The sequence below is a fragment of the Pan troglodytes genome, chromosome 7 (genome assembly GCF_028858775.2).
Source record: "Pan troglodytes isolate AG18354 chromosome 7, NHGRI_mPanTro3-v2.0_pri, whole genome shotgun sequence".
Lineage (NCBI taxonomy): Eukaryota > Metazoa > Chordata > Mammalia > Primates > Hominidae > Pan > Pan troglodytes.
This window is the reverse complement of record NC_072405.2, coordinates 14297218-14441396: the sequence shown is the minus strand read 5'-3', so window position 1 is coordinate 14441396 and position 144179 is coordinate 14297218. Positions and strand designations below refer to the sequence as shown.

The window sequence follows — 144179 nt, the reverse complement described above, 5'->3', positions numbered from 1 at the left end:
CTGCTCCCAGCTTGGTGCAAGCTTGCAGCATTGCCCCATCCCCTCCTGGGAGGGCACACCCCACAGCAGCTGCTCTGGGACTGACAAGCAAGGGCGGGGCTGCCACCTGGAGCGGACCTGATTTCCGTCCACCTCTCCCTCAGCTTTCAAAGTGACCAGTTCGCAATGCTCTGCCATCTCAGAGAACTGAAAGCCAAGTTTTGCCCGAGAATGGACACTTTACAACCGGCTTATAAACTATAATCAAGGGGCTCTCCAAGACGTTGACACAACCTCCAGCTAGCCTGACCAAGTGGTGCCACAGGAGCTGACCCTGGTTCCTTCTGGAGAGTGCTCTCCCTGGAAACAAATGTGCTGAACATGCTGTGTCATCACCAGGCAGGGCAGAGTCCCGGGAAAGGAGGCACAGCTGCATGAGTCACAGAGAGACTTCTAGAAAGGCAGAGCAAGAAAGGGCTGCAGTGATCTAGACAAAGCCCCTCTTTCTGTAGATAAGGATCTGAGGACAGGCACCCAGGGTGGGGTCAGGCCAGCAACCTGCCGAGGGCCGCCATCCATCAGCTGCATCTAGGAGTGGACACCACACCATTTAACAGCCGGCGTCCAGCGTTCTTGCCCCCAATGCCATCCCACCAGTAGCCAGAGAGGCAGAAGGGTACGGTGGGAAAACATGCACTTATAAGCCAGACCCAGCTATGCATCCCATCTCCCTTCATGGCTCCAAAGCTTTGGGCAAGTCACTGTCTCTGAGCCTCAGTCTCCTCATCTATAAAACGGGCATAATAATTCTCATCTTTCAAGGTTAACATAGGATTAAATTAAGTGATGCGTGTAAAGTGTTGGTGCAGTTTCTGGCAGAACAAGTGTCCCGCAAGTGGTAGCTATGACTTATGACTATTAATATTACCTTGGCCACTACAGTTCTCTGTGCATGATGGTCCTTATCTGGGGCAGGATTCCCAATGCCCTGTGGGTCTTGCTTATTGGATTAGGCCAGATTCAGAGCGCAGAGTGAGGCCGCAGATCAGAATGGGGCAGAGGACAGAGAGAAGGCTTCCCTCGATAGTTGGAGTGCCAGTAGGTAGGAGGGACTCCAGGCAGCTGGCTCATGTATGCCCAGGACACCATGTTCTTTGGGATTATCTGACACCACAGGGGAAATTAGATGGCTTCTAGAAAAATAAATAAATAAATAAATAAATAAAAAACAAGAACAGCAAAGACTGAAGCCCCTATATTTTGAGGCTGGAAAAGAAGAGGCTGTCCCACTTCAGCAGGCTTCAGTGACTTGAGCAAATAAAATGCACAACTTGCCCTTCAAGCACACGCAAAAGAGCATCCAGGGAGCTCTGTCGCTGATTTGAGAGGGCCACAAGGAATGCTGGATGGTTTCCTTGCCTCAGCACATGGTAACATGGTACACCTCGGCTAGGGGTCCTCAAAGCGTGGTTCTCAGTCCAGCAGCATCAGCATCACCAGCGAGCTTGTTAGAAATAAAGAAACTCCTGCCCCACCTTTACCTACGGAATCAGAAACTCTGAGGATAGGCTCCAGGAAACTGTTTACCAAGCCCTCCAGGCAATTCTTAGCTCTGCTCCATGGCTGTCAATCTTGGCTGTACCTGAGAAGTCAAGGCTACACCCCAGGCCAATTTAATCGGAGTCTCTGGGATTGGACCAGGCACCAGGTTTTTAAAAAACTCCACCAGTGATTTCAATATGCAGCCAAGCTTGAGTCCCACTGGTTCAGAACAAGAATTTGAATGGATCTGTAAGTAATTCATAATGTTGGTTAGAATCCCGCAACGTAAAACAGTAGCCATCAACTCCAAATGCTGCGGACCTACCTCTTTTCCTTGCTTTTAGTGTTTCTGTTTTATTCCTGCCACTACCTCTCCAACGGTTCTGTGCAAATTCCGTATCCTAGAGAAGTTTCGAATACACTTGTTACCCCTACGTATTCACCCACCAGTACCACTGTTGATTCAATGAAGTTGAATTCTTTGGCTCATGCTAAGGAAGACTGAAGAGGAGCCTCCATTCATTCCAGACCCTTAGGAGGCCACGCAAATTTGCACATTAGAGATAACTATGTTTCTGACATATATGTCTCTTTTCTGTTGGATTTTGTCTAGTGTTCTTGTTATGTTTATGCATTTATTCAGCTTTTAATTCAGATCAGCGCCAAAGCAGGCTAATAAGGCTGCCTTTGTTGTTGTTGTTGTTGTTGCTTTCTTTCTTTTTTTTTTTTTTGAGACAGAGTCTCACTCTGTCGCCCAGGCTGGAGTGCAGTGGCGCGATCTCCGCTCACTGCAAGTACCGCCTCCCGGGTTGACGCCATTCTCCTGCCTCAGCCTTCCGAGTAGCTGGGACTACAGCTGGCTAATTTTTTGTATTTTTATTAGAGACGGGGTTTCACCGTGTTAGCCAGGATGATCTCGATCTCCTGACCTCGTGATCCACCCGCCTCGGCCTCCGAAAGTGCTGGGATTACAGGCGTGAGCCACTGCCCCTGGCAAGGCCGCCTTTGTTTTGTTTTCTTCAGCCTTTGAAACGCATAAAGGTTTCACCTGGTACTTAACATCAGTGAGAGGGGGTGATTCTCACCAGTGCTTCCTCAGCTGGGGGATCAAGGGGCAAAGATAGGAAAACAGAATCAGTTATTCTTGAAGTTTTCTGTGGATTATAGTGCAAGAAAGCTGGTCAGTAGACTTAGGATCAACTCTTTCAGGTCCTAATGAAAGTACTATATTATATATACATATTTTTAAAAATAGGGCAGTAGAATAGTACAAGATGTTGTCATAAAGGCTAAACTTATGCCCTTAGCTTCAGATCAATTACTTGCAAGGTTTAGAAGTCCTCCAAGAGCCCAATTTAGAAATATGTACAGTTTGTGGAGTTAACAATTTTCAGTCTGCCAATATAAAACAAATGTTCATTCACAGAGTGTTTCCCAGGGTGCCATTTTCCACGAAGTCTCCAGGAGTTCTGAAATGACTCTATTTATGCAGCAATGAATATTGAGTATTATTGGCCATGCTTCTTCTCACACGTTAAGGTGAAAAATCATTCTGAATCAGAAACTCTGCTGGGCTCCTGGAAGCTGTTTACCAAGACCTCCAGGCCATTCTTAGGCACGTTGTAGTTTGAGAATCACTGACCTAGGCTGTGTCTCCTGAGCTCTGCTCAAGGGTTGTCAATCTTGGCTGCACGTAAGAAGTCAAGGCTGCACCTCAGGCCAATTAAATCAGAATCTCTGGGAACTTTTCCATTTTAGCACGGAAAGTCCCACATCCTGGGAAACCCTTCTGTCCCAGGCAAACTGAGACAGTTGGCCACCCTATATTCTCCCCAGATTTCCTCGCCCACCATCTCATTCTTTTTTTTTTTTTTGGTTCATAAATCCTTTCTGTGTATGATTCATGATGCACTACCTCATCTCAGAACATCAGCACTTGTGCTTAGAAGAAAACACACACACACACACTCACACACACAGTCACTAAACGTTCCCAGTTCCTCAAATGCTACTGCAAATATATTCATGTATTTCTTTCTAATTTCTACTTTGCATTTTCCCATTGCCATCACCACCTTATCTCTCCACAGGGATGATTCCGAAAACATCTTGTTTTTTTTTCTTAAATCAGATAGACAGAACAAATATAGGAAAGAAAGAAAAGTGACTCCTATGTGTCAGAGCTGAATGTGGATGAAAGAGTCCATCATAAAAATTAAAGAATGCCTTTTTTTAATCCAGTGAAATAAATCTTTATTGCCTGACCCTTCTGTGCCAGATACTGTGCTACTCAGCATCTGCAGAGCACCAGACAAGTCACCTATGTCAGGCTGAGAAATGAGACAAGTGTGCTCCCTTAACTCAGTAACACTCACCAGTACCCTAGATTGCTTTGTTCCTTGACTTCCCATCAGACTGGAAAAACACGACTGTGCTTTTTGCCATTTCTTATCTTGGGCTGTTAAAAAATCAGCTGGATGTACTACCAATTCATGCTTTCTAACTTCAGGGCTTCTCCAAAGTTATAATAAACTTAATTTCTCACAACAGTTCCAAATATTTTCCACTCAGCACCTTAGCCCTCTGTCAGGCAGCCCATGACTTTGTCACCTACCTTCCTGAGATCAAAATCCTTTCTTAAAAATAATTTCAACTTGTATTTTAGATTTAGGGGGTACATGTGCAGGTTTGTTATGTGGATATATTGCATAATACTGAGGTTTGGGGTACAATTGATCCTGTCACCTGGGTAGTAAGCATGGAACCCAATGGTTAGTTTTTCATTTCTGACCCCTCTCCTCCTCTTCCTCCTCTAGGAGTCCCCAGTGCCTATTGTTGCCATCTTTTAAATTTTCTTTTGAGACAGGGTCTCTCTTTTGTCGCCCAGGCGGGAGTGCAGTGGCACAGTCTCAGCTCACTTCCGCCTCTGCCTCCCAGGCGCAAGCGATCCTCTCACCTCAGCCTCCCAAGTAGCTGAGACTACAGGCATACCTCACCACACCCAGCTATTTTTTTGTATATTTTGTAGAGACAGGGTTTTGACATTTTGCCCAGGCTGTTCTCAGACTCCTGGGTTCAAGTGATCTGCCCAACTTGGCCTCCCAAAGTGCTGGGATTAGGGATTACAGGCACGAGCCACTGTGCCTGGCCTGTTGCCATCTTGATGTCCATGAGTACCCACTGTTTAGCTCCCACTTATAAGTGAGAACATATGGTATTCGGTTTTCTGTTCCTGCATTTACCTAGAATTATGGCCTCCAGTTGCATCCACGCTGCTGCAAAGGACACAATTTCATTCTTTTTTATGGCTACATGGTAATCCATGGTGTATATGTACCACATTTTCTTTATGCAGTCCACCACTGACACTACCGTGAAGTCCTGCAATGAACATACAGGTGTACATGTCTTTTTGGTAGAACAGTTTATTTTCTTTTGGGCATATACCTAGTAATGAGATTCCTGGGCCGAATGGTAGTTCTGTTTTAAGTTCTTTGAGAAAATGAGATGGAGATCATTGGATGGAGTTTCAGCTAACATTGACTCTTCTAAATTAAATTTTCTCTAGTTCATCATGGTCATTTTCTCTTGCCCTTTTGTCTTTTTTTTCATCTTTTAACACCTCTCAGATATGTGTAGCCCCTCTTGTCTTAAATAAGGAAATATATTTTCCCCTCCTTGAAGCTAGTTCCTTTCTCCTTTATCACTTCCTCTTTTAACTTGTTTTGTCAATAATTACTCATCTGATGTATTTTTTTTGTCTTTTGACTTCTCTTCAACATGCAGATGTGCTTACGTCACAATTATTCTTAAGAAAAACAAGAGGCGATCTGATTTCACCAAACTCTGGAATTCCCATACCTTTCCATCTTTTTTGTGCCTCCCCTCCCCCTTCTCATCTCCCATCCTTCTCAGCCTTGTGCAGTCTGGGATTTGCTCCTGCTAAACTGAAATCTTCTCTCAGGGGGTGCCAGTAAACTACTTGTAAAATGCAATGCCTCTTCAAAACTCTCATCCATTCCAGTGTCTGCATCCAGAGTGCCACAACACTTTTTTTTTTCTTTTGTGATGGAGTCTCGCTCTGTCACTCAGGCTGGAGTGCTGTGGCACTATCTCGGCTCACTGCAACCTCTGCCTCCCAGGTTCAAGCGATTCTCCTGTCTCAGCCTCCCAAGTAGCTGCGATTACAGGCACCTGCATCATGCCCAACTAAGTTTTTTGTATTTTTAGTAGAGACAGGGTTTCATCATTTGGCCAGGCTGGTTTTAAACCCCTGACCTCAAGTGATCCATCCGCCCCCCTTGGCCTCTCAAAGTGCTGAGATTACAGGTGTGAGCCATTGTGCTGGGCTTTTTTTTTTTTTTTTTTTCCCGAAGAGTCTCACTCTGTTACCCAGGGTGGAGTACAGTGGCATAATCTTGGCCTCACTGCATCCTGTGCCTCCCAGATTCAAGAGATTCTCCTGACTCACCCTCCTGAGTACCTGGGATTACAGATGTGAGCCACCATGCCTCACTAATTATTATTTTTTTTTTTTTGTATTTTTAGTAGAGATGGTTTTTTACCATGTTGGTCAGGGTGGTCTCGAACTCCTGACCTCAAATGATCCACCCACCTCAGCCTCCCAAAATGCTGGGATTACAGGTGTGAGCCACCACACCTGGCCAAGAGCACAACAACACTCTATGTGTCATTAGAACTAGCCCTTGTGACTTCTCTCACCTTACACATGCCGATTCTCCTTGTCGTGCTCCCTCAAGGCCATGTTGCCTGCTTCTGTTCCTTGCCCAGTCCTTGGTCTCCTTCTAGTCCCACTCTGTTCCTCTTGCAGTGTCATGGCCTTCAGCTGCAGCTCTGTTCATTTGGCTCCCAGATCTACAGCTTCATCCCTGAACTCTCTCCTGAGTTTTCTATCCATGTTTCCAAACAACAAATGGAACAGCTCCACATGGGAAAATTCAAAGATCCTCAAACTCATTTTGCCCAAAACTAAGTTCATCATTATTATCATCATCATCTCCAAAACCTGTCTCCCTGTGTTTTCTGTGAGTCACTGAGTCCACCTTGCTCGATATTCCTGCTTGATTCTTGACTCTTTTCTCTTGCTCACATCTCAGCATCTGCCAAATAACATCATGAACTTTATTATTATTAGAACTTTTTTATTACAAATGGCAGAATTCCAAATCAAGTTACATTAAACAAGGAAAAGGGATGTATTAGCCTATGAAAACAAAACGTAGAAAGGAAGTTTTCCCAGGAATGGGGGCAGATTTCTCCCTCCACCTCTCATCTCAGCCTCTGTTTTTGCATGGCCTCATTCTTTCCAGCTTCTTTGTGTGGAGGGGGCCCAGGGCCACTGGCAGCTCTGAATGCATCCCCTGATAACAAGAATGAGAAGTGACACTTAGCATATACCAAGTACCATTCTAGGCATGAATTCTAGGCAGAGCTCATAAGGCAAGAAGAAAAAAAATTCTCTACTTTACATTTATTTCTCAAAAGAAGACATACAAGTGCCCAAAAACCATGAGTACATGCTCAATATCACTAATCATCAGAGAAGTGCAAATTAAAACCCCAATGAGACACCATCTCACAGCAGTCAGAATTGCTATTATCGAAAAGTCTAAGTACAACAGTTGGCGTGGATATAGACAAAAGGGGACATTTCTACACTCTTGGTGAGAGTGTAAACTAGTACAACCTCTGTGGAAAACAGTATGGAGATTCCTGAGGGATCTAAAAATAGAACTACCATTCGACCCAGCAATCCCAATGCTGGATATCTACCCAAAGGAAAAGAAATCATTCTATCAAAAAGATACCTGATCTGGCATGGTGTCTCACACCTGTAATCCCAGCACTTTAGGAGGCCAAGGTGGGCAGATCAAGACTGAGGTCAGGAGATCAAGACTGAGGTCAGGAGTTCAAGACTGGCCTGGCCAACACGGTGAAACCCCATCTCTACTAAAAACACAAGAATCAGCCAGGCATGATGGCAGGCACCTGTAATCTCAGCTACTCAGGAGACTGAGGCAGGAGATTTGCTTGAACCCAGCAGACGGAGGTTGCAGTGAGCTGAGATCGTGACACTCCACTCTAGCCTAGGCGACAGAGTGAGACTCTGTCTCAAAACAAAACAAACAAACAACCAAAAAGCAAAAAGACACCTGCACTCATATGTCTACCAAAGCACTATTCCCAAGAGCAAAGACAGAATCAATCTAAATGTCCATCAATGGATGATTGGATAAAGCAATGTGGTATATATACAACATGGCATACTATGCAGTCATAAAAAAGGATGAAATCATGTTTTCTTGCAGCAACATGGGTGGAACTGGAGGCCATTATTTTTTTCCCCCAAGGACAGGGTGGTGTTCTTATTTTTTAAAATTTTTATCTCAATAGCTTCTGGGATACAACTGGTTTTTTGTTACGTGGATAAATTCTATAATGAATTCTGAGATTTTGGTGCACCTGTCACCCAAGTAGTGTACATTATCCCTAATATGTAGCTTTTTATCCCTAGCCTCCCTCCCTACCCTCTGCCTTCTGAGTCTTTAAAGTGTTTTATAGAACTCTGTATACAAACTCTGAGTACTCATAGCTTAGCTCCCACTTAGAAGTGAGAACATGCAGTTTTTAGTTTTCCACGCCTGAGTTACTTCACTTACAATAATGGGGAGGTCATTATCCTAAGTGAATTAACTCAGAAACAGAAAATCAAACACTGCATGTTCCCACTTCTAAGTGAGAGATAAACAATGGGTACACATGGACATACAGAGAGAAGTAATAGACACTGGGGATTTTAAAAGCGGAGGAGAAGGGGAGGGAGGCAAGAGTTGAAAAATTACCTGTTCGGTACAATGTCCACCATTCAGGTGATGGGTACACTAGAAGCTCAAACCTCACCATTATGCGATATATCCATGCAACACACCTGCACATGTACCCCCGGAATCTATAATTTTTTATAAAGGCCTGGCCGGGCGCAGTCACTCACACCTGTAATCCCAGCACTTTGAGAGGCCGAGGTGGGGGGATCACCTAAGGTCAGGAGTTTCAGACCAGCCTGGACAACATGGAGAAACCCTGTCTCTACTAAAAATACAAAAATTAACTGGGTATGGTGGAATGTGCCTGTAATCCCAGCTACTTGAGAGGCTGAGGCAGGAGAATTGCTTGAACTGGGGAGGCAGAGGTTGCAGTGAGCCAAGACCGTGCTGTTGCACTCCAGCCTGGGTGACAAGAGCAGGACTCCATCTAAAAAGACAAAAAAAAAAAAAAAAAAAAAAAAAGGCAGGGTGCGGTGGCTCACACCTGTAATCCCAGCACTTTGGGAGGCCGAGGCGGGTGGATCATGAGGTTAGGAGATCGAGACCATCCTGTGGTGAAACCCCGTCTCTACTAAAAAAAAAAAAAAATACAAAAAATTAGCCGGGCATGGTGTCGGGCACCGGTAGTCCCAGCTACGTGGGAGGCTGAGGCAGGAGAATGGCATGAACCCGGGAGGCGGAGCTTGCAGTGAGCCGAGATTGTGCCACTGCACTCCAGCCTGGGTGACAGAGCGAGACTCTGTCTTAAAAAAAAAAAAAAAAGAAAAAAGAAAAAAAATTACCAAGGCCAAATGAATAAATATTGGTATTGAACTTAGAAAACTGAAATTTAGAAAATTCACTAATGAAATATAATCTGGACCAGCATGGGTCATGTCCACACCAAATGGAACAATCACTGGGTCTGGAACCAGGAAGTAGAGTCACTTATCAGGCTTGGTGCATTTTCCCACCTTAAAGATTGGGTGTTTCAAGTAAGACAGCCCCCATGAGGCATAGTAGGAGAAAGTGTGCATGGTGGACTCTGGGGCAAGAAACTGAAATCGGAAGCTTGATGGTGCTAATTAAAGTACACATGTCTTTGCATTATTTTATGAAAATTAAGGGGCCCAACAAAAAATGATTTCTGAATAGATGCCTCACCCACCAAAAACAAGCAAACAAACCCATACAGAAGAGAAACAAGACTTTCCTCACAACAGTTTTGGGAATACACCAAAACACAAATAAATGAATCATCAAGGCCTAAAGTTCTATGCCAATAATTCCTAGCCCCTTCAAGTACAGAGTCCTCCTTAAAAATATTTTTTAATGTTTCAAATTTCTAAACGCTAGTGGCTGTCATGAGAAAATGTGTGATGCTGAGAAAAGAGTGCACCGTCGTGTAATATCACCGGTTCAGCTTGCAGGTGACGGCTGATGCATTCCTTGTAGGCCTCTTGCACTGACTCCAAAGTCCCATGGAAGTCTTATAGTCACGGGTGAAATTTCGCTTTTCTTTCATAGAGCGTTGGGAGGATTTGTACGTGGAAAACATTCAAAGTGCGTTCTGAAATTGCCCACTGCAGCCATGCAGATCTCAATAATGTACCCATAGGATGTCTGTTCTACACAATTTTTCTTTCTTTCTTTTTTTTTTTTGAGATGGAGTTTCGCCTTGTTGCCCAGGCTGGAGTGCAATGGCTTGATGTCAGCTCACTGCAACCTCTGCATCCTGGGATCAAGTTTTTCTCCTGCCTCAGCCTCCTGAGTAGCTGGGATTACAGGCATGCGCCACCATGCCCGGCTAACTTTGTATTTTTATTAGAGACAGGGTTTCACTATGTTCACCAGGCTAGTCTCAAACTCCTGACCTTGGGTGATCCTCCCACCTCGGCCTCCCAAAGTGCTGAGATTACAGACGTGAGCCACTGTGCGCAGCCTTTTTTTTTTTGTTTTAGACAGGGTCTCACTCTGTCACCCAGGCTGGAGTGCTGTCGCCCAGGCTGGCGTGCAATGGAGATCCTCCCACCTTGGCCTCCTAAGTAGCTGGGACTTTAGCCATGCGCCACTGTGCCCAGTTAATTTTCGTATTTTTCTACAGACGAGGTCTTGCTATGTTGCTGAGGCTGGTTTCAAACTCCTGGGCTCAAGCGAGCCTCCTGTCTTGGCCTCCCAAATCGTTGGGATCACAGGCTTGAACTACCACGCCTGGCCTCCACTGTCCTTTTCTAAGATAAATAATTACAAATTGTACCCTTAGGTAACTGCACTGCACAAATGGAATTGATGTCATGGTTTTAGACCCCAGAATACTGTGCATGAAGATGGCATTTACGGTCGTGGATGGTATACTCTGTTTTTCTTCTGATTCTACATTCACAGTTCCTCTGGGTGTTTAGTGACTTCTCATTCATCAGAAGAGAATTTGTAAACATAATGAAGCCTAAATGGCGAGCACATGAATATGAATTCCACAGCATGTATAAATTAAGCCTCCCACTGCAGCATCTGGGGGAGATAGTTCTCCCGGGACTGAATGCTGCCAACTGCCAGGTGTGTTATGAGACGCTATTTTCATCTTCCATGGTTTATGGTTTAGGATGTGAGTGGAAGCATTCCGTGTGCTCAGGGAGGAGCTAGCCCAGTGATCCTTGTGGGAACTGTTATTCTACATCATGCCCCACAGGGCTTGGGAGTGAATAAAAACCAATGTTCAAGAATGCCATTTCCACATTCAGCTAGTTCATCTGTTTTCTTGTCCTCTTGCACCTAAATGTGGCCAAAAGATCTTCTAACATAGAATGCAGTCAGCCATGTATGAAATCAAATTAATTGCTTATTTTTATTTTACTAGAGAATATTTGTCCTGAGTATTATTAGCCTGCAAAGCTATTCTATTAATATTTATGGATAATAAAGAAAAGAAATAGGGAAAGCCATTTGAGTTAAACATTAAAAAGAGAAAGCTATACAGTGTGTTCTACATTTGCAATTCTGCGAGCTGTCAGGAAACTGAATTCTTCCGGTAAGGAGAGAAGGGCATCTATTTGTTGGATTTCTCCACCTCAGTGTTCACTTTTACCATGGCCAGTCAGATGTGTATGAAGTTCAAAACGTTCTAAGAAACGCCCTGCCCTAGCCAGGATCAAAGAGAAAGCTTTCAGAATGGAGTATCAGCTGTGCAGCTCCCTTTGTTCATGTTTTCCGCTCCATGTTATTTTTTTTACTATTAGCAGTCACTACGTTTCAGAAACAAAGTCGCCTGCTATCTAACACAAGTGAAGGAATAGGCTTTTTGTGTGCGCATGCAGGCATGTGTGTGTTTCTGTGTTGGAGAATATCGATCTATGTGTTTCCATGTAAGAGGTGTTATTTACATGTCTAACCTTCAATAGTGTTACTTTCTTTAGGCTATTACAAAATATTCAGCAGGCTGTAATTAACCTCTCTGGAGACTGCTAAACCCCAAACAGACGTGTCAGAGAGTGACGGCTCAGTCACCTCTTCATAGGAAGGGTCAGAAGTTGTGTCGTGAAGGCACTCATGCTGAGAGGCTTCTAGCTTAGCAGACAGAGCATTGGCCTGGGGTCAGGAGACCTTGTTGGGGGCTGCAGTTCTTTTTTTTTTTTTTTTTTTTAATCTGGAAGATGAAAAGTTTGGATTAAGTCAGGAGGTCTGCAGTCTGGCTGCACATTAGACTCACTTTTTTTTTTTAAAAAATAGTAATGCAAAAGCCTTACTCCAGACCAATTAAATTAAACTTCTGGGGCTGAAACACAGATCTGGGTATGTTTTTTAAAGCTCCCGGTTGAGACTCCGTGCCCTCTGAGGTCTCCATAGTGTGAACCCTACTTAGATTTGCTCCTGTCAAGTCAGGTGCCCGTGGGACCGGCTCTATCTCCTCAGCTGTCTGCCTTGCCCACCCGTTCCGTCTTTAATGGAAGGTTCCATGTGCGTAAGACATTAGGACCGCAGCCCCAGCAGAATCTGCTGGAACAATCAACGTAATTAGCTGGACTACCCAACCTGAAGGGTGAAGAGATTGAGAGAGTGGAGTGAAGGAGCTATCGTTAAAGGAAATCTTCATGGTTCCTAAGAAAACTGCGGGACGGCAGCAGCGAAGCCAGCTCTTTTCTCCCTTGGAACTCTGCACAGCAAGCTCATTTGCCAGTTTGCAGTGGGCTACGATTCCTCTTTTGCAGCGCAGCGCTGTGCTGCAGAGATAAACTAATTTAATCAACAGCAAGAGCTGCATTTTGATCTCGTAATCATGTCACATAATTTCCTTTTCCAGGGCAGTGTCACACTTCTCTCTTTCAGTCCTCTCATCTCTCAAAGCTTTTTTTCTCTGACTTCTTTTCAGCCCATGCATCCCCAAGTCATATCATCCGCAGACCTGCCCTACTGCTGCGTGTCCCCAACACCTTCTGCGGGGCCCTTTTTGTAATCTTTGATTCTCGCCCCCTCTTTTGTGTGCTGCCCCACTTCTTCCTACCCCTCCGTTTCCCAGCCAATATTGCTGGGCCGCCAATGGCTGTGAGGATGTGAAAATCTGAAACGCAGGCATGAATAATGAATTGGGAGAGCCAGAATGAAGCCAGTGGAACTGAGAACAGTGTTTCAGAAATGCAGCCAAATCATTTAGAGAGAGGCAATATTGAGTTCCTGCAATCCCTGGAAGACCCAGACACACTGTTAATTATGAAAACGCAGTTCTGACTAAGTAAGAATCCGCCTTCTTCCAGAGGCCAACTAAAGCTTCCTCCCATGCTTTGGGGCTGAAACTTGGAGCTTGCCTGACCCCATTGCCCTGACCGGCTAGAGAGCCTGCTACCTCATTCCAGAGTTATCACTGCCACACCTGGGGGTCGGGGGTGGAGGTTGGATAGGGCTGGTTAGAGGGCCTGGAACTAGAAATTCCACATAGCAGCCAGATGAGGAAACAGGGAAGACGAGCAATCTAGAGCTTGAGGTTGCCAGAGGGGAAATAGGCCAGAGCTCTGGAAGCCAAGGAGGGCACTGTTGCTCTTCCCAGTCATTAGAAGTCAACCTAAGCACCGGCCCTGGGCTCAGAGCATTTCTCTTTTATTTTTATTTTTTTTGGAGACAGTTGCCCTCACCATGTTGCCCAGGCTGGTCTCGAAATCCTGGACTCAAGCGATCCTCCTGCCTTGGCCATGCAGAGTGCTAGGATTACAGGCGTGAGCCACTGCACCCAGCCTCAGATTATTTCTGATTCCAGACTGTTCCCATCTAGTCTGAGCCCTCCTTTGGACCTCCTTCAACAAGCAATACTTGGTGATTGGTCTGTGAAGCCCTTGGTTTAATCTGAGGACTTAACTGGAACCGGGATAGCACAAGAGGACTTCAGGACAATCATCTTGGCTTAGTATTCTTACTGCACCTCTGCATCCAGACACATCTTTGTAAAATATAAACTTGGCTATCCCGCTCTCTTGCTGAAAACCTGTCAGCAGGTCCCCATCAACTACAGAATAGAGGCTAAATTCCTAATCATGGCATTCAAGACCCACCATGACTTGGCCCAAACTTCCATCTCCAACCTCATGTATCCCCGCTCCCTAACCTCACCTGACAATCCTGCAACGCTAAATGCCTTGTCCTTTCTGCATGCTCTGCCTCCCTCCCTTGCATGCCTTTGCTCAGGCTACGTCCTTGGCAGCAATTTCTTCCCCAGTCATCTTGTCTGGTGTAATGAGCTCCTGCTTAGCCTCCAAGACTCAGGTTAGGAGTCCTCTTTTCTGGAAAGGTCTCCTGGTCCCTCAAACTAACCAAACTCTCCTCCCCTAATGTTCCCACCATGCTTACTCCCCACTGCACATTGAAAGCATCTGTTTAGAACCCTGGAATGGATACTCTGAAGCCAGACACCATGTCTTTTTCACCCTTTAAGGTGCCTGGCATCCAATACAATGCCTGGAATATAGTAGACACGGGTTTCTATTTGTCTAGGGAATCCTGGCTGGAGTAGGAGTATAGGATAATTCCAGTCTCATAGGCATGGATATGACCATAGTCCCAGCAATCTGAGCAATGGTCCCCTTCCCTGCCCCTTCACAATAGAGAGCTCCCCAGCACCCACCCCACAATTCTAATGTGCCACAGCTGTGATCTCATGGTATCAGTTGCTCCCAATTCCAGCCTCTTTTCATCTTTATTCTGCCTTGGCAGGCAGCGGAGACACGCCCTGATGACTCCTGCATTGCCAATGGTGAGTTGAAGTTTCCAAGCCAAACCTGACTTCATTTTTGCTAAATAAGGGCAATGCTTGAGTCATGGAGGAACAGGTAGAGCAGGTATGAATCTTTATCTGCGAATTCAAATGTGCAAAAATATGTATCTTGATTTTTTTTCATAGCTCAATTTAACTTCTATTTAACGTCCCATTTCTTTTCCTGGAGTGGCAGAGTCAGTTTTCATCCTCTCCCTTTTCCCTAGGGTGGCATCAGAGCCCCAGGGGGTTTGTGTGGTGCTGGGTGGGATGTATCTTGTCCTCATCCTCAGCATCGTTTTTTCACTCTGGTTCTAGGTGGGAGGCCCAATCTTGTCAGATATCACTGTCCATCCAGGTGGCTCCTGAAGGGTGGCCTCATTCCCACCCACTGTCTGCCATTCTACAGGGCCAAGAAGCCATGTGAGGGCCATGATAGGTCCTAGAGAATACTGTAGGCTGATTAAGGCCGTGTTCCTCTATTCTCAGATCCCATAAACTTCTATGTGAAGGTTTTTGTTTTTGTTTTTGATGGAGTTTCGCTCCTGTTGCCCAGGCTGGAGTGCAATGGCAAGATCTCCGCTCACTGCAACCTCCACTTCCCAGGTTCAAACGATTCTCCTGCCTCAGCCTCCCAAGTAGCTGGGATTACAGGCATGCACCACCATGCCAGGCTAATTTTGTATTTTTAGTAGAGACAGGGTTTCTCCATGTTGGTCAGGCTGGTCTCCAACTCTTGACCTCAGGTGATCCCCCCACCTTGGCCTCCCAAAGTGCTGGGATTACAGGCGTAAGCCACCGCGCCCAGCCCTATGTGAAGGTTGGCTTGCTGTTTGCTTGGTTTGGTTGGTTTTGGCTCCAGCATCCCTAAAACTTGACATGGGACCCAGGGTTCATGGGCCTCTTTCTCAGGGACCTACCAGTATCTACACTCGCAACTCCCGGATCCAATTCATTCTCCTCCCAGTCTTAGGCAGCCTTTTCTAGCCTATATGTATGCAGGCGTGAAAGGCAGAACCTCTTCCTATTATTCATTTGATAGTCTATGTAGCTCTTGTCTCTGTCCTGTCTCCGTTTCCTCAGAGCTTACCTTTGAAACTTAAAAGCCAGAAGAAGACTTTTTTCTCTCTCTGATCTTTGCCGTCACGTCCCTTCCCTGTGTCAATGATCACAGACTACAGTCTAGTCATTGGCTGGAGAGAAGGAGCAAAGTGTCAAAGGAAATTCACAAGGGAAAATACATTTAAGAAGATAAGCAGGCATTTCTCTAGTTTTACAAGGAATCAGGCACTGCTCTAAGGACTTTGCAGGCATTAAGTCATTAAGTCACAGCAACTCAATGGGGCATATATTGTTATTCCCATTTCACAGATGAGAAAACTGAGTAGGAACCAAGTGGGGGAGTTAGAACTTGAACTCAGGCATCTAGCTCCAGAATTTGCACACTTAACCACTAAAATGACAGCTTCTTATACATCAATGCCCCAACACACATGTTATTCCATTGTAGATTCTTCTTCCTTGAAGATGTATAGGAAAAGGAAAGTTTAAAAATATTATAATAGAGGCTTCTTATTCAATTCAAAGTGCTTTTGCTGGGATTTAACAAATTTTGGTTTTTATGAGAAATGTATCAGTCATTTGTGTGCCTGTTAAAGAAAGAAAAGTGTAGACATCTTTAAATACAATCTCCTACCACGAGCAACACCATTGCCTTCATCTGCTTGGAAGTATTTATTAGACCTTTCAGCAGTGGGGTAAGAATTAGAGGACTTTGCTTTGTTTTGTTTTGAGACAGAGTCTTGCTCTATCACCTGGGCTGGAGTGCAGAGGCACCATCTCGGCTCACGCACTGCAACCTCTGCCTCTTGGATTCAAGTGATTCTCCTGTCTCTGCCTCCCGACTAGGTGGGATCACAGGCATGCACCACCACGCCTGGCTAATTTTTGTATTTTTAGTAGAGACGTGGTTTCACCATATTGGCCAGGCTGGTCTTGAATTCCTGAACTCAAGTGATCCATCTGCCTCGGCCTCCAAAAGTGCTGGGATTACAGGCCTGAGTCACCAACCCTTTGAGGGTTCTATCTAAGAACTATGATCCTTTTTGAATGAAAAGATGTCCAAGAAACACTTGTGTGCTTCTAATTCCTCTAAAGCAATCATTGTTAACATTCTGTAGGTCAAAGCATTTTCGCAATCTCTAAGTACCTTCCCAGAAAAAAAAAGATGCATAGTTCCAAATGCATATACAATTTGTCATAAAATTTTAGGCAAATTACTGAGCTCTCTGCTCTGTTTGAATTCTTCTCAGAGAGAAAGTTACTTTACTGGTTCCTGTACCTTCAACAACTAGAAGAGAATAAACTCATTGAGATAGACCCATTCTCCTCCGACTCCAGCCCATGGATAATGTCTTTCTATAGTAGCATAAGAGACAGCAAATCTTCCCCCACTTCTTTGTCTACCTCAGATTCTCTGCACATGCCTGGTGCTAACAGAAGACTGTTCTTTGTGTGTTGCTTGTCTGGGTACTTGTCTCGGAGAGCCAAGCACTGACTTTTTGCAGGAACTGATTAGAAGTGGCCACTCTGGTTCTAGACAATTTAGGGATTGCCCACATAACTCTACATGCCTCGTAGGAGCCAGGTAGGAAAGCACAGACACTCTTGTCCTCTAAGCCCCTTTATGTCTGCAAGGTAGACAATCCCATGACTGGGATTTCCCCTTTCAGGAGGAAATTATTTAGCAGCTCAAGTTTTAAAATATCTTCTCAAAGAAAACAATTAATGGGTTTCCCTGCAACTGAAGAGTATCATGGAAGTGAAATTAACTCAGCTTCTCAGTTCTCTAATCAGGCAGCAGAGAGATGATTGGCCAAGGCCAAAGATTATTCTTTTTTGAAGGAAGCACAGAGATGGTCCAGAATAAACCCCATAAGCAATTCAGAGAGCTTTGCAAGAAATCATTGTACCAGCAAGGGCAAACACTTGCATGATTATCATTTGCGATTAGTTGGATTTATGCCACCAGTCTGATTATTAAGAATGCAGCAGGCCAAACAAAGCAGATAGAGGCAATATCTTCTTCTTTCGTTTCTTTTTTTCCTTTCCTCTAGTGTTGGGTGGCATGGATTATCTGTTTTGCTCCTTCCTGTCAGCATTCTCTTCATCAGTTTCTTCGATGATTTTTTTTCTTGTGATCTATTCTTGCTATCAAGTTTTAGTATCTTAACTGTGTTCATGAATTCCTGTATTATACCCATAGAAAAGGCCACCTGGTTTCTTATGTTGATCTCTGGGCCTTTGTGGTTACACGTCCATCAGTAACTATTCTGGACATGTTCCCTGTTATGAGCATGTTTATAACTATATAAAGTACATGCATATAAAATCATACAAGCACATTCCATATGTTATAAAATTCCACTGAAATAAATTGTAAAATGATGAGATGAAATCATTATAAATAGAGCTCAAATGTTTTATTCCCTCCCTTAATAGACTGTCCACTCCACCTTGGGGTTTAGGAATCCTGCTTTGGAACACAGGGCTAGTGTTATCAAGAAAATAAACATCAGAGCAAAATCCTCCAAAATATATAAAACTGACTGTCACTGCCTTCGTCATGACATGTCCCTTAACACCTGACATGTATATAGGTGAATTTGTAAAATACTTAAAAAAAACTTACCTTATTATATCTTTAGTGTCAACTTTATAAACACGGATTATTCCTTTACTCAAAACTCTGTAAACTCTACCACGTTTGTTTTCTGGTACCAATTTTATGACCAGCTTTGATCCAAAAGTATGAAATGTGTACGAGTGTGTGTGTGTGTGTGTGTGTGTGTGTGTCAAGTAAAGAAATACTTCAGGTTTATAGCATTTAAAGTAAAAATAATCTGATGAGTTTATGGAGTTTCAGAAATGTACCAGCTTCCTCACTCTGCCATGGTGTAACTGCTCCCATGTCATAATTGATTTCAGCATATGCCTCAGAGAGGCAAAAATTGAAGTGGCTGTGAGAAGTAATTAGAAACTGAAGTTCAGCTCTTAAGAATTTTCTGTGCTGCTGTTTCTTGACATAGTGCTGAAGAGATAGCCTCATCTTCTGTTCCACTGAAAACAACAAAAATAGATACCAGTTTCATTTACTTATTTTTAAATAAATACACCTCTTTCTAAAGCATTTATGAACATACAAAAGAAGAAAAATCATTGGAGAGTATGAGTTAGTTGGGTGTTGGTTTGTTTGTTTTGAGACAGAGTCTCACTCTGTCACCCAGGCTGGAGTGCAGTCCTGAGTTGAAGTGATTCTCCTGCCTCAGCCTCCCGAGTAGCTGGGACTCCAAGTGTGCGCCACCATGCCTGGCTAATTTTTGTATTTTTAGTAGAGACAGAGTTTCACCATGTTGGCCAAGCTGGTCTTGAACTCCTGACCTCAAGTAATCTGCCCACATCTGCCTCCCAAAGGGCTGGAATTACAGGCATGAACCACTGTGCCTGGCCAGAGTATGAGTTAGTTAAAAGAAGAAATACTTATAGGCAACTAAGCACTGAATCCACCTTTTGTACTGGGAAAATCTTTTAAAATGTCATTTATTTGAGTTCTGGTTTGACAACTGTGCAAAGTGTGAGAGACGTAAGACAAATCCTTGAGTCCAACCAAAGAGGAGAGTCTGTAAGGAAAAACCCACGAGCAATCTATGAACATGTGACAAAGCTAAGAACCCACAGAAGGAACTGTTAAGAAGTACATCTTTTTTCATTCTTGGAGCTAGTTTCCCTTACTGAGAACTCACAACCATAATCCAATTTCTGTAAGAATTTTTTTAGCAGAAATACTTCAAACCTAGAATTGATTTTAAAGTTTCCCTTTGAAGGGAGTGCCCTTCTGGTGCCAGGTAGAAGTAAATGCACATTCTCTCTGAAGGAACTTACCTTCAAACATGATTTCAAAAATTACTAAAGGTAAAGCACCAAGGAACATGTATCTACAGTCAAAATTATAACAAATATATAAACGCAAGGCATCATGAGTGAAAGATTATAAAATCAATATAAAAGATCTCAAAAGAATGTTTGAAAACAAAAGTACAGTAAATTCAATTTAAAACTCAATATTCAAATTACATAACAAATACAGCTTAAGACTAGGTTAGTGAAAGGCAAAATAGCTCTTCAGGAATTAACCAGAATGCAGCACAAAGAGAAAATTAAATTAAAAATTTTAAGAAGATATTAAGAATTTTATAGTATGGAGTGAGTTTAAGAATCACAGAATCACAATCAGAATTACAGAACATAATAGAAAGAATGGGGAAGTAGCAATATTCAATTTGAAAATGGCTAAGGATTTTCAGCTGGGCATGGTGGCTCATATCTTTAATCCCAGCACTTTGGGAGGCTGAAGTGCGTGGATTAGTTTGAGCTCAGGTGTTTGAGACCTGCCAGGGCAATATGGCAAAATCCCGTCTCTACAAAAAATACAAATACAAAAATTAGCCAGGTGAGGTAGTACATGCCTGTAGTCCCAGCTACTCAGGAGGCTGAGGAGGGAGAATCACTTGACCCTGGGAAGTGGAGGTTGCAGTGAGTTGAGAACCTGTCTCAAAAAAAAAAAAAAAGACCAAGAATTTTCTGTTACTATTGAAAGATTCCAATTATTATATTTAAAACACATTCAAAGAAGATTAAATCTTTAAGAATCTACAGCTATACACATCATAATCAAATTGCAGAAGGAAAATAATGAGAAGATTTATCTAAAAGCGAGAAAGAAGTATCAGCTACAAAAGGGTAACAATTAGACTGGCAACTGACTTCTTTACAACAACAATGGAAGTCAGAAGACAGTGGAACAATACTTTCACTAAGCTGAGGGGAAAAAAATGCTCAAAACCTAGAATTTTACACCAACAAATCTATTATTTGAAGGTAGAATAAAGACATTTTAAGATACATAAAAACTAATAGTGTTTATAATGTTTTCATCAAACAGACCTTTGCTATAAGAATTTCTAAATAAACATTTTATACAGAAAGAAACAAATCTCAGATATAAGATCTGGGATGAAAGAAAAAATGGTGAGTAAAGAAATTCATAAAATTGTGGGTATACATAAGCACGTTTTAATGTGGAAGACAGTATCTTCTTTCAGAGATCAACAAAAAATATAAACTACACAATGGCATGGAAGTAAGAAAGAGGTGATTGAAGTTAAATGTTTATAGATTGAGTTGTTTGCGAGAATGCTAAATATAATGGTTAGTTTTAGAAATCATTTGCATTCGTATTAAAAACTGCCAGGGTAACCACTAATGGAATACAATGCACATATTCAACAATTCTACTTTAAGAACTTGCAAGAATAGCAACAAACCTGAAACATTATAAATGACTATTAATAGAAAAGTAGTTAACATATTTATGTTATAACAGTAGAATGGTATGCAGGCATTAAAGATGCAGTAGAGGCTGGGCGCTGTGGCTCATGCCTGTAATCCCAGCACTTTGGGAGGCCAAGGCAGGTGGATCACCTGAGGTCAGGAGTTTGAGACCAGCCTGCCCAACATGGCAAAACCCTGTCTCTACTAAAAATACAAAAAAAATTAGCTGGTCATTGTGGCAGGCACCTGTAATCCCAGCTAGTTTGGAGGCTGAGGCAGAAGAATCACTTGTACCTGGGGGGCAGATGTTGCAGGGAGCCGAGATTGCACCACTGCACTCCAGCCTGGGCATCAAGAGTGAGACTCTGTCTCAAAAAAATGAAAAAAAAAAAAAATGCAGTAGGTACATATGTATTTCTTTGAAAGAGTCTCCAAAATAAAAGCAAAGTTCAGAATGGTGCATATCATGTGTGACTAATTTTAGTGGAAAAAAATTAGTAGAAGGGATAAAAAAAATTATGTACATACATAGATGCTTGTATTTTCATAGAATATCTCTTAAAGATACATAAGAAACTGACAACAGTAATTGTCTGTGGGTTGACTTTTGAATTTCCTAATGCATATATACTCAAAAGAAAGATTTCTTTTAGAAACTAATCAAATAAACAACAACAGCAAAAAGCAGGAGATAAACACACAGAAATCAACACCCAGAGAAAGATACACATGCACACATACACTAATATAAATTCATAAAGGAACCCATGACAAAACGTTCCATCTTTAAACAGTGTTCCTTTGTGGAAGAAAAGCAGTTAAAAGAAGCACTCTCACTTTTCCTCCTCTCATATATGATTACCAAGCTCTAATTCTTACATTTGTTGGAATGTCTAGTATAAACATTACTCCTTCTCTCCTCTGCACCCTCTGTACATTTCTTGAGGGCCTGACTCAATTACATTATTTCGTTTCTCATTCTCATAAAACATATAGTATAAAGCTTTGAATATTGGAAGGATTTCTAGGATCAATACAAAAAAAAAAGCTTTGTATAATATATAGTAGGTGCTAAATAAATTAAGATATATAAATTACTATGCGCCATATTTTATGGGTTTGAAATTGTTTAAGCTACTAATTTTATCTGAATCATATTGAGATTTTTATAACATGATATGCAATGGAATGCAATATGAGTTTTGTTTGGCTTTAAATTTGAAAGTTTACAGGTTTCTTGCATCTTCTAGATTGCTTGCTAAATTTGGCACAACAGGGAAGCCTTACTTTAGGCATTTAGAAAAGCAAAAAAATGATATAAAATGGTCTTATAAGCCACCATATTAACATGTTCTTAATGTCTTCATTCTGTGTGACCTGAAAGTGTGCATATGGAATGCATTGCATGATCATGTTTGTATATGTGACCTTCTTAAATTTTATCTGAAATCGGGATCTGTTGGGCTAAAGGCCAGATTTGAGTATTAGCTGGGGGTAGGTTCTTGGGTGTGGTACTGGGGGTAAAGCATTGATTCTAGATACCCAAACCAACACTTACTGGGGTTTTCAGGGATCCCTGAGTTGTACAGATCAGTTGCAGCTGGAGATGCTAAACTGCATCTTACTGGTAGATGAAGTAAGTAGCTTTCTACGTACTGAAGTTATCTGGACAAAATCACTTTCTTATGCCTTCATTTGTATTCTAAACTGAAAGAAATAGCCATTGAAGATAAGCATGAGACGGTCCCCTTCTAAATATGTATGTTGGAATAATTGTATCTTACTTTTGTTTTTCTTGCCACAAAAGCATTTCTGCAAATGAAAGCATAGGGAGGAATCTGAAATATAAAATAGATAAATGTGGAATGGGGTGGGGCATCTGAGAACCCCAATTTCCAATTTCTAGCTCTATGGCCTCTTAATCAGCAGTGGTTCCCAAAGTTTAGCATGTGCAAGTATCACTTGGGATTCCATAAAAGATGCAAGTTATTGGGTCTAACCCCTGGAGAATCTGATTAGAAGGTCTGAGTGGAACCTGAGAGTCTAAATTTTAACATGCACCCCGGGGGTTGTGGAGACTGTGAGGCTGGCCGGGCATCCGTGCCTGTAATCCCAGCACTTTGGGAGACCAAGACGGGTGGATCATCTGAGGTCAGGAGTTCAAGACCAGCCTGACCAATATGGTGAAACCCCATCTCTACTGAAAATACAAAAATTAGCTGGGTGTGGTGGTGTGCACCTGTAGTCCCAGCTTCTTAAGAGGCTGAGACAGGAGAAATGCTTGAACCTGGGAGATGGAGGTTGCAGTGAGCCAAGATCGCACCACTGTACCCCAACCTGGGTGACAGAGCAAGACTCTATCTCAGAAAAAATAAAAAAGGCTGTGAGTCCCAAGGCCTGTATTGTCATCTCTGTGGTGGTCTCAGTAGAGCCCAAAGTGAAAACTGCCATGCAAGGGCATCCAAAGTTAGGCTGATTCTTTGAGTTAGCAATAAAGTGAAGGAGGCCCAACAGTCTCAACCCACTTTACTTGATTTTCCAGTAATTTCCTATGCTCTCAAATCAGAGGACACAACTAGATTTTATCAGGCTGGGATAAAGAATTCTAAGAACTTGTTTATTTTAAAGCAGCATTAGTGATATGTACAGAGACTAAAATTCCATCTGACACTGATTTCCAAAATTATATCAACCGAAGGAAGTGGGGCACCTTCTAGGTCGTGTGGCGCTGGTCAGGGCACCAGCTGAAACCCTAAAAATAGCTGAATCATGTCTGAGGCCCAATCAGAGAATTCCTTCCAGACATTTGTCTTCAGTGGATTTCCATGAATGCGCAGCTGCCCGGGGCCATGCAAAACTGCCCCACAGTGATGAAACAAAGAGTCTTACATTTCAGAGATGCTGGTCACTAGTGCCCCAACATTTGACTTGCTATTTTCTTGTCCAAGAAATTGAACATTGGCAAAACCTCTAGGTCCCGAATAGGGAAGTTGTGCAGGGTAGGAAATGCATTTGTTGGCGTCTTGGGTGTAGGAACGCATCACACTTCAGTGGCCACCCTATCTCTAAGATTAGACGCTGGAGATACCACAGAGCAGGAACCAATGTATATGGTTTTGTTTGTGCAGATTCTATCACATTTTGTTTTGTTTTGTTTTGTTTTTATGGTGGTTGGTAATGCCAGGTGATTCCTTTAGGGCAGGAAAAACCTGGGGTTTTCAGAAGACATCATGAGGATACTTAGATATGTTGACAGAGGTCACAGCATGGTGGTTTTGTGAACATAACATCTAGAACTATGCATTGGCTTAAACAGCAACAACTAAACTTAGTGTTGGTATTGGTATTTCTCTAGAATCTGAAATTTCAGAGAACTTGAGAACCCACTAAAAAGACATTATGTAATGTATTAGTCAGGGTTCTCTAGAGGGACAGAACTAATGGAACATATACACACACACACACACACACACATATATATATATATGTGGGAGCTTATTAAGTATTAACTCATACAATCACAAGGTCCCACAATAGGCCATCTGCAAGCTGAGGAGCAAGGAGAGCCAGTCCAAGTTCCAAAACTGAAGAACTTGGAGTCCAATGTTCCAGGGCAGGAAGCATCGAGTATGGGAGAAGATGTAGGCTGGGAGGCAAGGCCCGTCTCTCTTTTCACATTTTTCTGCCTGCTTATATTCTAGCCAAGTTGGCAACTGATTAGATTGTGCCCACCAAGATTAAGGGTGGGTCTGCCTTTGCCAACCCACTGATTTAAATGTTCGTCTTCTTTGGTGACACCCTCACAGACACACCCAGGATCGATACTTTGTATCCTTCAACCCAATCAAGTTGACAATCAGTATTAACCGTCATATATAACTTGCTATTTTTTCATAAGGATTGTGGAAAATTTCAGTCTAAAATTTGCAAAGCCCTCCAACTTTGTGGGAAATAGCTGGATGGGAAAGATATGATTATCAAGTATTAACCTAATTTTTAAGTGAATAGAGTAGAATAATAAGATTAAAGTGGGCATTAATTTTCAAAATAGTCACCCTAGAAGGTTATGCCTATAGCTCAATGCAACTGCTATTTCTGAAAATATTTCTAGAGAATTGTTTTTGAATTGCATTTAAAATTGAGTTAGGAGCCACCCCAGAAAAGCAGTCTTATTACAATATACTTTAACCTTTTTAAAGCTCATATATCTTTTTGAAATATTGAAAAAAAACAAGATCCTCAGCTACTCGCTATCCCAAACCTCATATCACTTATATCATCTAAGAAGGCTTAGAAATTTTTTTTTTTTTTTTTGAGACAGAATCTCACTCTGTCTCCCAGGCTGGAGTGCAATGGTGCAATCTCGGCTCACTGCAACTTCCCCCTCCCTGGTTCAAGCGATTCTCCTCCCTGAGCCTCCAGAGTAGCTGGGACTACAGGTGCCTGCCACCACGCCCGGCTATTTTTTTGTGTGCGTAATTTTAGTAGAGACGTGGTTTCACCGTGTTAGCCAGGATGGTCTGGCGCCCAGCCTTCAGACAGATTCTTAAGGACTTTTTTTATATTGCTATTCTGAAATGGACAATAGCTGTTCGTGTGCTCAAAATCCAATAGATTAATTTTAAAAAATTAAATTTAAAAAATTAATTAAAAATTAACTTAAAAAATTAATCTTAATACTCATATCTATGAGTTACAGTTTTTAAACATAAAGATTGTTCGGGCCCGGCACAGTGGCTCACTCCTGTAATCCCAGCACTTTGGGAGGCTGAGGCGGGTGGATCACGAGGTCAGGAGATTGAGACCATCCTGGCTAACACGGTGAAATCCCATCTCTACTAAAAATACAAAAAATTAGCCGGGCGTGGTGACAGGTGCCTGTAGTGTGAGCTACTTAGGAGGCTGAGGCAGGAGAATGGCATGAACCCGGGAGGCAGAGCTTGCAGTGAGCTGAGATCGCACCACTGCACTCCAGCCTGGGCGACAGAGCAAGACTCTGTCTCAAATAAATAAATAAATAAATATTGTTCTTGTGTTACATGTCATTGTAGATTAGAATCACATGTACTTGGCCAGGCATGGTGGCTTGTGTCTGTAATCCCAGCACTTTGGGAGGCTGAAGTGGGCAGATCACCTGAGGTCAGGAGTTCGAGAGCAACCTGGCCAACATGGTGAAACCCCGTCTCTACTAACAATACAAAAATTAGATGGGCGTGGTGACAGGTGCCTGTAGTCCCAGCTGCTCTGGAGGCTGAGGCAAGAGAATCACTTGAACCCGGGAGGCGGAGGTTGCAGTGAGCCCAGATCTTGCCACTGCACTCCAGCCTGGGTGACAAGAGTGAGACTCTGTCTCAAAAAAATGAAAAAGAATCACCTGTACTTAGAGAGCAACATCTGATCCCAAGTTTAGTAGTGACACAGTGTATAAATCTGGGGACTTGAGAGACAGGCCATGGGAGGACATTTGTACTTACAGAACATCAGTATATAAGCAAGTTGTTATACAAGTAAGTGTGTGTGTATGCGAGCGTGTGTGTGTGTGTGTGTTTTGGGTTGGTGGGTGAGTCAGGCAAAGCATATATTCAAACTTACTTCAAAGACACTTTTGAAGGCTGACCACTATTATATAAACAATGAAAAGAATTTGACTGATCAAAGAGAGAAGTTTGTAAATGACCTCTGCCATGCATGCAGCTTGAATATTTGTTTTCACTTACACAAAGTCTGTATCCTGTCAAAGTCATGGTTAAAATATTTGAAGTTTGAACAGGCATGGGTAATTGTGGGGGATAACTTGTGGGGGATAATTTATGATAGGAAAATCATAAATTCACATGAGGAAGAGAAAACCACCTCATCTGTCCTATCCTAGGAAAGTCTGATGATGATGATGGTAATGATGACAGTGACGATAAAAATGATGATGTTGGTGATATTGATGATAGTGGTAATGGTGATGATGGCTGTGGTAGTATTGATGGTGATGGTGTTAATGATGTTTCTGCTGGCTATGGTTGTGGTTGTGAAATTGTTCCTTACAGGGGCTGATTCTTCAGATTTTAATAGCAACTTTGTCCCAGTTGGCTCCACTGAAGCAAACAGGACTTCCTGAAGTTTCATATTATCTCAGAAGCAAAAACACAGAAAAAGAGTCATCTTTGTTTTAAAAGAGTGGAAGAAAATGTACCAAAGTGAGAGACCATCTATCTTATCAGAAATAGTATTTTTATTCAAACCTGGAATCTGAGCCTTAATTCCCAGGCAGCTCTCCAGCCATACAAATTCACTATGACCATCAGTGGTGTTCTGAAGCTTTGTTTTATTCTGGTAAAGGTTACACAAATATCCATTTTGAAGTGCCAATGTGAGTTTCTCTAGAAATACAATTTTTAGCAGCATCAGGATTAATATGAACATTTCAGAAGTTAAATTGATTGTTTAAAAAAAAAATGAGTAGGCCAAGCATGATGGCTCATGCCTGTAATTGCAGCACTTTGGAAGGCACAGGTGGGTGAATTGCTTGAGTCCAGGAGTTTGAGACCAGCCTGTCCAACATGGGGAAACTCCATCTCTACAAAAAATACAAATATTAGCCAGGCATGATGGTGTGTGCCTGTAGTCGCAGCTACTCAGGATGTGAGGTGGGAGGATCTCTTGAGCCCAGGAGGTGGAGGTTGCAGCGAGCCACGATCGTGCTGCTGCATTCCAGCTTGAGTGATGGAGCGAGACCCTGCCTCAACAACAACAACAAAAAAAAAAAAAAAAAAAAGAGAGAGAAAAGAAAGAGTAAACAGCAAGATATTATACAATTCTGAGGAACTTGGGTTCAAATCTCATCTTCCCACTCTTGGGCTTTATGAAATTAAACAAGTTAACCTCTCTGAGCCTCAGTTTCTTCATCTGTGAAATGAGAATAATCTATTTGCCACATGAGTTAAAGGGATTCAATCTGTCGCTTCTTGACAGCCACCTGGGTCAGAGCAAGTGTTCCCTCGGTGGCAATGACCTAATCTCTCCTCCTCCCACAAAGGCACAGTCATTATTCCTTTGTGCCAGTCTCTGAGCTGAACACTCCTAGAGATGCAGAAAAAAGTCGCAGACAGGTTATAGTCTTCCAAACACCTGCATAGATTTGTGTGGGCCCCTTAAAGAGATAATTCTTTGCAGCAATAGAATTTTAGTCAGCTGGGCATTTATTGTTTAAGTGTGTCAAGTAGCAGAGTGTTTTGAATGTCAATGATTAGCTTACTTCCACCCAGAGTTTAGACACTTACTTCACGTGTTTGTTTGGAGATCAAGGCCTGCGATACCAAAAAAGGAAATGGAACATAGTTCTCCCACGTGCTCAATCTAGAGAATTAGTTGGAGCTAGGGTCCGTCTAGTCTTTTTAAATGAGCTGTTGTATATACCTTTGCTTTTTAAAAAAGAAAAAGAAAAAAGAGAAAAATCTACATAGCTACAACAGCAAGTGTTATTCAAATGAAATTAAGCATTTTTAAGCACTTTATGAATGGTATGGAACTCTACAAATGTCTGGCAAGCTTCCACCCACACATTTGATTACCTTTGTTATTTCAGTGTGGGTTATAATCAAAGGTTTTAGGATTGTAAGAACGTAAGTCCCCCACCTGCACTGCGGATGCTTGAGAGACAACAGGGTATGTGTGCCTGGGAGTGCACAGACTCCAGGGCCTATGGGAAGAGGTCAAAAGGGAGATGTGACACTTATGGGCTGCCATTAGCTTAAAATGTTTGAAATAGTTTTGTTTTGTTTTGTTTTTGTTTGTTTGTTTGTTTGCCTGAGATGGAGATTCATTCTGTTGCCCAGGCTGAAATGCAGTGGTGTGATTTTGGCTCACTGCAACCTCCACCTCCCGGCTTCAAGTGATTCTCATGCCTCAGCCTCCCGAGTAGCTGGGACTATAGGTGCCCACCACCAAGCCTGGCTCATTTTTGTATTTTTAGTAGAGATGGGATTTCACCATGTTGGCGAGCCTGGTCTCGAATTCCTAACCTCGAGTGATCCACTCGCCTTAGCCTCTCAATGTGCTGGGATTACAGGCATAAGCCATCACGCTCAGTCTAGTATTCTATTTTTAAATGCTATTTTTTTCAAAGTAGGTACTGAATTTGTTTCTGATGTGCAATATCGTGCCTTTTATTGTAGAAAATTTATAAAAATGCGTTATGGAGAAGGGAAAACCTAAATGTAACCTCTGTGTCCCTGGCATTTCCGAACTGTGGCCTACAACTGAAATCATACTGTCTTTGCACTCCAAAGACATTAATGCATGAGCCTTCCCTGCTTCCCTGGTGTAGTTACTAGAATGTGGTCCACAGTGCATCCCCATCCATTGCCTTACAGCTGTTCTCAGGTTTCTCAAGGTGCTACAATATATGTTATCAGGGACAAGTTTGGGGGTTTGCTTAGTTTTCACTTCTTGGCCTGCAGCCTTTGCTGCCCCTTATAACAGTGCTGCTCTTTGAGGCCATGTATCTCTGTCATCACAAGCATCCCTTCCCAGCCTCCAGGAGGGATACAGTCTCTTCAACTTCCCTTAGTACATCGGTATGTAATCTATAGTACATCTTTGCTCAGGCTCGTAGTAGGATTTTACAGAAGACTTGGTCATAAACTAACTTAATTCTCAACTGCTTTTAGAATTGGATGCTCTTAGAGTTTCAGGCTCAGACCCAACCTCTGCACCCTGGCCTAGTTTCCATAGATGTCCCCCAGTGCAAGGGCCCCAAGTGATCCCCAACACTTCAGAGCCCAAGCCCTGTTGAGTCTCCAAAAAAGGAAACAGAGCCTGCTTTTCCTGCTCCAAAACCCCTGGACCAACTCCTCTCTTCCTTGGATTAATTGATCATTGTTCCTTCTCTTTTGATGCCCTTCTCCCAACCAGGTACAATCTGACCCTCAGAGCTCAAGCATGACAATCACAACAGTCATGAGAATGTCCCAATGTCTAGTATATTTCACCTTTGATAACCACTCATATGGGCAATGGCAGCAGTGCAAGCTGCGTGAGCTTGGTCCAGCCATTTGCTCTCACATTCCTTCCTCCAGCCTGGAGGGAACAGATGTTCAGGGAAGCTTGTCCTTCCCAGCTAAGCTGCTGATTGCTCCCAATTTTTCAAAAACTACTGTTTGTACAACAAAGTACACATACTTCTCACGAACAAAAATAATAATCTGCAAAGATTTGGGGAAAACCTTTTTCTATCTCTGCAGACTCAGGGTGAAGCATCTGCCCTTGGTTTCCTTTCCTGTGTTCCAAGTTTCCCTAGAACAAGGGGCAGTTGTTTGCCTTATGATTTATCTTCCAAAAGGTCCTGCCAAACAGTCCCTCCTACCACAGGGGGACGCGCAACCCCCAAAATACTGTTTACATCCCCTAGTGTGGCAGTGTTTTACACATCAAAAGATACATTCCAGTGTCAATTGAGCGCCCTGTTATATTACATAAATGTTAAGATTTTAAGTAAATCTTTGTTCAACTTTTCAACTCAAACATACTATTCCAGAGTACAGCTCCTACCTTGTCTCAATCATATACACCTGCTGTGGCAGTTGTAGTAATGGATATTCCTCCATTTAAGACTACTTTACAGGCGGGCGCAGTGGCTCATGCCTGTAATCCCAGCTCTTTGGGAGGCTGAGGCAGGTGGATCACCTAAGCTCAGGAGTTCAAGACCAGCCTGGACAACATGGTGAAACCCCATCTCTACTAAACATACAAAATTAGCTGGGCATGGTGGTGCATGCCTGTAATCGCAGCTACTCAGAAGGCTGAGGCAGGAAAATTGCTTGAACCCAGGAGTTGGAGGTTGCTGCGAGCCGAGACTGCACCATTGCACTCCAGCTTGGACAACAAGAGTGAAACTCCGTCTCAAGAAAAAAAAAAAGAAAGATTATCTTACAGCGCTATAGGGTGGGCGGCCATCCTGGGAGTTGGGCAAGGGGAACGTGGAAAGATTTACAAAGCATTAATATTCTTAAGGAAGATAATCTATTGGTTGATTTGCTAATGCCAGCAAGCCCATTCCTCCTTCCTCACCTCCCCGTGACTAAGAGCAACAAACAACAACCATCTTTCCTTCCTTTATTGGCATAATTCTACATGAGCAATTGTATTAGCTGTTTAGCTAATGTGGTTGGCGTAACAAATAAAGCCTATTAAAAAAAAAACAATATCATAGATCACTTGCAAGTGTAGATTGGCTTAATTGTTGTTTTCAGCAATCCCAGATTGACAAAGGGGGTTATAATTTAAGTTGTGCTGATGGCTTTTGTATTAGACAAAAGCTAGTGTTGATTTTAGTAGTTATTATTCTCCCCTGCAGTTTAAAGTGCTTTTTTTACTAGAAGCAAAAGAGCAGTAGGAGAAAAACAATTCTAACCTTACATAAATGCAGTTCTACAAATAGATTATTTTCGCAGATTCTGGAACCACTGAGGGAGGCATAGTCACAGATCTAAGGAATTCTAGAATTCTGGAGATGTGGCCATAAATATAACAATCTAGTTTCCTTATTTGGTGCTTTTTAAACTGTCATACCCATGCCCTGATTATGCAAAGATGTACCGGGGACAGGAAACTATAAGATAAGGTCCCCCAGAGTGATACTGGTACAGAACCTAACACAAGGTAAGGCCCTTGGGAAATATTTGTTGAATTAATGAACCCCCTAGCTAATCAGTTTTACTGGATGTTAAGTAATTAAAATTTTTTTTTATATTAAAACAAACCTGCACAAAGAGTGAGCCTTAGTGTATCCAGATTTTTAAAAATCAGGAGGTGGAGGAACTCCAAGATGGAATGCAGAAAGTAACAAAACAAATTTCACTGTATTGCAATCTCACTGTATTGTGATTTAACCGTATTATGATCTAACCGTACTGTATGAAACAACCTCAGTGAAGGATGTTGGCGGAAAGGTTCCGGCCTTAGTAACTTTGGAAATGAGTGGAGTCTGTGAGACTAAAGGCAAAAGAAGCTGCACCTAAGCATTGCACTCTGGTTGATAAAGTAGTTACCTGTGGGGTATGAGTTAATAATTCAGATACTGCTGTACATGTATTCTGGAAATGAACAATTTAAGTAAATGAATGACAGATGGTGGGAGTTAGATTTATCATTGCTGAATGAGAGTTTAGCAAAGAGAGAAGGCTAGAAGAATCCATGTGTTAATGCAGGGGTTCCCAACTCCTGGATCACAAAGTCTCTTGGCCTGTTAGGAACCAGGCTGCACATCAGAAGGCCAGCAGCAGATGAGCAGGCAAGGCTTGATCTGTACAGCCACACCCCATCTCTCGCATTACTGCCTGAGCTCCACCTCCTGTCAGATCAGCCGTAGCATTAGATTCTCATAGGAGCATGAAGCCTGTTGTGAACTGCACATGCAAGGGGTCTAGGATGCGCACTCCTTTTCAGACTCTAATGCCTGGGCCACGTGCGGCGGCTCACACCTGTAATCCCAGCACTATGGGAGGCTGGGGCGGGTGGATCACCTGAGGTCAGGAGTTTGAGACCAGCCTGGCCAACATGGTGAAAACCTGTCTTTAATAAAAATACAAAAATTAGCCAGGCATGGTGGCGGGTGCCTGTAATCTCAGCTACTCGGGAGGCTAAGGCAGAAGAATCACTTGAACCCGGGAGGCTGAGATTGCAGTGAGCCAAGGACACACCACTGCACTCCAGCCTGGGCAACAGAGTGAGACTCTCTCTCAAAAAAAAAAGAAAAAAAAAAAGGCTGATGATCTGTCACTGTTTCCCGTCACCCCTAGATGGGACCATCTAGTTGCAAGAAAACAAGCTCAGGGTTCCCACTGATTCTACATTACAGTGAGTTGTATGATTACGTCATAATGTAATAATAATAGAAATAAAGTGCTCAATAGATGTAATGTGCTTGAATCATCCTGAAAGCATCCCCGCATCTTCCCACCCCGTTCGTGGAAAAATTGTCTTCCATGAAACCGATCCCTGGTGCCAAAAAAGTTGGGGACAGCTGTTTTAATGGATTTCATTTGGAAACATTGTATGAAGATTAATTTAATATAGATACAAATGTATATGTACGGATGGAAATATTTTTAGATATGTTTCCTTGCTCCATCAGCTAAGAAGGACTAGAAGAAACAATTATCACACATACCTAGCAAGTGGATATTGGTTTCTAATGCCATTCACCAGTAAAAAAACACACAGGACTACTTGGAGAAATTGACTGATTCTAGGACTGAGGCTAGAAATACTCAAGATCAGCCTGGAGTTTCTTATAGTGCCAGAAAGTAAGAAAGTGCTTGAAAAAAAAGAACCACAGAGTCCCACAATAATAGGAGTATGTCAAAGACATGAAGGAGCCAACTGAAGGAGCTCTTCATGGCCAAAACTTGAAAAATTGGAGCAATGAAATAAAGTAAAGCAGAATTGGATTATAACCTAAAGTATAAAATAAGTATTCATAAGTCTATGCCAATAGAAATGATTGAATAAATAAATGAGGAAAAGGGACAAATTTCCTGTGCAGAAAAATTCCAGCTGATTTATGTACTCCTCTCTCAAGTTGGAGTATAACACCTAACTTCTTAAGTGTTGGTTGTACTTAGTGACTTCCTTCAAAACTATACAGTATGAAAGGGGAAGGAAAAGGTAACTTTACCTGGAAAAAGCTGACACATGCTACCTCAGCCAGGAGATCAAGTTCAACATCAACAGTGATAAGTCATATTGATGGTACGTACATTTATTTATGTATTTATTTGTTTGTTTGTTTGTTTTTGGTAAGAGACAGGGTCTCACTCTATTGTCCAGGCTGGAGTTCAGCGGCATAATCATAGCTCACTGCAGTCTCAACCTCCCGGGCTCAAGTGATCCTCCCACCCCAGCCTCCCCAGTAGCTGGGACTACAGGTGTGCCACCACTCCCAGCTAATTTATCTAAAAATTGTTTGTAGAGATAAGGTTTCACTATATTTCTCAGGCTGGCATACTCTTGATATGATGTGCTGAGAGATGTACTTCGTCTGACCTCTTCCTCCTAAAAACCCACAACCCCAGTCTAACCATGAAAAAAATAGCAGTCAAATCCCAACTGAGAGACATCGTACAAAGTACCTCACCATTCTTCAAAGTTATCCGAAATAAGGAAAGTCTGAGTATCTGTTACAGCCATAAGGAGGAGTCTTTGAAAACTTGGCTGTTAAATATAATGTGATATCGTGGCCAGGTGCGGTGGCTCATGCCTGTAATCCCAGTACTTTGGGAGGCTGAGGCAGGAGGGTCACTTGAGCCCAGGAGTTCAAGACCAGCCTGGCCAACATAATGAGACTCTTGTCTTTCTCTCTCTCTCTCTCCATATACATATATATACACACACATCTATACAATATATTATAAAATATAACAATATACTATATGTATATAATATTCATATATGTATATATGATATAAAAATTGTATATGGTATATGTGTATTATATATGTTATATTTAGTATTACTATACATATATGTATACACTATATATATGTATAATGTGGTATCCTGAACCAGAAGAAGTATATTAGGTAAAAATAAAGGAAATCTGAATAAACTATAAACTTTAGTTAATAATATTATATCAATATTGATACATTAATTATAACAAACATATTATACTAATGTAAGATGCTAATAATAGGGCGACCTGAGTACAGGGTATATGGCAACTTTCTACACTATCCTTGTGATTTTTCTATAAATCTAAAACTATTATAAAATAAAAAGTGTTTAAAGCTGGGCACAGTGCCTCACACCTGTAATCCCAACACTATGGGAGGCCGAGGCAGGAGGATCACTTGAGCCCAGGAATTTGAGACCAGCCTGGGCAATGTGGCAAAACCCCATCTCTATTCTTAAAAAAAAAAAAGTGTTTGACTCTCTAGATAGGGCATGGGTAAATGCTAAATATATATGAATCTTTAAAGATAATAGGATGAAGGCAAGCTGGGTGAGAACTGCCCCAGAATGTTAGGATATGCTTTGACTCTTCAATGGTGGCAACGTTTATGGTTCATAGAACACCATCTTAAACTTTGGACTTTGCCTGAGCTAACTCCAAGGAAACTTCAAGGATTTATGATCCTTTTGTTGTTTAAGGCGTGGAATAAAGAGAAAGACTTAGAGTTCTCTAATGATTAACCAAGATGTTTACATTATCCAGGTTTAGAAAGAACTTCATGTATAAAGAATTAAATCAATCACTTAACAGTAAGACTTACTAAAATATTTTGTTTTTATAATTCATGAAAGTGATAAGTAAAGCTACTTTATTCTAGCAGTATTTTCTTGCTCACTTTTAAAGTCCTTTGGAAGTTTATAATGACTGCATATATTTATTCAAATAATTCACTCAACCTCATTTCCCTCTTTTTACTTTTCTTTGCAAATCTAATATCCCAGGTAATTCTTGGGGATGAAAAATCTTATCCATTTAGTTTATATTTAATATAGATACTTAAAAGCCTTTTAAAATGTATTATACTTACTTTTCTTTATATAAGGCCCATCGTAGCTATTGTATTGTAACTTGTGTTTTAATCCTAAGTAAATCATACTTAGTTTTGAAAAAAAAATCTCATCAGACTAAATACATGTTCTATTTTGTTTAATACCATTATAGACATTATAAGTGAACTTTTTTCTCTCCTTCCTTCCTCCCTCCCTCCCTTCTCCCATCCTGCCTCTCTTCCTTCCTATTAAAATGCTTATTGAGCATCTGCTTTGGTTGGGATTTAGGAAAATCAATATAAATAACATATGGTTGGTATCAAGGAGCTCACAGTCTAGCACAAGAAGCAGATGAATGGGCAGATAATTACACCTCATATTATGATGAGGTTTAGGCTAGAGAAGTGCCAAGATGGGCATGATGAAACACAGGACAGAAAGCCGTTACTCAGACAAGGAGTCCTTTCTGTCCAGTCCCCTCCCCTCACAGAAAATGTGGCTGTCACTTTCAAGAGGTTGCCTCTTCTGCCCTGAGGTGCATCTGAAATGGGATCACTTCAATCAATTTCCAAATGCATCATATGTAATGGAATCAACTTTCTTTCTTACTATGTTCCAACTTCTCTTTGCAACATCTTCTACGAGTAAAAACTAAGATGTTTTGACAAATCCTTGTGAGGGTAATGAAATTCTTTCTGTTCTCCAGGTCCTTTCCACATTAAATACATAAAGCAAAGTGGTTTAGAAAACTGATCAGGTTTGATGGCGTCATGTACTATTTAGCTAAATATTTGAATAGAAAGCCCGATTCTTTTAAAGGTTTAGAAAGCTAATGAAATAATTTTGAATATTTCTATAAAACTGTCTTCTCTGATAATATTTTGGCTTTTTAAAGTTGTTGGTGATTAGGGACGCCTGGTTTTCACAACAATCCAAAGTGATAAATAGCTATCAAGCCATAATCTGTTAGTGCTGGTCTCAATGACTGTCTCAGAAAAAGAATGTCCCCTTTGTAATGTTGCAAGGGGCAAAGTGGACGCATTTCAGAGGGTCTTAGTGTCTCATTTACTTCAAAATGTGCTGAATATCATGGTCTCGTGTTATATTACTGTGTAAGGCAGTGCCTGCATCAATACACAAAACCTTATTATGTAGAATAGATAAGCACTACCAACAAATACTAACGCTGACATATGAGCTGTTAAACTGTCTCTCAGCTCAGTCTTCCAGCCATCAAACTCTGCAGTAGACTTTCTAAGGATTTCATGTAGAAAATGTTTTATTAAAATTCTTATTTATTACTTAATTCAGGACAGAGATAGTTTTAATTTGTGAACATTGGAAGAAAAAAATATGTTATTTATGTGTAAATTAGAAATACCCCACCATGCTTTATTGAGTGTTTAAATCGTATCCTGCAGAGAGTCTGCTAATGCTGAATCTTAGTGGAAGATATTTATGCAAGTGCCAGGCCGACATCTGAACTCTCCTTTTGTGAGAGCCAACCATTTCTGAAAAGAAAGAGACTACTGCTTACACAAAGCACTTAGTATATTACCTGGCTTGAATAAACTGTGGGTGAAAGTCTGGGTGCAGTTTTGGTTTGTCAACAATAGTTTCACTAAATAAGGAAAGTCCTGAAGGCAGTTCTTTGATTCAACAGCACACTGGCAGATCATGCCTCAAATCAAATGTAGATAAGGAGAGCTCTGCGGAGGAGCTGTAACTGGCACCACCCAGGGTGAGCGCACCCTCCCCGGCATGTGGAGGAAAAACCTGATGCTGTTTCATACTGAGTAAGGTGCTGTTACCAGAAGAAGAAACAGACAGGATTTGGGGCTTCACCGAGGTCCGTGATTCAATAGAAGACACTTCGTCAGTTACAGGGCTGGGCTTCATTCATCTCCCAGAACACTGTTCTGCAGAAGTGTGGTGGGTAGTAGGCTGAGGCAGGAATTACCTCCCGGGAAAGGCTATCCAGAACGCATGGCCAAGTGGCTGCCCAGGTCTCCAGAGCATTTGCTATTCTTCTTCCTTAACCTACCTCCTTTTCTCTTTTCTCCCCTTCAGTTTGTTGGGAGTAACCATTACTCATCCTTTATGATTCTAATCAGACACCACCTGTGCCAGGAAATATTTCTTGTGACCAGCCTGGCCAACATGGCGAAACCCTGTCTCTACTAAAAAATACAAAAATTGCCAGGCGCAGTGGCTCAGGCCTGTAATCCCAGAACTTTGGGAGGCTGAGGCGGGTGGATCACTTGAAGTCAGGAGTTCGAGACTATCCTGGCCAACATGGCGAAACTCCGTCTCTATTAAAAATACAAAAATTAGCTGGGCGTGGTGCCAGGCGCCTGTAATCCCAGCTACTTGGGAGACTGAGGCAGAAGAATTGCTTGAACCTGGGAGGCGGAGGTTGCAGTGAGCTGAGATTGTGCCATTGCACTCCAGCCTGGTCAACAGAGCAAGACTCGGTCAGAAGAAAAAAAAAAAACCTCAGGCGTGATGACGCATGCCTGTAATCCCAGCTATTTGGGAGGCTGGGGCAGGAAACCTGCTTGAGCTTGAACCCTGGAGGTTGAGGCTGCAGTGAGTTGAGATTGTGCCACCGTACTCCAGCCTGGGTGACAGATGTGCCAGGATAACTTAGTTGCCCCCATGGTCCCACCACACGCTGTAGCAGTTACCACCTGCAGGGTGGGTGGGCGCCCCTTGAATTCTCTCTATGATGTTATTACTCCAGCAGTGCATGGCAATCGCAGTCACTACTTGAACATTTGTCCAGACAAAAACTTTAAAGAGAAGCGAGAATGTGATAATGAAGGGTGACGGGGAATTGGTCGGGAGGAGAATGATTTGCAAGACAGAATGCAGCCTACTCTGAAATCACCAGTGTGGATTTCAGCACAAGAGGAAAAAGATCAAGGCAAATGTAGTCACTCCCAGACTGGAAGAGAAGAGGAACAGAGTGAGGACAGGACCAACTCTTCCTCTTGGAAGCAAAAGAGGAGTTATGACAAAATAAATCTCAACAGGGAGAAGACTGGAGTGCCTGAAATATGTGTGCGTGTATACATATGTGTGGATACATGTGTATATAGACAGCATATACATTACACTGAAAGTGTAAACAATTGTGCCAGCCATTCTTGGCATGTTTCCCTTTGCTTTCGAGAGGAATTTTCTGGGTATGCCATGACTGGCGTTAATTCAAATGAGATAATCCCAGCAGAAACACTTACCACGTCACTCCAAAACCCAGATAACATTCCAAGTTTTAAGGTAATTATTTCTGTCCTTCTCTCAGAGGTGATTAGGCCACACTACTACTTCCCAACCTTATCAAAAAAGAGATCCACGAGAAGTCTGTTACTCATGATACTGGCACTGTTAATAGATTCAGAAGGACCCTACTCAAGAAGATATAAGGATGACTAATTTTTGTTCAAATATGATAAACTGGGTCACAGAGTTCTAGCAAGACTGCCTGGTATCTCTAATCGGGGCCGACCTTGGTGGATCATGCCTGTAATCCCAGCTCTTTGGGAGTCTGAGGTGGGAGGATTGCTTGAGCCCAGGAGTTCCAGACCAGCCTGTGCAACATAGTGAGACACTGCGTCTATTAAAAAAATAAAAAGAATAAAAAATAAAATCTTCTAAATCTAATATTAGGGAAACCAACATAAAGATAGCTATGTAAGAATGTGGCTCCTGATTAAAAAGAACATGACCTAGTCAAATTACCTGTGAGTTATTACTGTCACAATTTTCCCTATCATAGGTCAGAAGTCAGGAAACTTACTCTAGAAAGGGCCAGACAGTAAATATTTTCAGCTTTGCACACCGCACTGTCTCTGTCACCATGACTTAACTGTGCCATTGTCGTGTGAAAGCAGCCACAGGTAATACACAAACAAATTTGTATGGCTGTGTTTCAATAAAATTGTGGGAGTATAAGAAAGGGTTTCTAGCTCTTTGGGGTTTTTTAATATCCTGTCTGCATTTTAGGCTGTAATAACATATACAGGGTAAAGGATTTTGATCTAGGTAGGATCAGGATTTGAATGCTTGCTCTGCCCCTAATTAGCTTTGTGACACTGGGTGATGTCATTTAACTTTCTATGCCTTGATTTCCTTATCAGTAATATAGGTTAACACTGGTAGTTATGTCATTGGGTTGTTGTGGGAATTAAATACAATAGGTGTCAAGCACAGAGCATGGTAGCTGCTTAATAATGTCATCAGTGGGCAGGCACGTTCGCTGACACTCATAATCCCAGCATTGTGGGAGGCTAAGGAGGGAGAATTGCTAGAGGCCAGGAGTTCCAGATCAGCCTAGGCAGGATAGCAAGACCCCCATATCTACAAAAAGTAAAAAAATTAGCCAGGCTTGGTTGCATGCGACTGTGGCCCCAGCTACTCAGGAGGCTCAGGTGGGAGGACTGCTTGAGCCCAGGAGTTTGAGGCTGTGGTGAGCTATGATTGCAGCACTGCACTGTAGCCTGAGTAACAGAACAAACCCTATAAAAATAATTAAATAGCCGGGTACAGTGGCTCATGTCTGTAATCCCAGCATTTTGGGAGGCCGAGGCGAGCGAATCACTTGAAGCCAGGAGTTCGAGACCAACCTGGGCAACATGGTGAAACCGTGTCTCTACTAAAAATACAAAAATTAGCTGGGTGTCGTGGTACGTACTTGTAATTCCAGCTGCTCGAGAGGCTGAGGCATGAGAATTGCTTGAACCCAGGAGGAAGAGGTTGCACGGAGCCTAGATCGCGCCACTGTACTCCAGCCTGGGTGACAGAGCAAGATTCCGTCTCAAAAAAATAAAATAAAATAAAATAAATAAATGTTATCTGTGACATGCATTTACAATGTCCTCAAAAATGCCACATTCATCACCAAGAAAGCCAAGCACTGCCTCACCTGCCTGTGAACTCAGCAATTTTAAATTCTATAGAGTGATTCCCAACCATTATAAATGTTGGCTGCCTATAAGTTCTATACACTGACTAGCTCCTTCAGGGGCTCACCTAATGATTACTTTTAAGGTTAAAAATTAAGGTAACCAGGCCGGGCAAGGTGGCTCACGCTTATAATCCCAGTACTTTGGGAGGCCAAGGCGGGTGGATCATTTGAGGTCAGGAGTGTGAGACCAGCCTGGCCAACATGCTGAAACCCCATCTCTACTAAAAATACAAAAATTAGCCGGCTGTGGTGGCAGGCACCTGTAATCCCAGCTACTTGGGAGGCTGAGGCAGGAGAATTGCTTGAACCCGGGAGGTAGAGGTTGCAGTGAGCCAAGATCGTGCCACTGTATTCCAGCCTGGGCAATAGAGTGAGACTCCAACTCAAAAAAAAAAAAAAAATTATCATAAATGCCTTTAAGCAGTCCTGCATAGCAAAAAGACATGAGACCTTTTTACATTTTTAAAATTAATGTAATGTTGTCATTTAATTGCACTTGCTCACAATTTCGTGTTCTCTTCCAGGGAACAAGGCTCTTTTGTCTTTGATTTTCCAATCAAACCAGAACATTTGCATTCTGGTTTGCCTCTTCTCCAAAGAATCACAACTCCTCGCCAGCAAGGGAGAAAAACTGGACAGAGAATGAATTTAATGAGTTGACAGAAGTAGGCTTCAGAAAGTGGGTAATAACAAACTACTTCGAGCTAAAGGAGCATGTTCTAACCCAGTGCAAGGAAGCTAAGAACCTTGACAAAAGGTTAAAGAAATTGCTAACTAGAATAACCAGTTTAGAGAAGAACATAAATGACCTGATGGAGCTGAAAAACACAGCACGAGAGAGAGCTGGTGAGGCATACCCATGTATCAATAGCCAAATCGATCAAGCAGAAGAAAGGATATCAAAGATTGAAGATCAACGTAATGGAATAAAGCATGAATACAAGATTAGAGAAAAAAGAATGAAAAGGAATGAACAAAGCCTCCAAGAAATATGGGACTCTGTGAAAAGACCAAACCTACGTTTGATTGGTGTACCTGAAAGTGACGGGGAGAATGGAACCAAGTTGGAAAACACTCTTCAGGATATTATCCAGGAGAACTTCCCCAACCTAGCAAGACAGGCCAGCATTCAAATTCAGGAAATACAGAGAACACCACACAGATACTCCTCGAGAAGAGCAACCCCAGTACAGCAAGCACTTAGTAAACATCTTCTGAAGGAATACTCGTAACAGGATAGAATAGAGACGAGGAACCAATTTAAAATAAAAGTACCTGCCTGTGATTCCCAGCGTGTTTCCCAAGACCATGGTTTCCCATTCTATATCCAGACCCTTCCAGGGACAGGACTATTCTCAAAGCAAAGAGTCATTTTCTCTAGCTTCTTTGCAGTGATGGATAAAAGCCACTGTGGAACTCATTCTATTCTCTCAGTAGTGAAGAAATGTCACTAGAAATGTAAGACATGTAACTGGCTAGATTTTTCTATAAACTCAACTAAAATTTTCTCTCATGCCCCTATTCAGTGGAAGAGATTTAAACCCAGCCAATTCCAGTTTCCTTCTTTCTTTCTTGCTCTGTCATTGTGTCTATAGCATTGTGGGAGCTGGGGTTCATCTAGTCCTTGGCTATCACATCTCCAAGCCACATCCCTGAGAGACGCATCATCTGGCCTGGCCCTGGTCACCAGGTGCACAGTCCATGTGTGCTGTGCTCCATTGCCATCTGGGCAATTCCCTCTGATGCAGTGCTCTTTCTGCTCTGTCCCTCCTCGCCCCAGGCACCCAGCATCGACTCTGTCCTCTATGTTCCACCATCTTCCCTTCCATGGAGCATTAGGCATGGCTGTCTTAGGTGATTTAGAACATCCTAAATATGCAAACGAAACTCGTTAATATTCCAGAATTACTCTGCTGCATAGATTATTCAAATTTAGATCAACTGGCCTGGTGCTGTGACTCACGCCTGTAATCCCAGCACTTTGGGAGGCTGAGGTGTGTGGATCACTTGAGGTCAGGAGTTCAAGACCAGCCTGGGCAACATGACAAAACCCCTTCTCTACCAAAAATACAAAAATCAGCTGGGTATGGTGGTGTGTGCCTGGAATCTCAGATACTCAGGAGGCTGAGGCAGGAGAATAGCTTGAATCCAGGAGGCGGAAGTTGCAGTAAACTGAGATCACGTCACCACATTCCAGCCTGGGTGACGGAGCAAAACTCCATCTCAAAAAATACACATAATTAGTTAATTAAGATTAACTGGACAAGGGGAATGTACACCTGTGTACAAACAGCCTATGCGACTCCCAGACACAATTTTGGGCCAAAGGGTAAAAGACATTGGGAAATAGATTGGGCTTGCCATATAAAACAAACAAACAAATAACCAAAACAAAAGAACTTGAAGCAATTAAAGCTATCCAAAAATAAAAGTCGCTGCCTCTTTAGCTAGTGGTTTACTGGGCAGAAAATATTCAGCTCCAGTTCAATGCTTGCTTAGGCAGATGCTAGAGAAGAAATTTATGGGCAAGGGTTGGAATAAATTGTCTTTAATACTTTCTCAAATATAGAAGTTCTGCGATTTCTTAGGAAGGGTGTGTGTGTATACAGAGAGAAAGAGAAAGATGAAGTGGCTCGTGCAAACATGGAGGCTTAGTAAACTCAAAATCTTCAGAGGAGGCTAGCAGGCTGGAGACGCAGGGAACACTTGCTGCTGAAGTTCAAAGGCAGAACTCCCATCTTGACTTGGGAGAGGTCAGTCTCTTATTCCATTCTGGCCTTTAACTGACTGGATGAGCCCTACCCACATTGCAGAGGGTAATCTGCTATATTCAAAGTCCACCAATTTAAATGTTGATCTAGGCCAGGCGCGGCGGCTTACGCCTATAATCCCGGCACTTTGCGAGGCCAAGGTGGGTGGATCCCTTGAGGTCAGGAGTTTGAGACCAGCCTGGCCAATGTGATGAAACCCCACCTCTACTAAAAATACAAAAAATTAGCCGAGCATGGTGGCGGGCGCCTGTAGTCCCAGCTACTCGGGAGGCTGAGGCAGGAGAATGGCGTGAACCCAGGAGGCGAAGCTTGCATTGAGCCGAGATCTTGCCACTGCACTCCAGCCTGGGCGACAGAGCAAGACTGCATCTCAAAAAAAAAAAAAAAATCAGCCAGGTGTGCTGGCGAGCACCTATAATCCCAGCTACTTGGGAGGCTGAGGCAGGAGAATTGCTTGAACCTGGGAGGCGGAGGTTGCAGTGAGCAGAGATCACACCACTTTACTTCAGCCTGGGCAACAGAAGGAGACTCTGTCTCAAAAGAAAAAAAAAATGTTGATCTTATCCAAAAAAACACTTCACAGAAGAAACATCCAGGATGACGTTTGACCAGATATCCAGGTGCCCCACAGTCCAGCCAAACTGACGCATAAAATTAACCATCACCCTGTGGTTCGCCACCATAACTCATTCCCGCTCCTACTTAGTTTTCCATGTCCTATCCACCCAGTAATGTTCAATAAGTCTGATCAAGAAAACAGCTTTTGAGATTCTGAGATAAAAGGTGCTGTATCATTACCCAGGCTTTCTGCTTCCTTCTTCTCCACTCTCCTCGCTCCCATTTTCTTTCCCTCTTTTTTTCCCTCCACCTCCCTTTTTGCTGGGCAGAGAAAGAGGTTAGAGAAAGAAAGATAAGTTTCAACAGCAATAGGTTTGCAGCAGTGATATGGTAGCATGTTGCAACACTACTATGCCTGAGGCAAGTGTATCTAAAAGACAAGCTTTCTTAGATGCATGTTAATTGTATAATAAATCAGCACTTCTGGATCTTAGAACTTTGATGTCTTTATAGAGATTTCTCTTCTCCCTTCTCAGGTAGGTAATTTTAAAAGTGAAGCCAAGTCTGATGTATTAAAGTTTGGCTCCCAATTTCCTACAGGTAAAGTTTAAAAACCTTTTCATATGATTACTTACATCATTGCTTTATTGCAAAAGGGACTACTGGATCTCAGGCAATCATCCTGTTCTCTTCTGAGCCCTTCAGCTAAGAGTAGCTTTGCCAGTTAAGATGTGGACAAGAACCAGGGTTCTCATCTCCACATGGAAAGTCACAGGCCTGGAATGACAAGTGCAGAAAGAGGGATACCTTTTGGAACACCTAGGACAAAGCTGCCCTCATAATGATTATATTTTAGAATGAATGCATTAGCTGAAAGGGCAGAAGAAAATTCTTTAATTTCAAATCAAACTAAAAGTGCAATTGCTAACTGTTAAATGAGTAAGTTTTGATGTGTTGCTTGATAAAACAAGGTTGATTTAATTTAACAAAAAAAAACCTTTCAAAATAAATTTTTGTTTTAAATCGCCAAACCCCATAAACAACTCATCTGTCCACCAATTGGCAAATGGATAAACAACTTTGGTTCATCCGCATAAAGAAAATACCATGTAACAATGAAAAGGAGCTGGGCGCGGTGGCTCACGCCTGTAATCCCAGTACTTTGAGAGGCCGAGGCAGGTGGATCACCCGAGGTCAGGAGTTCAAGACCATCCTGGCCAACTTGGTGAACGCTGTCTCTACTAAAAATGCAAAAATTAGCAGGACATGGTGGCGGGCACCTGTAATCCCAACTAATGAGGAGGCTGAGGCAGGAGAATCACTTGAACCCGGGAGGCGGAGGTTGCAGTGAGCCGAGATCGTACCATTGCACTCCAGCCTGGGTGACAAGAGCAAAACTCTTTCTCAAAAAAATTAAAATTAAAACAATAAAAAGAAACAAATCACGACTACTTGTAACAACTGGATAAATTTCAAAAGCATTATGCTAGGTGAAAGAAGCCAGACTTAAAACACTACCTACTATACAACTCTACTTATATAACTTTTTGGAAAAAGTAAAACTATAGGAACAGAAATCAGACCAGCAATTGCTAGGGAACTGTGATGGCAGGATGGGGTAGCCTATAAGGTGTATGAGAGATTTTGTAGGGGTTATGAGAATATTCTGTATGTTGATTGTGGTGGTGGTTACATGACTGCTTAAGTTTGTCAAAATTTATAAAATAGTAACATCTAAAAGGGTATATTTACTGAGTATGAATTATGCCTCAATAAAGGTGAGCTCTGAAAACATGATGTAGGATGATGCAAATGTCCGCAAAGAGAGACAATGATTTCTAGCAAATGGTTTCAGCAGGGAAAAGATGGCAATTATGAATTACCAACCCCCTCATGCTCTCCTGGAGCTCAATTCAACAAGGAAGGGCACTGAGCAACTGGTTTGAGAAGTAGGAGGAAGGGAAGTGACAGAGCACAACCCTGTTCTCTATGCAATTCTAGACACTTCTGCTGAGATTTGCTTGTGCTTCAGTTTCTTCATCAAACAGTTACCCTATCTTGTTTTTTTTTTTTTTTTTTTGGAGACGGAGTCTCACTCTGTCACCCAGGCTGGAGTATAATGCTGTGATCTCCGCTCACTGGAACCTCTGCCTCCCGGGTTCGAGCGATTCTCCTGCCTCAGCCTCCCTAGTAGCTGGGACTACAGGCATGCGCCAGCACACCTGGCTAATTTTTGTATTTTTAGTAGAGACATGGTTTTGCCATGTTGGCCAGCCTGGTCTCGAACCCCTGAGCTCAAGTGATCCACCCGCCTCAGCCTCCAAAAGTGCTGGGATTACAGGCGTGAGCCACCATGCCTGGCCTCACTTGCCCTATTTGAAGATTGAAAACATATACAACAATTTAAAGCTTCTTGGTGCATGAAGGTGTTGGAGAGGTGATTCCCCCAGAAAAGAAGCCGTGTTCTGTCTGGAACTTTCTTCATGGGTGTATTAAGTGGAGTTAGTTGTGTTTCCTTCTTTCTGTTTCTGTGCAGTGCCTTTTGGTGGTACATAAGAAAAAAGAAAAAATATATAAATATATATATATTTTGAAGGAGTCTTCTATTTGCCTTGAAGAGCTAACCAAAAAGGGGGGAGGGTGCCAGAATAAGTCAGCAAAGGAGTTTCAGGGCAGTGACGTGCCACTAAAAGTGCCAGCTGGTGTTTCATTTGGACTCAAAGCCAGCGACAGGTAGCAGTAACAGCATGATTGAATCCTAATTGTCAGCAGAAGGGGAGGAGTAGTGAAATAGAAGCCCTGACGGTGAGAAAAGAAAGTTAAAAGAAAAAGAGGGCCAGGAACTGTGGCTCACGCCTGTAATCCCAGCACTTTGGAAGGCCGAGGCAGGCAGATCATTTGAGGTCAGGAGTTCGAGAACAGCCTGGCCAACATGGTGAAACCCCATCTCTACTAAAAATCCAAAAATTAGCCAGGCATGGTGGTGCACGCCTGTAATCCCAGCTACTCGGGAGGATGAGGCAGGAGAATTGCTTGAGCCAGGCAGGCGGAGGTTGCAGTGAGCAGAGATCATGGCACCACACTCCAGCCTGGGCGACAGAGCAGACTCTATCAGAAAAAAAAAAAAAAAAAAAAGAGAGAGAGAGAGAGAAGAGAATGTAGGTCTTAATAGATTGAAATAGGGATCTCAAATTGCATCTACCAGTGACTTGAACTACTGAGCTACCTCCAAAGTATACTGTGTCATTTAAACATCTCGTTTCCTAGTGCCATATGCCCTAATTTGCTAGGGCCTTAAATCCATTTTCTTCCCTGCAAAATACAGTCATTAATGCATACTCTGCATTCTCCCCACAGGGGAATGGGGGAAAGCCATTTGTGCAGCCCTGACATATTGCTGACTTGCACTGGAATTGCAAGTCAGATGTTACCTCAAGATCCTCTGAAAAATACACCGCATCATTACTGCCAGCTTGCTTATCAGCTCAGTCTTGCATTGTGAATAAGCTGCAGATCTCTGCCTTTTGCAAGCTGTGTGCTCTTTCTCTTCCCTCACCTGAGACCACTCATTGTGCACACCTGTGTTAATCAGACAACGAGCATTTGAGCCCTGTGCTAGATGCTGCAAGAGATAGGGAAAGATTATCAGAGCTACCTATAGAGAATAACCCCAGGCAAAGAAATCAGTTGGAGCCAAGGAGAGTTCCACTGTTATCAGTAAGTCTAGCTTCCCAGGAATAGTTTGCTTGTCCTGCCTGTCCTCTCCTGGGATGCTTCCCCATAACTTGACTCTTCAGGAGTATCTTTTGAGCCCACCAGTAACCTTTGGTGTAGGGAGATAAAAAAGAATATATACTCTTCATAATAGCTAAAACTTACTTCCTATGTTCATATGGTGCTACGTGCTTTCCATGTACTATTTTATTTACTATTAAAAACAGTCCTGGCCTGGTGCAGTGGTTCACACCTGTAATCCTAGCACTTTGGGAGGATGAGGTGGGCGGATCACCTGAGGTCAGGAGTTTGAGACCAGCCTGGCCAACATGGCAAAACTCCGTCTCTACTAATCATATAAAAATTAGCTGGGCATGGTGGCACGCGCCTGTAGTCCCCGCTACTTGGTAGGCTGAGGCAGGAGAATCACTTGAACCTGGGACGCAGTGGTTGCAGTGAGCCGAAGTTGCATCACTGCACTCCAGCCTGGACAATGGAGCGAGACTCTGTCTCAAAATATAAAAAAATAAAAAATAAAAACAGTCCTATAAGGAAGGTGCTATTAGCACTTCCATTTTCCCAGTAAGAACACAGAGATCTAGAGAAGTGAACGTATTTGTTGAAGGGCATTCAGCTACTTAGAGGGCAGAGCTGATATTTAGCCTGTGCATTGCCAAGACTAGAGTTCTTATCCATTCAGCAAAGACTACTCCATCCTTGTAAAGTAAAGCCGTTTTTTTTTTTTTCTGAAGTCATGGACATCTCTAAACATGGCCTTTTATCTTTCAAAATATGAAGGATTTATGATTAGGGACTATAAGATCCTGTGCAAAAGGAATATAGCATCAGTTTGGCCTAGATTCAAATCCTGGCTCAACAACTTAATGGTTGTGTAAACACAAGTGAGTTGCTTGTTCTTCCAGCTCTATCAACTGTAAAATTAGAATAACAATGCTTGTCTCATAGAATCATTTAAGAGTTCGATTGTGGTAGTATGTGTGAAATTAACTCAACAAATGGTACTTTTTCTGCCAAGAATAATTCCATTCCCTAAAAGGCAAATTATTTTCTACTCCCAGCCATTGTACATAGACATGCCTGGACATGTGTAAAGCAACGTGTGTTTTTCAAACTTTTAAAGGTTGCAGAGTGCCTAAAACCCTGGTGTGTGTATTGAGTTGTGCATTGGATGTGAAGGAAGGAACAAAATTAGTATTGTATTGTCTTCTGCATGACTGCCATCTTTTCAGAAAGACTTCCTAGAATGAAGACATCAAGACTGATTTGGGGCAAGACTCTCCCTTTCCTATACACAGACCCACAAATCCTGCCTTTGTATAAAATCTTGATTCATTTGAAGCTGGAATTCTATTTGTTTACAGCTGTATATCTCATGAAAGACATCAATGAATTGGAAATCATCACAGGTTTAAAGAAACTTGGAGTCAGATTAATTTGCGTATGTCATTAGGGAGCATTTAAGTTTTAGTTACATGCAATGTAGGAATCTCTTCCATTATATCTCAATTAATTATCTGAACTCAAATATTTATATATTAGTAGAGTTGGGAGCTCACTCGGTGTGTTCCTTCAATAGTAAGGAACAGTTCCTTCAATTTTTAAACACAGTGAGCCTTTCTGTAACCTACCCTTAGTAGTTCTAGCTTTTGTGTAAACTAACTCTCACTTCCACATGTGTAGATGAAAATGCAAGGTCCATCTCTATCTCCACCCATCTTTTCTGGGTGAAACAGCTTCCAGTTCCTTACTGCTTCCTATCAACAGTGTCCAGTCTCCTGGCTATATCCATTACCTCATCCCTCAGCTCGACACCCAACATTATAAGGAGGCTAAGATTGTATTCACTTATTTTAGGAACCCATCACCTTGTTGTTGGCTTACCACTGAGCCTGTAATGATAGAAACTGCATCAGGAAAAAAATGAGGTCCACTGACTCAGAAAAGTGGTGATGAGAGCCTGGTGTGTGTGGTGAGTTTGATTAGGACAGAGGACCCAGACTGTATTGACACCCTGAAGGTCAGGAATGCTGTCGGTGGGAGGATGAACCTGTGAGACTCATACAGTCTACAAAATCCAGAAAGCTAGTGGATCAATTCGCAATGACTAATAACCGGCTGCTTCAGCCAGAAATGGCTCCAATTGATCACAAATATTTATTTTCCCTTCTATCACACAAAGTTAAAATGAAATTCTTGGTCTATGCCTCCGTGAAATCTGTCGATGTTCTATATACTGCATCATTTTCACCCACCAACATGATCATCCATTGAACCCCTTTCCTGCAACTTCATATGGAAATAACCAACTTCCATAGTTATCTCAGATGTCCTCGTGTGCACAGACAGCAATACAAGTGATCCGAGTGGGAAATGAACTTGGCAAAGGGACCAAGTTGAACTCAATGTCTGGACAAAGATTGACAGGGAAACATCAAAGACTGACACATGGCATATAGTGCGGCTCACCTCTACAGGTTAAGAGGCACACAATATGAGGTGTAAATCAGGACTTCTGACCTCTGGGCTCTTATTGTTGAGACAAGAGCAAGAGAGAAACCTGTAAAATGGTTGTGAACAATAAAAGAAGGTAGAGAAGTAAACATTAAAGAATCAACGTAGGCTGGGCGCGGTGGCTCACGCCTGTAATCCCAGCACTTTGGGAGGCCGAGGCGGGTGGATCACCTGAGGTCAGGAGTTCAAGACCAGCCTGACCAACACGGAGAAACCCCATCTCTACTAAAAATAGAAAATTAGCCAGATGTGGTGGCACATGCCTATAATCCCTGCTACTCTGGAGGCTGAGGTAGGAGAATGGTTTGAACCCGGGAGGGGGAGGTTGCGGTGAACCTATATTGCACCACTGCACTCCAGCCTGGGCAACAAGAGTGAAACTCCGTCTCAAAAAAAAAAAAAAAAGAATTAATGTAAATGGTAAAAACATTCAGAATGCATTGGACCAAGGAGGAAAGGACACGGGGACAAAGGAGGGGAAGAAATGACCTAAGATGAACTTTGAAGGATGAATAAAATTAAGTGAGATGCTGTGTGTGTGTGTGTGTTTGTGTGTGTGTGTGTGTGTAAATAACTCTAAAGGTAGAACTGACTAAAATAGAAAATGTGGAACAAATACCCATCGGTGAGGGTAAATACATTCCATCAATGGTGATGGGTTTAAGGGGGTGTTGTCTAGAATGTACTGAAGCTTAGAGAAGAACAAGAGAGATTTGAGGAAATCCTGCAGAAGCGATTAGAGAATATGAATTGCTTCCCTGGACCCCAAAGGGGAAGCAGGATTACCCCCTGAAGGTTGAAAAACACAGCATTTGGATTAAGTAAAATACACTGATACTTTGCAAAGTAGGTGGAACCCTTATAGAACTTCTTAAGCTATTTATTTTCTTTTTATTACTATGATTCTTTTTCTTTTCTTTTCTTTTTTTTTTTTTTTTTTTTGGTTTTTGTTTTTGTTTTTTTTTGTTGTTTTTTTTTTGTCTCCATCTCCCAGGCTGGAGTGCAGTGGTGCAATCTCGGCTCACTGCAACCCCCACCTCCCGGGTTCAAGCAATTCTTCTGTCTCAGCCTCCCAAGTAGCTGTGACTACAGGCACGCACCACCACGCCCAGCTAATTTTTGTATTTTTAGTAGGGACGGGGTTTCTCCACGTTGGTAAGGCTGGTCTCAAACTCCTGACCTTAGTTGATTCACCCGCCTCAGCCTCCCAAAGTGCTGGGATTACAGGTGTGAGCCACCGTGCGTGGCCTTTTTTTCTTTTTTATTAGGCTGTAAGTTCTAAAAGCTTCTTAACCTTAAAACACGTGAACTACATATTTATTTTTCCAAAAAGCATAAATATAAACTCATGGTTCATACACACCTGGTAGGTCTCTCAATAAAGAGAAACCAGGAATGTGTCCACACCCTGACTCGTGTCAGCATCACAAAGATTAGCAATACCTTTTTTTTTTTTTTTTTTTTTTTGAGACGAAGTCTCACTCTGTCGCCCAGACTGGAGTGCAGTGGCGTGATCTCCGCTCACTGCAAACTCTGCCTCCCGGGTTCACACCATTCTCCTGCCTCAGCCTCCCGAGTAGCTGGGACTACAGGCGCCCACCACGATGCCCAGCTAATTTTTTGTATTTTTAGTAGAGACATGGTTTCACTGTGTTAGCCAGGATGGTCTCGATCTCCTGACTTCGTGATCCGCCTGCCTTGGCCTCCCAAAGTGCTGGGATTACAGGCGTGAGCCACCGTGCCTGGCTTAGCAATACCTTTTCTTAAATTACCCCTGGAGGTTACTAACCCCATTGACAAGACCTCATTGAGTCATTCTTGAGTTACGTCTTAAGCTGGAGATTCCATAGAACATAGATTGCATTTCTGAAAAGAAAATTTTTCTAATGGCCTAGTACCCAAAAAGGGTCACTTGATCCTTCAAAAGTGTCCAGTTTTCTTCGAAGTAATGTGTGTATCAATACAAACTGACCGTATTGTCTCTATTTTTATATATATATATTTTTTGAGATGGAGTCTCACTCTGTCACCCACTGCAAGCTCCATCTCCTGGGTTCATGCCATTCTCCTGCGTCAGCCTCCGAAGTAGCTGGGACTACAGGCGCCCGCCACCACGCCCGGCTAATTTTTTGTATTTTTAGTAGAGACGGGGTTTCACCGTGTTAGCCAGGATGGTCTCGATCTCCTGACCTGGTGATTCGTCCACCTCGGCCTCCCAAAGTGCTGGGATTACAGGCGTGAGCCACTACGCCTGGCCCCCTTATTGTCTCTCTTGATTGCCTTGTAAATCCATTGTACTTTCTAATCTGTACATTTCTACACTAGTGAGACAGAGTCACGCTCTGTCGCCCAGGCTGGAGTGCAGTGGCACGATCTCAGCTCACTGCAACCTCCGCCTCCCGGGTTCAAGCAATTCTCCTGCCTCAGCCTCCCAAGTAGCTGGGATTACAGGTGTGAATCACCATAGCCGGCTGATTTTGTATTTTTAGTAGAGACGGGGTTTTACCATGTTAGCCAGGCTGGTCTCGAACTCCTGACCTCAGGTAATCCAGAAGCTTCCGCCTCCCGAAGTGCTGGGATTACAGGTGTGAGCCACTGTGCCCGGCCTAGAAAAGTCTTAAACAATAGAATTTGGGATAAGTGTTGAAAAGATTGTTTTACTGTAGATTTGGCTAAAAATGAGTGCACTATTAATATGCTGTCCTTTTAGATGGTTTATTCTTGTATGTAGTAGCACATCAGAGTATCTTAATTTTGGTTACTTGCTTTCCATTTCTACACCACTAACTTTCCCTTTCAACAGCAAGAGCCCAAGGGCTGTTGCAATTTATTACTAATAAAGAGTTTCAATGTGACTCCTGAGTCTATTCCACCAAAAAAGTGGATTCCACTTTTTGAAACTTTTGTTTTATAAAATGAGGGGTTTTATGTTGATGTTGATGTTTGGGCTTTTTGATGTTGATGATACCAACATTTTATGCAGAAAATATTTCAATTCCAATAGAACTGCAAAGCACAATTTTTACCATGATTCCTTTCTTCTGATAGAAAACCGGAGATTAAAAACCCCAGAGCCCTTAATACCTCATTTAACTGGCAACACATTTAAATTCTTTACAAAAGCGTTAACAGAAAACTTGTGTGCGGGTGGTAGAGGCTGGCAGGGAAGCACACGCTGGCATGAAGGACGGTGTCTTTGGTCGCTATGGCTTAGGGATTAAGGAAATGCCAAAAAGGCCTTCAGGAAAAGTATATTTGTTTTGTATGTGGAGCAGCCAGAAGAAGATTTGGCACAAGTCATAAAAGGCAAGACATTTTCTGGTATCCTGGAGAGCCTAATTTCAGCCAGGTGACTGAACTTGCTGTATGGCCTTGGTGCAAAGTGAACGGTTTCTTTGCTTTGTGCTTTTTCCAAGCTCTTACCTATAGGCTCAAAACAATAACATGGAAATGCATAAGGGAATGGTGCTCAGCAGAGCACCTCTAGCACGGTTGCTTTTGGAGCTGCGAGGATATTAGAGCTAATGACTCAGAACGGTTTTGAACTCTCGGAGGGGTTCATGTTTCCATGGCTTGGCCTGCACTGGGCACAGATAATGAAACATTGGCTGAAATAAGCATTATGATGATAGGGTGGAGAAGTCTCACGTCTCTCCTAGCAATTGCCCTTACAGTGGGATGGTGACAGAATGCTCTACTGGTGGTGGCTCTGACATGGATTTTAATGGTCTAGAAATGATTAAATTGGATATATTCCAAAGGGAAAAGACCATGGAGAAAATTAAGGATTTTTTCTCTTGTTTTATCCTTTCTGTTTCTTTCTTTCCTTCCTCTCTTACCTTACCTTTCTTTCTCTCTTTCTCTTCTTTTTTCTTTTCTTCTCTTGAGGAGGTACTATTCCATACTATTATACTTTATTTAGACCTGGAAGGGACCTTAGCAGTAGTTTCCTTTTTTTTTTTTTCTTTTTTCTTTTCTTTTCTTTTTTTTTTTTTTGAGACAGAGTTTCACTCTTGTTACCCAGGCTGGAGTGCAGTGGCCCGATCTCGGCTCACCTCAACCTCCGCCTCCCGGGTTCAAGCGATTCTCCTGCCTCAGCCTCCTGAATAGCTGGGATTACAGGCATGAGCCATCACGCCCAACTAATTTTGTGTTTTTAGTAGAGGTGGGGTTTCTCCACGTTGGTCAGGCTGGTCTCGAACTCCCAACCTCAGGTGATCCACCAGCCTTGGCCTCCCAAAGTGCTGGGGTTACAGGCATGAGCCACCGCGCCTGGCCAGCAGTTGTTTTCTTAAAGCTTTCTGTTTTACAGACAGCCGTGTGGTATTGTCAAGAGACCTAGAATAAAAAGGCCTAGATTTTAGTCTAAGTTTCACCACCTACTAGGTGCATATATCTTGGGTAAATACACAGTCTTTGTGAGCCCGTTTTTGTTTTTTGTTTTTTTTTTTTTCATCTGTAAAATAAGAATGCTGGCCAGGGAAAGAATTCAGCCCTCCTGACTCTCAGCCCAGTGCTCCTTGGCCACTTTGCTCCAGTATTCCACTGGCATCTTCCTACTTACCTCCACAATCCTCCAGCCATGTGTCCTCCCTGCAGACCCCTAACCTTCTCCCCGGCACTGTCTGTGTCCCCTCCAAACCCATCCCTGTGATGCCAGACGATAGCTACTCACATACTAGAAAAAGCACTGGAATTCAGTTCTTCCAAGTTCACAGCCAGCAATATTTTGATCCTCTAGGAGTGTGAAATTAAATGACAGACCAGATACCCTTGCCCATTTTCTGCCTCTTTCCCATGTCTCATACTCCAAGGGGTCAACCCTGATCTTTGGAATCTCAGCTCCAATGTCCATTGATAGGGAAAACTGCCTTGACTCCCTAGAATATAAAGCCCCCTGCTCTATGACCTTATAGTGCACTGGCCTTTCAGAGCACCTGTTACAATGTGTCATCAGAAATGCATGGGTGGCCGGGTGCAGCAACTCACGCCTGTAATCCTAGCACTTTGGGAGGCTGAGGCCAGAGGATCACCTGAGGTCAGGAGATCGAGACCAGCCTGGCCAACATGGTGAAACCCCGTCTCTACTAAAAATACAAAAATTAGCTGGGCGTGGAGGCACACGCCTGTGATTCCAGCTACTTGGGAGGCTGAGGCAGGAGAATGGCTTGAACCTGGGAGGCGGAGGTTGAGGTGAGCCATGATGGCGCCATTACACTCCAGCCTGGGAGACAGAGTGAGACTCCATCTCAAAACAAAACAAAACAAAACAAAACAAAACAAAACAAAACAAAAACAAAAAAGAAATGCATGGGGGCATCTGGTTGTGTCCCTACCTCTCGCTATGCTGTCCTATTCAGAAAGTCAGGAAGCATATCTGTTGGGCATGTTGCCGCATCTTCGGGGCTTTGCTCAGAGCCTGGCACAAGGTGTTTCCTGGATCAAAGGCTGCTGGTGAGCGAAGGAATGGATTTAACTTTCTAATGAATGCCCTAGCACCATCATCTATTGAGAGCATATGATAGGCCAGGTTCTGAATTGGGCACTTTACATAACTTAGCTTATGTAACTTCCAAAACAACCCTCTAAGGAAGGTGTCACTAACTGCATTTTATATAAAAGGAAACTGAAGCTAATGACAGCACCAAGAAAAATCATCCAGCCAGGCGTTGTGGCTCATGCCTGTAATCCCCGCACTTTGGGAGGCCGAGGCTAGGAGATCACTTAAGCCCAGGAGTTCAAGGCCAGCTTCTGCAACATAATGAAATCTCACCTCTTCCAAAAAAAATTTAAAAATTATCCAAGTGTTGTGTTTCATGCCTGTAGTCCTAGCTCCTTGGGAGGCTGAGGTGGGAGATTCACGGAGCCCAGGAGGTTGGGGTTGCAGTGAACCATGATTGTACCACTGCACTCCAACCTGGGCAACAGAGAAAGATGAGAGAGAGAGAGAGAGGAGGGGAGAAGGGGAGAAGGGGGAAGGGGAGAAGGGGGAAAGAGAGAAGGAGAGAAGGGGAGGGAGAGAAAGGAAAGGAAAGGAAAGAAAGGAGAGAGAGAAAGAAAGAGAGGAAGAGAGAGAAAGGGAGAATGGAAGGAGGAGAGAAGGAGAGGAGAGAAGGGGAGAAGGGGGAGAAGGAGAGAAGGAGAGAGAAGGAAAGAAAGAAAGAAAGAGAAAGAGGGAGGGAGGGAAGGAAGGAGGGAAGGAAGGAAGGAAGGAAGGAGAGCAAGAAAGAAAGAAAGAAGGAAAGAAAGAAAAGAAAGGAAAAGCATCCAACTCAGCTTCCAGAGTTGACAGGAGGTGACAGTGATGACACCCTTGCCTAATTCCTTCCAAGTCCTGCTGAAATCAAATTCAAGTGTTCTCCTTATCTGGTAACTTAGCTATCTCAGTGGGAATTTAATATATATAAATTGATCACACAATTGCTATTTACCAAGGCTCTATTAGCTGTGGGAAATATCAATGAATATAAGACACAGCCATCTGGAATGGATCCGGCCTAAGCTGATTGACCATGGGAGGTACGGGGATTTTTTTTCTTTGCTCCCCCACTTCCACCCCACCCAAACCTAGCTCCTTGGAAACCAAGAACTGAGCCCTTCTGGCTCTCTTAAGATACTGATGCCCATCTGTCAAGCACAGATTTCGCCGTGTTAGAGCCCCAAAGATGTGCATCTCGTAGCACAATAGCATTGTAATGCCTGTTCTTTAACTGAATTGCAAACAAAGCAACACTATGCCTTGATATGAAAAGTCACATTTATTTTTATTTTGGACACTAGCTCTGTGGGATCTTGCAAGTGAATGTTGCTGTCATCCCCACTAGGACTTAGTCAGCTGAGCTGGAAGAGATTTTGTGTTTGTTTTATTTACTTATTTAAAAGAAAGGAGATTAGTGAATACATGTCTATTTGAGAGCAAATTCCATTTTGATCAAAACACCAGCTCCATGCCCTGGCGATGAGTCCTCTTTCATGCGTCTTGTGATGCTGACCTACGGTTGAGAATATTAGATAATGAAAGTCATTTAAAGGAGAATCCCAAGATAAAACTCTACCATTCCCTCATCTCACAAATGCACATTTTTCTTTCCCTTTTATGCTCTTGTGCTACATCTTTTCGGAAGCTGTTTTCTCATTCAAACAACCCCTACTGGGCAAGCCTGTCTGCAAGAGCTGCAGGTGTCCCCGCAGCCCAGCTTACAAAGCCTGCTTGTTAATCAGCCCCATCACATGTCTTTTGACCGCCTTCCTACCCAGCTTTCTCCATATCTCTCTCCCAGCCAACCACTACTACTACTTCTAAAAGAGAAAAAAAAAAAAAAACAGCCAGTCAAAAGAGCTATTATCCTAAAGATTCCTTAACAAGGCCTGTGGCTCTCCAGGAAATTAGTCCAAGTTTTGCTCCCCTCCTCCTTCCTCTACATGGCGCCCCCTCCTCCCATTCATTGGTGGCTGTAAAACTTGTTGACCCTGCTACATTCTGTGACCACTGGACATGCTACCAAGTGTCTCTCCGGGAGCCTCTCAGCCACCATTATTATATGGTGTGGCCATACGATAATGTATGGCCATTACTGTATGGCTTCCCCATCAGAACCAGTTAGGAATGTAAATACACAAGGAGATCATCCTCTGACTAAACAAAGTCCAACAGTGGTGACACTGTGCAGTGCCTTTAGAGAGTTTCAACAGGGGATCTGGAAGACAAATAGGTCACTTTCTTCCAATCTTCTATGTTTGACAACTGACTGGTTTGACTCTATTAGTCCTCCCCGCCTCAATTTCCTGAGATGCAAAATGAGAATGTTAATTCTATGCACCGTAACTGGGGGAGAAGTAATTTGCTAATAAGAGCCAGTGTTTGTAGAAGGCTCTGGGGTTGGCATAGGTAGGTCATAACTAATCTATGTCAATCACGTACCGTGGATCTGAAATTGAAGGAAGGCTGCACATATCCACAGGCCCTAGAGGGGAGGTTTATTTGCTCCGCACTATCACCTCGTCCCACTCCACCCCACGCGGAAATCAGACATCTGTCTCATGACCGAATTAGTGCTCTCAGAAACTGAAAAAGAGGAAGCAAATTATGTCTTTTGGGGGGTTTTACCGTCTGGTGCACTATGCAGAGAAATAAGTTTTCCCAGAGTTACTTGTGTTGTATCAAAATGGGATTTCCTCAATGCTTTTTATTAGCAAAATGCTCTAAGAGTCCAAAAGATTGTCTTAAAATACTTTCATGGCCTGTAATCCCAGCACTTTGGGAGGTGAAGTGGGTGGATCGCCTGAGCTCATGAGTTCGAGACTACCCTGGTCAACATGGTGAAACCCTGTCTCTACTAAAATACACAAAATTAGCTGGGTGTGTGGCATGTGTCTGTAGTTCCAGCTACTCAGGAGGCTGAGGCACAAGAATCGATTGAGCTCCAGAGGCGGAGGTTGCAGTGAGCCGAGATCGCAGCACTGCACTTCAGCTTGGGCTATAGAGTGAGACCGTGTCTCAAAAAAAAAAAAATTCCTTTTATGGCTATATTTATTATAAGAACCATAAGAAAAAAAAAGGGAAAGAGAGAAGGCCACTCTATTTCAAGGATGAATAGGTCAAAGAAACACCATTTTTCAACAGGTTTATAAAACTATTAAAAATGGCAAATGACACATTCTTTTTAGATAAATAGAAACTTTCCTTTTCCTGCCACTGAACAGGCAGGCCTCAGGAAAACTTGATTTAGAGCATCGGTTTACTTTTGCAAGTAAAACGCCCTAAGAGATGGTCCATGTCATGACATTTTCACAGCTGGATTTTGGCACATTTAGGTCTCAGAGGTAACATCACACAGAAGCCTTCTTGTAGAAGTCAACAAAAACCACCCAGAAATCAGGACGGACTGAAGTCTACTGACCTAGTAAAACCGAAAATACACAGCTACCTCCGGAAGGACAGAGGGAAAAGCAACATTCAGGGATGGGACTGTTGAGCCACAAGAAATCATGTGACAATTTTTCATCCATGGTTTATCAAGCAGCAATAGGCCTGAACTTTAAACAGTTTACTGACAGAAACATATGTGGCCTCTCTCTATATAATTATAGTTTAATTATAGTAACTACAATTGTAACTAATTGTAATTATGTGTGTGTGCGCATGTGTATATAACATGATAAAATTCATTTTAACCATTTAAGTGCACAGTACATTGGTGCATTCATTAGTACATGCACATTTTCGTGCAACCATCACCTGAATACTTATCATCTTCCCAAACTGCAGTTCTGTACCCACTAAACATGAATTCCCCACTCACCTCTCCTCCAGCCTCTGGCTACCAACATTCTGTCTCTATACATTTGTCTACTCTAGGTCCTTCCTATACGTGGAATTATACAGTATGTGTCCTTTTGTGACTGACTTATTTCACTTGGCATAATATTCTTAAGATTCATCCATGTTGCAGCATATTAAGCATGAATAATATACCTTTCCCTCCCTTCCTTCCTTCCTCCCTCCCTCCCTCCCTCCCTTCCCTTCTCCTTCCTTCCTTCCTTCTTTCCTTCCTTCCTTCCTCCCTCCCTCCCTTCCCTTCTCCTTCCTTCCTTCCTTCCCTTCCTCCCCTCCCCTCCCCTCTCCTCTTCTCCCCTCTTCTCCCCTCCTCCTCCCCCTCCTCTCCCCTCCTCCTCCCCCTCCTCTCCCCTCCTCCTCCCCCTCCTCTCCCCTTCTCTCCCCTCCTCCTCTCCCCTCCTCTCCCCTCCTCCTCTCCCCTCCTCTCCCCTCCTCCTCTCCCCACCTCTCCCCTCCTCCTCTCCCCTCCTCTCCCCTCCTCCTCTCCCCTCCTCCTCTCCCCTCCTCCTCTCCCCTCCTCTCCCCTCCTCCTCTCCCCTCCTCCTCTCCCCTCCTCTCCCCTCCTCCTCTCCCCTCCTCTCCCCTCCTCTCCCCTCCTCTCCCCTCCTCTCCCCTCCTCTTCTCCCCTCCTCCTCTCCCCTCCTCCCCTCTTCTCTTCTCTTCTTTTCTTTTCTTTCCACGGTCACCCCTGTTGCCCAGGCTGGAACACAGTGTTGTGATCAGGGCTCACTGCAGCTGGGCTCAAGCGATCCTCCCACCTCAGCCTCCCAAGTAGCTGGGACTATAGGTGAGCACCACCACTCCAGGCTAATTTTTGTATTTTTTTGTAGATACGGGGTTTCGCCATGTTACCCAGGATGGGCGCAAGTGATCATCCCACCTCAGATTCCCAAGGTGCTGGGATTACAGGCATAAGTCACGGCGCCTTGCCGCATTCTCTCTTCATATAAACAGTGTTATTGAAATGTAATTTACATATAAATGTCAACCATTTTGAGTCTACAATACTTTTTAGTAAGTTTGTCAAGTTCAGTAATCATTGTCACAATCCAGTTTTAGGACATTTTTATTCTGCAGCAGGAACCTTTGTGTTCATCTCCAGCCCCATATCCCTTTACCACCCCCAGCCCTAGGAAACCACTACTCTACTTTCTAGATTTGTCTTTTCTGGATATTTCATATAGAAGGAATAATACCATAAGTAGCCTTTTGTGTCTGGCTTCTTTTTCTTTCTTTCTTTTTTTTTTTTCTTTTTTCGAGACGAAGTTTCACGCTTGTTGCCCAGGCTACAGTACAATGGCGTGATCTCAGCTCACCATGACCTCTGCCTCCCGGGTTCAAGTGGTTCTCCTGCCTCAGCCTCCCGAGTAGCTGGGATTACAGACATGAGCCACCACCCTTGGCTAATTTTGTATTTTTAGTGGAGATGGAATTTCTCCATGTTGGTCAGGCTGGTCTCAAACTCCCTACCTCAGGTGATCCGCCCACCTTGGCCTCCCAAAGTGCTGGGATTACAGGCTTGAGCCACCATGCCTGGCCATGTCTGGCTTCTTTCACTTAGCATAAGGCTTTTGAGGTTTATCCATTCTGTAGCATGGATCAGTATTTCATTATTTTTTATTTCTGAATAGTATTCCATTGCATGGGTACATCACATATTGTTTATTCATTCACCAATTGATGGACATTTGGGTTGCTTCCATTCTTTCGCTATTATAAATCATGCGGCATGAATATTTGTGTGCAAGTCTTTGTGTGGACGTGTTTTCATTTATCTTAGGTAGATACCCAGGAGTGGGGCTGCTGGGTCAGACCACAAATTTATGTTTAATCTTTAAGAAACTGTCAAACTGTTTTTCCAAAATGGCTGTACCATGGAGAGGTTTTCTTTGGGGTAACTGAACAGATTCTTCAGATGGATTAGTTTTTCCCTTTGGGACCCTTCATAATGTGAAATACTTTGCTTTTTTAGACTCTGACCTCAGCTCAGTCAGAAAGCCAAGCAGTGGGAGTCATGAATTAATTCCTTAAATATTTCTCATTTTCATATTCTTAACTCATTGCTGAGTTCATATTAAAACCAAACAACCTTGAAAGCTCAGAAGAATAGTGTTGTGAAGGTGAAGGATCAGGGCCGGGTGCCGTGGCTCATGCCTGTAATCCCAGAACTTTGGGAGACCAAGGTGGGCAGATCAACTGAGGTCAGGAGTTCGAGACCAGTCTGGCCACCATGGCGAAACCCCCGTCTCCACTAAAAATAAAATATAAAAATGAGCTGGGAGTGGTGGCAGGAGCCTGTAATCCCAGCTACTCAGGAGGCTGAAGCAGGAAAATCACTTGAACCTGGGAGGCAGAGGTTGCAGTGAGCCAAGATCAAGCCACTGCACTCCAGCCTGGGCGACAGAGTGAGACTCCATCTCAAAAAAAATTAAAATTAAAATTAAAAAAGAAGGAAGTGAAGGATCAGACCTGGATGATCCCTAATGTTTCCCCCATCCATTAATGCATCTCTAGAAGTGTCTCTAGAAGTGTTTGTGGACCAAGAGTAGTGTCTTGATGGGCTTTGAGCTATGTCTCACTCCACACTATCTGAAAGTAGAGGTGGAGTTTCTAATCATTCATGTGCCCGTTCAGCTAAGGAACAAGCCCTTTCTCCTGACCATAGACCCTAACATTTGAGGAGGAGGGAGCTGTAGATGAAAGGATGACCATTCTCCTTGTAGGCCAGATCAAAGCTCCCACAGAGAGAATAAAGGGATATCCCACTTTCCTACTGTAGTGAACTGCCTAGCATTCCACCCATAGCAGCCATTAACATGTCTCCTGTATGCCACTTTCTTATGAGTTGATTTTTGGAAAAATATTAACTTTCTAACTAAGAGCATTAGTGTACATCAATCATTGGCATACTTTAATTTTTTTTTTTTTTTTTTTGAGACGGAGTCTTGCTCTGTCGCCCAGGCTGGAGTGCAGTGGTGCAATCTCGGCTCACTGCAAGCTCTGCCTCCCAGGTTCACGCCATTCTCCTGCCTCAGCTTGCCAAGTGGCTGGGACTACAGGCGCCTGCTACCACGCCCGGCTAATTTTTTGTATTTTTAGTAGAGACGGGGTTTCGCCGTGTTAACCAGGATGGTCTCGATCTCCTGACCTTGTGATCTGCCCGCTTTGGCCTCCCAAAGTGCTGGGATTGCAGGCATGAGCCACTGTGCCCGGCCGGCATACTTTAATTTTAGTACCTTCACTCCTTTGCTAGGTTTTTGGTTTTTTGTTTTTTGTTTTTAAACAAGGTCACACTCTATTTTCCAGGCTGGAGTGCAGTGGCGCAATCTCAGCTCCCTGCAACCTCCACCTTCTCAGCTCTCTGCAGCCTCCACCTCCCTGGCTCAAGTGATCCTCCCACCTCAGCCTACCAAGTAGCTGGGACCACAGGCAGTGCCACCACGCCTGGCTAATTTTTTTTGTATTTTTGGTAGAGATGGGTTTTCAGCATGTTGCCCAGGCTGGTCTCGAACTCCTGGACTCAAGCAATCCACCTGCTTCAGCCTCCCAAAGCACTGAAATTATAGGCACGTACCACTACGCCCAGCCCCCTTTATTAGTTTTTTGGGGCTACCATAACAATGTACCAAAAACTGCGTGGCTTAAAACAAGAGAAACTGTCTTATAGTTCTGGGGACTAGAAGTCCCAAATCAATGTGTCAGCAAGGCCAGGCTCTCTTTGCCGACCCTAGAGGAGAAGCCTTCCTTGCCTCTCCTAGCTTTTGGTGTTTGCTGGCAGTTCTTGGTGCTCCTTGGCTTGTACCTGCATCACTCCCCTCACATGGCTGTCTTCATGTCTCTCTACAGATGAACACCAGTCATTGGATTAGGGCCCATCCTAATGACCTCATTTCAACTTGATTACATCTGTAAAGACCCTACATCTAAGAAGGTCACATTCTGTAGCACTGGGGGTTAGGACTTCAACATTTATTTTCTGGGGGGTTAGGTAGGGGGAACCACACAATTTAGCCCATAACAGTAACATTTTGAAACAACGACGTTTGCAAAAACTTAATGTATCTGTCACTGAATGGACACCTACATATAGTTATATATTGATATGGGTTGGCCGTGTTCCCATCCAAATCTCATCTTGAATTGTAGCTCCCATAATTTCCACATGTTGTAGGAGGGACCCAGTGGGAGGTAATTGAATTATGGGGGTGGGTCTTTTTCATGCTGTTCTCATGATAGTGAGTAAGTCTAATGAGATCTGATGGCTTTTTTTTTTTTTTCAGACAGAGTCTTGCTCTGTCACCAAGCTGGAATGCAGTGGCGCCATCTCGGCTCACTGCAACCTCTACCTCCCAGGTTCAAGCGATTCTCCTGTCTCAGCCTCCTGAGTAGCTGGGATTATAGGCACCCACCACAATCCGGGCTAATTTTTGTATTTTTAGTAGAGATGGGGTTTCACCATGTTGGCCAGGCTGGTCTCGAACTCCTGACCTCAGGTGATCCACCTGCCTCAGCCTCCCAAAGTGGTGGGATTACAGGCATGAGCCACCGGGCCTGGCCCTGATGGTTTTATAAAGGGGAGTTGCCTACACAAGCTCTCTTTGCCTGCTGCCATGTAAGATGTGACTTCACTCCTCATTTGCCTTCTGCCATGATTGTGAGGCCTCCCCAGCCCCATGCAGAACTGTGAGTCCCTGAAACCTCTCCTTTATAAATCACCCAGTCTCAGGTACATCTTTATTAGCACGTGAGAACAGACTAATACATATAGAAAAGGGGAAAAAAGTGTTTTTCTTCTTCACCACTGACATCTGTGCTCTGTGGTGCTTGAGCACAAAAGAAAGATCATAACAACCTTGAACCTTTGGCTCTCAGTCCTGTGTGGTTTGATATTCTGACATCTGTAGTTATTACTTAAATAATATCTTTCAGTTTGGGCAAAAAAAAAATCTATTCAGTGCTTGGAATATGATACTATAAATTATTTAGAGTGTTTTATCTTGCGTAGTGCTGCCTAGAATCAACGTCTGAGAAGAATGGGATGTTAGATATGTTTTTCTTAAAAAAGGTGGGACATGAGGATGTGATTCCATAATCAAAGGACAGGGATTAACTGATAAGATATGTGAATTTCCACACCTCAGAGAAGAAAGAGATAGCTTTGGGGTGGCAAATGATAGAGCCGATTATCACTCTGAGAGGAAAGAGAGGAGTGGGGCTGTGTGCGTTTGCTAGACCAAGCTCTAACTGGCTTGCTGAGAATGTTATCTCCTAGCAGGACAGAAGGAAGCTACAAGGGCTCATCACAGCAAGTTTTTGAAAGATCTTTTTCCTTCCTTCCCTACCCAGTCCTCTCCATGGTGGTTTTGGGACCCAAATTGCCACTAGGGCAGGCTTAGCTTTCAAGCCTGGAGCAGATGCCCAGGACGTCCAGGGCACCAACCTCTCCCATCTGCAATTACCCTCCTCCCCTTATGAAATACTCCCTTTTGTTTTGTTTTGTTTTTCTTTTTGGAGTCAGTGTCTCACCCTTGCCCAGGGTGCAGTACAGAGGCGCAATCATAGCTCACTGCAGCCTCAACATCCCAGGCTCAAACAACTCTCCTGCCTCAGCTTCCTGAATAGCTAGACTACAGGCACACACTACCTGTATGTGCCTGGCCAATTTTTTAATTTAATAGAGACAGGGTCTCACCGTGTTGACCAGGCTGGTCTTGAACTCCTGAGTTCAAGCAACCCTCCCACCTTGACCTCCCAAAGTCCTGGGATTCCAGGCATGAGCCAATGCACCTGGCCAAAATACCCCTTTTCTCTATCAGCATCCGTATCAAGCCTGTCTTATCCATTCCATTTGTCCTCCCATCTAATTCCTTTCTTCCATGGGGTCCTTTAGAACCTCCTGCTACTATAAACAAAGTCACTAAGAGCTTAAGCTTGTCTCAGACACTCCCTGGCTCACGCAATTAACTGGAACCTGGAATTTCCGTGATAACATCTCTTTCCTTTTTGCCCTCCACAAGAGATCTCTCTTTAGACTGCTCTGCATTTTAAAAGGTCTAGAAGGGAAGGGGTCATGCTTCTCTTTTTTCTTATGGCCTCTTCTGTATTCCTGGGTCCCCCAATTCTTGGCCTCTTCCTATCACTTTTGCGCCTTCTTCACAATACTCCTCCAACCCCTTCATTTGTTCTGGGGGCTCCAAACACCACTTCTGGCAGGATGACTTCATTCACCAAACGGTGGCTACACACTTCCAACCCAACAGACCACAAACTGAATTCTGTGACTTTCCCGTTTGTAATAATGATACCATCATTCTACCGGTCTCTAGGGGCTAAAACTCTACTGGTCACCTTTGATTCCTTCCTCTCTGTCAGTAATAGCACCTACTCCAGTGTTTCTGCGAGGCTTACATGAGAAAAGCCAGGTACATCATTGATCACACAGGGCGAGATGCTGAGTAAGTGCTCCATAATGTAAGGCTTTATTCGTTAACAGATTATTGCTCACAGTGAATCCACGAAGTAACCAATCCCCATTTCTCCCTCTTCATGTCTCTCAAAACCATACACACCATCCATTCTTTCTGTTTCCCTTGCCATGTTCCTTATCAAAACACATCAACTGCCATCTGGACCAGGGATAGGAATGCTAAGCCAGACTCCTTGTCTCCAATCTCTTCTCCCACTTCCTAATCCATCTGGGATACAAGATCCAGAGAAAGCTAATGAAAAACCACCTTAGCGATGTCATTCTGCTGCTCGGAAATGTCAACACTTTCTTGATGGCTCACCTGGAAACGAAGTTCTTCTCTTCTAGCGCCACACTCCATTTCCAGGCCTGTCTCCAAAAACCATGATCCAGCCAGTCTAGAATGCAAAACCTCTGAAAAATCTTCCGCCTCTCCCACGTCCATTCATTTGCAGATAACATTGTCTCAGTCTGGAAAGTCCCCATCCTCCACAGATTGAAATCGTTCTCATCTTCTAAAGCTCCCCTCCTCTATAGAACCACTTTCTGTGTTTCTTCTGTCTGTTTCTCCCTTGAACCCCCACTGCCCCGGCTTATCTTCCTCTCATAGAGCTTATGTTTTTTTTTTTGCTCTTACTTGTCTTTCTTTCCCAGTAGGACCTCATGCAGTGCTTATAAGTAGAAGTCTCTCAATACATATTCGTTGAGAAAACTGAACATCGTTCTCGCTTTTAGGTGAGATGCATGTCTCTATTATTTGAGATGTATTCTCCGGCTGAGGAGATAACATGTGTGGGATTTCTTTGGCTCAATCTTCATACTCTCTGACCCCTCTCAAATACCCCAGCTTGTATTTTTGCGTATAGTTTAATGGCACGCCCTTCCTAATCCTGCCATTTTGCCTAATTCCAAACTACCTTACTTTACTCACCCCAAAGCACTCCCAGCCTTAACCTCTTGTCCCAGTTTCCTAAAATATAACTGCTCTTGTACGGAATGGTGCCGCTGGACTAAAACTCTGACGAGGAATTGCTGTTCTTCAAGGTCTGGTCTGTATCAGGGAGCCCACGCCCTGCAGTTAAAAGTGTCATAAAAATGGACTGATAAGTAGCTAGAAGCAGAATGCTGTGTCTACACAAATTACACTGCATTGCAGGGTACAGTTTGGAAGTTCAAGCAAGAATTCTTTATGAAAATGAATGAGCTTACCGTAGCTTGACTGAGGATATCATATACTTAACAGTCACTGGTAGAGCACTGCCTAAGAGTGTGGGTATTTTATGTGCATCTCAGTGACTCCTTTGAAGTGTTTCTTGATTCTTTTCATTAGGCAAGATGAAGTCGTCTCTATGGCCATGTTGCTGGCTTTTAAAAAGATGCACATTATATGTCAGCAACTACAGTATAATGCATTTACTTTGTGTGAGCACAGCAAACCACTTAAGAACACACTTTATTTTGTAGACACACTGAATTTACCCTTCAAGTACTGCCCCATGCCACAGAACTACAAGTCTTGCCACATTATGGCTTTCTCTTATAATTATGCTCTTTAGCCTGTTCATGTATTAAGAATAAATTAGGGGCCGGGTGCGGTGGCTCACACCTGTAATCCTAGCACTTTGGGAGGCCGAGGCAGGCAGATCACTTGAGGTCAGGAGTTCAAGACCAGCCTGGCCCAACATGGTGAAATGCTGTCTCTACTAAAAATAGAAAAATTAGCAGGGCATGGTGGTGGCCGCCTGCAATCCCAGCTACTCAGGAGGCTGAGGCAGGAGAATGGCTTGAACCCGGGGAGTGGAGGCTGCAGTGAGACAAGATCTTGCCACTTCACTCCAGCCTGATTGAAAGATGAAACTCCATCCCAGGAAAAAAAAAAAAAGAATAAGTTAGGTAAAGAGAAGAAAATAAAGTGCAAAAGTAAGTGCCTCTTTTATGTGTTCAGCACAGCCTTTATTCTGTGAGGTCAGTGTCTCTCTTACAGAGGAAAGAAGTGAAACATTTAGCCTGAATCCTGAGAACCAGGAACTTCTCAAACATCTTAGTTTGCCCTCTCCCAGTGTAAATGAATTGCACACTTTCTGAAGTCACTTCTGTATTTCTCCAGTGCAGACCACTTTGTACCTACCTGTTTAATCAACATCTTCCCCTCTTGAGTCTTGGTAGGGTCTGGATCTTTCAGCTCTGTTGGATGCTCATGAAGTGTAACCAAAGTTTCCCTTCCTTTTTTTTTTTTTTTTTTTTTGTTTTTTTGAGACAGGGTCTTGCTCTGATACCCAAGCTGGAGTGTAGTGGTGCGATCTCAGCTCACTGCAACCTCCACCTCCCTGGCTCAAGTGAGTCTCCTGCCTCAGCCTCCTGAGTAGCCGGGATTACAGGCGCCCACCACCACACTCGACTAATTTTTGTATTTTTAGTAGAGATGAGGTTATACCACATTGCCCAGGCTGTTCTTGAACTCCTGACCTCAGGTGATCTGCCAGCCTCGGCCTCCCAAAATGCTGGGATTACAGGTGTGAGCCACCGCGCACGGCCAGTATTTGTTCAAATGATTTCTCTCCACTTAGGGAAGAGAGAAAAATAGGGCTGGACTACCTGCACTTGGCAAGGGCGGAGTGGCAGAGTAGACTTGCCTACCAGCGAAGCCAGACAGCCTTTGGTTCCAATCTTAGTACTACCACTTTTCAGCTGAGGAACCCCAGCAAATTGTGAGGCCCCCGAGCCTCAGTTTTCTTATCTGTAGAATGGGGATAATGATGCTCTCCTCATAGGATTGCTTAGCGCTGGGTAGGTCCTTAAGGAATGTCCATTGCACTCCCATCCCTCTACAGCTTCCCCCAGATTCTATCCTCTTAGGAGGCATGGGTGTCACTGGAACATGAGGAAGAATTCCCTGGATCCTTTTTTCCCTTTCCTCACACAGAAGCCAAACCTCAAATACACATCTTCCCTCTCTGTCCACACCCACAGCAGCAAAGAGGAGAGCCAGGGATCTGGGGGTGGGGGTGGGGGCCCATCTTCCTCCTCTCGGTGGGTGGGGGCTCGCAGGCTGATTGGCAGACGACCTTCACTGGAGTCAAAATAAACTGCCTTCCTGGGGAGGGGATAGAGGGCGAGAGAAGCCGCAGGTATTGTGTTTTTTGGGGGAGGGGGGTCCTCTTCCTGTTCCATTTCACTGAATTCTCCCCACCCGGCATGGCCCTGGGAGGTGACCATAGCCCTGGCTCCCCGAGAAAATACCCAGGTCAAGCTACAGGACTGACTGGGTCCTAAGCTATTATACTCCCAGTTAAAAGATTTTTTTAGCCCGAGGACTATCTCGAACTCCTTCTATCTCAGTGAATGACTCACTGGAATCGGTGTAAACACAGGTGTATTACTGGCCTGCGGAAGACTTGGATGTCCCAGCACGGTAGAAGGCCAGGTCCCTGCAGTGCAACGCTTGCATTCTACATCCAGAAAACTAAAGTTCAAAGAGGTTAAGCAATTTGCCAGAATCCTGCAGTCCAGGGACTGAGCGGAACCTGGAATCCGCCACCGGGACTTCCAGCCCTGCTCCCTCTGGCGCCACCCTCTTCCCAGAGGTAGGGAGAGCTCAGGCTCGCTGTGCTCACGTGGCTTTCAGAGCCCGCCTCGGACCCTGACCTGTATTCCACTCCCGACCCCACACTTCCTCGTTTCCCCTTCCTTCTCCCTCTCTTCCCAGGGTCCCGCAGGGCCGGCTGGATGAAGTGATGCCGGGCACCTATACACGCATGATGGCAAAAGGAGGACTGCAACGCCAGAGCTCGCCCCTGCAGAGCTGTGCAGGGTCCCCACCGAGGAGGGGGTGCAAACGGGTGCTGGGCTCGGGGGTCAGCCCGCGCCAAGTCTGGGGCTGGGGGCGGAGCCTGCCGGTCCGGGGCGGGAGGGTGGGCAAGAGAGGGAGTCCCGGGGCCTGGAGACTTTGGAGGAGTCGGGGCCCTGGGGGTAGGAGACCGCCGGGTGGGAGCGGCAGGCGCAAGCCGGGCGGCGGGGCGCGCGGGCCAGGCGGGGCGGGGCGGCGGCAGGGACTGCGGAGGTGCGGCGTGAGCTGGGGCGGGCGGCGTCACCGGAGGCGGAGGGGGCGGAGCCGCGCTCGCAGCTGCCACCCGGCCGCCGGGCCCAGGCAGACGCCACCCGCCCGCGGCCGGGCACGCACCGCGCGCAGACCTTCTGCGAACAATGCTCCGGCCGGGCGGCTGGCGGCTCGGAGACCGACGGAGGGGCCAGGGGAGCGCAGCCCAGAGGTGAGCCCGCGACGCGCTCTCCAAATTCGGCCTCTTTTTGTCTGGCGAGCGTGGTCGCAGAGGGGAGCTTTGGAGGGGCGCTGCGATCGCCGAGCGGGCGACCCCCGGGGTGACAGGCGACCGCTCGGGAAGTGGGCAGTGCCGGGGCCGCGTGAGCCCGGGGTGGTGCCCGAGGTGCAGGGAGGCGCCCGGCCGGGAGGACCGAGGAGCTGGAGGGTGTTTTTGATTCATTCGAGAATCGCGCTCTTTAAAACGGGGAAACTTTCCTACGAGTTCCAGGAGGGAGGACCGACTGTTGGGATGGTTTCTCTGGTCTTGCTGCTCTGTCTGCGGCCGGAGGCTGAAGCGCTTTGAGGACTGCTTTCCACCGCTAGAGTATTGTCAAGGGGGAGAGACGGAAGGCCGCCTGGCTGCTGGGACCAGGACCCGGGGGGATGGTTTGGGGGTGCAGGGTAGCTCCCAGTATGCAGCAGCGGGGCTCCAGAGGCAACGAGATGATGCCCTTTTCCCCGAGCCCTGGCTGAGCCCTCTGAAACGCATGCTGTGAGCACGTTATTAACCTTTGCTGGTATCCGGGGACACACACACTTAGAACATAGAATCCTCTGCTGGGCATGGAGGCGGCCGGGCATTCGCAGCGGAGAGCGCCAGCTCACGGTGTGTGCGTTTCTCTCAGGTAAGCTCTCCCTGCACATGGTTTTGCAGAGCCGATAGCAAAGCCCAGTGGTCTAGGGGCGAGGAGTTTTGCGATGCTTTCAGTGCGGAGTCAGGTTCAGAAGGCTTTCCTGATCACTGGCCTGAACTATCCTTAACAACTCCTCTCCCCTTCCCTTTCTGAGAAGAAAATTTGACAGAAAGCCCTAGGGAATTCCGCAGTTATTTTTCTCCTGAGGTCTGATTGGTTTCGACTGTGGTGGGTGCAAAACCACATTCCTCCCTCTGAGATTTTCTTTCTTTCCTCCAGCACTGGAGGAAGAAAAAAGAAAAGGAAAAGTTGGGTGAATATCGTAATTTACCCTCTGCGTGAGTAGGGAGGCAGGGGGCTAGTGGGTGGTAAAGTTGTCACTTTCTCCTTTCTGCCTGGTCAACCCTGGCCAGTGGAGTGTGCTGAAGTTCAGACACTTTCCACACATATTTCTTTCCTTTTACTGGCGTTGCATTAATTTAACTGTAACATACAGAAAAAAATTTTAGGTGAATGTTTTCTGCAATTCTGTCACTTCAGAATAAGGCATAAGCAACTTCTGATGTAAGTCTGAGGGGGTATTTTGGGCCAAAATATTTAATCTTAAAGATCTGGCCACCTTGATTCTTCAGATTCTTTTTTGAAATGGGGTGGGAGTGTATCTGACAGCTTCAGTCTTGCAAACTGTAGCCACAAATCTAGTGCAGAAGTTTGCAGAGGCAAAGACATTTTTTTCATGACTTGGATCAGAAAGAATGCTGAGCTCTTTTTTCTAATCTGACACTGCAGCCTCCTACTGAAATGGGGGGGATTTGCATAATTCTGGGGGCTGCCTCCCCTCAGAAGTAAGGAATGTGGGCTGGGAAGTGCCTTCCCCATGCTGTGGAGAGCTGGCACTGCTGCGCCAGGCAAGGCGAGGCAAGGCTTTGTGGGTGCCACTTGTGTTTCTCACCATCTTTTACTTAAAACAAATAGGAGATAATTCCAGGCACAGAAGTGCAACGGGAAAAGAGTTTTTTTTTTTTTTTTTTTTGGCTGCATGCGGTGGTAAATTCTGTTTGCTGCGACTGAGAAACCAGTTTTAACAGGATGCAGTGAGTCAATGACAGTGGGAAGCCCAGGGCTTCATTTGTTCTTTTCTTATTCAATGACTTCCCTTTAAAAATCTTTGCGTCCATCCGTCCCCGGCAGTCGTGTGATGAAAGTTGCCTCTAAACATCCAAGGATTTCTGAGCTGAGAATGGGAGCAAAGAGTGCTCGTAAACTGATGAGACATTCTCAAGGAAACTTCCCCCACGCTAGCAATCCAGATCCTTCCACACTCCCAGGGCTGTGCAAAGGTTGGGGAATCTTAGAAAGTAGGGCCTCTGGTACCAATGTCACCCCTTCCCCAAAAACAAGTTTGTGTTCTTACTTGCCTGTTGAGGAGGCAATCAGTCGCCAAGCAAAACTGCTGCTTTGTGAGTCTGTGGTAGCCCCTGAGGAAATGGTTGGGCACCCACCTCCTCAGATAGCTGTGGGAACTTGCAGAGCCCACACAGAGCTGGTTTCCAAGCTGTCTTCCTCCATCCCACGGAGCAGGCATGGGAGCATCTGCCTGCAGTGGAGGTGGGCTGGACAGTGTCCTTTCTGTGGCCTAGAAGGTGTAGACAGTCTTCACCCATCAGCGTCCCAGGAAGGGACCTACTGCCTATTCCTGAAGGCTGGAATACTTCCTCTGCTTTTTCCCCCTCCCAAAACTTAGCAGCAAGACTACAGTTCTCTGTGGCCTGAGATTATAAGAGAAAGACAAAACCTGGCTCTTTCCTCTGCTTGTTGAAGCCCAGTGACCTCTTCTGGAGAACTTGGCAAAGAAGGAACCTGCTACTTGGGTGTATTTGGAGGAGGAGAAGAACCTAGCTAACAGTCTTCTTAAAGAAGAGGACCTGTGAGACCCTAACAATAACTGCTAAAAGATACTTTTCTTTTATTTCAGAGGGTTTATTTAGCTTAAAGATGCAGTGGGCTTTATTCTTAACTTTTTTTTTGTTTTTTTAGACAGGGTCTCACTCTAGTCACCTAGGCTGGAGTGCAGTGGTGTGATCATGGCTCACTGCAGCCTTGACCTCCTGGGCTCAGGCAATCCTCCTACCTCAGCCTCCCAAGTAGCTGGGACCACAGGCATGCATGGCTACACCTGGATAGTTTTTTTTAAATAATTATTATTTTTGTAAAGACAGAGTGTCTCTGTGTTACCCAGGCTGGTCTCAAACTCCTGGGCTCAAGCAATCGTCCTGCCTCGGCCTCCCAAAGTGGTGGGATTATAGGTGTGAGCCATCACTCCCAACCTAGTTTTTTTTTTTTTTTTGAGATGAAGTTTCACTCTTGTTGTCCAGGCTGGAGTGCAATGGCGCAATCTCAGCTCACCGTGACCTCCGCCTCCTGGGTTCAAGCGATTCTCCTGCCTCAGCCTCCTGAGTAGCTGGGATTACAGGCATGCGCCACTACGCCCAGCTAATTTTGTATTTTTAGTAGAGAGAGGGTTTCTCCATGTTGGTCAGGCTGGTCTCAAACTCCTTACCTCAGGTGATCGCCCCGCCTCGGCCTCCCAAAGTGCTGGGATTACAGGCGTGAGCCACCGCGCCTGGCCTCAACCCATTTTTCACTTTGGAGGGAAAAGAGGCACACGTAGCTTCAGCACTTGTTGAATGAACACCCCTGTCTATGAGTGTGGAGATAAAAGAGAGCACTTCCCACAAACACTCTGGAATGATTTTTGGGGTACCCGGCTCATTCCACCTGGTTAGTCCTGTTGACAGTTTAGAGATTATCAAACTTAAGGCAGATCCTTATGGGAGGAAAGTGGAGAGAAAACCCTAAGGCAAAATGCTCCCTATTTAATGAGAACCTATTCACCCTTATGTTCTTAAGGAAGATTTTGCTCTTGAACATTCTCCTTATGGGAAGTCAGTTTATTTTAAATAGGCTAAGAAGAGCCAGGAGCAATGCGCAAATCACCACTGCAGTGAGGAGCCGCCTGCAAAGTTGGCTTCTGTTTCTAGAATGGGCAGACTCTCCGTGTGTATGGGCTGGTCCAAGTTCTTGTTTTTGCCATAGTTTCCCCACCTGTAAAATTGGGACAAAAGCTACCTGATGGAATGATTTCAAGGTAATTGGTTAATGGCTGCAACCCTTTGAGCTCCTTCTCAGTGGTGAATTTACAAGGGACCATGGTGCAAACTGTTACTTGCAGTTTTACTCTAAGAAGCAATGAATTTTTTGAGCAAGCCAATTGCCTTCTCTCCAGAGCCATCACTTGGAAATAGCTCTTCGTTAATCTCTTCTCTCTCTTATCATCTATCCAGCCACCTTTGACCATGAATTTGTCTTACTACTGGTTTGCCCCTTTGGCCTATAACACCCAGCATTGTGGACCTCAGCAGCACACGGTCAAGTAATGTATATTAAGCAAGGGATATTTCTCAAGATGCCAGACTCTCCATAAGGTCTAGAGGACAGGCCAGCACCCCACTTCTCCCCTTTCCCAACCATTCCTTTCTCCACCTGGTTGCAAGTGTGGATTACAATGCACCTTTCAGGGCCTAAAGCTGCCTCCCTTCTCACACAGTTCTTGGTCAAAAATTATTTTCCAAAAGCCATTGTTTTTATTTGCTGTACTGCTTGACAGTTCTTGTTTCTCTGGGTCAGCGTCCCAGACTCTAGGCCCCTGGTGTCAGGGAATACATGGATGAGGTACCAGCTTCTCATCTTAAACCCTACGTGATTTCTTCCCATAACTGCCCAAAACCTCCAAGGATTTTAGGGGACTCCCCACCCAGGATTTTAGGGGACCGAAATGTCTTTTATTTACTCCTTTAAAGCAACAAGGCTATGTTTAGTTTTTACAGCTTCCGATAAGGCCACACCACCAGAGAATGTTTAAGAGCCTTGTGACAAATGGGTGAGGGTCCCAAAATAAATGGGATCCTAATCTTTACCTTTTTCTCCTCCTTCTCCCTGATTAAATAATGAGACTCTAATTGATAATGCACCCATTGTCTGGCATGGCAAATCTCTAATCAGGAAACTGTCCTGCCTTTCTAGGAAGCCGCTCTGTGACCCACCTCTGAATCCCACAAGACTACACCAGAGAGCCGGGCGCAAGATGAACCAGCACCCTGTCGGCTCAAGATGCACCAGACCCTCCGCCTGAACTCCGAGAGCCCGAAAATGTCTGCGTGCAGTGACTTTGTGGAGCACATCTGGAAACCCGGGTCCTGCAAGAACTGCTTCTGCCTGCGGAGCGACCACCAGCTGGTGGCCGGCCCTCCCCAGCCCAGAGCGGGCAGCCTGCCCCCTCCACCGCGCCTGCCTCCCAGGCCTGAGAACTGCCGCCTGGAAGATGAAGGTGTGAACACCTCACCTTACTCCAAGCCCACAATTGCCGTGAAGCCCACCATGATGAGCTCCGAGGCCTCTGATGTGTGGACAGAGGCCAACCTGAGTGCCGAAGTCTCGCAGGTGAGGCTGACTAACACTCGTGGTATTTTTACAGGGGCTGCTCCTGTTTGAACACTTGGTGACTGGCTGGCAGCCAGGGAGGGCTGTTCCAGCAAGAAACCTTCAGGATAGCTTCCTGTCAGTTTGCCCTGAGATGGCTCCTGCCTGGGATTCGCTGTAGCTGCTCTCCTTTCTCTCTGTCCCTTTAGGCTAAGAATCATTAATCCAGTCCCCCAGAATTTCCTCCTGTGATTTGCAGACTGTGTAGGGCAGACAAAAAATGAAACTTTTTTAGAAAAAAGTTTTAAATTTTCTTAGTTGATCATTTTAAATATATATACAAGTAGCAATAATTGCAAAGTGAATTGCATGCACCCAATACCCTTCAATATGAACTTCAGCAACCATCAACTCCTGACCAATCTTATTTCACCTCCCTCACACTGACCCCCTTCCCTATGATTTTAAAGCAAACCCCAGATATCACATCATTTCAATATATACCTTTCAAAGATAAAGTCTTTCTGAAAAACATAACCACAATACCATTATCACACTTAATTTTTTTTTTTTTTTTTTTTTTTTTTTTGAGACGGAGTCTCTCTCTGTCGCCCAGGCTGGAGTGTAGTGGTGCGATCTCAGCTCACTGCAACCTCTGACTCCCTGGTTCAAGCGATTCTCCTGCCTCAGCCTCCTGAGTAGCTGGGATTACAGGCACCCACCACCATGCCCAGCTAATTTTTGTATTTTTAGTAGAGATGGGTTTCACCACATTGGCCAGGATGGTCTCGATCTCTTGACCTTGTGATCTGCCCACCTCGGCCTTCCAAAGTGCTGAGATTATAGGCGTGAGGCACCGCTAATTTTTTTTTTCTGTCACTCAGGCTGGATCTCAGCTCACTGCACCTTCTGCCTCCAGGGTTCAAGCAATTCTCCTGCCTCACCCTCCCAAGAAGCTGGGGCTATAGGTACATACTGCCATGCCCAACTAATCTTTGTATTTTTAGTAGAGACGAGGTTTCACCATGTTGGCTAGTCTGGTCTCTAACTCCTGACCTCAAGTGATCCACCTGCCTCAGCCTCCCAAAGTGCTGAGATTACAGGCGTGAGCCACCGCGCCTGGCCTATTTTTTTAGTTTTTAATTTTTATTTTATTTTATTTTATTTTTTTTGAGACAGTCTCAGTGTTGCTCAGGCTGGAGTGAAGTGTTGCGATCTCGGCTAACTGCAATCTCCACCTCCCAGGCTCAAGTGATCCCCCTGTCTCAGCCTCCTAGGAATCTAAGACTAGAGGTACATGCCACCATGCTTGGCTTATTTGGCGTGTTTTTGTTTTTTGGTGGAGATAGGATCTTGCTATCTTGCCCAGGCTGGTCTTAAGTTCCTGGTCTCAAACTCCTAGGCTCAAGTGGTCCATCTGCCTCAGCCTGCCATAGTGCTGCGATTATAGGCATAAGCCACCATGCCTGGCCCCACACTTCAGAATAGTAGCAGTAATTCCTTAATATTATCTAATACCCAGCCAGTACTCCTGTTTCCAATTTTGGAGCTTGGATTTTACCAGCTTTTTTCTAGGGTCACTAAAAACAGTTACAACCTAGAGGCTAGACCATTCTGCTCATTCCACAGGTAACCTTTACAAACTCAGAGGGCACATAGCCCGGGTCTGCTGGCATCTGCTATCTTTAGACACATTTAGGAAGCTATGTGGCTAAGACATATCCTAGGAACTGCTTGCTACCTGTTTGACCTCTTTGCCTGTTCCAGTTTTCTTGACCAATATGGTGAGTAGGTCAGGAAGGCTGTGTGAGCATATATGAAAAGTAAGGTCAATTCTAAATCAGGGGAGGCTTCATTGAGGAGAGGCATTTCCTTTGTTTGCAGTGAACTTGCTGTCCCCTTCCGGGCTGCTCTGTTTTTTCCTAAGCTGCTTACACCCATTCTCCAGGCCATTCTCAATACCTTCAACCTTCACCAACCTGAGCCAGGGACTCTTGAAGCTCAGAACCACCTGGGAAAGAAGCCAGAGGCAGGCCCTGCTTTGAGGCTGCTTCTAAAAGTGGGGGTAAAGGAGGACTTTAGACCAGAAGGAGGAGGAAACGGTGACTTCAGGGATGGTAGTGACCAGTCCACATCTCCGTCTCATAGCCCAAGGAGTCCCACCACTCGCACAGGCTCAGGCTGAGGTCACTGCTGTAGGTGGGAGAAGGACGACCTCTGGCATAGTTGGAAGCAAAGCACAGTAAGAAGCGAGGAAGCCCAGATCCAGCTCAGAAAACACCCCTCACCCTGATCCAGCTCAGAAAACACCCCTCACCCTGATACAGCTCAGAAACCACCCCTCACCCTGATCCAGCTCAGAAACCACCCCTCACCCTGATCCAGCTCAGAAACCACCCCTCACCCTGATCCAGCTCAGAAAACACCCCTCACCCTGATCCAGCTCAGAAAACACCCCTCACCCTGATCCAGCTCAGAAAACACCCCTCACCCTGATACAGCTCAGAAAACACCCCTCACCCTGATCCAGTTCAGAAACCACCCCTCGCCCTGATCCAGCTCAGAAAACACCCCTCACCCTGATCCAGCTCAGAAAACACCCCTCACCCTGATCCAGTTCAGAAAACACCCCTCACCCTGATCCAGCTCAGAAAACACCCCTCACCCTGATCCAGTTCAGAAACCACCCCTCGCCCTGATCCAGCTCAGAAAACACCCCTCACCCTGATCCAGCTCAGAAAACACCCCTCACCCTGATCCAGTTCAGAAAACACCCCTCACTCTGATCCGGTTCAGAAGCCACCCCTCACCCTGATCCAGCTCAGAAAACACCCCTCACTCTGATCCAGTTCAGAAGCCACCCCTCACCCTGATCCAGTTCAGAAGCCACCCCTCGCCCTGATCCAGTTCAGAAACCACCCCTCACCCAGATCCGGTTCAGAAGCCACCCCTCACCCTGATCCGGTTCAGAAGCCACCCCTCACCCTGATCCGGCTCAGAAGCCACCCCTCGCCCTGATCAAGCTCAGAAGCCACCCCTCGCCCTGATCCAGCTCAGAAAACACCCCTCACCCTGATCCAGCTCAGAAACCACCCCTCACTCTGATCCAGTTCAGAAGCTACCCCTCACCCTGATCCAGCTCAGAAAACACCCCTCACCCTGATCCAGTTCAGAAGCCACCCCTCACCCTGATCCAGCTCCGAAAACACCCCTCACCCTGATCCAGTTCAGAAGCCACCCCTCACCCTGATCCAGCTCAGAAAACGCCCCTCACCCTGATCCAGTTCAGAAGCCACCCCTCACCCTGATCCAGCTCAGAAAACACCCCTCACCCTGATCCAGTTCAGAAACCACCCCTCACCCTGATCCAATTCAGAAAACACCCCTCACCCTGATCCAGCTCAGAAACCACCCCTCACCCTGATCCAGTTCAGAAACCACCCCTCACCCTGATCCAATTCAGAAAACACCCCTCACCCTGATCCAGCTCAGAAACCACCCCTCACCCTGATCCAGTTCAGAAACCACCCCTCACCCTGATCCAGTTCAGAAGCCACCCCTCACCCTGATCCAGCTCAGAAACCACCCCTCACCCTGATCCAGCTCAGAAAACACCCCTCACCCTGATCCAGTTCAGAAGCCACCCCTCACCCTGATCCAGCTCAGAAAACACCCCTCACCCTGATCCAGTTCAGAAACCACCCCTCACTCTGATCCAGTTCAGAAGCCACCCCTCACCCTGATCCAGTTCAGAAACCACCCCTCACTCTGATCCGGTTCAGAAGCCACCCCTCACCCTGATCCAATTCAGAAACCACCCCTCACTCTGATCCAGTTCAGAAGCCACCCCTCACCCTGATCCAGTTCAGAAACCACCCCTCACTCTGATCCGGTTCAGAAGCCACCCCTCACCCTGATCCGGTTCAGAAACCACCCCTCACTCTGATCCGGTTCAGAAACCACCCCTCACTCTGATCCAGTTCAGAAACTACCCCTCACTCTGATCCAGTTCAGAAGCCACCCCACACCCTGATCCGGTTCAGAAACCACCCCTCACCCTGATCCAGCTCAGAAAACACCCCTCACTCTGATCCAGTTCAGAAGCCACCCCTCACCCTGATCCAATTCAGAAACCACCCCTCACTCTGATCCGGTTCAGAAGCCACCCCTCACCCTGATCCAGTTCAGAAACTACCCCTCACTCTGATCTGGTTCAGAACCCACCCCTCACCCTCCTGTTCTGCCCACACGCACCCACCCAATGTGTTTCTTTTTTCTTTTTTATTATTATTATTATTATCATTATTTTTGGTACAGAGTCTGGCTCTGTCGCCCAGGCTGGAGTGTGGTGGTGTGATTTGGGTCACTGCAACCTCCGCCTCCTGGGCTCAAGACATCCTTCCACCTCAACCTCCCAAGTAGCTGGGACTGCAGGCGCACACCACCACGCCCACCAAGTTTTTGTATTTTTTTGTAGAGATGGGATTTTGCCATGTTGTCCAGGCTCGTCTTGAACTCCTGGGCTCAAGCAATCTGCCCTCCTCGGCCCACCATAGTGCTGGGATTACAGGTATGAGCCACGGCATCTGGCTGCAGTGTCTTCAGTGTGTTTTAAAAACACTTAAGATTTCGATTTCTTCAGGCATGCACTGTGATTGGGTTATCAAAAAACCCACAAACTCAAAGCAAAAATTAAACAAAACCCAAAGCTCCATTTTCCAATCCAGTGGAACAACTTGTGTCACCCAGCAGCTGGTTGCAAGGGAGGAAGAAGGCACAGTGTTCTTTTTCAGAGTTATATTTTTCTTTTCCTACTTCACAGACTTAAGCCAAAAGCATTACAGTCCATGGGTGGGAAGGGCAGCTCAGTGTCTGGGAAGACAAATGGCTCAGCGGGTGCCCCAGCAATGATCACAGGGCCGTGGGGAGATGAGAAGGTGGGCGTGCACTGAGTCCCCGGCCCCAGCGCCCCTGCACTGCACTACAGAAGACAATCTACAGTATCGTTGCCCTTCCCTCTCACTTTTCCTCTCTCTCTTTTTTCTATGACAAGTTCTAATATAAGTCTTTCTGCATTGGGCTTGTGTGTAGGTCATCTGGAGACGAGCCCCTGGCAAGCTCCCCCTCCCGAAGCAGGAGGATGCCTCCGTTGTCTACCTGGGCAGCTTCCGAGGTGTACAGAAGCCTGCCGGTCCCTCTGCCTCCCCTGATGGCAATTCTCGCTGTCCCCCAGCTTACACCATGGTCGGCCTGCACAACCTTGAGCCCCGCGGCGAGAGGAACATTGCCTTCCACCCGGTGAGATTCCTGGACGAGAAGGCTGGGCACAAAGAAAAACCCTCATTTCCTTACCAAGACCGGCCCTCCACCCAGGAGAGCTTCCGCCAGAAACTGGCTGCCTTTGCTGGGACCACATCTGGCTGTCACCAGGGCCCTGGGCCCCTGCGGGAATCCCTGCCCTCGGAGGATGACAGTGATCAAAGGTGCTCGCCCTCTGGGGACAGCGAGGGTGGAGAGTACTGCTCCATCCTGGACTGCTGCCCTGGGAGCCCTGTTGCCAAGGCTGCCTCCCAGACTGCAGGTTCCCGGGGCAGGCATGGTGGCAGGGACTGCTCACCCACGTGCTGGGAGCAGGGGAAGTGTTCCGGGCCCGCAGAGCAGGAGAAGCGGGGCCCGAGCTTCCCCAAGGAGTGCTGTAGCCAGGGCCCCACTGCCCACCCATCCTGCCTGGGCCCCAAGAAACTGTCCCTCACCTCGGAGGCTGCCATTTCTTCCGATGGCCTCTCTTGTGGCAGCGGCAGCGGCAGCGGCAGCGGTAGCGGCGCCAGTAGCCCCTTCGTCCCCCACCTCGAGAGTGATTACTGCTCCCTCATGAAGGAACCTGCCCCAGAGAAGCAGCAGGACCCTGGCTGCCCAGGGGTGACCCCTAGCAGATGCCTTGGGCTGACGGGGGAGCCCCAGCCCCCGGCCCACCCCCGGGAGGCTACACAGCCTGAACCCATCTATGCTGAGAGCACCAAGAGGAAGAAGGCAGCTCCGGTGCCTTCCAAGTCACAGGCCAAGATAGAACATGCAGCTGCTGCCCAGGGCCAAGGCCAGGGTCCAGGCCAAGGCCAGGTATGCACAGGTAATGCCTGGGCCCAGAAAACAGCATCTGGCTGGGGCCGGGACAGCCCAGACCCAACTCCCCAGGTGTCAGCCACCATCACAGTCATGGCGGCCCACCCGGAAGAGGACCATCGGACGATCTACCTGAGCAGCCCTGACTCTGCAGTGGGGGTGCAGTGGCCACGAGGGCCTGTGAGCCAGAACTCCGAGGTAGGTGAAGAGGAGACTTCGGCTGGGCAGGGGCTGAGCTCCAGGCAAAGCCATGCTCACAGTGCCAGCGAGAGCAAGCCCAAGGAGAGGCCCGCCATTCCCCCCAAGTTGTCCAAGAGTAGCCCTGTAGGGTCCCCGGTGTCACCGTCTGCCGGAGGGCCCCCAGTGTCACCGCTGGCTGACCTTAGTGATGGGAGCTCTGGCGGCAGCAGCATTGGACCCCAGCCTCCATCCCAAGGTCCTGCTGACCCCGCTCCTTCCTGCCGGACCAACGGTGTCACTATCAGTGACCCATCCAGGTGTCCCCAGCCTGCGGCCTCCTCAGCCTCGGAACAGAGGCGGCCCAGGTTCCAGGCAGGCACCTGGAGTCGTCAGTGCCGGATAGAGGAAGAAGAGGAGGTGGAGCAGGAATTGCTGAGTCACAGCTGGGGAAGAGAGACCAAAAATGGCCCCACGGACCATTCAAACTCCACGACCTGGCACCGTCTCCACCCCACAGATGGCTCCTCTGGGCAGAACAGCAAAGTTGGGACCGGGATGAGCAAATCCGCCTCTTTTGCCTTTGAGTTCCCCAAGGACAGAAGTGGGATTGAGACATTCTCACCTCCTCCTCCGCCTCCAAAGTCGCGGTGAGTACCATTGTCTGCCTGGGACTCTGTCTGCAGGGCAAAGGGCTCTTCCAGAAGAAACCTTTGCCTTCATCAGAGCTTTCAGGCCCAGGTCCCAGAATCTGCCCCAAAGCCCTTGTGCCTTTATGTAAATTTCCCAGGGTCCCAGTGCAGCCCTTGGAGAGCAGGAGTTGTGGCCCTCTTTGTACCCAGCAAACAAACCTACCTGTGGTCCCTGCTTGGGATTGGTGATTTAAAATCAATCTTTCATCAAGCTGTTGCCATTTGTTGGTGCCTGTATTTTTATAATCTGGTCCTCTTTTTATTCCCCAGTTCTCTGAAGTGTCTTCAGTAGGCTTTTTTCCAGGAAGTCCTGAATATTTTCAGTTAATTTAAACATGCAAAAGAGGGCAAAAGGAGGTTATGCTATAAGATTTAGGGAGGGCTGGGTATGATGGCTCATGCCTGTAATCCTAACACTTTGGGAGGCCGAAGCAGGAGGATTACTTGAGCCCAGGTGTTTGAGACCAGCCTAGGTAACATAAGGAGATCCTGTCTCTATTTTCTTTAAATAATAAAATTTTTAAAGTTAAAGTTAAAAAAATTTTTTTTAAAGATTTGGGGAGGCAAACAGTTAATGCCAAATAAATGCGTGCCCAATAAACTGTTACCACAATAGTGATTAGGTCTTGGGGCCAAAAGCAGAAAAGAGGAAGTTTTACATTTGGTTAGGAACCCTCAGATGTGGGTTTTTAAAGAAAAAAATGGGGCTGGGAGTGGTGGCTCACGCCTGTAATCTCAGCACTTTGGGAGGCCTAGGTGGGCGGATCACGATCAGGAGATCAAGACCATCCTGGCTAACACAGTGAAACCCCGTCTCTACTAAAAATACAAAAATTAGCCAGGCGTGGTGGCGGGTGCCTGTAGTCCCAGCTACTGGGGAGGCTGAGGCAGGAGAATGGCGTTAACCCGGGAGGTGGAGCTTGCAGTGAGCCGAGATGGTGCCACTGCACTCCAGCCTGGGCGACAGAGTGAGACTGTCTCAAAAAAAAAAAAAAAAAAAAAGAAAAAGAAAAAAATGTAGTTTTGTGTTAGCATGCTGAAACTCAGTGTTCCCTACTGCTTCCCTGCTATCTCCTATCAGTTTAAAGTACCTTTTAAAGACTTGAGAAAAATAATTTTTTTTTTTTTTTAGTTATTGAGCTGTGCATGGGTTTTAAATGCTGGGAAAAAAAAATTTCTCTCGATTAGAGCAAAACTGATTTCTGTTAGGAAAAGGAGAAACCTACTGTTTTTCAAAAAATTACAGCCTTTCTGAACAGACTTTCTAGAGTTATGTCATTTCAAGTGGTTCTGTTTCAGCTGATGTGCCTCTGGGCTGATGTCAGAAACAAGGAAATTGACCACAGAGAGAAGCAGTCAGGACACTTGACTTTGAACATCAAGGCGTCTCAGGCACTGATGTGATCTAACATGGGTTTTTTTCTCATGACCACTACTTTGTTCTGGTATTGCATTGGCCGCCCACTATGGAGAACAGACATCTTCCAGATCCTGAGGTGATTGCAGACTCTTTGGCAGCCGCGTGTAGTCCCCGAATGAATGAGGGATTCTGCAGCTAAGATGAGCTTCCATTTATACGGCACTCACTATGGGCCAGGCATGGATTTAAAAGAATTAGACATAACAACTCATTTCATCCTCAGAACAGCCCTAAGAGGTAGGAATTGCCAGCCCCAATTTACAGATGACGAAGCAGAGATAGAGAGCTAGAGTAACCAGCCTAAGGATCCTGCTGTACCTGCAAGACTCCTAAGTCTACGCTCCTCCTGAACCTACAGGACATCAAGGAGCATGGAAATTGAGCAGGGCGGGAGAGTAAAACATCCAAATTGTATCTGCCTGCCTCAGTCCTGGGTAAATTAGTGGAAAGCACAGGTATTGGCATTAGAAAACCAAGTTCCTATTCCCTCTCTCTCACAAATGGAGTGACCTTGTATAAGCCACTCACTGTGACTGAGTCTCCAGTCCCTTCTCTAAAAGAGTTGGTCTCTAAACTGAGAGTCTGGAGTCTCTTCTCTAAAATGAGATGATAATAGTACTTTGATAACACCCTGCTATTGTAAACCTCTAATGAGACAAAAAATGGAATCCAATGCAGAGGTTAGTGATGATGTAGGCAGAAGCCACCCAGGCTGCTGATTGTGCAATGACACCCACACCCTATGGGAACTAGCATGGCTCAATCCCAGGAATGCCACTCTGAGCCTTGGAGAAGTAACTAAAATTTACTCCTTTAAGAATCTCGGGGCTTGGAGAAATCCCAGTAACCATAGCAACATGACTCAGGTAGGGTTTTAATTAGCATCTGGGTTGAGATCAGAGTTTTTTCGGCCCAGTTTGTTATGATAAAACCCTTAGATTGCATATAGCTCAAGCTTGATGGGAATCTTGGAGGTTCAAGGTTTCAGCTCTTAAAAAATAAACAAGTTAGAGGAGAAAAAAGAATTAAAAAGAAGGGCCGGACTTAGTGGCTCATGCCTGTAATCATAGCACTTTGGGAGGCCAAGGCAGGCGGACTGCTTGAGCCCAGGAGTTTGAGAACTACCTGGGCAACATGGTGAAACCCAGTCTCCACCAAAAAAGATACGAAAATCAGCCAGGAATGGTGGCACATGCCTGTTGTCCCAGCTTCTCTGGGGGCTGAGGTGGGAGGATGGCTTGAGCCCAGAAAGTGGAGGTTGCAGTGAGCTATGATTGTGCCGCTGTACTCCTGCCTGAGCAACAGAGCAAGACCCTGTCTCAAAAAAAAAAAAAAAAAAAAAAAAATCTAGAAAATAAAATTAGCTTAAGAGAACACAGAAAAACAAGAGCATCTTATATTATTTAAAATAAACTAGAATATATTTTCTTTTGGGGAAGCATTGTCATTTCTCAAGCATTACTGACATTATCTTTCGAATCTCCCTGTGAGAAGATAAGAGGGCAGGCCTGGGAACATATGCTGACTTTTAATTCTGGAACTCAGTACCTCCGCTGGGGATAGTGCCAGGAACCCCAGAGTCTTCCAACCTAGTAGGTCAGGGTGTTGGCAAATCAGAGTGTTAGTGAGAATGCAGCCAACAGTTGATCCGGCACCAATTCCAGTACACACTGGTAATTATGGCAGGCTGATGTCAGTTTTCCAAAATGGAAAGTGGAAGGTCTTCAAGCAACATACAAGGTCAACGTGATTTCTTCACATGGGCCCATTTGTGAAATAGATCCTATTTCTAATGATCAGCTTCATTATGTGCATTACCTACGCTCACACCTCTAGAAAAAGGACTTGCTTCATACAGGACACTGTTCCTTTCCACTTACATGGTGTGAGAGAGACAGATCGTCTGCTTCCTTAGGTCATTATGGAAGAACGGGGAATGATTTTCTCTTTTGCCTGTTGTTCTGTTTTTCGCCCTATTTTACACAACTGATTCTGACCTGGAGGGAAAAAAATAGATGTTAAGAATGACTTGGCTTTCCTGTGGTCCTGTTTTGAATGTTTGGCAGTAGCTTATCTGTCTTTTTGAGATATTGTCCTCTGTAAACTCCCATTCGTGTTCCTGAGAAACCTCTTGCTGGAGTGCCCTGCAGGAGAAAGGCTCTCCATGCTCATTTTATGCACAGAACAGTTCTTCTTTGGAGGAGTTTAAGTGCGTGCCCAACCCTCCTCCCCAGGCGAGTACGGCAAGGCCTGGATACTTCCTTCCCTGTTGCCGTCAAGGCAAGCTTTTATACCCACAAAGTCACACTTACTAAGAATGATGGATCTCACAGAGTCTCTGGGTCACCCCCGTCCCAATATAAGGCAGAATTATAAGATGAGGATCAACAAATACTGCTGGTTAGGAAACAAAAATACTTCAGGAAAGAAGGGTGAACTCTTAGTTTAAATGTCATGCTTAAGACTTAATGGCAATTTGGCCAGGCATGGTGGCTCACACCTATAATCCCAGCACTTAGGGAGGCCAAGGCGGGTGGATCACTTGGGGTAAGGAGTTCGAGACCAGCCTGGCCAACATTAACGAGAACAGCAGAGCTGGGGAAACAATTAAGATGAGAAAGAACCAAATTGCTTTCTGCCTTTTGCTTTTTCACAGATGCAAACCCAGTTTTAAATGACTTAACGACTTTTGAGTGACTAGGTCAGCTGAAAGAGAATCATCTGGTTAGTGCAGATAAGCGTTTCACAAAGAAACCTCAAATTAGGAGAAGAGGCCTGAGCCCAGGTGGAATTGAGGATGACAGGTGACTAAGAAATAAGACCGATTCATGTGGTTTCAGTGTCTAAATGGTCTGGCCCTAGGTGAGACTAATCAAAAGAAAAATTTCCCCAAGAAAGTGGGTGACGTCTTTGTTTTTTGTGTGTTTCGTTTTGAGACAGAGTCTCACTCTGCCGCCCAAGCTGGAGTGCAGTGGTGCCATCTCACTGCAGCCTCCACTTGTCAGACTCAGGTGATCCTCTCACCCCAGCCTCCTGAGTAGCTGGGACTACAGGCACGTGCCACCATGCCCCGCTAATTTTTATATTTTTGTAGAGACGGAGTTTCACCATGTTTCCCAGGCTGGTCTCGAACTCCTGGGCTCAAATGATCCACCTGCCTCAGCCTCCCAAAGTGTTGGGATTGCAGGCATGAGCCACCACGCCCAGCTGATGTCTTTGTTTGAAAGTTATCACTCATTGTCGGGCGCGGTGGCTCACACCTGTAATCCTAGCACTTTGGTAGGCCAAGGCGGGTGGATCACGAGGTCAGGAGATCGAGACCATCCTGGGTAACACGGTGAAACCCCTCTCTACTAAAAATACAAAAAATTAGCCAGGCGTGATGGCGGGCGCCAGTAGTCCCAGCTACTCGGGAGGCTGAGGCAGGAGAATGGTGCGAACCCGGAAGGCGGAGCTTGCAGGGAGCCGAGATCGCACCACTGCACTCCAGCCTGGGCGACAGAGCAAGACTCCACCTCAAAAAAAAAGAAAGTTTTCGCTCAATTGAATTTCAATTTTAACCCACAACTTGCTAAATTCACCCCTTTTTCTGTGGGGCTGCTGGGGAGCAGAGGTTAAATCTATTCTTGGGCTTTTGCTCACTCTTTTTTTTTTTTTTTTGAGACCGAATCTCTGTCGCTCAGGCTGGAGTACAGTGGTGGTACCTTGCCTTACTGCAACCTCCGCCTCCCGGGTTCAAGCCATTTTCCTGCCTCAGCCTCCCAAGTAACTGGGATTACAGGTGCGCCACCACGCATGGCTAATTTTTATATTTTAGTAGAGATGGGGTTTCACCGTGTTGCTCAGGCTGATCTCGAACTCCTTACTTCAAGTAATCCACCTGCCAAAGTGTTGGGATTACAGGTGTTAGCTACAGCCCCCGGTCTTTTGCTCACTCTTAATTCTCCTCCTGAGCTGCTTCTCAGTAAGTAGACAGGTAGTGACAGTGTCATGAGTGGAGTTCGTTTCTGTCCACAGAAGTGGCCACATCACTAACCAGAGGAACTGACATGACTTAACTGTGTGGTCTCTCCTGTAACATGACCTCTGGGCATGAACCGGGAGGATGGGCATAGGATGAGTGAGATGGGTGTTTGTCTCCAGTGTCCACATCCAATCTGATTAGAGCTTCCAATGTGTTCTTCTAGAGGCCTTTTCTGCTATAATGGATGACAGTTGGGTGGCAACATTTTACTAGGAAATCCCATACTCTTGATGCATAACGGCCTTTTCTGGGCGGCATTTTGAAAATCACAGTTTGTATTAGGAAGCACTGTATTTAGAGAATCTTCATGGACTGTGTTTAGCCGTTTTGACAAAACTTAAATAAGTAGGCTGGAGGTCAAGTTGGTCAGGGGAGAGTGAATACTGGCCGTATTTCAGTGGCCCCCACAGATACACAGAGTTTGGCAAACAGAACAAAGCATATGTACCAACAATGCATGTTTATATTCTGTCCCACACCAGGGGCAAATTCATAGTTGGCCTGTTTCCATAAGTGTGGGGATGGAACCTTGAAACACAGGACATCTCATAATGCTGTAAGCAGGGACCATTGAAATTGATTCCTAGAGTCTTGTTCTACAACTTCTTTAAAAATTACTGATTTGACAGCAGTATGTATTCAACATTTAAGACTTTCTGTCTAATTTTGAGCATACATTCTTGACTAAGGCTAGCAGTTACAGATTCTTTCTTTAATTTATCAGATATCTATTAATTGTCTACTTTTGATTGGGCTCTGTGCAAGGCGCTAAAAAGCCAGTTACTGGGGTTCTGTTCCTTAAGGATCCTGAGAATTGAGTTGCTAAGAATTAAATCAGCAGGCGTGCAATATGACTGTCAAAGCTTTACCCCTGCTTTGATTCCCTTTGTTGAGACAGGTTCTTATAGGACCTGGATTCTCACCACATCCTCTGTTCTGTTTAGGGAACACAAAGGTAAGCTCAGCTCTGTGTCCAGGAGTACCTTATAGTCCTGTCCCTTAACTGTGTTTGTTTCAACTTGATCCAAGATCAGGATTAGTACAAGCTTGTAAAAAAAAAAAAAAAAAAAAAAAAAAGTTTATTTTTTACAAAATAGACCAGATGCACTTTGAAGGTAAAGCGCGTGCTTAACCATCTGCAACTCCTAAGGTTGAGCTCAATGCATCACATGTAGTAGATGTTCAAGAAATGTTTGTTAAATGGGCAGTTGTAAACAGAGACAGTGCCGTGTTTATTTCGTTTTCCAGAAAGGCACCTGACTCCTTGCTTTGCACATAACAGGTGCTCAAGAAATGTTGAAGAAAAAAGCAAATTGCTTTGAATGCAGTGTATCCTAAAACCAGATTTCCAGGTTGCCCCAATACTCTGTACAGGCCTCCATTTTGGCTGTTAACACAGTGTATCTTTTGTTACATTAAAATGGGTCCACGTTTGCATCTCCTCCAGAAATTATAAACTCCTGGGAGTGCAGGGATGTGTCTCATACATTCTTCCTTGACTTTTCCACAGCATACCTTAGCACAGAGTTGGATATGTAGTAGATATTCAATGGCGAATTACTGAATTTTCTTAAAAAAAAAAAAAAAAGCAAGCCAGAGTGAACTACAAATGTAATAGTTCCTGGCCTGATATTTCACTGGGGACCCATCATGATTCTGCAACTATTCTCGCTCAACAGAACATTACCACCTTGAGTTAAAGAGGCTAAGAAGCTAAGGTTAATCATTATTAATGATTCAAGGTGGGCAAACACCATGGGGGCACAATGCATCCTTTCATGGATTAATTACTCTCCAATGATTGTACATTTCATTCTTGCTACCGGTCTCTATTACCCTGCTTTTTTTTTTTTTTTTTTCAACCTGAGCAGGTGTGTAGAGCCAGCACTCTCTTGCCAAAATAATATTTTCTCAGGTAGTAATCATCTAAACACTTTTTTTTCCACCAGAGAGTTACAAGGAATTCTAAGGTGTGGTTTTGCTTCTCTGAGAATAGATTTTCTATGCTTTGTCAGGTGCATTGGAATATACAAGCTTAGGCAGTGTGGTCAGTCCCCCTCTGTCCCTGACGTGGTCAGAGGGACTTTGTTCCTAGAATGGCCAGCCTACATTTGATCTGCATAATTGGTTGTGAAACTCACCAATTGGTAGGAAATTTTCTGTTAGTGGCCCAAGGAATTTTTTGTTGTTGTTTTGGGATTGTTAATGTCCTCATTAAAGATCTTACATTTCCTTCTATCAGGGTTGATAGACCAACTACAAAGAATATCCTGTGTCTCTTTCTGCAGTAATAAATTTCAGAGTTTAAAGATCAGAGTCTGCATCCTCTGTGCTTGCATGCTCATTATTTCTTTCTATTGACTTTTGGGCAGATCCCTAAAAATGTTGGGCGTTAGGAGTGTTTATACTATTCCCATACAACTCTGTAAAATTCCCTGCTTTAATTAGCTTCAGTCTGATGCACTGGACAGCTTCTCTGTGCTTCTCTGACAGGCAGACTTATATAAACAGCTGTTCTTTGTTGGATCATGAGAGGAGCTTCCAGGCCGAAGGCTACTTTAAAAAGTCGTTCATTTTTGTTCTCAGATATTTTCTCTCCAGTATACCTATCACTGTTGAATGTTCCCCCCAACTTCCCAGTAGTTTGGTTTTTAGCCATTTCATACAAATTTATACTTGTGCTATGATAACTTTTCTAAAGTCTAAAACCTAAACAAATAGCTGGTGGTGATATTACTTTATGTTCCTGAGGTGTAGAAAGCTCTTCAGAATAGCTTCTGCTCTATGTGAGCTCCATATGGCAGTCAAAATTAATGAAATTAAAAAACACTATATATGGCCAGGCGTGATGGCTCACGCCTGTAATCCCAGCATTTTGGGAGGCTGAGGCAGGTGGATCACGAGGTCAGGAGATCGAGACCATCCTGGCTAACATGGTGAAACCCCGTCTCTACTAAAAATACAAAAAATTAGCTGGGCATGGTGGCATGCACCTGTAATCCCAGGTACTCGGGAGGCTGAGGCGGAGCTTGCAGTGAGCTGAGATCACGCCACTGCACTCCAGCCTGGGTGACAGAGCGAGACTCTGTCTCAAAAAACAAAAAACAAAACCACCAGATACATACAAGAACAGTTGAGATAAATTGACATAGTAGTAAGTAATATGACCTTATGACCTTGAAGGTCACAAAGAAAAGGAGGGAGAGTCCAATTTTAAAAGCAGTCAGCGTGGTGGCATCACTTAACGTGATTCTTTTTTTTTTTTTTTTTTTTTTTTGAGATGGAGTCTCGCTCCTTTCACCTAGGCTGGAGTGCAGTGGCACGACCTCAGCTCACTGCAACCTCTGCCTCCCGGGTTCAAGCGATTCCCCTGCCTCATCCTCCCGAGTAGCTAGGATTACAGGCACCTGCCACCATGCCTGGCTGATTTTTGTATTATTAGTAGAGATGGGGTTCACCATGTTGGCCAGACTGGTCTTGAACTCCTGACCTCATGTGATCCACCCGTAATTCTTATAATATGTACAGATCAAAAGGGTGGTAAGATTTTATGACTGCATATTGTTGAACCATGAGAACACTTGGGTTGCATCCTCCATGCCAATTCTGATCATTTGGAGCCCATGCATCAGGAAAGCTGGCCATCATCTATTCGTGGTGTCTGCAGGTTGTAGGGAGGTGGGGGTGCAGATACATGTTATGTGCTGGCTATTTGCTGATTCAGCCATAAAATCTAAAATTTGTCTTCTAAAATGCATAATGTAGCTGGGCATGGTGGCTCATACCTGTAATCCTAGCCATTTTGGGAAGCAGGAGAATCACTTGCACCCAGGAGTTCAAGACCAGCCTGGGCAACATAGCGAGACACTACCTCTAAAAAAATTACAAAAATGAGAAGGGCATGGTGGCACATACCTGTAGTTACAGCTACTTGGGAGGCTGATGTGGGAGGATTGCTTGAGCCAGGAGGTCAAGGCTGCAGTCAGCCATGGTCACACCACTGCACTCCATCCTGGGTGACAAGGTCAGATCTTGTCTCAAAAAAAAAAGATAAAAATAAAGTGCAAAATCTCAAGTGGTTAATACCCATTTTTGTTAGTAATTCAAGAGTTTAAGAGTTCCCAGCTGGGCTCAGTGGCTTACATCTGTAATCCCAGCACTTTAGAAGGCAGAGGCAGGAGGATCATCTGAGGTCAGGAGTTCAAGACCAGCCTGGCCAACATGGTCAAACCCTGTCTCTACTAAAAGTAAAAAAATTAGCCGGACATTGTGGCAGACGCATGTAATCTTAGCTACTCAGGAGGCTGAGGCAGAAGAATTGCTTGAACCCGGGAGTTGGAGGTTGCAGTGAGCCGAGATCATGCCATTGCACTCTAGCCTGGATGACAAGAGTGAAACTCCGTCTCAAAAAAAAAAAAAGAATTCCCATGCCTTCGGGTGGTAGGGGGACTCTGTCTAGCCACTTCTGTTTGGCAGATGACGGCCATTCTCTTTGAATAGAGACTCTAATTTTAGACTGAAATGCCAAAATGTCTTGTTTCTTCTTAGTGAGTGATTATGAACGTCCCATGAATTTTAACCATTTGTGGAACTCTGCATTTTAGTAAATAACAGTTACTATTAAGTTTATTACCCATTATTTAAAGGATTATTTTCCTTTATAGACCTTCAATTTACTGTTTCTATCCTTAAATCTTATTAAGCAATGTGTTTTCACTTAGACTTATTTTGTTTGTTTGTTTGTTTGTTTGTTTGTTTGTTTTGAGACAGGGTCTCACTCTGTCACCCAGGCTGTAGTGCAAGCACGATCTCAGCTCACTGCAATCTCCACCTCTTGGGTTCAAGAGATTCTCCTGCCTCAGCCTCCCAAGTAGCTGGGATTACAGGGGCATACCACCATGTCCAGCTAATTTTTGTATATATGTATATATGTATATAGGGTTTCACCACATTGGCCAGGCTAGTCCCAAACTCCTGACCTCAGGTAATCCACCCTCCTTGGCCTCCCAAAGTGCTGGGATTACAGGTGTGAGCCACTGCACCCAGCCCACTTAGCCTTATTCTCTTTGGCTTGTTGCATATATTTATTTATTTATTTATTTTTGAGTTGGAGTTTCACTGTTGTTGCCCAGGCTGGAGTGCAATGGCGCGATGTCAGCTCACCACAACCTCCAACTCCTGGGCTTAAGTGATTCTCCTGCCTCAGCCTCCCGAGTAGCTGGAATTACAGGCACCTGCCACCATGCTGGGCTAATTTTTTGTATTTTTAGTAGAGACGGGGTTTCTCCATGTCGGTCAGGTGGTCTCGAACTCCTGACCTCAGGTGATCCACCTGCTTTGGCCTCCCACAGTGTTGGGATTACAGGTGTGAGCCACCATGTCCAGCCGTTGTATTTATTTTCAGTGCCCAGGATTGGGGAGCGAGGTGGCAGATGCAGGATCTGTGTCAGAATCTTTGGGAGGGATAGTTTAACAATGAAAATTCAGTGATGTAACATAAATTTAAATTGGGAAGATGAAAACAAAACTATTGTTTTCCTAACACATACTACTTATAGTTTTTCTGAATCTTCTCCACTGGTGAAAAGACAGACCATCATTTTTATAGAGATGCATGATTGAAAACAGGTCATGTCTCCCTAGGAGAAAATAGAAGAAAACCAGGACAGAGATATTTGCTGACTTGTCATATTTCCTTGGTATCCTTTCTTCAAATCTTTCAAAATATCTTCTCTATATTCATGTCATCTTCAAGACGTGAAACAGGGAAATTGTCTGTACAGACAATTTCCAGACCCTTGATCCCAAACACTCTCAATGCTTGTCTGTGTTTCCTACAAAAAGCAGAAACCTGAGAAAGATAAGGAGTACTTTGTGTGTAGAATAGAGAAGATCCTTACAGTTCAGGGTCTGAGATTCCATCTTGACATTCATTTGATCACTAAATATTGAAGACTTCTTGTAGGTGGAGCCGTGACCATACATTGGTAGGAAAAGTACAGATTGCTTACGAGATGATTTTGGCACACTTGTTGACTGTATGGAGAAAACAAAAAAAACCAACATTGAAATCCTACCATATAGTGTCATATAGTGTATGTAAAAGTGGACTGCAGATGAAATAATGATCCAAATGAGAAAAATAAGACCAAAAAGCAAATTTAAAAACATTCACAGCATTTTTAAGACCCTAGAAGAATAAGCCGTAAAATGATGGCTTTGACTTCATCAAATTAAGGATTTCTGTTGAACTGAGAATGCCATCAGCAGTTAATAGATGGGTGAGAAATTAAAGCAGTGTATCAAAGACTGACAAGGCATTAACATGTAAGGTGCTCTTGTAATTCAAGCAGAACAATATGTGGAAACCAGTAGAAAAACAGGCAAAAACATGGATAGGCAGTTAACAGGAGGGAAAAGCTAAATGCAGGGCAAGAATTTGAAGAGCTACTTAACTTCATTAATAATCAGAGAAGCATAAAACAGTAAAATAGCACATTATGTCCATCAGATTGATGACAATTACAAAGTGGGATAATTCCAAATTTCAGCAAAAATACAGGAAAATGGCTATTAAACAGCTGTTAAATTAAGTATGAGACTACATCTTGTCCCCACAACCTTCATTCCTGAGTATATATTCACACAGGTCAGTAAGGGGACATAAACAAGGAAGTTTGTCATAACATTATAGTAGCAGGGAGTTAGAGCAAGTCCAGGTATTCATCTCTAGAGAAATAGGTAAGTAAAATGTTATGATTATGAAATAAACTATTTAATAGCAGTCAGAAGCAATGAACTAGAAATATGTCCAGAAACATGGGTGAACCTCATACTGGTATTGACTGAAATAACTAAGAGAATGAAATCTATAGCACAATATATTTAATATAAATTAAATATAAACAGTTTCATAAAATAACACTATGTCTCTTTTTAAGGAAAGCTGCATTCTTAACCTTTTATGTAGTTTTTCAAAAATAGACATACACATAAAATATGTATATATGTTACATATAACATAAAATTCACCATCGTAACCATTTTAAAGTATAAAGTTTAATAGTAGTTTCCATTTGTTGTATATTAAATCAGTCTCCAGGGAAGTCTTTTCATTTTACAAAACTGAAACTCTCCACCTTTAAACAACTTCCTATTTCTCCCTTCCCTTAGCCTCTGGGAACCACCATTACTTTCTGTCTCTGAATTTGACTACTCTAGGTACCTCATATAAATGGAATCATCCAGTACTTGTCTTTTTGTCATTTGCTTGTTTCACTTAGCATAATGTTCTCAAGGTTCATCCATCTTGTAGCATGTGTCAGAATTTCCTTCCTTTTAAAAGTTGAGTGATATTCCATTGCATGTATATACTGTTGTACTCTTGTGAAATACATATTTGGTCTTCTTCCAGTGTCCTGGCAAACAACTCCTAAAATTTTGATATCTTCAAAGTTGTGAAAATTAAAAAGTTCCTCTTCAAAGTTTCCTTTTTATTAAGGAATAAATCATAAGTGTTAGAACTAATAGTTTCTCTTAAAGACTAGCTTTTTGCAATAACTCTTTGTTAAACCTTATATAGTCATTAAATGTAAAAGGATAAGTATATTATATATAAGTATATATATATACACACACACACATATATCTATCTATCTATCTATATATATATCTTTATACTTTAACTACAATATCAGTTTTGGCTTGCTCAGGCATGTCTCAGCATGCCCAGGCATGTCCCAGCTCACAGCTCATGTCTCTTCCTTATTTGGAAATGTTATTGCTTCTATAAGCCTTTACATAAGCGACTTCCTCTTTTCCTTTGTTCTGCACAGTCTTTACCTATTTAGGAAAGTTTTGGATTGTTAGCCAATCAGGCTAAGCTTAGACTGTGAGGTCCAGCTCCAGCCAGTAGAGATAGGACAGAGCAATAGGGACTTTACATGTAAGGGATAAATATTCCCGTGTCTCTTCGTTCAGTGTGCTCTTGTGGCAGGATTGCTGATGGGCAGTACCCTTTCTGCAGAAAGTACTGAGAAAACTTTTTATCTGACTACTGATTCTTCTTTGTGGCACCGAGGAATAAGCATTTATTTTCAACAGTTTGGGGGCTCATTCAGGATCACCCATTCTCCTCTGGGGCAGGGTCTCTGATCTTTCTTCTAGGGGAGGTGCCCCACTGCCTTGTTGCAGTGGCCTCAGGGGTTGGGAATCAGAACTCACCTGTTGTAATGAATAAACCCAGACTCTCAGCAACACGGGAAAGGATGGACAGGCTTGCACTGCTGTGGCAGCCAGGTAAACTCTGTGCACAGACCAAGTAAGAAACGTCACAGGGGTGTGACAAAGTACTTCCTTGGTGGTCCAGATACTCTGGAAGTTGAAAGTGTGTGTGAATGGTCTCAAGCCATGCGGTGTTGCTTGTGTGGATGGTGACAAGTCCTGCTGGACAGAGTGGGTGGGTGCTACCTGTGGTTCCATGGCCACCTCATACAGCTTAGGGCAGATCCTGATGTGGGTTTATATCAGCATGCCAATGCTAAGAGGAGCCTAAATTTCCCTTAGGGAGGCAGCCAGGTAGGACGAAGTGAGTGAAAAGTGTAAGAAAGCTCCAGGGGTGGGGGAAGAGGAGTTAAGATCCTCCCCAGGGAAAATGAAACCTCAAGTGCGTGAGGTTAAGAATTTAAGCAAGCTAGGGAAAAACAGGATAGACAAGAAGTCTCTAGAATTAAGAAGTTGAGTCTACCCAGCATTCAATATGGGAAATGTTTCTAGTAAATTGGGAGCGAAGAAAGATGCAAGTGATCAGATTCCCCCTAATAATCCTTTAGGGTTTATGTTAAAGATTAGTAAGATAATGAAACAACTAAATTCAAAAAGAAGCAGTAGATGATTAAGTATTGTTGCTTCATTTGAACTAAAGAGCCAATCCTCCAGCCAGCAGTTGTTTGGCCAAAATTTGGGTCAGATGAAGATTGAGTCTGTCAACTTTTAAAAATGTATGTTAATGACAAGCCTGTAATTGAAGGACTTATTAAAGATGGGCTGCTCGAACCTTGTATGTCCCCATCCAATACTCCAATTTTCCTGCATCAGAAGAAGAAATAGATTGATTATGCTCTTTGCTGGTGGCAAGGGCCTGTTCTTCTTTACCCTCTGAAAACAGGTGAAGGGGGACAGGAGAACAAGGAAGAGTCAGAGATTGCCTCATCTGATAAGAAATGGGACCCTCTAGACCACCTTCCCCCATTTCTTAATAACCCACCGCCACCTCCCCAGGCAGCTGCTGCTGCCCTGTACCCCCTTCCGGACCTGATCCCAGACCCGACTGCTGCTCCAGGCCCTTCCGTGTTATTTCCTCCCGCCATATAACCCAGATTCTTGGGAATTCCAGGAATCTGGGCATTCTAAATATCCTTCCTTAAAGAAAGGACTTCAGCAGGAGATAGAGCAATGTAAAAAGGATATTCAGAATCTTCCCTTTCCTCCCCTACTAAGAAGTCAACTTCAACGTTCTTTCCTTTAAGGGAAGTTCCTCAGTGAGGGGGACATTGACTTTGTAAATGCTCCCCTAACTGGGTCTGAGGTCCGAAGTCTGAAAAAGGGACTCAAGCTACTGTTAGATGATCCTTATGGGATGTCAGATCAAATTGATCACTTTTTAGGCCCTCAGTTATATACTTGGGCTGAATTAATTTCCATCCTGGATATCCTCTTTTCAGGGGAAGAAAGAAATACGATCCACAGAGCCGCTATGGCAATTTGGGAATGTGAACATCCTCCAGGTCAAAATATTCTGGCAGCAGATTACAAATTCCCTGCTCAGGAACCACAGTAGGATAAAAATAATGCCACCCACTGAGATAATACGAAAGATTTAAGGGAAATAATAATCAAGGGGATTCAGCAATCAGCACCCCGAACCCAAAATCTTTCCAAGGCATTTAACATACAACGAGAAAAGGATGAAGGACCTATGAGATTCTTGGACTAAGAGAACAGATGAGAAAATACGCAGATTTAGACCCAGAAAGCCCCCTTGGGCAAGGAATGTTAAAACTGCACTTTGTTACTAAGAGTTGGCCAGACATTGCTAAGAAGTTACAAAAATTAGAGAACTGGAAGAATAAGTCAATAGAGGAGTTGTTAGGAGAAGCTCAGAAGGTATATGTGAGGAGAGATGAGGAAAGACAAAGGCAGAAAGTGAAAATCTTTTGGCAGAATTCACCAGGACAGATGATGTAGGGGGCTAAGTCTAGACCCACACCTGTAGGATTTTCTAGAGGAGGCAAGAGGAGAAAGTTTGGTAATTCAGGAATGCAGAGAGAATGAAGGCAAGGTCAGTATTTTAGAGGAGAAGGTAAAAGTAAGTGCCATAGGGGCTGTGGATATGAAAATAAAGAGAAGAAGAAAAGGGGCCCTGGGCTTGGAAGACAGGGAGGGCAAGACAGATGTTACAGATGTGGGAGACCAGGTCATTTTAAGAAGGAATGTCCTGAATTGGAAAAAGCAGAGGAAGCTCTCCCATTTGTGACTACTTTTGAAGAAGAATAGAGGGGTCAGGGGCTCTGTCTTTTCTATTTCGAGTCCCACCAAGAGCCCTTGATAAATTTAGAGGTGGGACCCAAACATGAATTAATCACCTTTTTGATTGACTCAGGAGCTGCTCACTCATCTTTTGGTTTTCCTCCAGCTGATTTAGCTCGTTCCCCGGAGGAATTGACAGTTTCCAGGGTCAAAGGAGAAGGATTTAAGGCAAAAATTTTAGAAAATACGGAAGTTAAATATCAAGATCAATCAACTTGTATACAATTTTTATTAATTCCTGAAGCAGGAACCAATTTGTTAGGAAGGGATTTAACGATAAATTAGGTATAGGTTTGCAGGTTGGTCCAAAAGGTTTTCTCACCTCTTTAAATTTGTTAACTGCGATAGATGAAAAATACATACATCCAGATGTCTGGTCAAGGGAAGGAAACTGAGGAAAGCTACGAATTCCTCCAATACATATCTGGTTAAAAACTCCAGGGGAGGTAGTAAGGAGAAAGCAATACCGTATTCCTTTAGAAGGAAGAATAGGGTTAAAGCCTGTAATTGAAGGACTTATTAAAGATGGGCTGCTTAAAGCTTGTATGTCCTCATCCAATACTCCAATTTTACCAGTCAAGTAATCAGACGGGTCATACTGATTAGTGCAAGACCTTAGAGCTATCAATCAGATAGTCCAGACGACTCATCCTGTTGTACCTAACCCTATTTCTAATTGGCTAGAAGGATGGTTTGGTCAATAGAAAGAAACTGTAGCCTCAATTCTTACTTCTATAGCAACTGTAATAGGCATACTCCTTCTTCTTGGGTGTTGTATTATACCATGCATCTGGGAATTAGTGATAAGATTAACAAAAACAACTCTTATCCACCTTATTCAGAAAAAATTCTCCTTTTAGAAACTCAATCAGAGCAGTTAAGCCAAGAAATATTAAAACAGTTTGAAGAGGAAAAACTATAAAAAAATAAGAGGAGGGAATTGTGAAAAGTAAAAAGTTCCTCTTCAAGCTTACCTTTTTTATTAAGGAATAAATCATAAGTGTTAGAACTAATAGTTTACCTTAAAGACTAGCTTTTAACAATAACTCTTCATTAAACCTTATATAGTTATTAAGTGTAAAAGGATAAGCATTTTATATATATATATATATATACTTTAACTACAATATGAGTTTTGGCTTGCTCAGGCATGTCCCAGGTCACAGCTTATATCCCTTCCTTATTTGGAAATGTTATTGCTTCTATAAGCCTTTATGTAAGCAACTTCCTCTTTTCCTTTGTTCAGCACTGTCTTTACCTATTTAGGAAAGTTTTAGATTGTTAGCCAATTGGGCTAAGCTTAGACTGTGAGGTCCAGCTCCAGCCAATGGAGGTAGGACAAAGCAATAGGGACTTCACCCATAAGGGATAAATATTCCTGTGTCTCTTTGTTCAGTGTGCTCTCGTGGCAGGATTGCTGATGGGCAGCACCCTTTCTGCAGAAAGTAAAATTGTCTTGCTGAGAAAACTTTTTTTCTGAATGCTGATTCTTCTTTGTAGCACCAAGGAATAAGCATTCCTTTCCAACAGAAATGATGTGTCTTTTTGTATGCTTATGAATTGACTGAGGGCTGGCAGCCCCTTGGTCACTTCAGTAGGGGAGTTGGTCACCTGAAAAACCAAGACAAGATTAGAGGGTTGAGACTTTCAGTCCCACTCCAACCCACAGGGTTGGGGAGAGAGGCTGAAGTTTAAGTTGATCACTAATGGCTGATGCTTTAATTAATCATGTCTATGTAATGAGGCCTTCATAAAAACCTAAGAGGACAGAGTTCAGAGAGTTTCTGAATAGCAGAACCTCTGGGGTTTCCTTGAGGGTGGTTTGTCAGAAAGGGCATGGAAGCATCATGCCCCTTCCCACACGCCTTGCCCATGCTTCTCTTCTTCTGTATCCTTTGTGATATACTTTATAATAAACTTGTAAGCATTACCCTGAGTTCTATGTGCTGCTCTAACAAATTAATTGAACCCAAGGAGGAGATTATGGGAGCCCCAATTTATAATTGATTGATCAGAAGCACGGATAAAACAACCTGGGCTTTGGATTGGCATTGGAAGTAGGGGGAAGTCTTCTGAAACTGAACCCTCAACCTGTGGGATCTGACTCTACCTCTAGGTAGATAGTGTCAGAATTGAATTGAATTTGGTAGCAACCAGCTGGTGTTTGCTGCAGAATTGATTGCTTGCATGGTGTTGGGGTGGACAAGTAACAAGATCTGAGGTCACAGAAGTATTTTGTATTGTGACAGTATAGGAGGAACTGAATTTGTTTTTCCCATACATTCACAGAACCATATTGTGTTTATTCATTTGTCTGTTAATGGATACTTAAGTTGCTTCTACATTTTGGCTACTGTGAATAATACTGCTATGAACACAGGTATGCAAATATCTGTTAGAGACCCTGTTTTCAGTTCTTTGGAATATATACCACAAGGTGGAATTGTTGGCTCATTTGGTGATTCTATTTCTAATTTTTTGAGGAACTGCCTTAGTGTTTTCCGTAGCAGCTGCACCATTTTGTATTCCCACCGACAGTGCACAAGGGTTCCAATTTCTCCACATGTGTCTTCAAAACTTGTTTTGTTTTTGTTTTTTATAGTACCCATCCTAATGGGATGAGTTGTTGTCTCATTGTGCTTTTGATTTGTGTTTTCCAAATGATTAGAGATGTTGAGTATCTTTTTATGTGCTTACTGGCCCTTGTGGGTTTTTGTTTTGTTTTGTTTTTTGACAAATTTAAGTTCTTTGACCAGTTTTTAATTGGATTGTTTGGTTTCTTGTTGTTGAGTTTTAAGTGTTGTTTGTTTATTTTGGATATTAACCGCTTATCAGATGTATGATTTGAAATATATTCTCCCAATCCATGTGTTGCCTTTTCACTCTGTTGATTATGTCCTTTGATGCACAACATGTTTTTATTCCCGTGTAGTCCAGTTTATCTATTTTTGCTTTTGTTGTCTTTGCTTTTGTTGTCATATCCAAGAAATCATTGCCAAATCCAATGTCATTAAGTTTTTTTCTTTTTGTTTTCCACGAGGAATTTTATAGTTTTAGGTCTTAAGTTTAGGTCTCTTACCCATTTTTAGATAATTTTTGTACACAATATTAGGCAAGGGTCCACTTTCATTTTTTTGCATGTGGATATTCACTTTTACCAGCACCATTCGTTGAAAAGACTGTCATTTCCACATTGAATGGTCTTGGCACTCCTGTTGAAAATCATTTGACTGTATACATGAGGGTTTGTTTCTGGACGTTCTAGTCTATTACATTAGTCTATATGTCTATATGCTAGTACTCCACTTTTTAAATTACTGTAGTTTTGTATCAGTTTTGAAATCAGGAAGTGTGTGACCTCCAACTTTTTTCTTTTTCTAGATTGTTTTGGCTATTAGGATATGTTGAGGTTTTATATGAATTTTAGGATGTATCTTTTATTTCTGCAAAAAATGCCACTGAGAACCTCTAGGCCAGTCGTGGTGGTTCAAGCCTGAAATCCCAGCACTTTGGAAGGCTGAGATGGGCAAATTGATTGAACCCAGGAGTTCGAGCCCAGTCTGGGAAACATAATGAAACCTCATCTCTACAAAAAATACAAAAAAATTAGCTGGGCATAGTGGCACATGCCTGTAGTAACAGCTACTTGGGAGGCTGAGGCAGGAGGATCACTTGAACCCAAGAGTCAAGGCTGTGGTGAGCCATGATTGCACCACTGCACTCCAGCCTAGGTGATAGAGTGAGACCCTGTCTCAAAACAAACAAACAGAACAAAACAAAAACCTCTATATTTTTCATAATGATTTACATTTCCACCAAAAATGCACTAGCGTTCTCTTTTCTTCACACCCTCACCCACATTTGTTGTCTTTCATATTGATAACAGCCATCTTAAAGGGTGCGAGGTGATATCTCACAGTGGTTTAAATTTGCATTTCGCTGATTAGTGATGTTGAACACCTTTTCATTTATCTGTTGGTGAGTTTTATGTCTTCAGATAAATGTCTGTTCAGATCCTTTGCCCATATTTTAGTATGGTTACTTATTGCTCTGCTATTGAGTTGTAAGAATTCTTCCTAAGTTTTGGACATTAACCTCTTATCAGACACGTGGTTTGCAAACATTTTTTCCCAGTTCCTAAGTTGCCTTTTCATTTTGTTGATTGTTTCCTTTGCTGTGCAGAAGGTTTTCTGTTTGATGTAGTTTCATTTATTTATTTTTTGCTTTTTTAGTCTGAGCTTTTGGTGTGATATCCAAAAAATCATTTCCAAGGCCAATGTCAAATAGATTTTCCTATGTTCTTTTCTCATAGTTTTATGACTTCAGGTCCTACATTTAGGCCTTCTATCCATTTTGAGTTTATTTTTGTGTATGATATAAGATAAGGGTTCAGTTTCATTCTGTTTCATGTGGAAATACAGTTTTCCCAGGACCATTTATTAAAGAGACTATCTTTTCTATTGTGCCCTTTTGATGCTCTTGTCAAAAACTGGTTGACCATATATGTCTGGATCAATTTCTGAGCTCTGTATTCTCTTTCATTGCTCTATGCTTCTGGTTTTATGCCACTACCATATTCTTTTCTGATTACTATAGCTTTGTAATATAATTTAAAATCAGGACGTATGAAGGCTCCAAATTCATCTTTCCTTTTTTCTTTCTCAATATTGCTTTGACTATTTGCAGGGTTTTTTTTGTCATTCCATATGAATTTTAGGATTGTTTTTTCTATTTCTGTGAACAATGCCTTTGGAATTTTGATAGAGATTGCATTAAATCTGTATATCGCTTTTGGTGGTGTGGACATTTCAACAATATTAATTCTTCTGATCCACGAACATGGCATATATTTGCATTTAATTATGTCCTCTTCAATTTCTTGCATTTAATGTTTTATAGTTTTCAGTATACATATCTTTCACCTCATTGTTTAAATTTATTCCTAATTTTTTATGCCATTGTAAGTTGGATTGTTTTCTTGATTTTTGTTTTTTCAGCTGGATTGTTATTTGTATGTGGAAATGCTACTGGTTTTTGTGTGTTGATCTTCTATCCTGCAACTTTACCGAATTCATTTTAGTTCTTTTATTGGTGGAATTCTTGGGATTTTCTATATACAAGATTATGTCATCTGTAAATACAGATAATTTTACTTCTTCCTTTTTTTATTTGGATGCCTTTTATTTCTTTTTCTTGTCTGATTGCCCTTGCTAGTACCTCCAATACAATGATGAATATGAAGTGGCAGAAGTGGGTTTATTTGCCTACTACTGGATCTTAATGGAAAAACATTTCGTTGTTCCCCATTGATTATGATATTAGCTGTGAGTTTTTCATAAATGGCCTTTATTATGTTGAGGAACTTTTCTTTTATACCCAAGCTGTTAAGAGTTTTTATCAAGAAAGGATGCTGGACCTTGTCAAATGCTTTTTCTATGTCAATTTAGATGTGGTTTCTATCTTTCATTCTGTTAATGTGACATATTACAATGATTTATTTGTATATGCCAAACCAGCCTTGCATGCCAAGGATAAATCCCACTGGTCACATTACGTAATCTTTTGAATGTATTGTTGAATTCAGTCTGCAATACTTTATTGAGAATTGAATTAATATTCATCAGCAATATTGGCCTGTGCTTTTTCTTTTCTTGTGGTATCTTTGTCAAGCTTCAGTATCAAGGTGATGCTGGACTCATAAAATGTTTTTGGAAGTATTCCCTTTAGCTTTATTATTTTTTTTTTTTGGAAGAATTTAAGAAGTATTGGTAATAATTGTTCTTTGAATGTTTGGCAGAATTCAGCTGTGAAGCCATCTGGTCCTGGGGTTTTCTTCGTTGGAACGTTTTTAATTACTTCTTCAATCTCTTTATTTGTTACTGGTCTGTTCAAGCTTTTTATTTCTTCCTGATTCAATATTGAATCTAGGAATTTATCCATTTTCTCTCTGTCATCCAATTTGTTGGCATATAATTGTTCATAATAGTCCCTTATGATCATTTTTATTTCTGAGACATCTGTTACAATATCCCCACTTTCATTTCTGATTTTATTTGAGTCTTCTTTCCTTATTTTCTTAGTCTATCTAGGGGTTTGTTGATTTTGCTTGTTTTTTTCAAAGAACCAATTCTCAGTTCTATTGACTTTTTTTTTTTCCTTATGTGGCTTTTCTGTTCTTTATTTTATTTATATTTGTTCTAATCTTTATTATTTCCTCCCTTGTGCAATGGGTGGTCTTCCTCTTCCTCTACTACTACTACCACTACTACTACAAGTACTACTACTACTACTACTACTACTTCTTTATCTTCTTCTTCTTCCTTTTCTTCATCTTCTTCTCTTTTGAAACAGGGCCTCGCTCTGTCACTCAGGCTAGAGTGCAGTGGATCAATCATAGCTTACCGCAGACTCAAACTCCTAGGCTCAAACAGTCTTTCAGCCTTGGCCTCCCAAAGTACTGGGATTATGGGCATAAGCCGCCACACCTGGTTTTGTCCTTTTTCTACTTCCTTGAGGTATATAATGTTACACTATTTATTTGGGATCTTTCTCTCTTTTTTAATGAAGGCATTTATTGCTATAAAATTTCCTCTTAGAACTACTTTTTCTGCATCTTATACATTTTGATATATTGTATTTCTATTGTCATTTTTCTCAAGATAATTTTTTAATTTCTGTGATTTTTTTCTTTAACTACTGGTTGTTTTGGGAGCATGTTGTTTAATTCTTACATATCTGTTAATTTTACAAAATTCCTCATATTATTGTGTTTTAATTTCACACTGTTGTGGTTGGAAACAATACTAGATATGATTTCAATTTTCCTGAATTTATAAGACTTGTTTTATGGCCCAACATATGGTCTGTCCTGGAAAAAGTTCCATGTGTGCTAGAGAAGAATGCTGCTGTTATATGGAAAGTTCTATATATGCTTTTTAGGTCCATTTGGTCTAAAGCTTAATTCCAGTTCAGTATTTATTAATTTTCTGTCTGGTTGATCTATCACATTGTTGAAAATGAGGTGTTGAAGTCTCCTACTATCATTATACTGCTATCTATTTCTTCTTTTATGTTCATTAATATTTGCTTTTTATATTTAGATACTTTGTTTGTACATATGTATTTACAATTGTTGTGTCCTCTTGATAAATCACCCCCTTTATTTTTAAATGATCCCCTTCTTTGTCTCTTGTAACCATTTTTGACTTGGAGTCTATTTTATCTCATATAAGTATTGCCATCTCTTCTCTCTTTTGGTTATTATTTGCATGGAATATCTTCTTCCTTCCCTTCACCTTCAGCTTATGTATGCCCTTAAAGCTAAAATGGATTTTTTGTAAGCAAGTACAAAATCGTTATTCAAAGAAAAACTCAAGATATAAAACAAACATACAGGTATACCAAATATAGTGTGTATACCTAGAAGTGAGATATTGGGAAAGTGGCAAATTAGAGTAGAGGTAGAGATGAAGGGAAAAACTAAAATAATGCAGACCAATGTAAAAATGTGTCATTAATTAGGCATATGATCATCTCACTTCTCTGCACTTAAGAACTAACAGGAAGAGAAACTGTGAGTCATGGAGAAATAGAGGACTTACTTGAGAGAGATGAGTATGGTGACTAAGAAGATGAATAAAAGTGATGAATGCTTGGAACAGCTGATTTGGGTCAAGTACAAGCATTACCAGGGAGCCCTGAGAGGTAGTATGAATTAACTGTGGCCCCAACCTGCATAGTTGTGGACTTTCCTGGAGAAGCACTGGGCTGCCTGGTACAGGAATGAGGATGGAAAATGCTGGGGGATATCCAGAATGGGGAGGTCAACTGAGTCTGAAGACAGAGAGCTGGACCTGTTGAGATGCGGATAAGAGAGTGAAGAATTGATCAGGGAGTGTGGAGAGAACCTGTGATGGTGTCTGCTCCTTATTGGGCAAAAGGCTGCCCCAGCGTGAAGAATGGGGAAGTAGCTCATCCTAAGAGCTTTGGTCCAAATAACCTCCCAAGCTAGAAGGGTAGAAATGAAGTCTAGTATAAAATACACTGAAGCTGGTTCAACAAAGTGAATTTGAAATATTCACCAAATCAAGAAAATTAGGGTCTGAGAATTCTGAAAGCAATGTCACCAAAACCATTAGTCTAGAAACACAAAGATTCTGGTCAGGCACAGGTGATCTTGGTGGGATTTCAATAGGATTCGATCAAGCCCAGAACTGCAGTGACTCCCAAGTTGGTAACAACTCACTAGTGTTTTTGTTTAACCAAACACCAGAGGTAGATGTGTGCTGGGGGATGAGGAGATGGTCTGAAGGGAGAAAGGAAAGTTCTAGGAGGCTAAGGGTACTCATGGGAGATTCTTTTTTGCAAGGGGAAGGCAGGCTGATGTAATAAAATAGGTTGTTCTCTTTCTAGATCTTTATATACTGAAAGCGAAGTGATAGAGCTAAGCAACCTGATTAGCTGAGGAATATGTCAACTCCTGGATCTGGGGCTATACTATAAATTACCTAGTTCTTGAACACACAAATTCAAAATGAGGTCTGCTCAATGGACAAATCAACTCTTTCTCATGATTTCAGAATAATGCATGTCCTCAAAGCATCATTCTATTTATCTTTCCTTGCAGATCTTTTAAATGTTGTAGTAAGTTAGAGACATCAAAGTAGGGTGAACCTCTAGACTATCTGAAGATTTCTGCTTCTATCGATAGCAAAAAGAATTACTCAGTCATATGGCTTGGATCTGTGTCCCCACCTAAATCTCATGTTGAATTATAATCCCCAATATTGGAGATGGGGTCTGGTGGGAGGTGATTCGACCATGGGAGCGGATTTCCCCCTTTGGTGCTGTTCTCATGATAGGGTTCTCATGAGATCTGGTTGTTCAAAAGAGTGTGTGGCACCTCCCTCACTCTCTTCCTCCTACTCTTGCCATGTGAAGTGCTGACTCCCCATTTGCCTTCTGCCATGTTTTTAAATTTCATGAGGCCTACCCAGAAGCCCACCATACGCCAGCATCTTGCTTCCTGCACAGCCTGTGGAACCATGAGGCAATTAAACCTCTTTTCTTTATACATCACCCAGTCCCAGGTATTTCTTTCTAGCAATAGAGAACAAACTAATACATCAGTTTACTGGAGACTGCAGAAGTCCTCTGTTTGCCTGTTTATCCATCCATTGATCTATTCATCCATCCATCCATGCACCCATCCATCCATCCATCCATCCATTTAACGAGCACTTTCTATGTACGTGGTGCTGTTTTTAGCAGTTTATAAATATTAACTCATTGAATCTTTCTAATAACTGCATGAGATATGTATTGTCATTATCCACATTTTATAGATGGGAAGCTGAAACAGAGAGAGATTAAGGGCCTTTTCCAAAACACACAGCCAGTAAGCGGTGAGTCAGCACCCAAACCCAGGCCGTGAAGCACCAGTGTTCATGTTCTTAACCACCACATCATTGGCCATCCTTGGTGACTCTGAAATCCATCTAGGAAGTTATTCAACTGCTAGCATCATTGTTCTTCCCAGTAGCTCCTGAGGGCCCTGGGATACTGTGCTCGCCTATAGGCAAGGCAGCTGGTCAGAGAGGCCCTTTTGTGGATTGCAGTTATTCTGTCTTTAGTTCCCACTTTTTCTCTTTTCATCTCCTTTTCTTCCCATCTGCTCCTCTTGTGTGAACAGATGTGAGTTTCCTCCTTGACTTTCCAGGCCATGAGTTGGAACACGTTGTTCTTAGGTGATCATTTTAGAGATGAAAGTGTAGTGTACAAGGGTGATGGAGCCAAGCTATGAGTTCTTCATCACTCTCTTACCTGCTCATCCGCAGCTCCATCTCCCTGTCTGCAGCCTCAGCTGAAACCTCCGCACCTGGATACCCCCAAACATCTGCCATCCTCACTCCTGCACCAGGCAGCCCAGCACTTCTTTGGAAAAGTCCACAACTATGTAGGCTGGGGCCACAAATAAAAGACTTGCTTTTCTGAAATCTGAATTGTCATCTTTAAAAAAATGTTTCTATCTCTCATGCTAAAGTATATCTGTATATAATCAGGGTACACTTCCATCTGACCAATTTAAGAATTTTTATCCTTGACTGAAACCAACTAGTAACCGAAATGTGTGTGTGTCTGCATGTATGTGTGTTTGTGTGGTGTGTGTGTGTGTGTGTGTGTGTCTGTGTGTGTGTATTTTCCTATCTTTTAATGTAACTATGACTTTATCCTGTGTTAAATGGTTTCTACTGAATATGAAGTTAAAACAAAGGGCTTTTAAACTTGTAGAGCTCCAGAAGAGTCACTAGTGCATTAACTGAAAATGCAAATTAACAGGCCTGCACCATGGGGACCACAGAGGTCATCTGACCAAAGATGAAACTGATTTCCTATATTTATGCATGCTAATAAATCAGCGGGCGGAAAACATGCCCCCAGAGAAGATTGGCCCTATCAGTTTTTTCAGCTGGCATTTAGGCATTTGCAAAATAGCTCCCTTAGCATCTTCATCAAAAAGCTCCAACGATAAAAATAATAGAAACCGGCCGGGTGCGGTGGCTCATGCCTGTAACCCCAGCACTTTGGGAGGCCGAGGCAGGTGGATCACGAGGTCAGGAGATCGAGACCATCCTGGCTAACACAGTGAAACCCCGTCTCTACTAAAAATATGAAAAAATTAGCCGGGCGAGGTGGCGGGCGCCTGTAGTACCAGCTACTCAGGAGGCTGAGACAGGAGAATGGCATGAACCCGGGAGGCAGATCTTGCAGTGAGGCGAGATGATGCCACTGCACTCCAGCCTGGGTGACAGAGCGAGACTCTGTCTCAAAAAATAAATAAATAAATAAATAAATAAATAGGTAAATAGATAAATAATAGAAACCTCCCCAGCTTAGTTATCTGCCTTTCTCATCCCATCTTCTGGATAAAAAAGCATTTAAAAAGTACAAGATTTGTGAAAATTCAGAATATTTTAGAACAGGTGTATTTTGTACTAATGGCAAAAACCACAATTACTTTTGCACCAATCTAGTAGATATGAGAAAGTTTCAGCTATTGAATCTGGTATTCTTGATGGTTATCAGTTGCTCTGTGTTCCTGCCTTTTGCAAGTTTTGCTGGGCAAGTGTAATTCTTTCTTAAAGGAAACATTTATTCTCCCAGATGCCACTGTGGCCTCAAAACAGAGGCAGATAAACTTAATCAAGAACTGTTTAATAATGACTCTGTGTTCCAGCACGTCTCAACTGTGACACAGCTCCTCAAACCATTTATAATTTTGGAACGGTTACAAGCCTATTTCACATCAAACAATTAGAAAAATTTAATCAGGATTATAACCAAATTCTCAGTGATGTGATTCAGACTCAGTGCAGTGTGTTACAGAAGGATGAGAAGGGTCAGAGAAGACTGAAATAGTTTGGGAGGAATTTGTAGGTAAGTGAAACTGATGCTGGGTTTTGAGGATGGAGATGGTTTGAAAGGGAGAGAGGAGCATTTCCTCTGAGCCACAGTTAGGAGAAGAGAAGGAGCACTTTGGTGCTTTGGAGACAATCAGAGGACAAAGACGAGCCTGCTTGGAACAGAGGATTTAGGAGGGGAAATAGCAGTATGTTAACCAAAATGATGATACTTTGTTTTCTAAACCAGAAGCCTAGGAATGTGTTGGAATGTGTACAATGGAATGAATAGACTATGGGGAATATTTGAAATTGAGATTGTCAAAGAAAATTTGAGATGCGTGTTTCTGTCACTACAGAGGACCTGAGTCAATCCAACATGGTGGCTAAGCTAGAGAGAATCCTTATGGGAGTGCCAGGTAGGACTCTTTCAGGATCGTCCATCATTATGAGAACAGTATTTTACAAAGATTTTGAGTCAGGGTGTTTTTACCAAGGTTGCAAATATTCTCTGAAGATGTGAATTGCTGGGTGTGGTGGCTCATGCCTATAATCCCAGCACTTTGAAAGGCTGAGGTAGGTGGATTACTTCAGCTCAGGAGTTTGGGACCAGCCTAGCCAACATGGAGAAACCGTGTCTCCATTAAAAATACAAAACTTAACCGGGTGTGGTGGCATGCACCTGTAGTCCCAGCCACATGGGAGGCTGAAGCATGAGAATCTCTTGAACCGGGGAGGCAGAGGTTGTAGTGAGCCAAGATCACGCCACTGCACTCCAGCCTGGGTGACAGAGGTTGTAGTGAGCTGAGATCATGCCGCTGCACTCCAGCCTGGGTGACAGAGTGAGACTTTGCCTCAAAAAATAAAAAAAAAAAGATGTGAATTGATCTCTCACTAGAGGAGCTTGATAAATATTTCTCTTCTAGGTCTGCAGGTTTGTTCAAGCACAGGGATCTTGTCAGCTCTGTTAACCATTGTATCCCCAACACCTAACAGCGCTTGGCACAGAGTAGGCTTAATGCTGAAAAGCCTGGGAAAGGTATTCAGGATAGACAAGGAGGAAGATCCACTGCAGTTAACACAGGCATATGATAAGTTAAAAACAGAGTGTTCTTATCCACCAAGAAAACTCGAATTGCTTAATGATTTTGACTTTAGTAAGTGGCTAAATAGTAGAGAATAAATGAAGAGAAACTTAATGTAGTTTAGAGCATATTTGAATTGCTTTGAATCATGGAGCCAAATAAGACAATTGGAGATTGAAAGCTGCAGGTCAGAGAGGCAGAGCCGTCTCTGTTTTCCTGTGCTTTTGCAGGAAGTGCATTTTATAGAAAAGTCAGAGAGGAACTGAGGGGAAACAGAGAGCTCTGAGCTGGTGAATTCACAGCAGCCTGGAGAAGCATTCCGGCTGCCTCTGAAGCTGGCTCTTCACACCCAAGGGCTGCCCCCTGGGAACCTGAAGTCACTGTCCCAGCTAGTCACAAGGCCGGGGAGGCCTCACTGATGAGGACAGCACTACGGGCCCGAGTCTAGAATGGTAAGAGGTTCTCAGTCTTTGAGACAATTATTGGTTGTTTGAGTTTAAAACCAGTCTTTTCCTTTCTTCTTCGTAACTGAAAAAACATGTATAGACTGTTTAAAAACTTGTTCTTGCTTTCAGAACATTTATTTGATGCTCTAAAACTTTCCTTTAGATCTTCTCCAGATCATTGCTAAACTTACTAGTGTATTTGACCAATCCCAAGAGCCAGCGGTGTGAATGCCTGCTGGGATTTAGAGAGCCAGTCTGAAACTGCATGCTGGCACTGTGTGGGTTTTCAAAGATTCCGCTCCAGTGGCAGAAAGCTCTCGGCCAAATGCATGTGAACCAAACAAAAGTCAGGGGCAGTGAGAATGAAAATTGGCCTCAATCACACTTTGAATATTGCTGTCATATGAGGATTTTAACAGCCATGGAAAGTGTGAGATTCACTCTCTGCTGCACACTGGGGCCCCGCATCCGTTAAGGATTGTGGGCATTCTGAAAGCTCTCATTCTGAAAGCTTCGGGGGTATTTTTAGATGAGGCTTGTTCCTACGAATGAGGAAGTCTAGCAGATGGCTCTTCCGGCTGGAGTCTTTTTTTCCAGCTTTCCACCAACATAGTATGGAGACCACTCTGGCAAGACCTCTCTCTAAGGACAATGGAGGGAAAAGCTATTCTCAAAACACTGGGCAGCAGCTGCAGGGCTGGGGCTCTGAGGACACCGTGCCACTGGCCTGTACCTTTCACCCTGCCTGCCTGGACTGTATGTAATCATCAGTGGGAGGCAGAAAGGAAGTTTGAGGTTAAGCACAAGACGTCTTTTATCACACTACGTGAGTGAAGACATCTGTGGAGACTGTACTCTCACTGTAGATGATAAGAATGTTATTCACCAACCAGACAGAAAAGACTGGAGTATGAGGTTTTTGTCCATGGAAGTATTTTGCAGATGGTTTGCACCAGTTTTGTGAAAGACAGATCAAATTATTATTAATGAGGGAAAAGTGCCTTTAAAAAAGGCTAAGTAGTCTTGCTATACCGCATTGAGTACACTCATTGTCATTTGGCCTCACATCTGATAGAACAATCCTTTAGGGCTCAGAAAAGTCACCATTGCAATAGTAAGCCTTTTCCAGGGATTCTTAAGAAGTCTATTTTACACACAGTGTAAAGACCCAAACAACTTGATTGTAAGTCTGTGCTTTGATGGCAAGCTTCCTGTTCATTTTTTAATTTGATGTGGTTTTGCTCATGCCCTAATTAAAGTGGCAATTCTCAAAAAGTACAGATTGCACAGGTTTCCAGGCCGGATGCTTTTTAATGCAGTTCATAAGAAAGAGTCATCAGTCCTAAGGTTTTATTTTATTTTATTTTTGAGACAGAGTCTCGCTCTGTCACCCAGGCTGGAGTGCAGTGGTGCCATCTCAGCTCACTGCAACCTCCGCCTCCCGGGTTTGAGCGATTCTCCTGCCTTAGTCTCCTGAGTAGCTGGGACTACAGGCATACACCACCGTGCTTGGCTAATTTTTTGGTTTGTTTTTAGTGGAGATGGGGTTTCACCATGTTGGCCAGGGTGGTCTCGAACTCCTGGCCTCAAGTGATCCACCCGCCTCTGCCTCCCAAAGTGCTGGGATTACAAGTGTGAGCCACTGTGCCCAGCCTTAAGATTTTGCTATTAAGCAAAAGGGTCACCTACGTGTGTTTTGGAAGACCTGTTATATCCCCATTTACAACTGAGCATTCCAAATGCCTACTGATTTCTGATTTTCTTTTTCTTTCTTTCTTTTTTTTTTTTTTTGTAGAGACAGGGTCTCACTATGTTGCTTAGGCTGGTCTCAAACTTCCAGGCTCAAGTGATCCTCCCACCTCGGCCTCCTAAAGTGCTGGGATTACAGGCTTGGGCCACGATGCCTGGTCACCTGTTGGGTTTTAGCGACCTGGCAGGAAGCTGGATTTCTCAAGCTTTTCCAATAAAGAAGAAGCGGTTAGATCCCAAAAGCCATGAAAATTCCACTTGTGGCTTAGAAACTAAGATTTACCAAAGTCCACTTTGGGAGGCTCCCTTCCTCCCTAACACACACACACACACACACACACACACACACACACACACACACACACACACCCTGCGGATAATTTATCCTGTAATCACAGGGATAGACTAATTTTGTCTGCATTCACTTGATGAGAGTTTTGACAGCAGTGACTTCTGCTATAGTAACTATAGACAGAAGAATTAACTCCCAAGTCTTAAAAGAGTAGTTAGGTCTATGATGCAACTGTTTCCAGCCACAGGGGTGCTCTGTGGTGGAACCAACCCTCGTTGAGACTGCCTGTTCCCACTGAGGGGTCTGATGGAAATCCCACTGTGTTATTTTGTGTGTTGCTTGCCTCCCAGAGGCGCAACAACAGATCAACAGGAGCAGCCACCCCCTGCCTCATTCAGGCCCTGTGATTTGCTTTCTCACTAGAAATATTCATTTTTAGTGTATCAAATATTCCAAGCATGCAGTGAAGTTCAGATAATAATTTAACTGACCTGCAGGTGTTCCCTAAGATTTTTCAAATATTAACATTTTGCCATTTGCTTTAGATTTTTTAAAAATAAAATGTTACTGCTACTGTGGAAGATCCCTCTCTATCCAATTCCCATTTCAACCTCCCATTGCTACCCAGAGCAATCACTGTCTTGAAGTTGATGAGTATCATTTACATTTTATTATGTGCTCCATAAAACATGTATATATCCTTATATGTTTTTAATCTCTATACAAATGGCATCACATTTTACTTGAGCCTTTTGTAAATTACTTTTAATACTCAGCATTTAAAAATATTTCTTCATATTGCTACCCTAAAATCCAGTTCATTTTTTTCTACTGCTATAAAGTATCCCACCAAAAGACTATACCACCATGTTTTCATTCCTTTGTGGAAGCACCGTTCAACAGTTTACAAGGTTATTTGCTATTTGTAACGTTGTGAACACCTTTCTCCACTTATAAGAGTTTCTCCAGCTCTGTACTGCACAGTATGGTAGCCACTAGCTTAAAATGTGGTTAGTCAGAATTGCAATGTGAGTAAATATAAAATGCATGCCACATTTTAAGGACTTAGGATGAAAAACACATAAGGAATATATCATTAAAAATTGATATAGGTTATACTGATTACTGATTAAAATGACAATATTTTGAATACATTATGTTAAATAAAATATATTACTAAAGTTATTTTTTCCCATTTATTTTACATTTTTTAAATGTGGTTACCAGAAAACTTAAAATTACATATATGGCTTGCATTATAATTCTATTGGACAAGGCTGGTCAAGACCAGCCAGTAACTGATTGCCCACATGCAAGACATCTGTTTTTGTAAATAAAGCTTTATTAGAAAACATGCCACTAATTTCTATGGTGGCTTTCCAGCTACAACAGCAGAGTTCTGTAGTTGCAACAGAACCCTTATGGTCCACGAGCCTAAAATATTTACCATCTGGCCCTTTAAGGAAAAGTTTGTTGACTCATATTCTAGAGCAGTAATTTTTAACCTTTTTTAAAAACCATGACCCACAATAAGAAACATTAATATCATGACCCAACAAACACACATCTGAAACAAAAGTTTTACAAAACAAAGTTTCACAAATCCTTTCTATGTATTTTCATATTTTCTGTTCTGTTCTGTTTTGTTAAAATAAACTGCTGGTCAGTAAACTGCTAGTAACCCACTCAAGTGACTTAGCCATTCATTCATTACTAGTTATTTAGGTAACATTGCTTAAGGACATATACCCAAAAATGGAGTGACTGGATTATAGGAGGAATGTGTGTATTTAACTTTACAAGATTCATCACATTGTTGTCCTGTGTGTGAGTTTACCAATCTACAGTCTCACAAACAGTGTGAGAGAGTTCCTATTTCCCTATATCTTTAACAAAATCTGACGTTGCCAGTCTGATCTGATGGGTATGAAATGAAATCTTGTTTTATTTACAATCGGATCATTCATAATTTTAATAATCTTTTCATGTGTTGAGTGGCCTTTCTTGTTTCATTTGTGAGTTGCCTGTTCATTTCCATTTTAAAAATGGGGTCATTTGTCTGTTTCTTAGATTTATAGGCACTCTTTTTCATTCTGCATACCAGTACTTTATTAGTAATGCGGGTTGCAAAGATGTGAGTTGGCCACTCCAAGGTTTGCTTTTTTTCACTTTTTAATGGTGACTTTTATGTTATGAGGCAGAAGTTTTAAATTTTAAAGTAGTCAGATTTATCTTTTTCTTTATATTGCTATTTTTTAGCCCTTATTTTAAAAATTATTTCCTACCCCAAGTTCATAAAGTTTTCTCGTTATTTTTTCTGATGAATTTAAAATTTAATGGGTGTTTGTTTTCTGTTGAAAATTCGTGTTTCTACATGGTATGAGATATGGCTCTACTTTCTTTTTTTCTTCACATCATAAATAGCTGGTGTAAGTACCATGAATTGACTTGTTAATCCTCCAGTCTGTTTCTTGGGTCTGTGTCCTGGAAATGTTGGTCCTAGATTTATCAGAACCAGATCTTTACTGATCTCATTTATACAGCAACTGGTCCTTGATGGTTTTACAGGGTAGTTTTCGCAATCTTTCAGAGAACACATAATGTTTCTCTTATAAAAATTACCTGAGATAAGGCCGGGCGCGGTGGCTCACTCCTGTAATCCCAGCACTTTGGGAGGCCGAGGCGGGCAGATCACGAGATCAGGGGGTCGAGACCATCCTGGCTAACATGGTGAAACCCCGTCTCTACTAAAAATACAAAAAACTTAGCAGGGCGTGGTGGTGGGCGCCTCCTGTAGTCCCAGCTACTCGGGAGGCTGAGGCAGGAGAATGGCGTGAACCCGGGAGGCGTAGCTTGCATGAGCCAAGATGGTGCCACTGCACTCCAGCCTGGGCAACAGAGCAAGACTCCATCTCAAAAAAAAAAAAAAATTACATGAGATAATTGAAAAAGTGAAAGTTACTCAATTCATTTTATAATTCTTTTTCTTTTTTTTGAGACACAGTTTCACTCTGTCACCCAGGCTGGAGTGCAGTGGCACCATCTCGGCTCACTGCAACCTCCGCCTCCTTGGTTCAAGCGATTCTACTGCCTCAGTCTCCCAAGTAGCTGGGATTACAGGCGCAGGCCACTATGCCTGGCTAATTTTTGTATTATTAGTAGAGATGGGGTTGGCCTGTTGGCCAGGCCAGTCTTGAACTCCCGACCTCAAGTGATCTGCCCGCCTTGACCTCCCAAAGTGCTGGGATTACAGGAGGGAGCCACCGTATCCGGCCGTCATTTTATAATTCTATTTTAACCTTTATATCCAGATTGGACAAGGACAGGACAAGAAAGAAAAATTATGGGCTAGCCTCTATTTGAATGTAAATGTAAAAATCTTAAACTCAATATGAGTAAAACTGAATCCAGCAATGTGTAGTAAAATAAGTTCATACAACATGTGCAAGGATGGCTTAATTAAGAAAAGCTATTAACATAACTCATCACATTCACAGAGTAAAGGAGAAACATGATACGATTTTTTTCCCATAGATGTAGAAAAGGCATTTAATAAACCCTAATAGCCAAAAATGATTTTGAAATACAAAACCTTAGAAAACTTGAAATAGAAATAAACATCCTTAGCCTGATAAAGTGCGTCTACTGAAATCTGTAGTAAACATACGCTTAGTATTGAAGGATCCCTTGTACTGCCTGTGTGTGGAGTTCCCTCTTTGTATCTGGCACCTGAGAATTGTTCTTTCTTTTAATCTTGGCTGTTACTTTAAATAAGTATGTGTGTGTGTGTGTGCATATGTATATGAATATATATATATATGCTCATACATACACATGTTTATGTATTTTTTGGTTTTGTCTATTTACATACATTTCATGAAGTTTGTGGAGTGGGAAGCTGTGCCAGCTCTGTAGCCATGGTGCTGTAGTTTCTCCCTTAGTGATTTTCTGGGCCTGAAGACCAAGAAACTCTAGAAACCACTTTGGAAGGGGCAAAGTAGGGGATAGCCACAGAGCTGGCTCTGGCTTCTCTCCTAGACTGAGGAGTTGTTATGCATGACTTCATATCCTGGCTTCCCTTGGAGAAAACTATTAGTGATAGATCTGATGTGGATATAAGAATATTGTATGAAACTGTCTTTGATTTTATTTTGCCAGGAGATTAGGCAAGGATCAGCTACTGCCATAGCATTTCCTAAGGAAGTGATATTTCCAAGGTTCCCACAGCGATACTGAGATACAAAGATGAAGATTAGTCATAATGTTGCCTTCACTGTCACATTTTTTTTCTGACAGCTTTAACACAGTTTAAAAGTACGATTCTAAGGGTTGGGAGTGGGGAGAGGGACGTGTTTTCAAGGAGCACTTTTTGTGGTAGCGAACAAACTTTAAACCCTCCTGTTGATACACAGGGGATTCCTGTGACTATGAAAATTAAAACAGGGCCTGGCAATGTTGAACACAAAGAACAGCCAATAAATTCTTGACCGTAAGGTCATGCGCATTAAATAAGGCAGTTCTGATGCCAAATCAGTACTGTATTGTGTATTTCCCATAGCAGATATTGAGATATGGATCTGCCGTAGAAGGAACAGGAATGTCATCAGGAAATATCAGTTCAGACAAATGTGGGTTTCCACCAGCAGGGAAAGAGCTGGACCTGGTGTGATCTGTCTCCCTTCATGGTGAGAATGTCAGATCAGAAATGAATATTCATGTGGCCCTTGGAAAGTGGGAAGGAGAAATCAATAAGCTAAACACCCAACCTAATAATAGAACTGTTTTCTCCAATGTGAGTGTTTTTCTCTTGAAGTTGGTATTTCTGTCCTTGATCTGTTGGTGATGCTATTTAGAGATGCAACGAAAGATTTCACAGAAAAGCAAAAGGTTGGTTCCATTGTTCTGGAAAAAGGGTTATATCAACTTGTTTCTATCTAAGCATGTCACTGGAAGTCTGGTTCACATTTAAAGTTTTCCTTAATTCCAAGAAACAATCTAGACCCTTTGAAGCTTTGGCAAAAGAGTACCAGGTAAAAAAAGAAATCTCACTTGTAAAGGCCTAGTTTGCAATTCATTTGTCCTGGGATCTTGCAAAAACAACCCAATATCTGTATATCTCTATACATTGGTGTGTATGATAATATCTTTATTTTTCTTTGTAGAGATTTTACACAGGATATAATAGGTGACACAACTGTTTTGGCAGATGGGGTGAGAATATGAAGGCAATTCCTTCCATGTAAGAATTTTGGTGCTTGTTTAAATTTAATAGACTCGCTTCTCCTAACCACACTCTGGAAGTCTCCTGTCATTCATGCACATAAGAACTCAGAAGAGAACCTCTACTGTCTCCCCAAAATCTTTTTTTTTTTTCTTTTAATAAACTTGCTGACATTGGCCAGGTTTCAAGAGCATGGTAAGTTCATGATCCATCAGCCTGCTTTCTGAATGGAAATCGAATGAGTTATTTGTATTGTTTGTTCCTACCTTTTCCAGGCACCTTCTAAAAATGAACAAGAGCAGCTCTGATCTGGAAAAAGTGAGCCAGGGCTCTGCAGAAAGCCTCAGCCCATCCTTCAGGGGTGTCCACGTCAGCTTCACCACCGGCTCCACGGACAGCCTGGCCTCAGACTCCAGGACCTGCAGCGATGGAGGTAACAAACTTGACCTTGACGGAGAGGCTTAGATTCTCCTGGACCTTCAAGACCAGTCCTGCGTTGCTTGCGGGATTGGAAGGGCTGAGCAAGGACTACTGTCTTGGTCCTGCTTTCTCAATGAAGTAGACTCTTCCAGGGAGCTGTTGAAGTCAATTATCTACTGAATATATGGCAAGCCAGCCCATCCATATTGCCCTCTCCAAATTATAAGAGTGTGGACGTGGCAACATGGTGGGAGGAAGATGAGGTTGAAAGGCTCCTATTTCCTTGGGTAATGAGCCATCTGTGTACAGGCCTGCTTTTTACTTCTGTCCTCAGGATGGGTCCTAAACCACACATTCTCACTATCTCTTTCTCTCTCTCTCTCTCTTTTGCATCTACATGTGCATGTACCCACATGTACACACTTACTGGACGCAGCAGATGTTTACATAATGTTTGCTGAATTAAGCATGAAGACTTCATTAGGCCACCATCTAGCCTGCTTTTTGGATTAAGCTCTAAGGCCTATGGGTGGGTCTGTCCTCCATTGGGCATGTCCCTAAAAAGGAACTCTTGTTTTTCCATAGTTGTGGCCTGGATGGGTCATATTTAAAACCTCTCGCCCTTTCAGCATTCTTTGTGTATGTGTCCTCTCCTGCGTTTCTCTTAGACTTGCATTAGCATGTTGGATTTAGACTTGTACTCACATGACTTCCTTTTTCAGTCCTATGGAAATATTTCTTCTCAATAGGCAATGACACAATAGAGGGTTCCATTGCAAATTTACTGTCAGCAACATTATTCTACCTAAACGATAGGTACTGGCTGAGACAAAAGAGTGTGTTATAAGTCAGTCTGTGGTGTGTTCTGATGAGAAACCTCTGACAGTTCTTACTTAAAAACAGGAAATATCTTAGTCTTGATTTGGGAGGAAGGTAGCAACAACAGATTTTCTTTTTCTGTAGATTTTTCTAGGCTCTTATCTTCTTCCTTTTCCCAGCCCATTGTATAACAAATTCAACAAGGCAGATTATTCCATAGAGGGCAGTGCATCTCGACCACGAGCCCCTGTGTTGGTTAGTTCTGATCCACTCTTTTGGAGATTGTAACCAGTTCTGGGGAGTGATCTACAATGAACCATCAGTCACCAACCAGCGGGTGTCAGGCGAACTGGACTTCATGGCTTCACCACTTTGTTTCCCAGAACCAGTAAACCATGACGTCCACTCGCAGGGTTCCTAAGAACTGACTAGGAAAGATAAGGTTAAAACACATGGTACATGGGTGGATGGGATACGGTAGGATATTGGGCAGCCCAGAACATGAGTGCTTCTTATAAAGGCTTCCAGAAGAGACAGAAATCAATGAAGGCTGGTGGAGGGTTTAGGGAAGACTTTATGAGAACATGGGACTTAGAGATCAGATCTGAAATGTGGCCAGAATTAGGGAGGGAGGGGGTGAGGAGGAGAGGGCTTTCCAGGTTTAGAGAACAATAAAAGAGAAGCAAAGCCACAGGGATGGCAGTGCACGTGGGAGAAGGATGAGACCAGTCTGACGTGCTTCAATAGACACCGGCAAGGGGAAATGGGACATGAGCTTGGTGGGAAGCAGGGGCTGAATTGTACACGGCTCTCACAGCAATCTGTGCAGGTGGGAGACAGAGAGCTGCCGGAGGTTTGTGAGTTCAATGCTGGAGGTTTGCGAGTTCAATGGGGAAACCTATTCAGACGTTTTCTCATGTTCATTTCTGAATAACATGAATTAAAATGAATATATTGTCGTGGTATTCCTTTATCACAAGCTAGTTGTTCAGTAGAAATGCATTTCAAAACTTAGACTCCCAGACCAACAAGAAGATATGTACCTTGTCCCTGGACTCTAGCCCCTGAGAGCCAACCATTCTATCTGCTGCCCCTGGGCATGGCTCTCTGTACCCGGAACCATGTTTTGAAACTGGCAAGAGACCAAAGGCATGACATTCTTTCTCTCTCTCTCTTTCTCTCTCTCTTTCTCTGTCTCTCTCTCTTCTTTTTGACATCTTTTAAACATTAATCATTAATCTGGAGAATATACAGAACTACTGGTCATGTAATATGAGAAATCCTTCATTCACTTCTCACCGCTTACCAAGGCAGCTTAGATTTGTTATTGCACAATTATCTTCCAGTCCCATGGGTCCTTAACTCACTTTTATCTTGTAACTGAAATATTTATCCATTGCAACTTTAGTTACTGTTTGGCATGCAGTACCAAAGCTGAGAGATTAGATCCAAATAGAAGCAGAACTAGTTCACGCTGAAGTTCTTTGAAACTTGAATGTAGTGTCTGCCTTTCTAATATTATACATTAAGCCAAAAGATACCATTAGACTCTACATTTATTTTGTCAGTAAGAATCTGCTAGTGAAAACTATGCGTTTCATTGACTGTTTCCATCCACAGTATAGGCTGGCCTGAATGGATGGAGGAAAAAGTCATTCCAGGGCATATCATGATAGTAGTTTGTGTAAACTTCTTGGAAATGTATCAGCGTTAATGGCTAAAGTTAGTGATTCATGCTTTATGTCGGAGGTGGGTGGGGGGGGGAAAGGGGTGTGGGGGGGGAAGTGGGGGGAAGGTTTTAGTTGTATAAGGAAAACCCTAATAGAAATCTCTAACTTTGTTACATTTTTAAAACAGGTGTTTATTCTAAATGTTTCAGTGGCAAAATGCCACTTTTGTGTCAGTGTTAACTTCACCTTTTTATACTTTTATCAGAGTTAATGGCTGAAGTTAATGATTTGAGTTTTATGGGTGGGGGGAGGTTTTAGTTGTATAAGGAAAAGCTAATTGAAATCTCTTACTTTGTTACATTTTTAAAACAGGTGCTTATTCTAAATGTTACAGTGGCAAAATGCCACTTTTGTATCAATGTTAATTTCACCTCTTTATACTTGTATCAGATTACATATTCCTCCGGTGCATCTGTTATCCCATTTGTCCAATTCAATTGAACAGCCAGTCAACTCAGTGCAAGGAAAATTTGTCGAAGCAGTTGTTTGGTTTATGCTTGGTTTAGGAGGTACAGACTGCATGTGTCAGGACAGATCCATGAAGGCTGCCAAGGGGAAGGTTTTTGAAGGGAATGGATGGTTGGATGTGTGAGGGAAATGATGATCAGAAATGGTCATCAAGAGACCTTTTTGCTTTAAGTGGTTACTTGTAAATTTGCAAACCTAATGTCTCATTGAGATCATTTCCCTCTTTGATGTAGGATACCATTACAATTCAGTTCAGCAGTTCAGCAAATATTTCTGAATGCCCGGAGATTAGAGAAGATTAGAGAGTTCTCTGTTGAACTGAAACCATTGGCACCAGCAATAGATAAGAAGTCTGAAAATACAGTTCATATAGATATTCTCACTTGCATGAATACATGTACCAGGGCAGTGATACCATTCTTATTTTTATAGCTGGCAAACCAGAGATACAGAACACTAATTAAATATATTGACAGTAGTCAGTCAGCTTGTTTTTCTCAACAAGCTGACTACTACTGGCAAATTTTTAAAAAATGTATATTAGTGCAGTCATTCATTTGATAGATATTGTTGATTGCAAACTCTGTGCTGGGTACAATTCTAGATGCTGAAGTTTCAGCAATGGAAATAATTCCCAGTCCCTTCAAGGGGCTTACATTCTGGTAGGAGAGATAGACAATAAGAAAGATAAGATGTAAAGTAGCTACTGGTCAGAAGGCAGCGAGTGCCAGGAGAAAAATCAAGCCAGGAACAGGGTGGGGAGGGGTGGGAGTGCTCCAAAGGAAAAAAACATTTATTTTTAAAAATTTTCTGTGGCCTGAGCTATAATATCACTGAAGTGAAGCTTCAACTTCATTTAAACCTTCCCCGTTAAACTGAATTTTAAATAATTTATTATTGTTCCAATAAAGTTAATACTTTTTTTTATAAAAATTCAAACAACAGAGAAAGGAATAAAATGAAAAGTCAGTTTTCTGACACCCCATCCCAGCTCCTACCATCACTTTTAAGATTTTTTTCTGTATCATCCCAAAAATGTGTATCCATATGTGAAATATAAAATTCAGTTCTACAGATTTTTGCACTTTATCTTGGGGCCTTTCAAATGAGAACCCCTAGGACTGCCTCATTTTTTGAAATTGCTGCTTATTTTTTCATTGTATGATTTGGTTATAAATCCCTCTCTTGCTGATGCATGTCTAGGTTGATTTCATTGCAAGACTTACGGTAAGACTCTGTGCCATACATTGGCATGATTTGGTGAGCAAATCTGTAAGATAAATCCTTAGAAGAAGTGGAACTGACATATCAAACTGCATGTGTATTTTAAATAAATATTACCAAAGTATCCTCTAAAAATGTCAATTTACTTTTCCGTCACAGCATCTGAAAAGTGCCTCTGTTTTTTCGAGACAGAGTCTTGCTCTGTTGCCCAGGCTGGAGTGGCACAATCTCTGCTCACTGGAAGCCCCACCTCCAGGGTTCAAACAATTCTCCTGCCTCAGCAGCTAGGACTGCATGCGCGCCACCACGCCTGGCTAATTTTTCTATTTTTAGTAGAGACGAGTTTCGCCATGTTGGCCAGGCTGGTCTCAAACTCCTGACCTCAAGTGATCCGCTCACCTCAGCCTCCCAAAGTGCTAGAATTACAGGCATGAGCCACTGTGCCCGGCATGGAAAGTGCTTTGAATTAACTTTTAATTTTACTAACTCGGAAGAAAACCATTAATGATTATGTTATAACAGGAGATTGAAAGATCAGAATTCCAGGACCACATGTGAGCTGTAGGCAGGGCATTCGAGGTACTTAGAGCCTGTTTTCCAAAGTGAGACAGAGCTTTCTCTTCTTTCGCATGTAAATCACATTCACATCTTGATTATTGTTTCCTGGGATGATTAAGTGGTCTGGAGAGACTCCTCACAAATGCCACATTTTCCATCCAGTTGTAAAATGCTAATAACCTGCTTCCAGTTTCAGAACACGTTTATCTTCTTAGAAAAAGGAAAGGTTTCTTTTAAAGAAATGCTTTTTTTTTTTTTTGAGATGGAGTCTCACTCGGTCACCAAGGCTGGAGTGCAGTGGTGCAGTCTCAGCTCATTGCAACCTCCACTTCCAGGCTCAGGTGGTTATTGTGCCTCAGCCTTCTGAGTAGCTGGGATTACAGGCACACACCACTATGCCCAGCTAATTTTTGTATTTTTAGTAGAGACAGGGTTTCACCATGTTGGCCCCTCAAACTCCGGACCTCAGGTGATCCGCCTGCCTCAGCTCACCAAAGTACTGGGATTGCAGGCATGAGTCACTGAGCCCAGCCTGCTTTGCTTTTTGTTTTTGTTTTTTCTTCTACATTTCATGTTGAACCTGCTCTGACTGTGGAACCAAACAAGAGATTGCAAAACTTGCCTTCAGAGGAACAAGTCCATGTGAAGCCAAAGCATCCCTCTGCCCCACCCTTCATCCTCTCTTAATGGGGGTTGGCAGAAACCTGCATGACAGCCACTTCCTGGGTGATATTGGCAAGGTGCCCGTACAGATGGCTTTAGTTTTCTCACCTCTCACATGAGAGAATTGCACTAGGGCCCCAGGGCACAGGGTATGGGTGAGGTTTTCTCCATCCATATTCCACTTGCTTTACCTTACTCTAAGTTGGAGAATGGTCAAACACAAAAGCTAAACGTTTGGGGAGACTTAGTTGGGACGCTGCCCTTTGCTTCTGCGTTTGTTCTGACCCAGCTGCTATCACACAGCAGAGCTGTGCAAAGAAAGAGCCAAAACAGGACTGACCACTTCCTCTGTCAGCTCAGCTCTCATTTTGGCTGCAGAGAACAATGAAAGTGCCTATTAAAACCCAGCAAGAAGAGAGGACTCTATAATAAGGAAAACCTCAGAGTACCATGTTTGAACTTCTGGTCTGCATTTCTGCAGAGAGGTTAAGCTGTTCTTCCCAACCACTGAAATCCTGATTTCTCATCTCTGCTTTCTAAATATAATGACACCAAACTAGTGCACCTTCCCTTGGTCTTTTTAAGATCCCATCCATTGAAGCGTACATGATATGTAGCTTCTCACTAGAAATGCTTTGTCTTCCCTGAAGCACGTTCGCTAAAGGCATGGAGCGTGCTGTACTCTATAGCCAGGAACTTCCTTTATATGCAGAATTGGAAATTCGAAGGAAAACTTAGGACCTGGGGTTTGGAGCCCTCTGGCCCAATTAGCATGCAAAATTATTAAAAACCAACAAATGAGGCAACTGAGACATAGGCCAAGGTCCCAGAAAAATGTTCTCCCCTCTCACCCCTTTTACACCCTTAATTGTAAGGCAGAATTTGGAAACAGCAATCCAACACCAGCATCAAACCAGGATGTGTCTGAGTTAGTCTCATGTCCCTTGGGATCCAAGTCTGGAGAATATCGGCTGTTGGCTAAAGTCGTGGAGGATTTTTTAGGCAGACTTTTCTGAACCAGTGGTTTGCCTGTGAACTCGGAACTATTTTAGGTGTCAGGGTATATTTGTTCCCTGTTATTTCCAGCTTGCCTAATCCAGAGTGTGGCAGCCGTTGCAAACAGTAAGAACATAGCTGCTGTGTTGCCTAAGGCCGTGTTTAGGGAGAGATAGTTCCCCAGGTAAGAGTCAAGAGAATTAGCCAGAGGAGGTCTTTAGGAGTGCCTTTAGATTCCATAGAAGACAGCTACCCTTTGCCATGTAGTGGAGAAATCAGTTTCATCTACAAGGGCTGCATGTTAGCATCTATTTCAAAGTATCCCCAAGAATATTAACACCTGAGAAACTATAGGATCCTCAGAGGCCTGGAGTGGCCTGGAGGTGGTGGGGTGGGGGTGGGGGCTCCCAGAGTGAATTCTGACCTCTCACCAGCTGTAATTCCACACCTGGAGAGCTTTAAGGATCCGTAAGCTCAGAGGAAGGATGCGTTAGGTTGGAATGCAGTATGCTTGTCATAGAACCAGGCATATCTTTTCTGAATACAAAAATCATAATAGACTGGGCACAGTAGCTCACACCTGGAATCCCAGCACTTTAGGAGTCCGAGGTGGGTGGATCACCTGAAGGTCAGAAGTTCAAGACCAGCCTGGCTAACATGGTGAAACCCCGTGTCTACTAAAAATACAAAAAATTAGCTGGGCGTGATGGTGGGTGCTTGTAATCCCAGCTACTTGGGAGGCTGATGCAGGAGAATCACTTGAACCCAGGAGGCAGAGTTTGCAGTGAGCCGAGATCCCACCATTACACTCCAGCCTGGGCAACAAGAGCAAAACTTCATCCAAAAAAAAAAAAAAAATCATAATATATGTAGATAATGCCCAGTTATCCCTGTGAAGTCCACATTTTAGGGGAGCTGTATTTCACCTGATGAGGTTTGTGTAGCTACAGGCCTTTACTTCTGCTGGGCAAGGGCGTGGATAGGGAATGTTTGGGTATGCAGTGCTAGACTCCAACGAGTGTGTGTATAATGTGGCAAGTACTGAGTTTGGTGCCCCAAACTCATAGCATCTAAGAAACAAAGAAAAATTAATCAGTGCGTGTGCTAATTCTTGAAGTTAAGCTTCTCTGCTAATACCTAGTACCCCTTGTCAGATTTACCCAAGTAGTGATAGGGTGTAGGTCTGATCAAAGCCACTGACTAACAGCTCCTACAGGAAAGCAAGAGAAAACAGAGGGAAGGACAAAATCACTTCCTTCCAGCTGCCTGAATACACGAAGGGTTTTTTGTGCTGGGACCTACCATACAGTCCAAAGCAGAACTTCTTTGTTCTCTTTCGTCATCTAGGGAATTAGAAGTGTTACCGATTATGTTGCTAAAAGATCCCTGGTCTCCTCACAGATTGGAAAATGTACCAGTGGTAATTTGTGTGAACTAGACATAGAAGGAAGAACAATTGAACCGAGATAACGATCTGCCTAGAGCTATTTGATTTCAGGGGCAGCTTTGAGACAAAATGCATGTTCAGAGAGGTTGAAAATGGAGAGAGTAGCTGAAATTATAGACTATTAGTGCTGCAAGGGGCCTTCCCAATGATGTCATCGGTCATTTTCTAAAGGAGGAAACTCAGGCGGGGCAGGCTGACAGCTGGTGAAGTGTTCACTCCACTGCTTACCCTCAAATTGGAGCAGAAGCAGAAAGGGGCATACTGGTGGCATCAGGAGAGCCTTGTAGTAAAGACAAGGAAGACAAAACCAATAAACATGGAGAAATAAGCCTAAGGCTTAAAGAAGAGACTAACCAGGAAACTGATCTGTTATGAACCTCCCTAGCCCACTGGACTTGGGATGGGAAGGAATCCTGACCGTAGGCAGGTTGTCCTTGTCTCTGAGGGCACTGATGAAAGCATTGACCAGGGTTCTGATCACACCCCACTCCCATCCCCCAGCCTCAACTTCTGTCGTGTTGATGATAAATTGAGAATCAGACGCCTCGCTGGTGATGGTTTCTGCTGCCCAGAATGCAGAAAGGTCAGGAAGTGGATGTGTGCTCACAGCTCCCAGTCCTCCTGCTCATCAGGCTGGGAGTTTGGTGACTGAGGCTTACAGTCCTTTGAGAGCCTCATAAGTAGGTGGTCTTACCCTCCTTTTTTTATCCAGGAGGTGGCAACTGATCCTCCTCCTCCTGCTCTCAGCCTCTTCTGTTAGAGGGAGGAGGGAGAGGAAGTGAATCATCTGCCGTAGCCTCTGTCTGTCCCCATTGCTTTCCTGGGGAGTGTGGGATGGGGAGACCTGTGGACCGCAGGATTTCAGCACCTGCTGAGATCACTGCCATCTAGATCTTCCCTCTTCTGGCTCGCTATTTCTTCTGCGCCCTTCATTCTGACTATTGAGGGGGAAATTCGTGGGCATGTAAAAGTGACTGGTCCAGACTGCACCACCACTGCTTGATTTATTATTAACTTGAGCCCTCCTGGAAGGGGTATAAATCACTCACTCAGCCTTGCTGCCAGGGGCCTCGCCTATCATTAGCAAATGGGAAGGGCAACTCCCTATGATCTTGATAAACCACAGGGAAACAAGGATTGCTTACTACAGATGGGAAAGTGGGCAAGGAGAGCTTAAGAAACACGGTGCTCCCTCTTGAATTTCATTTTCACTTGTGACAGTCTCACTCTATAGCCCAGGTGGGAGTGCGGTGGCACAGTCTCGGCTCACTGCAATTTCTGACTCCTAGGTTCAAGTGATCCTCCCCCCTCAGCCTCCTGAGTAGCTGGGATTATAGGCGCGCACCACCACGCCCAGCTAATTTTTGTATCTTTTGTAGAGTTGGGGGTTCGCCATTTTGCCCAGGCTGGTCTTGAACTCCTCAAGTGATCCTCCCGCCTTGGCCTCCCAAAGTGCTGAGATTACAGGCATAAGCCACCGTGCCCAGCCCCTGTTGAGTCTTATGATAGATGATAGAGCCAAGGAGGATATTGGTGCAGGGACCCCATAGTCTTGCTCAGCTCCCCCGGGCTTTTCTTTGCATGAACCCATTGGTTCTCAGCTCCTGTGTTCAACAGGTTGCATGCACTGAGTTTGTCCTCCCGTCAGCGTTGCATTCAAGGTTGTGCCCTGCTGTCGCTCACTAATGCTGCCTCGGTCACTGAGGCTGGGGCATGAATGTCAGCCCATGGCCATCCATCTTGCTCCCTAGAGAGACCCTCCTCCCTGTGGAGCAGCAGAAATAAAGAGACCCAGTCTTGATCTATGTGGCTTGCAACTGGTGTTTGAGCCTCAGGGATCTATTCTGTTCCCTCTTGGGTTGGAGAAAGCAGGGAAGGGCTCAGTGTGAGCTAGAAAGTTATTAACTGTTCAGGAGCAGCCCTAGAAATGTCCTGTGCACCTGAGTGAGGTGACACAAGACTCATAATTTGCTTCCTTTGGGGCCTTCTACCCCTTGTCTGCTCCTATGCTTTTGTTCTGCTTTTTTTTGTTGTTTTCTGGTCCCACTGCCAAGGTGTGGAAAGGCATAGAGACACTCCATGCTCTTCCCTTAGGGTGATGTGGCATGGAGAACTCAATGAGGGGTACACATCCTAAGTACACATTTCCTTAGGGCTGCAACCCATTATTATTATTATTATTATTATTATTATTATTATTATTATTAGATGAAGTTTCACTCTGTCACCCAGGATGAGTGTAGTGGCACAATCTTGGCTCACTACAACCTCCATCTCCCGGGCTCAGGTGATTCTCCTGCCTCAGACTCCATAGTCGCTGGGATTATAGTCACGCACCACCACCCCCAGCTAATTTTTGTATTTTTAGTAGATAAGGGATTTCACCATGTTGGCCAGGCTGGTCTCAAACTCCTGAGCTCAAGTGATCCGTCCACCTCAGCCTCCCAAAGTGCTGGGATTACAGGTGTGAGCCACCACACCCAGTCTGCAAGCCATATTTCTTTCGTATTTTAACCCTCAAGATAATAGGATGCATTTTACCAACTATGAATGTGATTTATTATTTCTTTTATCCCCCTAAAAGCTGTTATTAAAATAGCAGTTAACACCTTAGAGCTGTTCTGAGAATATAGGAAATGAGTATTATTTCAGTTTGCCCTTTGCTCTAATAGTGTATATCTCTTTTATATATACATATGTGTATATATATTTATATTTTTTCTTTTACTTAAACTCTTCTTTCATTGTGAAGCCACCATTTTATACCTTGATGCCAAGAGTGAGGTCAGCCCTCACCTTTGTAGAGACTGCACCTTCATCTCACCATTTTGTGTGCTACCTAGAAAGGTTTTCTGATTGTCCCCATGCCCTGCAGACACCTGTAGCCCTGAGTGAACCTTTGCCCAGGCAGACTCTTTATCCATATGCACCACTCCGGAAACTGTGGGGCCTTGAAAAGACTCACTTTTCTTTAAGATCCATTTCCTCATTTCTAAAATCATTACCTTCCTGCCTTCTAAAATCTCTGGGCCTGCCTTGCCCACTAAGCCAGCAGGGTATACGGGAAAACTCCAGGGACTGCATACTAAAAATGGAGAATTTTTTTTTTTTTTGAGATGGAGTCTCATTCTTGTTTCCCAGGCTAGATTGCAGTGGTGCAATCTCAGCTCACTGCAACCTCCTCCTACAATGTTCAAGTGATTCTCCTGCCTCAGCCTCCCAAGTAGCTGGGATTCCAGGCATCTGCCACCACGCCTGGCTAGTTTTTGTATTTTTAGTAGAGATGGGGTTTTGCCATGTTGGCCAGGCTGGTCTCAAACTCCTGACCTCAGGTGATCCGCCCACCTCGGCCTCCCAAAGTGCTGGGATTACAAGCATGAGCCGCCGCACCCAGCCAAAAGGGAGAATTTTACCATTGGCCAGTTACACCCTCTATAAACCTGACTTTTAAAAAATTCCACTCAAACCACACATGTTCGAGTTTGTTATTTCTGTTGCAGCATTGTTTGCAAAATATTGGAAACAATTTAAGTGTCCATCAAAAAGGGATGGTTAAATTATGATACTTGCATATGGTGATATATTATGGTAAGACTGTTTAAAATAATTAAATAAATCTGCATATTTGATTTAAAAATCTCTCCAAGATGTGAAAGAAAAGCATTATTCCAAACAGTAGCCACTGTTTGCTCTTTTCTATGTAATTTGTGTGTGTGTGTGTGCGCACACGTGCACACAAGCATTTGTTTGGATTGTTGGAGGGATGCATGAAACACTACTGACAGTGGTTTCCTCTGATGAGAGAGCTGAGTACTGAGGGACGGGGTAGGAGGAAGACTTAATTGTCAAGCTATACCTTTTTTGCATTTTGATTTTTTCCATTGTGCATATATTGTCTATTAGAGAAATAGAAAAGAAGTAACATAAAATTAATTGCTCTGACCAAATAAATAAATAAATAAAGGGAAAAAAGTCTGCAGGACCCTGGAATTGAGTGGCATTGGCCTTGGTCTTATGGTTTCTTTCTCTCCTCTTCAGGTCCCTCGTCTGAGCTGGCTCACTCGCCCACCAACAGCGGGAAGAAGCTCTTTGCTCCCGTTCCGTTTCCTTCAGGCTCCACTGAGGATGTGTCCCCCAGTGGCCCCCTGCAGCCCCCTCCACTCCCCCAGAAAAAGATAGTGAGCCGGGCAGCCTCTTCACCGGATGGCTTCTTCTGGACCCAAGGCTCCCCCAAGCCCCGAACAGCAAGCCCCAAGCTGAACCTAAGCCACTCAGAAACCAACGTCCACGACGAATCTCACTTTAGCTATTCGTTGAGCCCCGGGAACCGCCACCATCCTGTCTTCTCCTCTTCTGATCCTCTGGAGAAAGCTTTCAAAGGCAGTGGCCACTGGCTTCCGGCAGCAGGGCTGGCGGGCAACAGAGGCGGCTGCGGGAGCCCTGGCCTCCAGTGCAAAGGGGCCCCCTCCGCCTCATCCTCCCAGCTGAGCGTGTCCAGTCAAGCCTCCACCGGGAGCACCCAGCTTCAGCTGCACGGTCTCCTGAGCAACATCAGCAGCAAGGAGGGCACCTATGCCAAGCTGGGGGGACTCTACACCCAGTCCCTCGCCCGCCTTGTAGCCAAATGTGAGGACCTCTTCATGGGCGGCCAGAAAAAGGAGCTCCACTTCAATGAGAATAACTGGTCGCTCTTCAAGCTGACTTGTAACAAGCCCTGCTGTGACTCGGGGGATGCCATTTATTACTGTGCCACCTGCTCTGAGGACCCCGGCAGCACCTATGCTGTGAAAGTAGGTACCACTCCCTCCTTGCATTCTGCTGTGCCACTGGCTGGTGCTGGCTTGGGCAGAACTATGGCCTGAGCAAGTCATCTCACCTGTCTGGGCATTAGGAGGGGAGTTGATTCCTAAGCATTCTTTTTTTTCTTGTAAGATAAGAGTCTCACTTTGTTGCCCAGGCTGGAGTGCAGTGGCACAATCTTGGCTCACTACAGCCTCTGCCTCCCATTTGAAAGCGATTCTCCTGCCTGATCCTCCTGAGTAGCTGGGATTATCTGTGTGCACCACCGTGCCCAGCTAATTTTTGTATTTTTAGTAGAAATGGGGTTTTGCCATATTGGCCAGGCTGGTCTTGAACTCCTGACCTCAGATGATCCACCCATCTCGGCCTCCCAAAATGCTGGGATTACAGGTGTGAGCCACCACCCCTGACCCCTAAGCATTCTTTTAACACTTAGTGCTCAGCAGCTTCACTCTCTCTCTGCCCCAGGACATGGTGCAATGAGATTTGTAGTATGAATATAAGACACATTCTGTGCTTTAGCTGAGTTAAGAAAACAGTTGCCTTTTAGTGCAACGGAGAGTTTATTCATTTATTGACCAGGTTTTTATTGAGTGTCTACTATAGGCCAGGTACTTTGCCACAATCTGAGTATGTAGGTGTGAATATAAGCTTCCTTATAGAGCTATGATGTAGTGAGGGAGATGGATAATGAGGTCATTCTTCTAATGTTAGATCCAGAAGGAGCATTCGACCTAGGAATCATCTTGAACAATAATAGTAATAATATCATTTGTGTGAGCATTCACTCTACAACTAGACTCTTACCTCTAATCCTAACAGTAATCCTACAGGTTAGGTAGGTTTTACAGATGGAGGATCTGAGGCTCAAAGTGGTTAACTAATTTGCCCATAGCTAGTTGGTGGCTGGAATGGATTTGAGCTCTTCTGTGTCTGTCTCCAAAGCCTAAGTTATGTCCCTACCATTTAAGATAAATGAAGTTCAGAGACATTAAGTGACTAGCTCAAGGCAGCACAGCTCTTTAACCTTTGATGCTGGATCAGGCCTCTTGCTACCCACACTGTATTGCACTGTCAGAGTGCAGCTCTGTGTGAGCTAGTTGAGCCATCTGCACCCATTTGGGCCACTGGAGTCTCTACCATGAACTCCAGTCCTTCCTGTGGCCCTATTTGTCATCTTCTTTTGCTGTTCCTTGATTACCTATTGAGACCCTGGCCCTTCTATAAATGTGGGCTTTTATTGGGAGTCAGGAGGGAGACCCTGAGCTATCTTCTCTCATCACCTGCCCTAAGACATCCCTTTTTTTTCCAGTTAGAAAAGTGCAAAGAATAAGCTAATTTGAAATGGCCTTGGTGGGGTAGCTTGCTTACCAACAATTTTTAAAAATAATATTGCTAACATTTAAAAAATAATATTAAATAATATTTAAGTAATATTATTATTACTATTAATATTCAGTATATATAAATAATATATAGTAGTTATAATTAATAGTAGTAATAATACTAATATTCAGTATATATTATTTATAATTATTTATTATTTATATATACTGAATATTATTAATAGTAGTAGTAATAGTATTATTATAAATAATATATACTGAATAATATTATTCAGTATCAAGAGACAGCTGACCTTTCTGTTTTGAGGAGGAAAAAGCCTGGTGGAAGACACTGAATTCCTCTTGTCCATGGTATAGAAAGTGAGGTGACCCTTCTGCAAGAAGTAAGGGGCCCTTGGGACAAACGGTTTTTTTTTTTTTTTAATTATTATTAATGTATTTATTTAGAGACAGAGTCTCGCTCTGTTGCCCAGGCTGGAGTACGTGGTGTGATCTCGGCTGACTGCAACCTCCATCTCCTGGGTTCAAGCGATTCTCCTGCCTCAGTCTCCTGAGTAACTGGGACTACAGGCGCCGCCCCCTCACCACGCCTGGCTAATTTTTGTATTTTTAGCAGAGATGGGGTTTCACCATATTGGCCAGGCTGGTCTCGAACTCCTGACCTTGTGATCCACCTGCCTCGGCCTCCGAAAGTGCTGGGATTACAGGCATGAGCCACCGTGCCCCGCCACAGTTTTGTTTTTCACAAACATAAATAATTGTGCTGTGCAGCTTGGATTCTAGGGCCCCATATATTACTGCAGAATTAGCCGTATTCTCTAATAAACAACACAAAAGAAATTTAACTTTCCTTAAGAATGTTAAAAACAAGTGTTGCTCCTTATTTCATTAGAAACAGAAGCCACACAGAAACCAAAAGATAAGCCTTAGCTTCTAAACAGGAGCCGCAGGGGTTTCCTAGTTGACTTTCCCGGAGACGTGGTAGCTCAAGGACCGTCTCTGTGCCACGTGAAAAAGGAAAGTTGGAGACTAGCATCCAATATGCAGAGGATGGTAATTCTTGGAACAACGTTACCAGGAACAATATTAATTTGCAAATGTGCCTGGCCTGGTCATTGTGGGGGCGGGCCGTGGGGGCCCTGGAGCATCATTTCGCACGGGCAGCTGTTCCACTTCATTAGCTCTCCAGTCTAGACGAAATACAGTCATCTGGGGATCCGCAGGAGGGGGAGTGGGTCTCCCTTCCCAGCCAGCGAGCTGCCTGTCTGAGGCTGAGCGCATTTTATCTGCACATGTTAAACAGGGAGCCGGCACTGAAGGCAGACGGAGCCTCGTTTGCGGTCGCGGAGTCCTAGTTAACAATAGCAGGCTCACACCTGCTCCTTGCTGATGCTGGAACCTACTACTTTGGGCTCAGCGCCCTGCAGCAGTGAGGAGATTAAGCTGGTTCTTGTGGCTCCACCGCATGAATAGGTGACAGGAAAAAAAAAAATCATTAGTTGTGTGTGCGTTTTCGAAGCAGTTTCATTTCTCAGCCATCTAGACAGAATTCTGGCTTGGTAATTAGGGCCCCGTTTTAAGCTGCTGGGCCTTTTTTATTTAACAGACATGATTTAGCCCAGACTTTAGCCCGTGAATGAGGCCCTGACTCCAAAGTTTAAATGAGTCCTGGCTCAGCAAAACGTTTGAAACTTGAGCTGAACCAAGAGTCTATGTAAAGTTCTAGAGCTAAAAATCCGAGTGCAGGGCCCCCTGAAAATGAAATGAGGGTGGGGGCAGGGAGTAGGGAGATGGAGATGGAGAAAAAGCCACTCCGTCCCCCACCGCCCCTTCCCCCACCCAGTGCTGTAGAATGATCTCCGGCGCGGGCCTACAGCTCACTCACAGGGCTAGTTAGCATGCGCCCAACGCAGCCCTCTCCGTTGCTGGGCTTTGAGGAAGCTGCGGGTCTTGCCAAAGGCCCAGTGCACTGATTTTGAAATGCATCCAGCCCAGTTGCCATTTACTCTGCTCCTTCATTTACATCTCTGTGCAAAATGTCAGCAGCCTGACTGGAGCTCCAGGCCTCAAGTGTTTGCTGGGCCCAGGCTTTTCATACCCCTGAGAAAAAGGAGCCTTGGAAACTCTTCCCAGGCCCCTGGGCAGCTGTGCTCTTCGGGTTTGCACAATACCTGCAGGCCAGCTCTGGATGCCTCCGCATCACCAGAGGGCTACAGCCGAGATGGCAAGAGCAGTCACCATAGCAACCTTCCCCATTGTGCTTGCCCTGGGCTGGGCCTGGCGCTGAGAGCCATGCCTGCATCATTTCATCTGATCCTCACAATGGCCCTACGAGGAAGGACTATCCCTGCCCCTGTCATTCAGAGGAGAAAACATGCTTTGAGATAAATACCGTCCATCTTCATTATTTATGGATTCTGTATTTGCAAAATCATCTACCCGCTCAAATTTATGTGTAATTCCAAAATCAATACTCGAAGCGCTTTCCAGTGATTTCTGGATACGTGTAAGGCAAGGAAAAATTTGAGTCACCTGATGTTTAGTTCTCACGATGCTAATAAAGACATACCTGAGACTGGGTAATTTACAAAGGAAAGAGATTTAATTGACTCACAGTTCAGCATGGCTGGGGAAGCCTCAGGAAACTTACAGTCATGGTGGAAGGGGAAGCAAACACGTCCTTCACATGGTGGCAGCAAGGAGAAGCCAAGCAAAAGGGGCAAAAGCAGCCAGGTGCAGTGGCTCATGCCTGTAATTCCAGCACTTTGGGAGGCCAAGGCAGGTAGATCACGAGGTCAGGAGTTCAAGACCAGCCTGGCCAACATGGTGAAACCTCATCTCTACTAAAAAATAAAAAATACAAAAATTAGCCAGGTGTGGTGGTAGGCATCTGTAATCCCAGCCACTCGGGAGGCTGAGGCAGGAGAATCACTTGAAGCCAGGAGGTGGAGATTGCAGTGAGCCAAGATGCACCACTGCACTCCAGCCTGGGCAACAGAGCAAGACTCTATCTCAAAAAAAAAAAAAGGGAGGGAAAAGAAAGCCCCTTATAAAGCCATCAGATCTCATGAGAACTCACTCACTATCATGAGAACATCACCAGGTTCCTCCCACCACACGTGGGGATTATGAGAACTACAAGATGAGATTCGTTTGGGGACACAGCCAAACCATATCACCCAATGTGCATGTTTCCAGCTGAAGGGGAATGAGGCGACAGTCTCCCATCTTGTTTCAGCCCTCATCCTGGAAGCCAGGGTCATTTTTTGCAGTCTATTTAGTGTCTTGTTTTTCACATTTGTGTGCTTTTTGTTTGTCAATGAAAAGAGTCCAACTCTGTAAAATATTAGAAGAGATTTATTCTGAGCCAAATATAAGTCACCTATGGCCCATGACACAGCCCTCAGGAGATCCTGAGACCATGTGCCCAAAGTGGTCAGGCCACAACTTGGTTTTGTACATTTTAGGGAGACACAGTTATCAATCAATACATGTATGATGTACATTGAAGTTGAGGGGGCCGGGGGAGCTTCCAAGTCGTCGGTGGATTCAAAGATTTTCTGATTGGCACTTGGTTGAGAGAGTTATTATCAATAGAAAGGAATGTCTGGATTATGAGAAGGGGTTATGGAGACCAAGGCTTTATCATGCAGACGAAGCCTCCAGGTAGCAGGCTTCAGTGAGAACACATTGTAAATATTTTTATCAGACTTGAAGAGACTGCCCTATCAGTAATCCCAACAGGGAGGAGGGTAGCGTGAGGCATGTCCAGCTCCCCCTTCCCATCATGGCCTGAACTTATTTTTTTATGTTCACTTTGGAATGCCCTTGACTGAGAGGAGGGGTCCATTTCAGATGGTTGGAGGGCCTTAGAATTTTATTTTTGGGTTTACATGTTGGTGATTTTGCTGTTTAAAATGGCCCAAGCTGGATCACCTGAGGTCAGGAGTTTGAGACCAGCCTGGCCAACATGGTGAAACCCTGTCTCTACTAAAAATACAAAAAATTAGTCGAGTGTGGTGGCAGGCACCTGTCATCCCAGCTACTCAGGAGGCTGAGGCAGAAGGATCGCTTGAACCTGGGAGGCAGACATTGCAGTGAGCCGAGATCGTGCCACTGCACTCCAGCCTGGGCGACAGAGAGACTCCATCTCAAAAAAAAAAAAAAAAAAAAAAAAAAAAAAAAACTATATATATAAAATAAAATGTCCGAAGCATAGGGCTGAAGTGCTGTCTAGTGTTGCTAACCATCACAAGGCTGGGATGTGCCTCATGGGTAAAAACATATGTGTTAGATAAGCTTTGTTCAGGGATGAGCTCTAGTGCTGTTGCCTGTGAGTTCCTCTTAATGACTCAACAAGGTATGTTAAGCAAGGTATCTCTAAACAGAAGCATACATGAAACAAGGTTGAATACTGATGGGTTAATGAAAATATTGTGACCAGAGGTTCCCAGGAAACTTACCTTGTATTTCCCCTAGGAACAATGGTTCACTATTCACTAATTCAGTGTTTATGGCTTCTTCACAGAACATAACTCCTGCAAATAATGAAAATCCCCTGTAACTTGCCAAAGGTTACAGAGCTAATACTTAAACCCAGGCCTTTTTTCACTCCAGAGCCCATGCTTTTGACCTCTGCAACAGTTCTCGGTTGTATAGTCCTGAGCAAATAATTTAACTTCTGGAAGCCCCAGTTTCCTCCTCTGTAATAGCATCTTCCTCCTTGGATTTAATGAGATTGAATGAGATGCTGCATGGAACCCTCACAGTTGGCACAGTACTTGCACATGCAAGAGCCCAATCTGTATCTGTTAGGGGTGAGACAATAACAGTGATGTCCTCCCACATCTCCACTGACAACACAGCGTATATGCAAGATGCTTTCTTTGAGGACTTCCCCCACCACCATTGCTGCAAATTTCCTTGAGTTTAATAGTGCTCCAGAAGCCTGCCATTTAAAAACCAAGTGCAGGCCAGGCACCGTGGTTCACGCTAGTAATCCCAGCACTTTGGGAGGCCGAGGTGGGAGGATCACTTGAGCCCAGGAGTTCAAGACCAGCCTGGGCAACATGGCAAAACCTTGTCTGTACAAAAATTCCAAAAATTAGTTGGACATGGTGGTGCACACCTCTAGTCCCAGCTACTCAGGAGGCTGAGATGGGAGGATTGCTTAAACCTGGGAGGTCAAAACTGCAGTGAGCTGTGATTGCACCACTGCACTCCAGCCTGTCTCAAAAAGTAAAAAATAAAAACCGAGTAGAGTTGGATAGTCCGGAATAAGAAAGAGCCTGAACAATGGCTTTTAGACATGTATTTCAAAATCATTTTTGTTAGTGTAATAGGAAGCAATGTCTGGGGTAAATGTCTTTCCCTTTTATTACCATTCTGCTTTTATAGTAGACAGATTACTAAATTAATGTGTTACCCACCATTCCCGACAATTAGCTTTAAAAACATCTCTTGGAGGCTGAGCTCTTGTATGCCAGGTTTCATGCTGAGAAGGTTTGTACAGCTGCAATATAAATAAATCTCCGTGAAAAGGTGCTTGCAATAGAACTTCTAAAAGTATCGCCTGTAAGCATTGAGGTACTTCAAAAACACTGCTTCATCATCATTCCAACACTGCAGCCTGAAGGCAGGGTTATTTTGGGAGTGTTTGCAGGATAATATTTTATAGGTAGATGTGAGATGCCTTTCTTCTCACATCTGATCTTTGTCTTTCTACATTACACATTGATCTTTGTCTTTCTACATTACACATTGATCTTTGTCTTTCTATAAAGCCTGGGTGAGGCTGCATAATAATATTCATTTGAGAGAGGAGACTTAAGTCCCTTTCAGGGTAATGACAGGGAGATTGAGGCCTGACAGAGGGCCATTACGGCCGGTTCAAGACTCTCTAGTTGAGTGGCAGCCAGATGAGGACTAGGATTGCTAGAGATCTCCAGGTGGCTGGCACTGCCATTTGTACAAGAAGAAATGGAGGAGGCGAGAAAGACAGAGTTGTGTGGATCCCCAGCTATGCTTCCCACAGAGAAGCTTGAGACCTTCCATCTTGTTTTTCCTACCTTCATCTCAGATGGTGCCCTGGGGTTCCTCTGAGGGTTCCTTCTGGTTCCTTCTTCCTTGGAGAGCTTTCTGGTTTATTTCAGCTGCTGTGACTCACCTTGAAGGAAAAGTATGTGGGAAGTGAGGCTGCTTTCTTATAAACACTATTTGCCTTCTTGAGAATTTGTCCACACTGTGCACAGAGGGATGTCTTCCTACCAATACCTCCCGACCACACTGTGTGTTGCTCGGCAGGGACCCCACTCACTGGGTCATATGGTCATTTTATGTTTAACTTTTTAAGAAATTGACAAACTGCTCCAAGGGGCCTGCCGCATTTTACATTCCCATCAGCAATGTCTGAGGGTTCCCATTTCTGCTCATCCTCATAGACACTTGGAATTGTCTTTTATTAGAACCCATTCTAGTGGGCATGAACTGATATCTCACTGTGGTTTTGATTTGCACTTGCCTGATGAATAATGATGTCCAACATCTTTTCACATGCTTGTGGCCATTTACAAATTTTTTTGGTGAATTACCTATTCATATCTCTTGCCCACGTTTTTTTGTTTGTTTGTTTGTTTGTTTTTTCCTCCATGCCATGATTCTGTATCCTTTTTTAATTGGGCTGTTTGTCTTATTGAGTTGTAAAAGAGTGTTTTTTAATACGAATTCCAGAAACAAGTCCTTTATTACATACATTTTGGCAGATATTTTCTCCCAGTCTATTACTTGTCTTTCCACTTTCTTAATGGTGTCTTTTGAAGCACAAAAGTTTAGAACTTTGAGGTTAAGTTTGTGATTTTTCTTTTCTTTTGTGAACGATGCTATTGGTGTGATATTTAAGAAATCTTTGCCCAACCCAAGGCCTCAAAGATTCTGTCCCATGTTTTCTTCTAGCATGTGTATGGATTGCTCTTACCCTTAAGCCTATGTGGATAGGCTTCTTGCACGTAGATACTCAAATGTTTCCACACTCTTTGCTGGGCAGAACCATCGGCCCCACTCTTGATTTCACTTCTTCTTCTCCCCACAGATCTGCAAAACCCCTGAGCCCAAAACAGTCTCCTACTGCAGCCCGTCCGTGCCCGTGCACTTTAACATCCAGCAGGACTGCGGCCACTTCGTCGCCTCGGTGCCGTCCAGCATGCTCAGCTCCCCCGACGCGCCCAAGGACCCTGTGCCTGCCCTGCCCGCACACCCCCCTGCCCAGGAGCAGGACTGCGTGGTGGTCATCACCCGAGAGGTGCCACATCAGACCGCCTCCGACTTCGTGCGGGACTCGGCGGCCAGCCACCAGGCGGAGCCCGAGGCGTACGAGCGGCGCGTGTGCTTCCTGCTTCTGCAACTCTGCAACGGGCTGGAGCACCTGAAGGAGCACGGGATCATCCACCGGGACCTGTGCCTGGAGAACCTGCTGCTGGTGCACTGCACCCTCCAGGCCGGCCCCGCCCCCGCCCCGGCTCCCGCCCCCGCCGCCGCCGCGCCTCCCTGCTCCTCTGCCGCCCCGCCTGCTGGTGGCACTCTCAGCCCCGCAGCCGGCCCCGCCTCCCCGGAAGGGCCCCGGGAGAAGCAGCTGCCCCGGCTCATCATCAGCAACTTTTTGAAGGCCAAGCAGAAGCCGGGCGGCACCCCAAACCTGCAGCAGCAGAAGAGCCAGGCCCGGCTGGCCCCCGAGATCGTGTCTGCTTCCCAGTACCGCAAGTTCGATGAGTTCCAGACAGGCATCCTCATCTACGAGCTGCTGCACCAACCCAACCCGTTCGAGGTGCGCGCCCAGCTGCGGGAGAGAGACTACCGGCAGGAGGACCTGCCGCCGCTGCCCGCGCTGTCCCTCTACTCACCCGGCCTGCAGCAGCTGGCACATCTGCTACTGGAGGCCGATCCCATCAAGCGTATCCGCATCGGCGAGGCCAAGCGCGTGCTGCAGTGCCTGCTGTGGGGGCCTCGGCGCGAGCTGGTGCAGCAGCCGGGCACCTCGGAGGAGGCGCTGTGCGGCACGCTGCACAACTGGATCGACATGAAGCGGGCCCTGATGATGATGAAGTTTGCGGAGAAGGCGGTGGATCGCAGGCGGGGCGTGGAGCTGGAGGACTGGCTTTGCTGCCAGTACCTGGCGTCTGCGGAGCCCGGGGCCCTCTTACAGTCGCTGAAGCTCCTGCAGCTTTTGTGAGCCAAGCCCCAGCCTGCACCGTCGCTGCCCCTTCCCTGCCTAACCCTTTCCTGTCTCGCCTTGGAAGCACCCATGTCTCCCTGGGAAATGGTACAGTTGACTGGTATACCTGGATGTAAAATATATAAATATATATATAGAAAATACATATACCATATATAAATATGAAAGACTAAGGATGCTGTTGCCCGTCCACACTCGTCTCCTCTCTGCACTAAGTCCTCCCTGTTTTCTTCTGTAATTATACACATTTCCAGTTCCATGCAACGTCCTGAGGACAGTTCTGTGAACAGAATGCAGCCTGGACACTGGCCTCAATACCTTGTTTAGGATTTCTTCACCCTTTTGTCAAATTATTATTTAAAGAAAAAAAAAAAAAAGAAGAAAATTCCATTAAAATTTTTTTTGGTTGAGTCATGAGCAAAGCTCTTTATCCTTAAGTGCCTGAGTGTATTAATATGTTTGGTGGGTAAAACGGAGCTGTCTTTGGTCTTAACGCTTTTCAGGAGATACAGCAGCAGTCTGCAAAGGACCAGGCAACTGGGTACCAATTAATCTTCCCTGTTTCTCTTCCCACCTGGCAGCCTTCTGGAAAGAATCCAGACACAGCCGCTGTGATCCCAGTGGTTTGGAATTCAAACCCATTTCCAGTTTGCTAAAGCTGGTTGCCATTTGTATCATTCAGAGACGTGCCTGAAAACAGAGTCCACCCCAGATGGCTCAGATGAAAAGAACTTAAGGGGACCACTTAGCTAGGTGTGATCAGGGTTATGAGAACAAAGGGTAACAAGGCCAAAAGCAAGGGCCAGAACAGCAGGACAGGGGAACATACAGGAGGTATTCGCGCTGAGATTTCTACAGCCGGAGATGGGAGTCTCTGTTTCCCATCTGTCATCTCCAACCTAATAGGATGCCAGACAGCAAGGGACCTTGGGTGATGCAGTCTGGAGGATCAGCCTCCTGGGGCAGGGAGGAGGGAGAGAATGCATGGGACGCCAGGTGGCAAACGGCCCACTGTTCCTACCGTACTAGATACTGGCAGGGGAAGCATAGAATTCAGGTGTTTCAACTCCCAGGCCAGTACTCCCTCTGCTGTTCGGGCCTCCTTCAAGTCTCCTTTTCTAAAACCTCATTTAACGCACCCATTGGCACCTACAACTTACTGGAGTCAATATTTGTTACTATGCCTTTAAAAACACAGAAGGAAAATTAGGAAGCATCAGATCCTTCCTCCTCAAAACTAGACACAGGCACGAAAGTCAAAAATTACCTATTTGAAGAGAAATAGCCCCAAGACTCTTGTATTTCTACCTAATGGGTAATCTTCCAACTACAGAACTAATTGATTTCTAAAACCTTGTGAATAACTCTGGACAAATTAAAACAAATACAAAGATCTGAATGGATGTTTTAGAAACCTGGGGATGCACTTAGCAGGAAGGATAGGGAACTCTCCCAGGTCCTCTTCTGCATATTAATTTCAATCCTTTTGTGAGTTCCACCTCCCAGCCCCTGACTACATGTAAACACATTCATCTTTCCATGCATCGGTGGTGAAGACAGCACCTGGGGCGCATTTGTAATTTCAATTGTTTCCTGAGCATTGAGGAAAGAACTGAACCAAAACCAGCTCCCAACCCATTTGTACAAGAGAAGGAGTCTGCAAATGTGGAAATCATATTTCTCCCCAGGACCTATCTGTTTCGGGGGGGCATTATTTGCCAGTTCTTTCTTTGTCCCTCGGAATTTTCCAGGCAAACCTTCTGCCATCAATTTGCTGTCTTTTGCTTTTTTGTCCTTTTTCACTTCAAGTAAATAAACAATGGAGAGGGAGGAGCAAATATTCTGACAGGGGAATGCAGTGCCATTAGAAAATAAGGCCCAGCGTGGTGGCTCACGCCTGTAATCCCAGCAATTTGGGAGGCCAAGACACGTCAATCACCTAAGGTCAGGAGCTTGAGACCAGCCTGGCCAACATGGAGAAACCCTGTCTCTACTAAAAATACAAAAATTAGGTGGGTGTGCATGCCTGTAATCCCAGCTACTCAGGAGGCTGAAGCAGGAGAATCACTTGAATCCAGGAGGTGGAGGTTACGGTGAGCCAAGATCATACCACTGCACTCCAGCTTGGGTAACAGAGTGAGACTCTATCAAAAAAAAGAAGAAAGAGAAGAAAAGCAAAGAAAGAAAAAGAAAGAAAGGAAAAAAGAGAGAAAGAAAGAGAAAAAAAAAAGGGAAAGAAAGAAAGGAGAGAGAAAGAAAGAAATGTCTTAGGAGCCACATTTTTAGTTCCTGAATTAATTGCAACTTTTTTATACCACCCACTTCAGAAAAAAAAAATGAGGTTGTAAAAACTGTTCTAAGAACCAACATGAACCAGAAAATAAAGGATAAAGAAGAAACAATAGCAATAAATTCTGTATGAGAGGAATAAGAGCAATTAAACATAAAACTTACTTCTGAGCTGTCCACCAACCTATAAAAAGAAAACTGGTTGCAGATTTCTTTTCTGTGTGCAGTTTTAGGAAACAGTTCGTCAGAAGGAAGAAATTTTTGCCCAGTGCTTGGTTCTGAAGGAAATTTGTCAAGGATTCTTTGTTTGAAGACATTGAATAATGCCCCAATAGCAGTTTTAAAAAGAAAAAAAAAAATTTTTTTTTGAACATAGGTGTCATGAGCGATGCCAGGTTAAAAATAACCAGGTCCACACATGCTTGTTGTCTTTCCACAATGTGAGGCTTTTATTGATGCTAATTCAGTCACAAAAGCCAGAGGCTACATGGAGTTCCCAAGGAAGCAATTCTCTTTAGTACCGCCTGTTCTCTTGGTAGTCAGAGCCGCAGGCACACAGGCTTGAGCCACTCCAGAAGTCAGTCAATATGGGAAACCATACATAATAGTATGCTTAATCGATATGCATATATTACAGATTAAACATTCCACAATAAACAAAGTAGCATTGAACATGAAGAGGAGAAAGGTTAAGGAACCAGTCCAGTGGGAGCAGGTCAGTCTTGCAAGGAAGAG

The 144179-nt window shown here is 43.8% G+C and overlaps 1 protein-coding gene and 2 long non-coding RNA genes across 4 annotated transcripts; 2 read left to right on the top strand and 1 right to left on the bottom strand.

Annotated features, from left to right (window-relative positions):
• Positions 1-31444: 31444 nt before the first annotated feature.
• LOC134810705 (uncharacterized) lies at positions 31445-43578 on the top strand. The gene is made up of 3 exons (XR_010159362.1): positions 31445-31623; positions 33098-33714; positions 40960-43578. It is a non-coding gene; the product is annotated as an uncharacterized LOC134810705 (long non-coding RNA).
• A 13191-nt stretch (positions 43579-56769) lies between these two features.
• On the bottom strand, positions 56770-66409 carry LOC104004245 (uncharacterized). The gene is made up of 3 exons (XR_677138.3): positions 66136-66409; positions 57932-58075; positions 56770-57002 (listed from the first exon to the last, which is right to left on the bottom strand). It is a non-coding gene; the product is annotated as an uncharacterized LOC104004245 (long non-coding RNA).
• Positions 66410-69914: 3505 nt separating this feature from the next.
• On the top strand, positions 69915-141565 carry PRAG1 (PEAK1 related, kinase-activating pseudokinase 1). Of its 2 annotated transcripts, none has more exons than XM_001136236.8 (6): positions 69915-70081; positions 74850-75266; positions 80337-82192; positions 118733-118890; positions 130821-131572; positions 140016-141565. In XM_001136236.8, exons 2-6 carry the CDS (start codon positions 74937-74939, stop codon positions 141150-141152), a joined length of 4233 nt encoding a protein of 1410 aa, XP_001136236.5. In that variant the 5' UTR covers positions 69915-70081; positions 74850-74936; the 3' UTR covers positions 141153-141565. The 2 variants fall into 2 exon arrangements, with proteins under 2 accessions (XP_001136236.5, XP_009438503.5); XM_009440228.5 differs by having other exon boundaries at positions 69963-70757.
• Positions 141566-144179: the final 2614 nt, after the last annotated feature.

Excerpts from the sequence above, each read along its gene's own strand:
- PRAG1 (XM_001136236.8), top strand. The coding sequence starts at position 74,937 with ATGCACCAGACCCTCCGCCTGAACTCCGAGAGCCCGAAAATGTCTGCG. Across the intron at positions 82,193-118,732 it reads CCTCCGCCTCCAAAGTCGCG|GCACCTTCTAAAAATGAACA; the intron begins GTGAGTACCATT and ends TACCTTTTCCAG. Across the intron at positions 118,891-130,820 it reads CAGGACCTGCAGCGATGGAG|GTCCCTCGTCTGAGCTGGCT; the intron begins GTAACAAACTTG and ends TCTCCTCTTCAG.